At 35.9% G+C, this 121,896-nt stretch overlaps 15 protein-coding genes and 1 long non-coding RNA gene across 22 annotated transcripts; 3 read left to right on the forward strand and 13 right to left on the reverse strand.

Annotated features, from left to right (window-relative positions):
* Positions 1-5,748: 5,748 nt before the first annotated feature.
* On the reverse strand, positions 5,749-10,999 carry LOC114720666 (uncharacterized). The gene is made up of 6 exons (XM_028906337.1): positions 10,484-10,999; positions 10,367-10,400; positions 9,281-9,464; positions 7,802-8,210; positions 7,134-7,695; positions 5,749-5,861 (listed from the first exon to the last, which is right to left on the reverse strand). The coding sequence occupies exons 1-6, from the start codon at positions 10,997-10,999 to the stop codon at positions 5,749-5,751; spliced, it is 1,818 nt and encodes a 605-aa protein (XP_028762170.1).
* A 6,817-nt stretch (positions 11,000-17,816) lies between these two features.
* LOC114720632 (ankyrin repeat-containing protein At5g02620-like) lies at positions 17,817-21,862 on the reverse strand. The gene is made up of 7 exons (XM_028906295.1): positions 21,749-21,862; positions 19,982-20,045; positions 19,580-19,783; positions 19,335-19,388; positions 19,070-19,132; positions 18,537-18,874; positions 17,817-18,422 (listed from the first exon to the last, which is right to left on the reverse strand). Exons 1-7 carry the CDS (start codon positions 21,860-21,862, stop codon positions 17,817-17,819), a joined length of 1,443 nt encoding a protein of 480 aa, XP_028762128.1.
* Positions 21,863-35,483: 13,621 nt separating this feature from the next.
* LOC114720633 (uncharacterized) lies at positions 35,484-36,602 on the reverse strand. Its single transcript, XM_028906296.1, has 2 exons — positions 36,234-36,602; positions 35,484-36,128 (listed from the first exon to the last, which is right to left on the reverse strand). The coding sequence occupies exons 1-2, from the start codon at positions 36,600-36,602 to the stop codon at positions 35,550-35,552; spliced, it is 948 nt and encodes a 315-aa protein (XP_028762129.1). The 3' UTR covers positions 35,484-35,549.
* A 625-nt stretch (positions 36,603-37,227) lies between these two features.
* Positions 37,228-38,418, reverse strand: LOC114720634 (NF-kappa-B inhibitor alpha-like). The gene is made up of 2 exons (XM_028906297.1): positions 37,851-38,418; positions 37,228-37,370 (listed from the first exon to the last, which is right to left on the reverse strand). The coding sequence occupies exons 1-2, from the start codon at positions 38,416-38,418 to the stop codon at positions 37,228-37,230; spliced, it is 711 nt and encodes a 236-aa protein (XP_028762130.1).
* A 12,541-nt stretch (positions 38,419-50,959) lies between these two features.
* On the reverse strand, positions 50,960-51,838 carry LOC114720636 (uncharacterized). The gene is made up of 2 exons (XM_028906298.1): positions 51,262-51,838; positions 50,960-51,141 (listed from the first exon to the last, which is right to left on the reverse strand). The coding sequence occupies exons 1-2, from the start codon at positions 51,836-51,838 to the stop codon at positions 50,960-50,962; spliced, it is 759 nt and encodes a 252-aa protein (XP_028762131.1).
* Positions 51,839-54,630: 2,792 nt separating this feature from the next.
* On the forward strand, positions 54,631-56,729 carry LOC114720674 (uncharacterized). Of its 2 annotated transcripts, XR_003737987.1 has the most exons (4): positions 54,631-54,987; positions 55,898-55,948; positions 56,519-56,600; positions 56,715-56,729. It is a non-coding gene; the product is annotated as an uncharacterized LOC114720674 (long non-coding RNA). The 2 variants fall into 2 exon arrangements; XR_003737986.1 differs by lacking the exon at positions 56,519-56,600.
* Positions 56,730-59,221: 2,492 nt separating this feature from the next.
* On the reverse strand, positions 59,222-64,131 carry LOC114720637 (uncharacterized). Its single transcript, XM_028906299.1, has 9 exons — positions 63,559-64,131; positions 63,312-63,461; positions 62,983-63,144; positions 62,563-62,658; positions 62,370-62,477; positions 62,093-62,284; positions 61,661-62,001; positions 60,793-61,577; positions 59,222-59,368 (listed from the first exon to the last, which is right to left on the reverse strand). The coding sequence occupies exons 1-9, from the start codon at positions 64,103-64,105 to the stop codon at positions 59,359-59,361; spliced, it is 2,391 nt and encodes a 796-aa protein (XP_028762132.1). The 5' UTR covers positions 64,106-64,131; the 3' UTR covers positions 59,222-59,358.
* A 2,662-nt stretch (positions 64,132-66,793) lies between these two features.
* Positions 66,794-68,283, reverse strand: LOC114720638 (uncharacterized). The gene is made up of 4 exons (XM_028906300.1): positions 68,046-68,283; positions 67,750-67,907; positions 67,530-67,604; positions 66,794-67,444 (listed from the first exon to the last, which is right to left on the reverse strand). The coding sequence occupies exons 1-4, from the start codon at positions 68,281-68,283 to the stop codon at positions 66,794-66,796; spliced, it is 1,122 nt and encodes a 373-aa protein (XP_028762133.1).
* Positions 68,284-74,113: 5,830 nt separating this feature from the next.
* On the reverse strand, positions 74,114-75,080 carry LOC114720639 (uncharacterized). The gene is made up of 2 exons (XM_028906302.1): positions 74,815-75,080; positions 74,114-74,681 (listed from the first exon to the last, which is right to left on the reverse strand). The coding sequence occupies exons 1-2, from the start codon at positions 75,078-75,080 to the stop codon at positions 74,114-74,116; spliced, it is 834 nt and encodes a 277-aa protein (XP_028762135.1).
* A 968-nt stretch (positions 75,081-76,048) lies between these two features.
* On the reverse strand, positions 76,049-77,288 carry LOC114720640 (uncharacterized). The gene is made up of 4 exons (XM_028906303.1): positions 76,751-77,288; positions 76,494-76,643; positions 76,170-76,328; positions 76,049-76,083 (listed from the first exon to the last, which is right to left on the reverse strand). The coding sequence occupies exons 1-4, from the start codon at positions 77,286-77,288 to the stop codon at positions 76,049-76,051; spliced, it is 882 nt and encodes a 293-aa protein (XP_028762136.1).
* A 2,445-nt stretch (positions 77,289-79,733) lies between these two features.
* Positions 79,734-83,314, reverse strand: LOC114720641 (uncharacterized). The gene is made up of 8 exons (XM_028906304.1): positions 82,800-83,314; positions 82,540-82,689; positions 82,262-82,411; positions 81,755-81,865; positions 81,496-81,609; positions 81,039-81,284; positions 80,534-80,874; positions 79,734-80,438 (listed from the first exon to the last, which is right to left on the reverse strand). The coding sequence occupies exons 1-8, from the start codon at positions 83,263-83,265 to the stop codon at positions 79,734-79,736; spliced, it is 2,283 nt and encodes a 760-aa protein (XP_028762137.1). The 5' UTR covers positions 83,266-83,314.
* A 2,045-nt stretch (positions 83,315-85,359) lies between these two features.
* LOC114720665 (protein LIFEGUARD 4) lies at positions 85,360-87,601 on the forward strand. The gene is made up of 4 exons (XM_028906336.1): positions 85,360-85,725; positions 85,853-85,966; positions 86,880-87,037; positions 87,125-87,601. The coding sequence occupies exons 1-4, from the start codon at positions 85,473-85,475 to the stop codon at positions 87,329-87,331; spliced, it is 732 nt and encodes a 243-aa protein (XP_028762169.1). The 5' UTR covers positions 85,360-85,472; the 3' UTR covers positions 87,332-87,601.
* A 468-nt stretch (positions 87,602-88,069) lies between these two features.
* LOC114720663 (VAN3-binding protein) lies at positions 88,070-91,710 on the reverse strand. Its single transcript, XM_028906332.1, has 6 exons — positions 91,280-91,710; positions 90,891-91,016; positions 89,105-89,537; positions 88,785-89,027; positions 88,585-88,692; positions 88,070-88,468 (listed from the first exon to the last, which is right to left on the reverse strand). The coding sequence occupies exons 1-6, from the start codon at positions 91,625-91,627 to the stop codon at positions 88,254-88,256; spliced, it is 1,473 nt and encodes a 490-aa protein (XP_028762165.1). The 5' UTR covers positions 91,628-91,710; the 3' UTR covers positions 88,070-88,253.
* Positions 91,711-94,657: 2,947 nt separating this feature from the next.
* LOC114720664 (uncharacterized) lies at positions 94,658-96,825 on the reverse strand. Of its 2 annotated transcripts, none has more exons than XM_028906333.1 (2): positions 96,493-96,825; positions 94,658-95,876 (listed from the first exon to the last, which is right to left on the reverse strand). In XM_028906333.1, the coding sequence occupies exons 1-2, from the start codon at positions 96,754-96,756 to the stop codon at positions 94,761-94,763; spliced, it is 1,380 nt and encodes a 459-aa protein (XP_028762166.1). In that variant the 5' UTR covers positions 96,757-96,825; the 3' UTR covers positions 94,658-94,760. The 2 variants fall into 2 exon arrangements, with proteins under 2 accessions (XP_028762166.1, XP_028762168.1); XM_028906335.1 differs by having other exon boundaries at positions 94,658-95,907; positions 96,493-96,585.
* A 308-nt stretch (positions 96,826-97,133) lies between these two features.
* Positions 97,134-103,026, reverse strand: LOC114720661 (serine/threonine-protein kinase Nek4). 5 transcript variants are annotated; one of them, XM_028906329.1, is made up of 16 exons: positions 102,802-103,026; positions 102,492-102,664; positions 101,911-102,020; positions 101,695-101,761; positions 101,316-101,381; positions 100,939-100,985; positions 100,777-100,822; positions 100,585-100,665; positions 100,442-100,484; positions 100,277-100,326; positions 100,107-100,188; positions 99,936-99,985; positions 99,433-99,506; positions 98,882-98,933; positions 98,266-98,733; positions 97,134-98,069 (listed from the first exon to the last, which is right to left on the reverse strand). In XM_028906329.1, exons 3-16 carry the CDS (start codon positions 101,994-101,996, stop codon positions 97,428-97,430), a joined length of 1,854 nt encoding a protein of 617 aa, XP_028762162.1. In that variant the 5' UTR covers positions 101,997-102,020; positions 102,492-102,664; positions 102,802-103,026; the 3' UTR covers positions 97,134-97,427. The 5 variants fall into 5 exon arrangements, with proteins under 5 accessions (XP_028762162.1, XP_028762160.1, XP_028762164.1 ...); XM_028906327.1 differs by having other exon boundaries at positions 101,911-102,047; positions 102,802-103,025; XM_028906331.1 differs by lacking the exon at positions 102,492-102,664.
* Positions 103,027-114,861: 11,835 nt separating this feature from the next.
* Positions 114,862-121,544, forward strand: LOC114720660 (sulfate transporter 3.1-like). The gene is made up of 12 exons (XM_028906326.1): positions 114,862-115,379; positions 115,490-115,697; positions 116,572-116,743; positions 116,909-116,974; positions 118,327-118,440; positions 119,452-119,568; positions 119,677-119,803; positions 119,896-120,182; positions 120,298-120,488; positions 120,582-120,667; positions 120,757-120,833; positions 120,941-121,544. The coding sequence occupies exons 1-12, from the start codon at positions 115,034-115,036 to the stop codon at positions 121,124-121,126; spliced, it is 1,977 nt and encodes a 658-aa protein (XP_028762159.1). The 5' UTR covers positions 114,862-115,033; the 3' UTR covers positions 121,127-121,544.
* The last annotated feature ends 352 nt before the right edge of the window (positions 121,545-121,896 follow it).

The raw sequence follows: 121,896 nt of genomic DNA on the forward strand, positions 1-121,896 counted from the left end.
ATCAAAAATGGCTCAGCACATGAGGTGGCACGCGACTGAGGAAAACCTAGATGGTAGGTTAAGGCACCCACGAGACTCGGAGGCGTGGAAAGCGTTTGATGCGAAATTTCCAGACTTTGCCAATGATCCTAGAAATGTACGTCTTGCATTGGCAACCGATGGTTTTAATCCCTTCGGAAACATGAGCACAAGTTACAGTATCTGGCCGGTGGTGTTAATTCCATACAATCTACCACCTTGGATGTGCATGAAGCAGAGCTCCTTTTTGCTTTCCATGATCATTCCTGGCAAGAAAGCACCAGGAAATGATATTGACGTATACCTGCAACCGTTGATACACGAATTGCTCGACCTATGGACGAATGGTGTTGAGGCATATGACTCACATGACAAGCAACTATTCAATCTCCGTGCAGCCTTGATGTGGACAATAAGTGATTTTCCCGGTTTGGGAACTTTGTCTGGCTGGAATGTGCATACTGGGTTGGCCTGTCCTGAGTGCAATTTTGATTCTGTGCCATGTCGCCTTCCACACAGTCGCAAGTGGTGCTTCATAGGACATCGACGGTTCCTTGATTCCAAGCACAGACTTAGATTGCAACGGATTCGCTTCGATGGGAAACAGGAGAAGAGAGATCCTCCTGTTACTTTGTCTGGTATGGATATTTTGCGGCAGTTAGAAGATGTTCATATCGAGTTTGGTAAGAGTGTGGATCCCGAACGATTGGGACGACGATCTCGTGGGACATCTGATACGCAACCTATGCAATGGCGGAAGAGAAGCATATTTTTCACTCTTCCTTATTGGGAATCTAATTTGCTACGACACAGTTTGGATGTTATGCACATTGAAAAAAATGTGTGCGATAATGTGCTATATACGTTGCTCAATGAAGCTGGAAAGTCCAAAGACCATCTCGCAGCTAGAAAAGATTTACGGGCCTGGGGAATTCGTGAAGAGGCTTGGCCTGATGAAAACGACAAGTTTCAGCCAGCTAAATTCACCTTGACAAAGCAGAACAAGGATATCTTCCTCTCGACGTTGAAGAACATAAAAGTACCAGATGGATATTCTAGCAACATCTCAAGGTGTATCGATCTGCAGGCTCGAAAGGTTACTGGGTTGAAAAGTCATGACTCTCATGTTCTTATGCAACAGTTACTTCCATTGGCCTTGAAAAACACACTTCCTTCTGATGTATCGGTGGTTTTGGTAGAATTATGTTCATTTTTCAAGAAGTTGTGTGCGAAGGTCTTGGTAGCGGAAGAGCTTGATCAGCTGCAAAATAAAATTATTCTTACACTTTGTCACTTGGAGATGATATTTCCTCCATCATTCTTTACTGTTATGGTTCACTTGACTGTCCACCTTGTTCGAGAAGCAAAGGTTGCTGGCCCAGTTCACTATCGATGGATGTACCCTATAGAGAGGTACTAGATTATCTTTTATTCCCGCCTCTTTAAATTTCACATTGTTCTTTCATTTACTCGTAATTATTAATGCAATTTTAACTTACAGGTACTTGGGAAAATTAAAATCATATGTTAGGAATAAGGCATGGCCTGAGGGGTCAATAGCAGAAGGTTATTCCGGAGATGAGGTCCTAACTTTCTGTTCGAGGTACTTTGATGACATGGAGACATCTTTTAACCGCCCGCGTCGCGTAGATGATTCTCCTCCCGGTCCTTCCACGTCAACTTTATTTCCTCCTGTTGGGAAACCAGTTGGAAGATATGAATTCTTCAGACTCACTCCTACAGAGAAACTCCAGGCACACAGACACGTTTTGATAAATTGCAGCCAAGTTGAACCCTTCATGCAGTAAGTATATATATCATATAAGCTCACTAGCTTTTACACTTTATATTTGTTTCTTACTGACTCTTCTAACAAATTACACTTTACTATAGTGAGTTTAGGAGTTATCTCAGGCGTCAGCTACGGGGCCGTGCGCGTTCTGCTGACATTGATAAAAGAGTCCACAAAGAGTTTCCCAGTTGGTTTACACGTCGAATACGTAATGACAACAGCCCATACACAGATGAATTCAGAGCTCTTTCTCTCGGTCCGTTAGACCATGCACGGAGGTTTACCGCGTACAATGTCAACGGCTTCAAGTTCTGTACGGTTGCACGTGATCAGGGATTGCTCACACAAAACTCTGGAGTTTGCGGGACATTCGGAACGAGATGTTATGCTAGCAGTAGTGATGGCGATATGCGCTTTGGAGGCGTCACTTACTATGGAAAGCTAATTGACATTATTGAGTTGACTTACCAGCTTTTCACCGTGACACTGTTCAAATGCTCCTGGGCAAATACGACAACTTCACGGGGACTCGCTACTGACCATTTGGGCATCACCTCAGTCAATTTCTCAAGACTTATTCATACGGGGGCATCTGAAGATGATGAGCCATATATCCTTGCTTCTGAGGCACACCAAATTTACTATGTCGAGGACGAGAAACATAAAGACTGGAATATGGTCGTTCACCTCAAGCCACGGGATCTTTACGATATGGGTGATGGTGACATTATTTACGACAGTGAACCCTTCCAACCCTCGAATTTTGAAGACTTCTTTCCTCAAGGAGATGATAATTTGCCACTTATCAGGTACACGTCTTTTCTTAAATTATTTAAATAATTAACTACTAATTACTAATTTTTTCCAAATACAACATAAATTTAACAAATTTTTTTAAAATATGTCCTTTCAGGCCGGATGATGATGGAGAGTAGCAGCATCCAAAATAAATTATTTAACAAATTTTTCGTCCATAAATACATATGTATAAATTAAAATTCGTAAAATTTTTTTAAAAATAAAAAAATTTTCATTTGTAGCGGTTATTAACCGCTACAAATTTTTTCACGAAATTGTAATTTGTAGCGGTTATTAACCGCTACAAATTACAATTTCGTGAAAATTGTAATTTGTAGCGGTTAATAACCGCTACAAATTACAATATCGTGAAAAAATTTGTAGCGGTTATGAACCGCTACAAAATACATACCTGTAAATTAAAATTCGTTCAGATTTTAAAAATAAAAAATACTAACTTTCTAGCGGTTAATAACCGCTACATATGTAACCGCTACTAATTACTAGCGCTTTTATATACGCTAGAAAATGAATAACAGCTACAAAATGTTATAAAACGCTACAAAAACACCGCTACAAATGTGTCGCTGATCTCTATAAATACCATATCTTCTCTACATTCATTTACTCCATCTCTTTTCCTTCCTCTCCTATTCTTCTTCATAATTCTCTCTTTTTTTCTTACTATCTCATATTGTGATTTTTTTCTTTTACTCTATGGTAAGTGAATTTTATTTTATAATTCATTGTATCTTTTATTTGTTTTTATTTAAAATTTACTAACATATTTATTTCTCCTTTCCTTTCAGATTTTTCTTCTCCACATTTGTCATGCCCTCCTCAACTGATTCAAATACTCATCAACTTAATACTATAGGTTCAATATTCCAAAATATATCATCTTCAATTCAACTATCTTATTAAATATTCAATTAAATTATCTTGTTAGATTAAATTCACTTCTTTTAACACATTCATAATTTAATTACATATTTTTTATTACAAAATTTGAATATATAAAATGTAACATATAACTAATTATACAAATTAACAAAAATTCTTCAAAATAATTTATTTAATGGTTTTTAAAATTATAATATGAAAAACCATAAATTTTTTTTTCTGGCACGGTAAACATTTCTAGCGGTTCAGAACCGCTAGAAATATTTCGTCAAATTTAAATTTCGCGCCAAACTTTCTAGCGGTTAAGAACCGCTAGAAAATTTTCCCGCCATTCTAAAAATTCAATTGGTGTGAAAATTTAATTTCCCAAATATTTCTAGCGGTTCTATAACCGCTAGTAATTTTCGCGCGCTACTGAAATTATTTAATTCCCGTTTAGCAGGTTTCTAGCGGTTACAAAACCGCTAGAAATTTTTTCCGGGGAAACTTTTCTAGCGGTTATAAAACCGCTAGAAACCTTTCCCCGGAAAAAATTTCTAGCGGTTTTGTAACCGCTAGTAATGTGTCTCCTTCAGATAATTTCTAGCGGTTCGTAACCGCTAGAAATGTTCTATCGTTTTGACCATGATGTGTAGCGGTTGAGATAACCGCTAGAAATTTTTTCTAACACCTGTTTTTCTAGCGGTTTCGTTAACCGCTACAAATGTTATTTGTAGCGGTTAAAACCGCTAGAAATGTAACACCATAACCGCTAGAATTAACATATTTTTTTGTAGTGATTGGGGTTTTTTCCAGAGAAATTCTATCTTTTTATGTTTTATAGTACAAAGATGGACCCCGTTTTGTCTTTTTCCCTCTTGTACATCTTCCCTCTCCACGGCAAGAACAAACTTTTTCTTTAGAAGCAATGTAAAATAGCTTCACTGGTACGGCTCGTTGGGACTAAAAAGCTCATTTTCACAGAAGCAATCCCAAACATATACTAAGGGCCTATTTGGGATCACGTTTGGGGTCCCAAACGTGCATCTCAACAGCTAAAAGCTCCTTTTATGTTTTAATAGCAATTTTTATATTTAGTTAGATTAGGATCTAAATAATTTTTAGGTCAACAAGAGAATGACCTTGGTTGCATCACTTATTGTATTCTAAATCAAATTTAATTTGATCATGATAATTTAAATAAATTAAAAAAAATAAGTTAAGGTAGTTATTTGTAATAAATAAACATTGTCTTTCCTAAAATACTCTTGCTAATTATATGCATTAGCAAAGGTATTTTAACATGTGCAACTACTACAAGGAGTACCTTGAAAAAAAAATGGATAAATATGATACACAAAATAAATTGAGATTTTATATTTAAGACCAAATTAAAAATCAAACTAGTTTTTATACTAAAAACTGAAGGTAGTATTACTCAACATTAATTTTTTACTCTAATTAGGATCTCTTAAATTCAAATAAACGCATCTTGCGGGAAAAAGGGTTCTAATTTTCTTTTCTGAGCATGTAACAATTCAGATGAGATGTGTGGGGTGCCACCAGATTCGAATTCTGTGCAGCAACAAATTAATTGAGTGATGTGATTATGTATATGACTTGTAAGAATGCAACAAGAAAGAGAAAAAAAGGAAAGGATGGTTTGCATGGTGTTTCGTGCGTGCAGATCTAATTCCTCTGTGCTGAGAAATAATCATTCTCAAGTGACAATGTTTGTTCAAATGTGCGTACTGATGTTAAATTTGTGTTGCGTGGGATTCTCTACTTTTTCTTTTTTTCTCTTCCTCATAAATTATTTCAATCATTTTCATTTTTTATTTTTAAAATAAAATAAATATTATTTATAAACGAACTTTTCGATTACCAATTTTTAAACTCCATTTATATTTATATATAAATTTCCTTTTTTTCATTAAAAAATCTAGATAAGTTTTTTTTTTTGCGACTGAAAATTTTAGATAAGTTGAGTCTTGAATAATTTAACATTACGGTTAAGGGTGGGTAAAGTGCGTCTAAAATTCTGGGTTGTTTATTCTCCCGCTCCTCCATCCTCGCAGGTAAGGGGGATTGGAAGATAGCTCCCTGTCGAGCTTCATCCCCCCCAACCCTCTCCTTCACGCCATGTTTCTCCTGCTGCGCGAGAGTGGAAGTTTGCAGCCTTGCGGGCCTCGGAGGGCCCCTGCCAGTACCGGAAGTGATTAAAAAAAGTATTAATATAATATTATTCAGATTCTGAATCATCCGTCGCTACGCTGTTCCCAAGGACTAGCAAAATCGAAATAGCGAAATTCTTGGGTCATCTCAATGGGTTCAGAAGCCACACGTTTCTCTGGATCATCATAGCGTGCTTCTACATATCCACGCAACAAATCGATGGATATCATATTTACTTTGAGTTTCTAGTTGATTTAATAATCAGCCTAATCCTCATAATTGGTAATTAACTTGTTTAGCTTGGAAGAAAGAGATTTTCTTAATAGGAGTCGAATCCCCATATAAATATATTGTTGCAAGCGGGCCTTCATATGATATATGTAGATTGAAAACGATTTTGGGGTCATTGTAATGACACACACACGCACTCTCTATCTAAATCTAATTGCAATGGTTTAGATTTAAAATTTTCAATTTATGATTTTTGAATTAAAAAATTATGCTTTAAAACACCAAAATTTGAGAGATTATTTTCATCTTGAATTTCATACCTATAAAAAATAAAAAATAAAAAAATTAAATATGAACTGTCGAGATAAAAAATGAATATTCATATCTCTTTTTTTTATTTTAATTTATTTTCAAAATAATTATTTTAATAAATACAAAATCTAAAATAAAGATAATCTGTTTACTTTTTTTTTTCCAAAGAATAATCTCGAAAACAAAGATAATATGTTGTTAACTATTTTTTTTCAAAGAATAATCTTTTATTTAAAAATAATCAATTGAAACTTTTAAATGTGTACTATCTATATTAGATTTAGATGTTTCAAATATGATGAATTTGAATATTTATCAAGACTGATACGCATATAAACTGAGTCCGTTACTGTGGGGTTTTCAAAAGATTTAACTCATCAGAAAATTCGGCTTAGATCTCACGAAAGCGCAAAAATTTTATTTATATGAAATTTTGCTTGCAATTGGTTTTTTGTGTTGTAAAAAGAGTCTAAAGAAGTCAAAGATTTTTTTCCCCTCTAAAACTCGAGGGATGATGTAGATTGTTTCATGTTCATGATCAAAAGTGTCAAACATGTGCAATGGTATTTCTTGTCGGGCAATATTTCGCAGAACTAGAATTTCACAAGATCGACATTGAAGGGCAAATCAGCAATGTTAATATGGGAAAATCTAGCAAGGATAAAATACATTATTGTACTAATAATCATTAGGAGGGGAAGGGAGAAAGAAATTAAAGAAAGATATATATGGAAGATGGGAGGGAGAGAATCCCCAGCTACATATAATCATGAATAAACATAATTGTTGATGGACTTAGGAATTATCCAAGCGGAAAGGCTCAATTTCTCCAAAAGTCGTGGGGTTATTATTTTGAGCCATTGCCCCTTCTACCCCTTTTAAATACTTTTCTGATAGTATGGTCGTTGAACTTTCGTAAAAATACCTCTGAAAAGATCCATGTAGAGTGGAAATTCTAGAATTGTGAAGGAAATAGGAAGACAAACGATACAATAGAGGATGAGCGCTACTGAGTTCTTGGACTTGTCCTCAAGCACAAAGGAATGCGCAGCGCAGAAAGAGATGAACATTGAGATAATGGACAGAAACAGTGAGCTTAAGGCCGAAAAAAGTTTCAAAGGCAATTTTTTCATAAAATCAGCGGGTTGTTTTCGTGAGGTCAGGATGGAAAGGAACAAGATGAGTGCAGTGACAGAGAAGCAGAGTGCCATGAGTGCAGAGATCGCAAAAATATCAAATCCAGGACGTCTTTCTAAGGTTGGTTTGCCGGTCTTGTCATCGTTGCCACCGGGTACAGTGGTTGATGTTGCATAGGCAACTCCGGCAACCAGCGCGGCCACCACTGAGCAGGATTCAGATGTACGACTAAGCCATTCATCACTCTTTTCGACAAGATCTTTATGATATGTAAAGAAGACTTCTTCTGGAGTTTTACCTTCTCGGTTTTTAAGGAATGCTGCGTAGGATGGCACCAACGATTTCACATGCTGCAATTCAAACTCAATCGTCAGAGTACTTAAACTTAAATATTTACAAGGATAACCAATACAAGTATCTGAGAGCGGAAAATGCATATCATATCTACATATTTACCTTATACCACTTGGTGTCATGTTGCATCTGCAAGGCACTAGGGCCCCGATGAAACTGCGATTCGTACTTTGCCGCCATGTGCAATATATTATTGTCACCGAAATCCACCGACTGAAGGAGTTTATGCCACAGCCTCTGCTGCTTGAGAAGCTTAGAAACATAGGGTTGCCTGTACTCGACTGCTATATGCAACACATTTTGGCCTTTCGAGTTGGTTTCATGGATAGCCCCTGGTTTATCCTTCAGAATTTTCTCCAGTATTTCCAAAATTCCATTTTTCGCTGCTATAAATAATGCCGACTCCTTCCTGTCCCATTCTTCCTCCTTCTCTCCGTCGCCTGCAGATAAATCCAATGAATATGGCGCAGTGGAATCTCCTTCGGTAGTTCCAGTGAATATTAATTTTGGCCTGCAGTTAATTATATTACATAGGTTTTGCAGAGAAATAGGAAAATTTCGATTACCTTTCTGTTGATCCTGATTGCTATCATCATTTGGTCTCATCACTTGTCCTGCAACTGCAATTATTAAATTATAAATTGGTGGCACTCTATTTAGAAATTTCGGCCACGTCTTGTCATCCATAATCTATAGTTATATAATTAATATTAGACAGCTACCTTCTATTTTTTCTTCACCCTCCTCAACAATTTCAGTCTCCTTGTTCTTTTTATCTGCAATTCCTATAGTCGAGATTAGATTTTGGATCGTTTTAAAAATTAGAATATAAATCAGATTAAGCACAATAAGAGTAATATGACAACCCAAATTCGGGTTCTATATTAACTTCGGCCTGCAATTAATTGCGTAGTTTTTGCAGAGAAATTGGGAAATTTCAATTAAAAGTGAAAAACCTTGTTTGTCAACGATCCGACCAATAGGTCTTCATAACGTAAGGAATAGCTTGGGAGGGCATTTCCACCTCCAACGTATGCTACATCTTTATTCTGCCAAAGTCGATCCAGTATTTGGTGACACCAGACGTGCTTTTGTTTCTCAATCTCTAGTTCCCGAAACCCTTTTTATAAACAAAACCACATATACGATCAACAGAGAAATAAAACCATGATTCACAAATAATTATAGGACTATGATGCATCTAGCACCCTAAAATATTTTATAATACATCCAGTATCCTGAAGTATTTTTTTTATATGTGTTCAACACCCTAAGTTATATTTTAGTGTATCTAGCATCCTAAAGTATTTTTTAAAGTGTGCCCAATACCTGAAATTATATTTTTGATGCATTCAATGCCTTAAATTGCTATGTGTAAAATTGCACTAAAAAATATTTTAGGGTGTGGATACAACATAAATACTTTAGGGTATTGGATGCATCTAAAAAAATATTTTAGGCTACTGGATGCGTCTTAACCCATAATTATATATATCAGCACAATTAAGCCAGTACTTGTCAGTTACTAATATTATACTACTTCGGTCGTAAATATAAGACCTATTTTATAATGTAATTTACGTCATAAAGTAGGTTTTATATTTGGAACCGGAGGAATAATTAGGTAGAGATGGAGAGTGCATACCAAGGGTAACGACAGGCCGAATAACAAAGGTGAATGCACGCGCGAAAATGTCAAAACATGTCCAATAATTTGGCGGCACATTTTCATATCCGTCGGAACTTGGGTTTTCTGCATCCGCTCCTTCGTACAACAAATCAAACATGAACAACAGATCATAAGATACTTTAATTATGAAGGAACATATATATATGATCAAACCCAAACAAGCCACCCTAGCTAGACTACTTAACACTGCATTTGAGAAAAAACTGAGCAAACTAAAGATATACGAAGTATGTTTTCATTTAGATTGAACTTGCCAGCCTGGGTTCTTTGTCTTTCAGACAACTTTATCCAGAGCAATGGGCTAGTCTTTGGGTGCTGTTCGAGGCTCCTCAATGGCTTCACGTATATGCCTTCCGCCACAAAAGGAAAATAAATAAATACTTGAATTATTGACATATCTAGGAGACTGTGTGTATTCTAAAATATAAAGAATACTTATAATTTAGTTTTTATTTTAAAAATTTACAAATTGACATCCATGAAGGGGTTCATGTTCTTAACTTCTTTATTTTGTTTTCATGAATTAAGCTTTGTCTTGTCGGGTAATGGAAGAGGTCGTACAAGGGAGACAAAAAATAACAGAAAGAATTACGAGGAGATTAAAAGGAGAAAAATGTAATCAATAAAAATTTAAATAACAAATCAACAGCAAAAACTTCTAATCGTTTTCTTTATTAAAATGCTGCTCAATTATCATTAAGATTTTTTTATTATTAAATTCTTGGCTTGAGACTTCATGAAAATTCTCTCAAAATAAAAATCAGATGTGGGGCCTGACTCGTTGGTGTTGGCTCCTACTTCTTTTTTTCCCCCCTTTTGGGAAAGAGGTAAATAAATACGTACTACTGGCATACTTACAGTCGTAGACAAGCTTGTGATACCATCTAAAACTGCTGCTGCTTTCAAAGGCGGAAGGTTTGTCGGCCAGGATATGGAGAGGGGTAATTCCCCCTTCATCCAAAGAGCCCACTATTTACCCTCCGTAAAGATGAATGATTTGAAATGCCAACTCTGTGAATGCGAACAAGAATGAGTTAACAAGGCCATATATAAATAAATGATTAATGAATCAACAAGGGCTCGGAGTAACCAACCAAAGTGGTCTCGGCGGATGGTGCAGTGAAGGATATTCTCTCCATCGCTCTGGATCTTCTCCAGAGGCGCGCAGTTGGGTCGGGGCAACGAGAGTGGAGGTAAAGCAAAGCATCCATATGGCCGTGAAGAGCGGCCAAGAAGAGAGGAGTCTCCCCTCTCTTGTTGCGAGCTTCAATCAGTTGGGCGTCCCGTTGAGCTTCGGCGATGCACTTGCACATCTCGAGGGACCCTATTGATGCTGCACAGTGCAGTGGGGTATCTCCTCGATCATTCATTTTTCCCAGCGCAGACAACGACCCACTTCTCGTGATTTCCATTACTAGCTTCTCCACCATATCTCCTCTGTAGTCCTCCACCGCCACATGCAACACTGTGTCGCCGGCGTTGTTGATCGGTTTATCGTGAATAATACTCACTTTGTTTTTGTATATCGTCAAAGCTTCATCCCAATCACCCTCTAGCGTGGAATCGTGTAAACTGTCCGCCGTCACCAGAACATCCGTAAGGGAATCCATACGTTGCATTTTGCCCCGATGCACGAACCAACACAACGTGACTATGTGTGTGTTAAGATGGTGGCAGTGGCTGGTGGTCACTTCGCTCCCAAAACTCGCTTTTTATACTGCTCAGCTGCTCCCATGTGTGTCTGTAGTACAGTACAGATGAATCTCTTTTCATTATATTGTGGAAGGGCAATGTGATATCTTTTTCTTTTTTCATTTTTTTATCAATTAATAATTATGCATATATGTATACGGAACACGTTACGTTGTTTGCCCTTTCGAATGTGATGAGCAACGATAACCTAGAAACAAACATCCTATGACGTTCAGATGGATCCTCTCCAGCCCTTTGAAAAGTGTGGTGGCATGGTAAAACATAAACCCAAAAATAAAGTACTGTACATAGTGTGCTAAGCGTAGCCTGGAGAGGTGAACCAAGAGATAATCTGAGCACCCCTGAATTTAGCGATTCTGTTTAAGTTGACAATTGCTTATACTCCTTTGGTTTTATTTATAAGGTACTTCTAGTATGTTTTACACAGATCAAGAAAAATCTTAAGTTTCATTAACTCTTATTTAAATTTTAATAACTTTCTAACTTTATCTCTATTTAATAGACATTATACTTCATATAAATAAAGTCAACACAATAATAAATGAGGGGTAAAATTATACATCCATACAGAAAATTTCTCTCAGTACCCTATAAATAGGACCAAAAAATACCTTCTCTCTCTGCCCTATAAATAGGACCAGAGGAGTATATAATCAAATAAATACGTGTTGGAAAGTGTAACCGCACACATTGTAGCAATAATGGCCCCATCCTGACCATAATACTCTTCCCAAACAATTTCTTCCCGTGGATGTGTGTAATAGGCATGTTAATTAACCCCAAAAAAAAGTGAATATACCTTATCACCAAAAAAAATGTGCACACAACTAGTATGAATTTAAGGGAGACACACAGCCACACGCACCACATACCCACTCTTAGATTAATCTCACCACCTTTTATTATGTGAGTTGCCACTTGAGTTAAAGGTTCTTGGCATATATTTTTAATTATTTGAAAATCGAAAAGAAAAAAAGAAAAGTGTGACAAAAGAGAAGGTGGGATGAACATCTGTCTGTGAACAAACACACACACACACGTACGTATGTCACCCTGGCCCAAAGTTAGTTAATTTGTCCCTTCCGTCAGAGACAACGCTATTTCTTTTGAAAAATAACTTTGAAACAATAATAATACTCCTCCGGTCCTTAATATAGGACCCAATTGTTGAGTTAGTTTTGGTCCTAAATATAAGACCCATTTATCATATTTATCAATGTTCTCTAAATTACCCCTATAGATACTCCCTCAACCATAATCAAGTAGAAGAGAGAGAGGGGGTATTAAGAAAGATGATTATGATGTTTTAGGAAAAACGTGTCACATTTTTTATAATTAACTAACTTAGCTAACTTCCTTAATTTAATCAAATTAATTAAATGAGTCTTATATTAAGAACCGGAGGAGTAATAATAAATTGACGCCACCTATATACAGTTCTCAACTTGCATTAAAACTTTAATTGCTCTGTTAAGATAAAAAGGAATGTGTTGAATTGAATGCGTGTTGAGTTTAAAAGACTAAATGTTCCATCCGTACTAAATCCCGAGTGGGGTTTCGTATGACTCTTTTTGGGATATGCAAATAGGGCAAACTGGCTTCCGATTCATACGTGTCGGCACAGAGTATTCATTCTCAAGGGATCATTCTCATTTCTCAAATAAAATGTGCCTTCCGACGGCACTAACTATTTTAATTTTTAAAAGCTCCCACTGATCCTTTTTATTTCTTTTCCCTTTTTTTAATATAATAAATTACCTATGCTTAATTAATCTGGTGCCTCCCCATTTTGCCTTCTCAAATTAGCAATATAATCTTCAAAATTACTACAAAATTGATACTCTCTTTTTAGACAGAGCTTTCGCTTTGCCCTGTGGAAAAGCGCCATCTATGCCCATGTGTTTCACCCCAAGAAAAATACTTTTTTCTCCCCTTTCTTTTTTATTTTTAAGAGCTTTGGTATTAAATATGATTTAATGAGGTTTAAACGTTAGTTTATTACTTTATGAGCAACCAACTCTTTTTCTTAGACCAAATTTCTCTTTGTCACTAATAATATTTCTTGCTCCCTCAAATCCCTATTAAAAGGCCTATTCTAGAAGCTTTTTTTTTTTTATCCCAAATACAAGTCAATAGCTAACTCATTAATGATTTTTTCTCATTTTACGCTCATCATTAATTACTACCCCGGTCCTATTTATAGAGTAGAGAGAGAAGGTTTTTTTTGTCCTATTTATGAGTCACTTTATTAAATTTTCAATATGAATGTACTATTTTGTCCTAATTTATTATAATATAGGTAGTTATCTCTTTTGAAAATGGTATATATTAAATATAGGTAAACTTGAAAATTTGTTATATTTTAATAAAGAGTTAATGCATTTTAAGGTTTTTCTTGATCTATGTAAAACATGTTTAATGCATTTTAAGGTTTTTCTTGGTCTATGTAAAATATGCTGAAAGTGCCTTATAAATAAGACCAGAGAAGTAAGATTTAGTGTTTTTTTCATGAACTCCTCATAATTGGTGCTTCTCTATCTTCATTTAAGTGAGGGTAAACTTAAAAAAAAATTATTAATTTAAGACCAATTTAATGCTTTAACTTTCAATTCTTGCTATGTGAAAATTAGTTAAGAATGTTATAATAAGGACTGGATGGAGTAATTATTAGCCATCCCTCTCTTCAGAAAAATCAATGTATCTTTTGTTTTATTCGAGGAGGAAGGTTGCGACTCGGGAGGCATTGAATAAATAATAATGAGAAAATAGGCCTCATTTCTAATCTTATCAACTTGTATCATTTTCTCACTTTTGACGTACGATACAAGGCATATTTTTATATTAGTTTTATCTTACGCTTCAGTTTAGGCAAAAATATATAAACCAGAAAATGGAGGAAAATTGTCCATATCCATTTATTCGGGTTTGACGATCATGAAGAATATGTGATGACCACAATGTTCACCACTTCAACTTGGATCCCCATCCAGGTTTATGTCATTTTATACCAAACTCTGCACTTGCACAACACACTAACAAAAAGAATGAATACCAGATTAGTTTGATGAGCTTCATAACAGAGAAAGATAAATAGGTGGGGACAACGTTGATTTGAATAAAGGTTAAAAGAAAGAAAGAAAATAAAGCGTGGCGAAGAAGCCATAAATGAAATCCATATCTAACTTCGCTTTTATGATGTACACAATAGATACCTTTCGTGCTCATCATACCACAAGAATCATCAAAAGCAAAAAGCATCTTAGCTCTCGCAAGAGGTGCAGAGAGAAGAAAGAGAGAGAGAGTGCAAACAGAGGAGCTTCTAATTCCTACGCGTTGAGAAAGATTCATTCTAAAGTGACGATCGACGTTCAGGTGACACTGTTTTAACGTTAGTGCGGTAATGGAAGGCGGAGGGTTTGCTGGCCAGGATGTGCAGAGGAGTAATCGCTTTGTCATCCACGATAGCCCACAATTTGGTTTTCCTGTGTGATCACCTAAATCCTAAGTGTCTCAACACAGTGGAACCATCAGCACATATTTAATATTCAACCACTCATAAAAACTACAAGCATCTAAAAATACATTCAAATAACTCTGTAAACAAATTGATAGAAACAGAGGGAACGAAAGGAGAAGTGAGCCACAAAAAGATTCCCAAGGATGGGACCAGAAAGAATATCGTACAAATCATCCGCATCCTTTTCAATCACATCCTCCGCTCACATATTGCCTCAGCTTGCTTCATGTTGTTGGGATTCCTTTCTCATTCGGTTATCTCTAACGGCATCATGCGGAGGAACCACATATGAGGTGATGACAAGCCACGTGTCTTCCTTGGGTCCCACAAATATTTGTTAGATTCATGACACCCTTCCCTTCACAAAATTTAGAAACCTTGAAAGTTACAAAATTGAATTAGAGAGAGAACTTTAGCGAGCTTTTGCTGATACCGGAATATATTTGTCCTGAAAAAAGCAGCAGCCGCATATACCCATGTGTTTCTCACACACACGCGTGTTTGGCGCAACACTACAAAGACAAATTAAAGCTGCTTGAATTCGCACAAATATTATATTTGGCCTTCGATCTTGTTGAGATTCTGGAATTAAAAAACTGGGGCTCGGATTGATTTATGGGTTGAAAATCCGTTGATTATTTTAACTCTATAAATAATGCAAGTGTGCGAATCGTAATAATAAAGAATAAGTTCTACAAAGAATCAAATAAAATGATGTTTAAGCACTAAAATTTTCATTTTTCCAATTGAATGAAAAGAAATAAAATTCAAATAAAGACAAAGTATTTCTTAACTAAAACCTTATGAAATTTATATCATTTCAAACACATTTTTTATATAATTTCTTCTATTTTTTGATGAACTTCTGTTGATGTAATAAGAATAAATGCCCAGTAGATACTTAGGCTAGAGACATCGTCTTTTTAAGTGCTGCTTCTTTTTCCTTCTTCACGAAAAAACTGTTGAGAAGTTTCTGCTTATAGCAAACAATTCTGATGATAAATATTCTCATATACTCCTCCCTACATAAGAATGAAACCCGCTAAGAATTCAGGAAAAGTACTCGTCTAGCCAACAGTATTGTGGGTACGTACATCTCCTGTGCTGTGACTGTTTTCATATGACTTAAAAAGTTATTGCATACTTCTGTTTCATTTTTAATTTTTCCTTTCAAGCCCAGCTTCCAGCCAATTTGGTTACCAGAGAATTGATGAAGAAAGGATTAAAGAACTTAATTGACTATCTTTACAGCTGGGTGTACCGTTATTTACAAACGACCTAGAACAAATTACAGTAAAATGGTCAGGCAATCTTGAAACTTACAAAAGTGAACTGATCGAGAGACTTGAGAGAGACCTTTTGCAAGCTTTTTGCCGACTCGATTGGGTCTCTGAGTTGCGACTTTGGGGTTAAAAATCTAATTATAGCTCAATCTAATTTATGCGTGGAAAATTCTAGTGTTCTTCGATCCCATTTATATGGCTTTGCTCAATATAATCCGAAGTAACAAGTAGTCAATACTTCTATATACTTTTTTAATAAATTTTCTCAATTATAATTTTAATCCGTAGCTCTCATCATCAATGCTTCATATCAAACCAGACACATTGGATGGAGTCAAAGAAATGACCCGCGTGTTATTCTGCCGTAAGTTTCGGTCAAGAAATGTGCGCAATTGTGGACTTGATCCAACTCAATGTGACCGACATAATCCAGCGGATCCTAGATTATCCCAATCGGGCCAATGCCTTTGGGCTCAGCCAACCCAACTTAATGTGAGCGGATCGGATTAAGGTCGTTAAAGAACAAGTTTTTGTTTAAAAAAAAAACAAAGAAAGATACGTGTAGGTTGTTTGAGTGACCCTCGCTCAAGTATTTGAATATTTGATGGACATATGGAATTTTAGATACTCCATATGCAAGATATCCTTCTTAAGATGATTTTTTTTGGGGGATAAAATTAACAATTTATTATAAAAGAGTTTCGTGACTAACAAATACTGATATTAAAAGCAAGCTGAAGTCATTAATCTCTTCGTAACTCCAACGACCTTGGTTTCACTTAATTAGTTAGTTCCACTGCTAGTTTTGTTAATATAATTTCGATTCTGATTCGCTCATGTGTGATGCTGAAGATGCTGGAAACATCATTCATTCAGAAAACATGGTGATTAATGATCGATGAAGACCGTACAATGATGACCCCTTCATCGTGTGTCAGCTTATCCCAAACTCTCCTTTACTCCATCGGCTTTTAGTAAAAGAAGCGTCTCTTTCAATAAAGATTTTCAGAAGAAAATAAACTGTAGCAAGAGGTCATATAATCAGTTTGACTTATTAATTATCTAGGCCCTACATGCCAGACCACTCTGGTGTTATTTATAAATGGGAGAAGAAATTTTTTGGTTCAGATGTGTCATTAGTTTTCTTTTTTTATCCCTCATTAAATTTGGTGTATGTTGTTTAGTTCTTAATATAAATTATTTAGGAGGGGCATAGTTAGAAATTTATTAAATTTTTAAACAACATTCATGAGTTTTAAAGTTTTCCTAAACTATTATAAAATGTGTTGAAAATAACTTATAAATAACATGGGAGTTATATAAGGACTACTGTATTATTGTAGAAGTCTCAAAAAATCTGACTTATTAGAGGGATGCTACCAAGATTTGTTACAAAAGCTTAAAATCTTTATTTATATGAAATTTCGCTTGCGATTAGTCCTTTATTTTATTTTATTTTATTTTTTGCTATCAAAATTAGTCCTTTATATTACAGAGTCTAAAAAACGGGATTTAAAAAAGAAAAAAAAAACTTGAGGGATATGTTGGTCCTGTTCAATATTGTCAATTGTTAAGCATGTGCGATCGCATTTATTATCACGCAATATTTTGTAAAACTATAGAATCTCACGAAGTCAATAATAATTTTGAAAGCGCATATTAGCAAATCAGCCATCACTTAAGGTGGAAAAAAATAGCTAGAGAGGATAAAATATAATATCAAAGTAATAATAATTGGGAGGGGGGACAAAAGAAAGAAAGATGTGGAACAAGAAAGAGAGGGAGAGACTTCCCAGTCCAGCTACATATAATCATGAGTAAACACATATCGTTGATCGATTTGGGAGAGGGAAGGCCAAATTTCTCCAAAATTCATAGCCTTTTTCTTTTTAGCCAGTATCCCCCTGCCCTCCTCTAAATACGTCTCTGATCGTACGGTTGTTGAACTTTCATGAAAATGCCTTTGAAAAGATCCATATAGAGCGGGAACTCTGCAATTGTGAAGGAAACAGGAAGACAAATGATAGCATAAAGAGGGAGTACTGATGTCTTGGACTTGTCCTCAAGCACAAAGGAATGCGCTGCACAGAAAGAGATGAACATTGAGAAAATAGACACAAACAATGAGCTTAAGGCCAGAAGAAGTTTCACTGGCAATTTTTTCATAAAATCAGCGGGACGTTTTCGAGAGGTGAGTATAGAAAGGAACATGATGAGTGCAGTGACAGAAAAGCTGAGGGCAATTAGTGCAGAGATAGCGAAAATATCAAATCCAGGACGTCCTTCTAAGGTTGGTTTGCCAGTCTTGTCATCGTTGCCCCCCGGTACGGTGCTGGATGTTGCATAGGCAACTCCGGCCACCAGCGCAGCCACCACTGAGCAGGATTCAGAAGTAGGACTGAGCCATTCATCACTCTTTTGGACAAGATCTTTATGCTCTCTGAGGAAGGTTTCTTCAGGAGTTTCACCTTCTTGGTTGGTTAGGACTGTGAGGTAGGATGGCAGCAATGATTTCACATGCTGCAATTCAAACTCGATGGTGAGAGTAGTTAAATTTAATTACTTAATTACAAGAATAACTAACACATGTATATGTGAGTGGAAAATAAATATAACATTTACATAGATAGTTACCTCGTACCACTTGATTTCATCTTGCATCTCCAAGGCGCTGGAGCCCTGAATCTGCAGTTTGGACTTTGCTACTATGTGCAATGTATTATTGCCATCAAAATCCCCTGAGTGAATAAGGACATCCCACGACTTCTCTTTCCTAAGGATCTCAAATATATGAGGTTGCCGGAACTCAACAGCCACATGCAATACATTTCGGCCCTGAGAGTTGGTTTGGTAGATGGCCCCAGGCTTATCCCTCAAAATTATCTTCACTATCTCAACTACTCCATTTTTGGCTGCAATAAGCAATTCTGGCTCTCTTTTGTCCCCACCACCATTTTCCCTCTCTTCACACCCTGCATATTCATGCAATTAATACGAGTCACATATATTTTGCTCTTCTTGTTTGCCGTGTCTTATTTCCTTTTCTTTTTAATATTTTACTGTAGGATTCTTGAATTGATGAACATAGACAGATTTTCCCCGGGCAGTTTTAGAGATGGTGAGAAGTAGCTTTCATATGGTTGTGACTGATATAATGGCAGAGTTACCTTTTTGTTTGCTTTGATGGTCAGGAACATCAATCTGAGTCAGCTGTACATTCTGTTTATTATCTGCAATATTCCAATATATATCACAGACGAAACTTACTCATCCTTCCCACGTTTGTGATGATGTGGGTTAGAATATAAATCAGATGAATCACGATGAATGAAAAACACAACCCAAAGTTTGCTATCTATATATTGGCCTATCATACAATTTTATATACTATAAATAATTATTGCAGAGAGAGTAGTGAAAAATATCGATTACCTTCCCGCTCATTATGAGTGTCATCAGCTGCAATTGCAATTATAATATCATCACCTGCAATTGCAATTATAATTAGAATGACAGCAGATTTGAGTTTGCGCTCCCTCTATATATATGTATTATATCATTGTATTTCTTGCATATGGATATCACAACTTATAACGTTTGTTACGTTGTGTCGAAGAAAGAATTCCAGGGGGAGGTCTATACATGGATAATAATGAGGATATGGTGAAGTGAGAAACCTGATTTGAGACGATCATTGTTAAAAGGATTGGCGAATTCTTCTTCTTGGTCGTCATCTTCGTCGGATGAATATAGGACGGAGAGAAGGCGTTGGGGCGCACCTCCACCTTCAACGTATGCTGTACTTTTATGCTCCCAAAGTGCCTCCAGTATGTGACCACACCAAACGTGCTTCTCTTTCTGCTTCCTTATATCCTCCCATCCTTGTTATTATTATGCCATCATCCAACAGATTCAGTATATGATCCATTCTATCTTATTACAAAGCTAGGCTGTTCATGAATCGTTAATGTTAGGTAGAGAGTGTACCAAAGGCTCCAAAGAGAAGCCACAGGATACAGTTGGTTAATGCTCGTATCAAAATGTGACATGTCCGATAATTTGGCGGAACATTTTCATGCCCATCATGATCTTCCTCACATGGGTCTTCTGGATCCGCTTTTGTTTTGGTCCCACGACGACGACCTACAACAACAAAAGAGCAGCCGATTATAAATTTCAAGAATTGCATCAAACTCATACAAACGAAATATGCATGTTTTCACTAATCAAGGAACTTGCCTGTCAGGGGTTTTCCAGAGTCTAACCAGTTCCGTAAAGTGCTATTGTTCTCTGCGCTGTTCCGGTATGATGAGCGGCTCCTCCACCATTATGCCTTCGACGCCAGAAAAGGAAAATAAATTATAATCTTTTTCTTTTTCTTTTTTTTTTTTAATTTTGGAGAATTGGGTGTCATACTTGTGAGAGATGTCAACTACGTAGTAGAAGATAACAGATAGATTATATATACAAGCAAGAGGGGGAGGGTGCCATACTGACGAGTGGCGACCCCATTATTATGCCTTCCACGCCACAAGAGGAAAATTCAAAATAAACAATAATTAAATTTTTTTTATATTTTGGGAAAAAAGAACAATATAGCCGCAGAATTGGTGGGTGCCATATTTACTCATGAGAAAGTTGTCAATTATTGGCAGACGTACAGTAAGCAGGACATTCATTTTATCTTAAAAACGTAAACGATAATTAAATTATAATTTTTATTATTAAATAGATTAAAAAATTGACACCCATGTAGTATATTTTGTTTTCACCGTAGAGTAAAGATTGGAAAAAAAAATGATCTTTCTCCGCTCTCCTAGTCCTCTCCTCCCCTCCTCTCTAAACTTTTTTTTTTTTAATGAAGTAAAGAAATAATCTACGAATCTACTAAATTGCCCAATGCTTATATTTTTCAAAAAAATATTTGATTATTAGCTTTCAGACTAAAACCTCGTTTCACTCTCTTCACAGAGGCTCGTGTTGCGTACGCGTCGTTTTCTGGCTTCCTTTCAGTTTTTTACTATACAGACTAAAGCCTCCAGACACAACACACACATCATAATTATAATACTATTGAGATAGAATGTTAAAATTTTATAATTTAAAAAATATATTAAAATTAAAAAGATAGCATGCCACACTAATAAAGTCATCCTTTAAAACGCATATAAAAAATGCTTTTTCATATATAAGTGGGATAAGGTAACATGTGTTTTGGACATTCATAAGCCAAGAAATAATAATTCTGATATAAATATTATAAGAGAAATAATTTAAATAAAATGATAAAAGTACAGTTATCAATTTTTAATTAGCTTTCCACCCCCTACTTCTTCTAAAAATCAAATAAGAATTATTTAAATACCTCTTCTCCCCTCTCCTGTACTCCATTGAACCAAAGCACCAAACAAAGCCTCAGCTTTGTTTAAACTCACAGGTCTCGTTTGGCGAAACATTAAAAATAAAAGATATGGATTGAGAATGTAATTGAAAAAAATCATTACGATGGTATTTAGCAAGAGTAATTATTTGTTATATAGGATTAGGCAAACTCATAGAGGCGGGATTAGGGAATACCACTTTCCCTCATAGTATCCTCCAATACCACATACATGGATTCGGCTAATCCCATATATCAAACAATCTCTTATGCCAAATATCTTTTTAATAATAGATTTTCTCAATCTCAATCCCAATCTCTATCCTTAATTTTTAATACTTTCTATCAAACGGAACACATAGTCCAACAATTATACTACTTTATTATAATAATAGAAGATAGTAGTATATACCAGTAGGTACATTGTATCTAAAAAAAAAGATAGTAAGACTAGTGCTGCACTTACAGGTGTAGACAAGCTTGCTGAAGCATCTAAAGTTAGTGTGCTTTGGAGGGCGGGGGGTTTGCTGGCCAGGATGTGCAAAGGAATAATCCCCTTTTCGTTCACAGAACCCGCCATCTCGGCTCCGTACAGACGAATGATTTCATGGCCAACTCTGCCATTAACATTTTATATAATTCTCAATCCATCCATCCGCGAATAATTATCATATATAATAATAAAAACAAACCAAATCATCGAGATTATTCATGAGAGATTTAGGGTGAAACCAAAGTGGTCTCGGCGAATGGTGCAGTGAAGCACAGTGTCTCCATATCGCCTCCTCGTCGCCAAGGCCCCACAGACTTGTCGGCGCAAAGATAGTGAAGATACACACATGCTTCCTTGTGGCCTTGAAGAGCGGCCAAGTAGAGAGGCGTCTCTCCTTTCTCGTTGCGAGCTTCGATCAATTCGGAGTCGCCTTCCTGAGCGTCGGCTATGCACCAGCACATCTCCAGCGACACGCTGCGCGGTGCAGTGGCGTATCGCCCCTCTCATTATATTCCCTATCCGCAGCGCCGACAACGACCCTGATCTCCTGAGTGCTTCCACCAGCTTCTCCACGATGTCCTCCCTGCCGTCGTTCACCGCCACAAGCAACGCAGTGTCGTTCGAGCTGCTGATTGCTCTCTTGTCTATCTTGGCTTTTCTTTGGTATTCCTCCACCACGTCGTCCCGCTTCCCTTCTAATGTGCAATAATATAAAGTCTCCGCCTTCACCGACATCAGCATCTTGCAGAGACTCGATCTTGTGGTGGCCGTTGCTTGCTTTTGATTAAAAAAACTCTCATTTTATACAACACTCACATATATATGTCTCTACCGTACGCTATGGAGCAGTCCGGCAAGCAAGAATATATGGCATTTTATTGTGAAAGAGCAAGGTATCATCTTTTGCCCTCGTGTAAGTATTATCTTTTGCTCTCTTGTGTTCAACCCACTTCTTCTTCGCCCCCTTCTTCATCTTCTGAATTTTGTGATGGTCAAGTTTCGGCTTATAATTGCTTTTGTATATTCTTTTCTCAAATACTACCTCAGATAGTTAATATAAGACCTGATTGATTAATTTAAATACTACCTCCGGTCCTTAATATAAGACCCCGTTTGACTTTTTGTTTAGTCCTAATTATAAGACCCCAATCCATTTTGTCTCTCATATTTATACATTTTTTTCTAAGATAGTCCTTCTAATAATGATAGTTTTAGCCAATACACTTAATTAGCAAGGATATTTTAGGAATAACAACACTTATTTATCACAAATAACTAATTTAACTTACTTCCTTAATCTCCTCAAATAAGTCAACTGGGTCTTATAATTAGGACCGGAGGTAGTAGATCAAGAAAATTAGTTAAGTTAGTTATTTGTAATAAATAGGTGTTATTTTCTTTAAAATACTCTTGCTTATGTGTATATACTAGAATTATCATGTAATAAAATACTTAACATGTTTAACTACTACAACAAGTACCTTGAAAAAAAAAAAATAAAGATTTTATATTTAGAACTAAATAAAAATCAAATAAACTATTATATTAACAACTGGAAATAATATTACAAAAGTAGCTTCTAATTAACTCTAGATGATAACTTCCGTGTGTCTCGCGACACTCACAGAAGTTATAGACGCGTCATATAACACCAAAATGCGAGTCTATAACTTATACGAATTTAATTTTTATTTTAACCATTCAAAAACAAAGTATGAGCGTCTCATAACGAGAAAAGATGAGATAAAAGAAAGGATTCAGGATAGAGTTCTTTTTTTAAAAAAAAATGTTTTACTTTAAAAATACACATATATTTCACATTACAAATTTTTTAATAACGTACTATATATATTATTATATTACAAGTCATTCTAAAAATTTTATAAAGATATCATAATATTAGTTTTTACATTAAGAGTTGACGTAACTATTAATGTTGACAAGAAAAATTACGAAGTATTTTATGTTAATTAATCATTATAAAAATTTAATGAAATAACCCCAAAAAAAAATATAACTGGGGACAGTATATGCTGCAATAGGCCACACCCCGCCGAAGGCTATTCCGGTGTGCCCTATACCGGTATCCGTATGCGGCAATTAATGGGCGAGAAAACCGAAAGCGCAGCTCCCCTAATAATAATCCATCATCTCAAATTGCAAGAGCGGTAATTTGATGATGAAAGGATTATGGTCAAGCATTTGATTTGTCCTAGACCCTTCTTTTGGGATATATGTTTCGTCCAAAAAAACGGAGAGCGAAAGCAGCAATGTATATTCTGGTCAAAAAAAAAAAAAAAAGCAGCAATGTATATTATCTTCCTGTAGTTTGCTCCTTTCATTGTCAGATACAGCGATTCGAAACCTCTCTTCCCCCTCCCCCTATCCTATTCCCTCTTTTTTTTCCCCTAGTTATTAGATTAATATTTTAACTGTTGAGATTTAAATCTTTTTCAAACTATTATTAAAATATTAAATTATAACATAATTAAATAATAAAATGCAAACCATCAAAACTTTTATAAATAGTTTATAAAAAAAATAAAATATGAACTGTTAGAATATATTAATTTAATGGTTAGAAAAAGAAATTAAAAAATAGAATAAAAAGAAAAAAAGAAAAGGTTCCGAGCCTTTGGCCCGCACAGAATTGTTTTCTTTTCAAAAATAACTTTAACTGCGAGAAGCAAGTTCTCACTTTCTTGTGGAAAAAAAAAGTTCCGAAATTCATGCCACTCGTAGTTCTCAATTTTTTCTGCCACATATATATACTTTAAGTGACAACATACCACTCTTTAATTGAATTCCTATGAAGAGTTACAAAGAATAAAGGCCGCACTCGTTTTATAGATCTTTAATGGCACCAAATCAGCTTCTGGTTAGGGGATAAACGTTGTAAGAGAGACTCAAATTCAATAAATTAAAGGTACTCCTCTAGTGTTATTTATAAGATAGAGAGAAAAGATATGTTTTAGTCATATTTATAGGATACTAAGAGAAATTTTTTATATGGATATATAATTTTATCCTTAATTTATTATTATATTAATTTTATTTACATGAGGTATAATATATATTTATGAGGTATAATATATATTTGAGAAGTTTCTGCTTATAGCAAACAATTCTGATGATAAATATGCTCATATTCTCCTCACTACATAAGAATGAAACCCACTAAGAATTCAGGAAAAGTACCTGTCTAGCCAAAAGTGTTGTGGGTACGTGCATCTCCTGTGCTGTGACTGTTTTCATATGACTTAAAAAGTTATTGCAAAAGTTTTTTTTTGTAGCCAAAAAAAAAAGTTATTGCAAACTTCTGTTTCATTTTTAATTTTTCCTTAAGCCCAGCTTCCAGCCAATTTGGTTATCAGAGAATTGATGAAGAAAGGATTAAAGAACTTAATTGACTATCTTTACAGCTAGGTGTATCGTTATTTACGAACGACCTAGAACAAATTAGAGTAAAAGGGTCAGGCAAATAGGCAATCTTGAAAATTACAAAAATGAACTGATCGAGGGACTTGAGAGAGACCTTTTGCAAGCTTTTTGCCGACTCGATTGGGTCTTTCAGTTGCTTCTTTGGGGTTAAAAATCTAATTATGGCTCAATCTAATTTATGTGCGGAAAATTTTGGTATTCTTCTATCCCACTTATATGGCTTTGCTCAATATAATCCAAAGTAACAAGCAATGAATCTTTCTAAATATTCTTTTAATAAATTTTCTCATTACAATTCTAATCTGTAAAGCTTATCATTAATGCTTCATGGCAAAGCGGACACCTTATACGGAGTCAAAGAAAAGACCCACGTGTTATTCTGCCTTAAGTTTCACTCAAGAAATGTGTGCAATTGTGAACTTGATCCAACTCAAATTGTGACCGACATAATCCCGCATCTCAGATTATCCCAATCGGCCCAATGCTTTTGGGCTCAGCCAACCCAACTTAATGTGAGCAGATCCGATTAAGGTCGTTAAAGATCAAGTTAATTTGTCCCTTCCGTCAGAGACAACGCTATTTCTTTTGAAAAATAACTCTGAAATAATAATAATAAAAAAAAAAATTGACGCCACCTATACATAGTTCTCAACTTGCATTAAAACTTTAATTGCTGTGTTAAGATAAAAAAGAATGTGTTGAATTGAATAGGTGTTGTGTTTAAAAAGACTAAATGTTCCGTCCGTACTAAATCCCGAGGGGGGTTTCGTCTGACTCTTGTTGGGATATGCAAATAGTGCAAACTAGCTTCCGATTCATACGTGTCGGTAAAAGAGTACTCAAGGGATCATTCTCATGTCTCAAATGAAATGTGCCTTCCGACGGCACTAGCTATTTTAATTTTCGAAAGCTCCCACTGATCCTTTTTATTTCTTTTCCCTCTTTTTTAATATAATAAATTATCTATGCTTAATTAATCAGCTGCCTCCCCATTTTGCACTCTCAAATTAGCAATCTTCAAAATTACTACAAAATTGATATCCTCTTTTTGGACAGAGCTTTCGCTTTGCCCTGTGGAAAAGCGCCATCTATGCCCATGTGTTTCAGCCCACGAATAATACTATTTTCCTCCTCTTTCTTTTTTTATTTTTAAGTGCTTTGGTATTAAATATGATTTAATGAGGTCTAAACGTTAGTTTATTACTTTATGAGCAACCAACTCGTTTTCTTAGACCAAAATTTCTGTTTGTCACTACTAATATTTCTTACTCCCTCAAATCCCTATTAAAAGGCATATTCTAGAAGCTTTTTTTATCCCAAACATAAGTCAATAACTAACTCATTAATGACTTTTTTCTCATTTTACGCTCATCATTAATTACTAAGAGGAGTAGTGTTTTTATATAAACTCCTCATAATTGGTGCTTCTCTATCTGCATTTAAGTAAGGGTAAACTAGAAAAAAATTATTAATTTAGGACCATTTTAATGCTTTAACTTCTAATTCTTGGTATGTGAAAATTAGTTAAGAATGTCTAATAATAAGGATCAAATGGAGTAATTATTAGTCATCCCTCGCTTTGGAAAAATCAATGCATCTTTTGTTTTATTCGATGGGGAAGGTTGCGGCTTGGGAGGCATTGAATAAATAATAATGAGAAAATAGGCCTCATATCTAATCTTATCAACTTGTATCATTTTCTCACTTTTGACGTATGATACAAGGCATATTTTTATATTAGTTTTATCTTACGCTTCAATTTAGGCAAAAATACATAAACCAGAAAATGGAGGAAAATCGTCCATATCCATTTGTTCAGGTTTGACGATCATGAAGAATATGTGATGACCACAATGTTCACCACTTCAACTTGGATCCCCATCCAGGCTTATGTCATTTTATACCAAACTCTGCACTTGCACAACACACTAACTAAAAGAATGAATACCAGATTAGTTTGATGAGCTTCATAACAGAGAAATATAAATAGGTGGGGACAACGTTAATTTGAATAAAGGTTAAAAGAGAAAAAGAAAATAAGGCGTGGCGAAGAAGCCATAAATGAAATCCATATCTAATTTCGCTTTTATAATATACACAATAGATACCTTTCGTGTTCCTGGTATCACAAGAATCATCAAAAGCAAATTAAAAAGCATTTTAGCTCTCGCAAGAGGCGCAGAGAAGGGAGGGAGGAAGAGAGAGAATGCAGACAGAGCAGCTTCTAATTGCTACGCGTTGCGAAAGATTCATTCTAAAGTGACGATCGACGTTCAGATGACACTGTTTTAACGTTAGTGCAGTAATGGAAGGCGGAGGGTTTGCAGGTCAGGATGTGCAGAGGAGTAATCGCCTTGTCATCCACAATAGCCCACAATCTGGTTTCCCTCTGTGATGACCTAAATCCTAAGTATCTCAACACAATGGAATCATGAGCACATATTTAATATTCAACCAGTCATATTAAAAACTACAAGCATCTAAAAATACTTTCAAATAACTCTGTAAACAAATTGATGGAAACAGAGGGGAGGGAGGGAGAAGTGAGCCACAGAAAGATTCCCAAGGATGGGACCAGAGAGAATATCGTACACATCATCCACACCCTTTTCAATTACATCCTCCCCTCATATATTGCCTCAGCTTGCTTCATGTTGTTGGGATTCCTTTCTCATTCGGTTATCTCTAACGGCATCATGCGGAGGAACCACACTTATGAGGTGATCACAAGCCACGTGTCTTCCTTGAGTCCCACAAATATTTGTCAGATTCATGACACCCTTGCCTTCACAACATTTAGAAATCTTGAAAGTTAGAAAATTGAATTAGAGAGAGAACTTTAGCGAGCTTTTGCTGATACCAGAATGTAGTAGTTCTGAAAAAAGCAGAGTTTTTTTCATATGACTTGAGAAGTTATTGCATACTTCTGTTTCATTTTTAATTTTTCCTTTTAAGCCCAGCTTCCAGCCAATTTGGTTATCAGAGAATTGATGAAGAAAGGATTAAAGAACTTGATTGACTATCTTTACAGCTAGGTGTATCGTTATTCACAAACGACCTAGAACAAATTACAGTAAAATGGTCAGGCAATCTTGAAAATGACAAAAATGAACTGATCGAGAGAGACCTTTTGCGAGCTTTTTGCCGACTCAGTTGGGTCTTTGAGTTGCGACTTCGGGGTTAAATTGGCTCAATCTAATTTATGCGTGGAAAATTTTGGTATTCTTCGGTCCCAGTTACATTGCTTTGCCCAATATAATCCAAAGTAACATGGAGTCAATCCTTCTAAACACTCTTTCGATGAATTTTCTCAATTTTAATTCTAATCCTTTATTTGAATTATTTGAAAACAGAGTATGGGTGTCTCATAAGGAGAAAAAGATGAGATAAAAGAAAGGATTCAGGATATTGAGTTCTTTTTTTAAAAAAATATTTTACTTTAAAAATACACATATATTTCATATTATAAAATTTTTAATAAGGTATTATATAATTATATTACAGGTCATTCTAAAAATTTTATAAAGATATCATAATTTAGTTTTTACACTAAACGTAACTATTAATGTTAACAAGAAAAATTAATCATTATAAAAATTTAATGAAATAATTTTTTATTTTTATTTTTTTTTTAAAAAAAAAGAGAACTGGGGACAGTACATACTGCAATAGGCCAAACCCCACCAATGGCCATTCCGGTGTGGCCCACACCGCTATCGGTATGCGTCAATTAATGGGCGAGAAACCGAAAGCGCGGCTCCCTTAATAATAATCCATCTTCCCAAATTGCAAGAGCGGTTCAAGTTGATGATGACAGGAATATGGTCCGGCATTTGATTTCATGACTCTTCTTTTGGAATGTATGTTTCGTCCCAAAAAAAGGGAGCGCGAAAGCAGCAACGTGTATTATCTTCCTGTAGTTTGTTCCTTTCATCTTCAGATACAGTGATTCGAAACCCCTTCTTTCTTTCTTTTTTTTGGAGAACTACATTCAAGTTTCACAAAAAAAAAAATCACTAAAAGATCTCAATAACAATCTTAACAGCCTATAATAACAATCCTTACAGTGGAGAATGACAATCTCTGACTTGTTTTTTAATTATTTTCCTTACTTGGGACCTTATTGTAATTTTTTATTTTTTTCCCCTATCCTATTCCCTCTTCTTTTTTTTGCTTCTGGTTATTAGATTAATATTTCAACTGTTAAGATTTAAATCTTTTTCAACTATTATTAAAATATTAAATTATAAACATAATAAAATAATAAAATGAAAACCATTAAAAATTTTATAAATAGTTTATAAAAAATTAAAATATGAACTGTTAGAATATATTAATCTAATGGCTAGAAAAAAAATGAAAAAATAGAATAAAAAGAAAAAAAAGAAAAGGTTCCGAATCTTTGGGCCGCACAGAGTTGTTTTCTTTTCAAAAATAACTTTAACTGCGAGAAGCAAGCTCTCATTTTCTTGTAAGAAAAAAAAAAAGTTCCGAAATTTATGCCACTCGTAGTTCTCAATCTTGTCTGCCACATATATACTTTTAGTGCTAACACACTAATCTTGAATTGAATTCCCGTGAAGAGTTATAAAGGCCGCACTCGTTTTATAGATTTTTAATGGCACCAAATCGGCTTCTGGTTAGGGGATAAATGTTGCAAGAGAGACTCAAATTCAATAAATTAAAGGTACTCTATTTATAAAACAGAGAGAATAATTTTTTTTGATCTTATTTATAGGACACCAGGAGAAATTTTCTATATGGATGTATAATTTTACTATTTATTTATTAGTGTTGATTTTATTTATACGAGGTATAATATATATTATTAAATAAGATAAAGTAGGAAAGTTGATGAATTTTAAATAAGGGTTAACGAACTTTAAGATTTTTCTTAATCTGTATAAAACATGTTAGAAATAACTTATAAATACGACTAGATGAATAGCAATTTGGAATCTCTCTCCAAGTTTCTAGTTATTCATCACTCCTTATAAGTAACAACTATCATTCTCCTTTTGTTCTTAAATACAAGTAACATTTACAAATGATCTTAAATTTTTGCAGCAAAATTTCTATTTTGCCTCGTATTAATTACTTATTTTAATACTCAATATATATTATTATCTCATTTTTCAAACCCTCTTTATCCATCATACATTGTCTCTCTTTTATAATTCTTTTTATTATAATAATTGTCTCATTCTTTTCCTCATACTTTCTCGCCCCATAAATAAGGGTATTTTAGAGAAAGAATTTTCAATTTCTACACATTTATTGTATTTAACTAATTTTAAGTAATTTTTTATCTTCATGATAGAGTTTAAAGTTGCTTATAAAGAGGAGATGAAGAGATTACTCCCCCTATCTTTATTATAAGCTTCAAATAACTAATTCAAGGATAATAAATAATTAGTTAAAATTAGTTAAAACTAATAAATAGGTTAAAAATATTTTTGTTTTTAAATATACCCTTATAATAAATGTGAAAAATGATGAAAAAGAATTTGTGGGAAAGTGTGACAAGAGAGAAAAAATTAAGAACAATATTGAAAAAACATTAAATGTTTAAACAAACTCAACTTGAAACTTATAAAATGAACCACGTCCATTTTCAAGTTTGAAATTTATAAATAGAACTGAAGAAAGTAAATGATAATAGGGAATTCTTATGTACAGTAATAAATTTTGAAACAAGACAACAATGAAATATTTCGTCTAGTTCAAAATATAAGATAAATTTTATTTATTCATGTTTATTAATAAATTAGTTAAATTTAGTTTAAAACACTAAATACATGAGGCTTTTTTCCCTCTAAATATGTTCTAATTAATGAAAAAAATAAGTAAAAGATATAATAAATGAATTGAAAATAAAAAAAATCTATGAGAGGTAAAATTAAAAAAAATCATTAGATGCTGAAACGAAAATAAATATTATCTTATAAAAACACTCTTCTAACAAAATTTATCTTATATTTTAAATCCGCGGGCTGTCACTTCAAAAAAAGCACTGGCAGGAGCTGTTGATAACAAAACAGAGTACTATTCGGCACATAGAAAAGGAATTAGAGTTATACGAAATAAGCTTCTCAGGTTCTCCATTACTCGACTGGGGGACCTTGCTGAAGATAGCTCTGACAAGATCAGCATAGAGGGGGAAAAAAACATGCTCGAAAGTCAGGTGGAGTCCACATTTCCTATTTATACGAGGAGAAAAGAATTCTTTGATCCTTTATAAGTTTTTTTTTTTTTTAATTTCTCAGTATCAATTTTTGCCTTTACCTCTCGTCAGAAATAACTTATAAATTTGACTAGACCGACATGTGGACAGTACTTTTGAAAAATCTAACCAATTATTAGGGAGACCCTATCAGATTCTACAAGAGCTTAAGGGACCTCTTGTATATCACTCGAGAGACCCTCTGAAAATCACAAAAATGAACTGAGAAACTTGAGAGAGACCTTTTGCAAGTTTTTGGCCCGACTCAGCCAGAATTTGCGTGAGAAAGGCGAGTCAACACACCTACACCGAACGCCATGTGTTGCGTGGCCAAACCTAGAGACTAACATTACAACTTACGCAATCGGGTCTTTCAGGGGAGACTTTGGGGTTAAAAATCTGTACTTATTTAGAATCATGATTGAAATTATTTATAAATATGTTTTGAGACAAAATTTTATCTTACATATTTATCTCATCTTCTATAAATTATGATTAAAAAAACTACTTATAAATTATTCTAAACGGCCCTTATATACTGCTCGATTTAATTTATTAGTGGAATATTTTATTTTAGTTTAATCTATTAAGCAAAAATTAGTCTTTTAATCTTTCATTTTTTAATTTATATATGACTCGGTTCTTTAATTATAACTTGATGCAGCTTTCTACTTCAATTTTTAATTCACTTTTAATTTTGTCCTTTATATTCTCATTTTTTATATTATTATTCTTGTCACTTTCAGAATCATCCAATGCGGCAAAAATGTTTAGAAACACCCTCCAACTTAGCGCCTCTTGGATTAAAATGGCTTCCCTCAACTGAGAAATTCTAGTATAAGCCAGGTATACCGCCCCGTTTATACACAGGCCAACAACATTTTTTTTCCGGTAATACTGGCCAATAACATTTTGACAACTCAAGGAATCTTTATCCTACCTGTCAACCTACATGTCACTCCCCCTCTATTATTTTAATAATTTTTTTAGTAATTCGTGTGTCTATATTTTTTCTCTCTCCTACCTCCCAACCATTTGCAATTTTTTTTAATAAAAAAATCACTTTCCCTCTCTTGGGCTCGACTCTCGAGTACGCACTCCTCTCATCTCTATTCCCTCCCTCAAGTACAGTTGACAACCCGTCCTATATGCACCAGGACTGAGAAAGAAACACTAGACCTTTTCCGCATCCTTCTTCATCTCATCTCACTTAAGTTTTCTAATATGGCATGGGAATCAATTAGTATTGTGTTTATTTCTCTTTGAATAATTTAAACAGTGATAGAAAATAGATTATATTTCAAATTAACCTTCATTTTTTTCATTTCAATATTTTTTCTTATTTAATTTTTAATTTTTATTTTTGATAAAATATATATTATTTATAAATGAAATTCTAAAATGCCAACTAAAATTTTTTAAAATAGTATATAACAAAGTTAAGGAAAAAAGTCGATCATTTAAAATTAATTTAAACAGTTTTAAGGAGAGATGATGAATTACTTCATTTATATTTATGCATATAAAGTTTCTTTTTTAATTAGATTTTGTATAAATTGGATTTCGGATACTAACTGATCAAAGGTAAATTTCAAGGCTCAAAGCATACTTAAAGATTATTCATTAATATAGATGTTTTTACAACACATTTGACAATTAAACTAATTTTAGTTAACAAACCGTGAATTACTTTATCTTTATAAGAAAAATATTGGATCTCATAATTTGAAAGTAGCATAAAGCTAAACACAAATTAAAACCAACAACGAATCAGATACATTAATTCTCTGAGGCTGATCATATAGATAATAAGTACTTACTTGGAGGGTTTTGTAATAAACACCCTTGAGAAAACAAAGCACAAATAACACACCGGCTACTTTTCCAAATTCCAGTCGTAGGAGGAAAAGCATTTATTGAAGATTGGAAAGAAACTCCGCCATTAAAAGCATAAATTTATGCGTATGAAAATTAAAAAAAAAGAGGCCAAAATGATGCGACTGGGGAAGGCGCCTAACAATGGCTTTCAGCAGAGCCAGGTAGAGCGGGAACTGCGCGATTGCGTAGAAGGAAACAGGAAGACGAGTGGCGGCATAAAGAGGGAACACTCCTTGCTTGAATTTGTCTTCAAGCACGAAGAAATGAGCAGTGTAGAAAGAGATGAGCATCGAGGCAGTGGACACAAACAGTGAGCTTAAGCCCAGAATAAGCTTCAGTGGTAAATCTCTCCTAAAATCTTTGCGTTGTTTCCGAGAGGTGGGTATGGAAAGGAACATGATCAGCGCAGTGACAGAGAAGCAGAGCCAAATAAGTGCAGTGACAGCGAAAAGTTCAAACGCAGGCTTTCCTTCTAGCTTCGGCTTGCCAGTCTCCTCATCGGTGCCGCCGGGGACTTGATCGACGTTGCGAAGGAAACTCCGGCAACCACCGCAGCCACCACGGGACAAGATTCAGATGTATCCTTAAGCCGTTCGCTGCTGCTCTGGACAAGCTCTTGATGACCTCTAACGAAGATTTGTCCCGGAGTTTCGTCTTCTTTGTTGGTCAGGAAAATGAAGCGGGATGGCAGAAACGCTTTCACATGCTGCAAACATTCAAGTTCAATATCGACGAACTCCGTTTTTTTTCCCCCTTTTTTTAAACTACTAGTAATTAATTATAAATATCTTGGAAGGCATTTACCTCGTACCACTTGATTTCCCCTTGCATCTGCATGGCAGCGCCATGAATTTGCCAAGGATGAGACCTGGATTCGTCGTACTTGGCTGCTAAGTGTAATATAGTGTTGTCGTCAGTGTCCACCGCTCGAACGAGGTCTTGCCAGAGTTGAAGCTTCTTTAATATTTGGTCTTCGATCGAGATTCTGGAATTAAAAAACTAAGAGTTTAATTGATGGGCTGAAAATTCGTTAGTTTTAATCTACTTCTCCTGTCTTTAATATAAGATTTGCTTTATAGTATAATTTGTATTATAAAATGGATCTTATATTAAAAACAGGAGGGAGTATTTTGTTAATTACATTTTTATTGCAATAAATATCGATAATTTTATATGCTTTTCAAGAATCATGTTCAAAGCACTAGGGCCTGTTTGGCATGCTCGTCTGAATTTTGATAGATTAGGAATGTGCGGGAATGGGAGTGATAAAATTAATCCACGTATATGTTGAGTGAAAGCCGGATTTGCATTGGGTGATCATCAGTGCTCGTCAAGATCTGGACCGTTCAAATCCGATCTGGACAGTCCATATTTAATTTTATTTTTATTATTATTTTTTTTAAAATAATTATTTTAATAGGTATAGAATAAAAAATAAAGATAATCTCTTAACTACCATACTTTAAAAAAATAATTTTTTCTATTTAAAATAATTATTTAAAAATATCAAATTTGGACCGTCCAGAGTAGATCTGGACGGTCCAGATTGCTCATCACTTGATGAGCACCAAATGTGGACGGTCAAAGTCACATCACCGTTATTTTCTTATAAACTAACAAATTATAAGTATATAGACTGATACTTATAATTGACAAAACTATAAGGACTAATAAAAAAAACTATAAGAATTTAATTAAAAACATGTTCTTCATATGATTTTGTGTATTAACTTTGTTATAATTATTACTTAATGAATACTATATATCTATTTGATTATAATTTATACTTGTATTTATTTGATTGTGTTTCTATTCAAACTTGTTTATAATCCCCAATACGGTCATTTAAATACTGTGAATCTCTGAATGATACCCACACTGTAGCTTCTTTTTTTTTTTTTTTAATGAAATAACTTCTAATACGGGTCGTATATTTGGTGGGGGTGGTGCATGTTCCTGCATTGATATTGTTATCTTGAATTTTAAAATGATTTCTTTTTAATTTTTCCCAAAAAAATTAAAAAGTATTTTTTTAAAAAAATCATTTCAATGTGTAATAATTAAGATTTGCCCGGTAAAATTTGAACCCTCTCCTCCATATATACTAAGAAACAAGTAACAAGAAAGAAAGATATTGAAGACGACAGAGACGAGCTCCGTTGCTACATATAATCTTGAATAAACATAATCATTGATGGGTCTACAAATTATGAAACACGTCTCTGATCGTCATTAAACGCTCATAAAAAAGCCTTTGAAAAGATCCTTGTAGAGAGGAAACTCTACAATTGTGAGGAAAATGGGAAGACAAATGAAAACATAAAGAGAGAGCACTGATCTCTTGAACTTGTCCTCAAGCACAAAGGAATGCCCGGCGCAGAAAGAGATGAACATTGAGACAATGGACCCAAAGAGCGAGCTCAAGGCCAGAAAAAGCTTCAACGGCAATTTTATCCTAAAATCATTGGGTCGTTTTCGAGAGGTGATTATGGAAAGGAACATGATGATTGCAGTAACAGAGAAGCAGAGTGCAATTAGCGCAGAGATAGCGAAAATATCGAATCCAGGGCGTCCTTCTAACGTTGGTTTGCCAGTCTTGTCATGGTTGCCACCAGGTACAGTGGTTGATGTCGCATAGGCAACTCCGGCAACCAGCGCAGCCACCACTGAGCAAGATTCAGATGTATGACTAAGCCATTCATCGCTTCTTAAAAAAAGCACTCGATTATTTCTAAGGAAGATTTCTTCTGGAGTTTCATCTTTTTTGTTTGCAAGAAAAGTGAAGTGGGGTGGCGAAAACGATTTCACATACTGCAATTCAAATTCGATGGTGAGAATTGTTAAATTTAAATATTTAAAATGATACCTAGTACATGCATCCAAGAGCGGAAAATAAACATAATATCTGCTACTTACCTCATACCACTTGATTTCGTGTTGCATCTGCAAGGCGCTAGAGCCCTCAATCTGCAATTCGTAATTGTAGTAGTTCGCTGCTAAGTGCAATATAGTATTGTCATCAGAATCCACAGACCCAACAAGGTGTCGCCAGAGCTGAGGCTTCTTTAATACCTCGTTCACGTGTGTCTCTAGTGCGTCTAAAATTCTGGGTTGCCTATTCTCCACAGCTACCAGCACTATACTTTTCTTCTTCCGTGAGATATCGTGGATGGAGACTGGTAATCGTTCAAGAATTTTGTTCACTACTTCAACTATTCCTTTCTGGGCTGCCACCAACAAGGGTGTATCAGCTCTTTGAGTCTTATCTTTGTTCTCACCTGCCATGCCAATTCATCCCTCTTGATTCTTTATTTTATATATCGATCGTAACAAACTCAAAATTAAATAATTGGAATACCTTTCTCATCTTCTTTAGTTTTCTTAGAACCAGCTGGGGCTGGAACTCCATGGAGCGACTCATCATCAAATAGTCCGATACCCGATGGGCCAGGGTCACTTCCACCTTTAGTCATGTATGTCTTCCCTGGGTCTTTCATCAGTTCATCCAGTATCTGCATACTCCATGCATGTTTTTGTCTCGCATTTATTATTTCCTCAATTGTTTTTCCTGACAAGCATATTCACACAGAAAACTCAGTTAATCGGAAGAATTACAGGGTGTGTGTGTGTGTGTGTGAGATCAATAAATGAAACTTGAAGGTGGCATACCAAATCCTAGAACGCCAAATAAAATTTTCAAGACCACGAACAGAAACTGAAAGCAGGTAGCATAATTTTGTGGAACGTTTCCCTCAACATGAGAGTTAAAATGGTTCTCTGGATCACTTCCTGCCATTACTCTTCCTGTCAACATGATAAACGCATGATAATAATATGTCAAACAAAGCCACCCACTCTTTTAACACCAATAATATGTTAAATTAAACGCGCTCTCAAAATTCAACTCGAACTAAGTACCACCACGTCGCAAAATTGAAAGGAACTGATAACATGTCTGGTAGTTGTCTGGTGGATACTCCAAATTCGAGCTTCTGGTCGGAACTGTTCTTGTCGGCACCGAATCATCATATTCCAGCGGATCTACCCTTATACCTAGCCCCGATCGAAAATGAACAATTGAATACACGTTGCTTTTACAAACATTCTTTGAGTTTGATAATAAACAAATCCAAATTAAACCTTACAATGGTATATGATTTCCTGCCACCACGAGAGGTGGGAGCCACTTCTAAAAGCAGAAGGTTTGCTGGCCAGGATAAGAAGAGGAGTTATTCCCTTTTCATTGCATCTGCCCATAAGTTGTGGGCATAGTCGCATTATGTGGAACGCCAACTCTGCACACACACACACACGTGTATATTTGCGTGTTGATAATTAAGATAAAGAGGTATGTATGTCTACGCACATTATCATGGGAGATAAACCCGAGAGAATAAAGGATGAATAGAAGCTGTAAGACTAGAACCATATATGAAATCTCTACGTAGGAATATGCGTATATGCTTGCATGGGAAGGCCTGTGAGGGATTTTCGAGAGAGAAAACAAATGTTTTGGTATAGGACGCTTATTACCATAATGCTCTCTCAGAATGGCGCAGTGAAGTACAGTATCTCCATTGAGGGGAGATATAAGCACCTTATCCTCTACGATATCAGAATCTACGAGGAGGTAGATGAAGGCATGTTTACGGTTGTCGAGAACAGCCATGAAGATAGGGTTCTCGCCCCATATGTTGCGAACTTGGAGCAATCCATCCAAGCGCAGTTCAGTTGCTGCCATCACGATGGACTTGCACATTTTCACGGACCCTATCGCGGCCGCGCGATGCAGAGGCGTGTCCCCTACCTCATTAGCCTTCGTCAGAGCCTCCACTTTTCTCAGATGATGTCCGTCGTCGGCTTTCAGGATGATTTCCAGCAGCTTCTCCAGAACGTCTTCTTTGTCTTCGTCGATGATCAGGTGCAGAGCTGTGTCTCCTGAGCTCGTGATCTCTGCGCTCCACACCTCTGGTTTTGTTTCGTATAACTTCACTACTTCTCTCCACTTCCCTAGCAATGTGTTCACGTATAATTGTCTCACATCAGAATCATGTTTCTCTCCCTCTTCGCTCATTTGGGAATGTGAAGATGGAGACCCCATTTGTTTGAGAACCTATATACTATGAATGATGAGAACAAGGTCACATTACTGATCGGTAACGTTCAACAGCCACTCCGTCGTTGACGACTATCCATCTCAATTTATACCAAACTCTCTCTGCCGCTTTAACTTTTGCCCTCCGTGAATTAAATTTAAATCTTGTACAGCATAAGGGGTTAAGAGAATGCTAAGCGAGATTTCTTTATTAGATTTGGAAATGAAAAAGGTAGAGATTGGAACATAGCATTAGTTTGAATAAAGGTTTTTAATAAAATGAAGTGTACTTATCAGATATACCTCCTTTAATCCCAAACTTAGTGTCAAGTTAATTAACTTCATTATTTTAAAATTAATTACCACAGTAAAATGTTATCTGATAATTGAAAGAATTCCAACTTGTTGCAATTAAGGAGTAAGATTATTGGGAAAAAATTTTAACTACCACATCTTTGCCTTGTATTTAGAAGCAACTAGTAGGGTTCTAAAACTTTGGAAGTGGTACGAAGATAGACACCTTTTCAAGTTTTAGACCAGAACAATTAAAGCTAAAAGCATCTTAGCTTAAGGACAAAATACTTACATCTTATGAATAAAGCTGGAGAGAAAAAGCGAGAGAGGACCACGCCATGCCCAAAAGATTATTAATAATATTACAAATCTCACATCTGAAAAAAAAAAATTGCAAGAAGAAAAAAACAAGTGGTATATATATATGTGTATTTGTAACGAGTTGAACCGAAAAGTTTAACGGGCCAGTTTCTCATTCTTACGTGTTGGAAAATTTCATTACATAATCCAAAGGATATAAATGTGGGTACAGATGACACTATTTTTAAAATCGTATTGCGTGAGACTCTTTTAGTTCTTTCTCTTCATAAATTATACGTACTGAAGTACTTGACCATCTCGCCTCACACTATCAATCTTGAAAATTACAAAATTAATTTGAGACTCGGAAGAGAAGTTATGCGAGCTTTTGCAGTGAACAGATAAAGTGAATTGAAATAAAAGAAGAAGAAAGAATGGAGTTGGACAAGAATCAGGCGAAGCCCAACTCTTTTGTCTCTTGCAAGCCCCCTTATATGAATTGTACGTCTGAGTGTTAAAGAGGGGAAGAAAATAAAAGAAGAAAGGGAAAAGCAGAAAAGATTGTGGCTCACAAAAGCCAAAAGAGATGGAATTGAACTACTCAAGCTATTAATTAAAGGGAGATAAAGACTCTCCAACAAAAGCAATGTAAAATGAGAACGTGTGTATATATTATTTTTGAACTTCTAAGTTTACTACTTGAACGCTAAATTTATAATTAAAAAAGCATCATCTGACATTAATTCTTTTATATAATTTTCAATTGTCACCCTCCCTTAATTGAATGTGAATTTTCGTGCTTTATGGCAAGAAAGTAAATGATCTTTCCTACAAGCATACAAGTGCATAGTAATAATGTAACCCAAAGTATTGTAAATACCAAATCACTCGGAGATGGTAATACAAATGATCTATAGCTAATTAATTAAGTACTCGACCACCATGCCTTCACAATTAGAAATCTTGAAAGTTACAAAATTGAAATGGAGAGAGAACTTTGGCGAGCTTTAATTTTGTTGATGCCAGAATATTTGTCCTGAAAAAAGCAGCAGCCGATACCTATGTGTTTCATACACACACATATTTGGCCGAAGACTACAAAGACAGATTAAATCCACTTGACTCCACACAAATATTATATTTGATCTTCGATCGAGATTCTGGGATTAAAGAACTATGACTCAGTTTAATTGATGGGCTGAAAATTCGTTAATTTTAATATATTTTGCTAATTAAATTTTTATTACAATAATACAAATAATTTTATATGCTTTCCAAGAATCATGTTCAAGATAACAGGGACAGTTTGGTTTGCATGTCTGAATTTTGATAGATTATGAATGGGAATGGGATTGGAAATGAGTATGGAAATGAGAGCGGCAAAATTAATCCATGTGTATGGTGAGTGAGCCACATCATCATCAGTTGCTACTGTTTTCTTATAAATTAACAAATTATGAGTACATAAACTAATAATTGATAAAACTATAAGGACTAGGCAAAAAAAGAAAAAGAAAAAAATTATAAAAACTTAATTAAAAATGTAACACCTCACTTTTATATATACTAATAGGACTATTTTTAACGCCTGTGAATCACTAACACCAGGTTTCCATCCTGGGAAAAGACAGGGATTTTTTTTTTCTTTAACATTGGAATCCGTTGATCAAATATTTCAAACCTTCAGATAACATATTAGTGATCCAATAACAACCCTGCTTTCAACTCAATCTATTATCATCTAAAATAATTTCATACTATACAATCTTATAATATTATATTAAAAATAAAGCCACGCTCTTGGTTGACAGCATATAAGTGCACCTGGCAATGCTCACCTCCTTCTTCTAAAGGATTCAAAATAATATTTCCATAAAGCAAGTAAAGTTACTTGCCCAAATATTTTGCTATAACATTTACAGAATTAAAACGGGTATCTCTGCTCTTCAATCAGCCCACATTCTTCTTAAATAACCTCCTTGTCCTTCTAGCTACTAGCCTTCACTGTTCATCATAAATTGGGGGGTGAGATTCCGAAGAATCCCCGTAGTAGTAATTTCCATCAAACAAATGTGCAGATCACATAAAACATGCAAAACAAGCCATATGGAACAAAACCTTGCAAGCTAATGCAATTAAGCATTTATGCGCTATGACAGATAGACAAGCTGAATAAATAATGCGCAAATAATAGGCAATCACTGCCGCGCATATAATTGGCAATCACTGCCCCATGTCTGTTAGACAAGTTGAATAAATAATGCGCAAATAATAGGCAATCACTGCCGCGCATATAATTGGCAATCACTGCCCCATGTCTGTTAGACAAGCTGAATAAGTAAAGCGCAAATAATTGGCAATCACTGCCCCATGTCTATCAGCTGCACGTGATCACGGCTAAAAATCCATGCAAGGAATTAAGGATTACATGTTCTCATGCTTTTTGAATAGCAATATGGTACAAACAGACATGCAGCAATCATACACAAGTGTAAGGGAGGAAAGAACTACTACCTGGTCCGCATTCCCTCCAAATCAAACCTTACCGTTCTCCTTTCTTTCTATTTCTTGGTGGGCTTGAGCAGATATAAAAACCTATCATATCAGTAAGGGTAGATCAGTACTTGATCCAACTGTATCTCATAAATTAAATAACTCTTTAAATCCCAAATCTTCTTTAATCTCTACCCTTACGTAGCAGTTGATCATCCTGGATTGTTTTTTTTTTCTTATTCAACTATTCTCTTTGGAATGCTTCCTTCCTTATCTCAACCCATACAGTTACTTTACTTAGTAACTGGTCATCTTGGTCAAATATATTATCTTTAATTATTGCATTTAAGGGTAACTCCGTGTACCCAATTCCAACATCTCAATTCAAGCCTACTCAAATGTTTATTAATGTAGTTACTAGTTATAACTTTACTATAAAACTTTCTTATTCTCCTATCTACGCAAGGAAACCAAATAAACTAATTGTCACTCATCCTGAACATTCCAAAATCAACCTCAACAACCATTCATCTTTATTTTAGCTTATAATCCTTCTATTACTTCTCTATTCAACACCTTTCGATCCTCTATAGTAGCAAATGTCAAGCTTCAAACATTCTCACCCATATATAATATGAAAATTTCCTTTATCTCTAAACATACTCAAACATATACCTAACATTTATAATAATTTTCTCAACACCTAAGACGTCAAAACAGCGAGCCTTTCCGTCTTATTAATCACAAAACCCACAATATGTTTAGAACTTTTAAACATTAATCCTTAGCAAATTAATTGGCACTCGATTCATACAACCCATCGACACTTATGCAACTTAAGATATTTAATGTGGAATTTCCAGATTTAACTATACTTCCTAATCCATATTTTTTTTTTTCCATCAACTTCCAACAATTATTTTCCTTCTTCAAATAAAATTTCAGATTCAAAACTCACACCTTCAACGTAATATATTCAATCATTTCCAAATGTCCTTATATCCTAATCAACATACACATATAACAATCACACACACACACATATATAAAATATCATCCTTGACTCTTACAGCAGTAACAAGCATACGGACATATTTATACCCAAGCACTCCGAATACTCGTATGTGACAAATCTGGAAAATTTCCAGTTTTCAATGTCATTAACTATCAGCTTCCATGCTCAGTATACACAAGTAATCCAATATATACATACCACACTTCATTCTTACCCTTCAACCAAAACCAACCCAACGTCACTACAAAAGATTCCAACTCCTTAAAGCCAAAATTTTAGTTTCTATATTCGGTTACTCTCGCCCAGCAACAATCAAAGCAAGATAGGCACATTAAATAGCATCCCTCATTCGTACTTCCACATGCAGGGCCGTATCTAACTTAAGCAAACATTAATCCATACAACTCAACAAGATTCCGAATTAAAACTTAGAGGAATGCACTTCCCTGTTCGGCCGAGACAAAACGGAGCAAGAATCGACATGAAACAACAAATCTTCATTATTATCTTGTTTTCCCATAAACCCGACAACATTATAGCAGCAAAGATTCAACACTAACAATCAACCATATACCACTAACATTCTTCCAGCAATACGGTTAACTAGGATAGATGAGTGAGCCTTACTTAAACCCATATATATATGTACCCATATCTACACTTCATTCTCCAGAATTCAAAGGACCCGAGGCCATCAACAAGCTTTAGTTTCAAAAGAAGAAAATCATTATATAACAGAACCAAACCACATACGGTAGCATCTCCCCACATATATGGATTTCCTTAAATCCTCACCCCTGTTTTCGGCGAACAAAACAGAGCAAAGCAACGCATGCAACTTCAGGATCCAACGACAACAGCAAGAAGGAAGACATGCAAGCTTAAAAACTAACTTCATACACTTCGGTCTTGCCATAGCATATAAACTCACCGAACCTCCTATCCTTTCCATCACTTTCTCTCACTACCCTTCTGTCTCTCTCTCCTCAAACACGCCATAACCGCGGAGTAAACCCAGAAAATAAGAGTGGAAGAATGATTAGGAAGCTCACCTTGACAGTTTAACCGGTTTGCATGCAAGTGTAACTCCTCAGATCACCACCTCCGGCACTACTCCTTCTCCGTTCTCTCTCTCTCGGTCTGTCTCTATTTCTCTCATTCTCTCCCTCTACGTTGCAGAACAGGATGAAATAAAAGATGCCACGGTGATCAGTTATGTAATGAAGAAGTGAATCAGGTGGCTAATGGAGAAGGCAGCACGTGTATTACATTGTTGCTGAGTCATTTTGCCCTCCTAAATAATTATTCCTCCAATCTTATTCCTTCTCCTATTTTTCTGAAATATAAGATATATCCAAAAATTAAACCAAAATATCATAAATGGATTTTTCTTATCCATTAGCTTCTTTGACCCATAAAATAATGTCCATAAAAAGTTCGGGTCAAAAATAATCTCCTACCTATTTTTCTTGAATTGTGGACGAAAATAGCCCTTAAATCCAGAAATTAATCCTTAACCCATTTTAAGGATTTTATGCCTCAAATAAATTCTCTACATCATAAGATAATTTCCCTAAAATTTTTTAGTTAATTAGAAACCTCTAAGTATTTTTCCATAATTTTCAGAGAAAATAAACCATTTTTCTCTTAAAATTATCTATTAAAATTATTTAAGCCATTTTTTGGGAAATACCTTTTCCAAAATGTCTCTAAACTCTAAAAATCATTATTCCATAATTTTCCCCCTTTATTTGGCAAATAAATAATTTTAATAAATTTTTCTCTTTTCTACTCATCTTAAATAATAAAATTCGGGGTGTTACAAAAAACAAGGCGAAGTTATATGAATTTGTGTTTTAATTTTATTAATTTTGTTATTTAATGAATATTACATATTTTTTATGATTATAATTTACATTTCCATTTATCTGATAGTGTTTCTATTCAAACTCATTTATAATCCCCGATAATCATTTAAATACTCTGAATGTAGCTATGTTCTTTTCATAAAATAACTTCTACTACAGGTCGCATATTTGGTGGCGGTGGCGGTGGTGTTGCTGCATTGATATTGTTATCTTGAACTTTGACATGATTTCTTTTTAATTTTTTCTACTTAACTATGTCAAGATATTACAGAATATCGATTTTAAAGGTCTTTATTTTTTAACCATTTCAATGTATAATAATCAAGATATAAGTTCCTTATAAACTAAGGCCAAGTAAAAATTAGGATTAGCGCTACTCAGCATTTGGAATTACACCGCACTTTCAAACAATGTTATCCATGAACAGATGTTCATTTAATTATATTAAGAATCAAAGTAGTACATCTTTGACCTGTATTTAGAACCAATTAGTAGGATTCTAAAACTTTGGAAGTAGTACTAAGATAGACACCTTTTCAAGTCTTTAGACCAGAACAATTAGCTAAAAGCATTTTAGCTTACATAAGTAGCGCCCTTATATATATATATATATATATATATATATATATGAGGACAAAATACTTACATATTATGGATAAGGCTGGAGAGAAAAAGCGAGAGAGAACCACACCAAGCCCAAAAGATTATTAATAATATATTCCAAGTCTCACATCTGAAAAAACAATAATTAAAAGAAAAAACAAAGGGTGTGTGTGTGTGTACTTGTAACGAGTTGAACCGACAAGTTTAACGGACCAGCTTCTCATTCTTACGTGTCGAAAAATTTCATTCCAAAATCCAAAGGATACAAATGTGGGTACAGATGACACTACTTTTAAAGCCGCGCGTTGTGTGATTCTCTATTAATTCTTTCGATCTCTTCATAAATTATACGTATTGAAGTACTTGACCATCTTGCCTCACAGTCTAGCAATCTTGAAAGTTACAAAATTAATTTGAGACTCGGAAGAGAAGTTATACCAGCTTTTGCAGTGAACAGATAAAGTGAATTGAACCAAAGAAAGGAAAAAGAATGGAGTCAGGCAATAATCAGGCGAAGACCAGTACTTTGTCTCTTTGAAGCCTCCTTATGAATTGTACGTATCAGTGTTAAAGAGGGGGAAAAATAAAAGAAAGGGAAAAGCAGAAAAGATTGTGGCTCACAAAAGCCAAAAGAGATGGACTTGAACTACTCAAGGTATTAATTAAAGGGAGATGAAGACTCTCCAACAAAAGCAATGTAAAATGAGAACGTGTGTGTATTTTTTTTTTTTGAACTTCTAGATTTACTATTTGAACGCTATATTTATAAATGAAAAACCATCATCTGACACTAATTATTTTATACACTTTTCAATTGTCACCCTCCCTTAATTGAATGTGAATTTTCGCGCTTTATGCGAAGAAAGTAAATGATCTTTCCTTCAAGCATACAAATGTATATAGTAATAATGTAATTAACCCAGAGTCTTGTAAATATCATATCACACGGAGATGATAATAAAAATGATCTATAGCTTATCAAGTACTCGACCACCTTGCCTTCACAATTAGAAATCTTGAAATTTACAAAATTGAAATAGAGGGAGAACTTTGGCGGGCTTTAATTTTGTTGATACCAGAATATTTGTCCTGAAAAAAGCAGCAGCCGATACCCATGTGTTTCATACACACATATTTGGCCGAAGACTACAAAGACAAATTAAATCCACTTGACTTCACACAAATATTATATTTGATCTTCGATCGAGATTCTGGAATTTAAAAACTAGGACTTAGTTTAATTGATGGCCTGAAAATTCGTTAATTTTAATATATTTTGTTAATTAAATTTTTATGACAACAATGCAAATAATTTTATATGCTTTCCAAGAATCATGTTCAAGACACTAGGGACTATTTGGTATGCATGTCTAAATTTTGATAGATTGTAAATGGGAATGGGATTGGGAATGAGTATGGAAATGGAAGTGGCAAAATTAATCCATGGACATGTTGAGTGAGAGCCACATCATTAGTTACTAATGTTTTCTTATAAGTTAACAAATTATATATGAGTATATAAACTAATAATTGATAAATCTATAAGGACTCAGCCAAAAAAAGAAAGAAAGAAAAAAAAAAATTATAAGGACTTAATTAAAAACAAGTTGAAGATATATGAATCTGTGTATTAATTTTATTATTTTTATTATTTCCATTTAAGTGATTGTGTTTCTATTCAAACTCATTTATAATCCTCGACAGTCATTTAAATGCTCTGAGTGATACCCACACTGTGGCTATGTTCTTTTCATAAAATAACTTCTAATACGGGTCGTATATTTGGTGGTGGCAGTGGCGTTGCTGCATTGATATTGTTATCTTCAATTTAAGAATGATTTCTTTTTTATTTTTTCTACTTAACCATGTCAAGATATTACAGAATATTGTTTTTAAAAGTCTTTATTTTTTGATCATTTCAATGTGTAATAATTAAGATATAAGTTCCTTGCAAGGTTGTCAAACTCACGAATTTAAACAAACTTGTGAGAATGAGATAAACTCGGATCGTAAACTCGTAAGAGTTTACTTTTATTAATAAACTGGTATTAAAAATGTATAATCAAATAATTAATATATAAAAAACAAGAACAATTTCATTTAAATATATTTTAAATTTAAATAATTAAAATTATATCCATCAATGATCATAATTTATCATATTCAATAAAGAAATTTCTATAAAACTCATATATAAAGTCACTAAACATAATCAAATCCAAAAATTTAATATGAGTTTAAGAGCAAGTTGACACAATTTTGTAAGCTTAAAACGTAAAAACGGTAAACTCAGTAAATAAATTCGTATCTTTAACTGAGTTTATAGTGACACGATTTTGTTAGCTAAAAAAGTAAAAACGTTAAACTCAGAGAGTCAACTCGTGACTTTGACAACAATAGTTCCTTGTAAACTAAGGCCAAGTAAAAATTAGGATTAGCGCTACTCAGCATTTGAAATTACACGGCACATTCAGACAATGCTATCCATGAACACGTGTTCATTTAATTTGAACCTATTAGGAAACAAGAAGTAACAAGAAAGAATAAAGATATGGAAGACGAAGGGAAAGAGTCCATAGCTACATATAGGTCTAAGAATTATGGACACAAAAAAATGAGCTTAAGGCCAGAAAAAGCATCACTGGCAATTTTTTCATAAAATCTGAGGGTTGTTTTCGAGAGGTGAGGATGGAAAGAACAAGATGGGTGCAATCACGGAGAAGCAGAGCCCAATAAGTGCACTGATAGTGAAAATATCAAACCCAGGATGTCCTTCCATCATCATTGCCACCGGGTACTGTGCTTGATGTTGCGAAGGCAACTCCGGCAACCAGCGCAGCCACCACTGACCAAGATTCAGACGTACGACTAAGCCATTTATAACTCTTTTCAATAATATACTGATGATCTCTAAGGAAGATTTCTCCCGGAATTTCCCCTTTTTTGTTTGTAGGGAATGAGAAATGGGCTGCCACTAACGATTTCACAAACTGCAATCCAAATTCGATCGTGAGAATAATTAAATGGGCTGCCTATTCTCCACTGCCACCAGTACAATATTTTTCTTCATTGATGAGGTATCGTGGATGGAGACTGGTAATCGTGGAAGAATTTTGTTCACTACTTCGAGTACACCTTTAGTCATGTATGTCCCAGGGTCTCTCATCAGTTCATCCAGTATCGGAATACTCCATGTATGCTTTCGTCTCGCATTTATTATTTCCTCAAATGTCTTCCCTGCCAAAGCATATTCACACAGACAACTTGGTTTTTTTTTTTTTTTTTGGGGTAAGGAACGAACACAGAAGAGAAAACTTTAGTTAATTGGAAGAATTACAGTATATAATCAATATAAATTAAACATGAATGTGGCATACCCAATCCTAGTACGCGAAAAAAAATTTGCAATGCAATGAAGAGAAACTGAAAACAGGTAGCGCAATTTTGGGGAACAGTATTTCCCTTAAGATGAGAGTTGTACTGCTTCTCTGGATCCCTTTCTGACGCCTTTACTCCTGCCAAGATGATAAACGCATGATAATATGTCAAACCAAGCCACCTATTTTTTTAATTTCCCCTATTAATTTCATGAATTTATGAATGAATGACAATCCGAAAATTGCATGTTCAATTAACATAATTAATTAGCACCTTACATTTTTGAGAGCTGCGTTAAAATTTTTCTGATCAAAGAGACTCGTGTGATCTTTCTTTTATTTTTAAAATATACATAAGAGTTTATGGTTAAAATATAAATTTTAGTTTAGAATTAAAATGGTGTATTTTTGGATTTATTTTATTAAATTTATCAATATTTTATACTTATTTAATTAGTTTTAATCTATTTTTTCTCTTTATTAATTTTTGGTTAATTATGCTACCCTCTATGAAAATATTTAAGAAGGCATTTTAGTTAAGGTTAAAAAATATGTTGAAAAATTTTGTAACTGTATATAACTTGAGCAAAATTTAAAACTTTTACGAATATATGTGTGCTCAGATTTTCTTTTTAGCTTTAATTTGACAAATTATAACAGGAAGGGATTGGGAAAAAAAAAAGTAGAAAAAGGGTGCAAAAAGGAAAAGAGATTTCCTTTCTCAGATTTTCTTCCTAGCTTTAAATCTCATCTATGTTGATTATTTTATATACACACGTGTGTTATCCTCCCTTCGGAAATATATTCTAGTTTGGACCGAACCCATATGTGAGCAAGCAATTTTCAAGAATTTGTTTTGTCAGGTCCAACCTAAAAAATGAAGACCAAATTAAAACTAATATATTAGTAGCATGATTTATTTCCAAACTACTAATGAAAATCGACACGACCGAGTAATGCAGTATTTCAAAGATAAATGGTGCAACTAAGATTGCACAGTATCCACACAATAATGATTAAATAATATAATTTAATTAAAAAAATATAAAAAAAACTGTCCATATATAATTCTAAAAATAGAAATATTTTAAAAAATATTAATTCATAAATAAATGAAATATTTATGTTTAAGTAACATATAATTTAAGAAAATAAAGTTAATAAAAAAAATATGATGGACTGCTATTTTTTCAAAATCAAAACGACGTCTTTACATATACTCGACAAGGAAGAAATATAAAATCTAATCAGATTGATTAATTCAAAACTCTTAACCCAACTAATCAGGAGACTAATTTACCAGTTGACTCATATGAATGTGCCACCTATATTGGATTTAATATATGATGCTCATTTCGCGCGTACGTGTGTGGTGAAATAAAAACACATAAAATCCATATTCTTATTCCACCGACATGAGTTTACATATTATTCTCTTCCATTCAACAAAATAAATTAAAGACAATCCAACGGAGGATACGCCAATAAATAAAGTATACACATTATTATGCTAAATCAATAATAAATTTAACGTGTGTTTAAAAGATGAGCTTGAATCGACTTATTTTGCAAAGTGCAAACTTGATTTTGATTATGCATCGGCTAAGTTTATTATAAGTGACTTTTGTTTAAGTATTTTTGTAAAGATAGAAAAACGTGATTTTTAACAAAATAAATTAGCAGCATCAATTCAAGTAGTGATATAAGGCACAGCACATATAGGAGATTCAGTCAGGACTCAAGATTGAGCTCGAATTAATTAATTACCAGAACGCCAAGTTGAAAAGGACATATGACATGTCAGGTAGTTTTCTGGACACTTAGGTCCCATTAGGTACGAAGTATTGAAAATGAGGGATATGGATTGAGATTGCAATTACAAAAATCATTAAAATAATATTTGGCATGACTAATTGCTTGTTACATAGGATTAGCCAAACCCATAGAGATAGGATTGGAGAATATATACCGTTTCTCCCCATAGTACTCCCCAATCCCACATACACAGGTTTGGCTAATTCTATATAACAAGTAATATTTTATGCTAAACACTTTTTTAATAGATTTTCTCAATCCCAATCCCAATCTCTATCCCTAATTTTCAGTACTTCATATCATAGGGGACCTTAAATTCTTCTTCCGAGCTTCTGATTGGATTTGTTGGAAGAGAATCGTCAAACTCCAGTGGATCTACCCTTATAGCTTGCGCAGAAAAAGAGCAATTGATTCACAAACATAATATAATATAGTAATCCGTTACTTTTATGGAACCAGTTTCGGTGCTCATCACTGAGTTATCAAATCTATAACGTCTATATCTCATTTAGATGCTACAGATTTGATTTCTTTTTTATTTTTATTTATTCAAAACAAGTATTTTAATATATATAATCTAAAATAGAGATATTTTTTAACTATCATTCTTTCAAAAAATAATTTTTTTATTTAAAAATAATTAATTAAAGATTTTAAAGCCGAACCTTTCAAATTAGATATAGATAGTCCAGATCTGATAAGTTTAGAGTGGTCGTCAAGATGATGAGCAGTTCCTACTTTCACCAACATTCATGTTTGATAATAAACAAATTAAAACCTATCTACACACACGTGGGTGTGTGTGCATACTTACCGTAGTCTATGATTGCCCGCCACCACGGGAGATCGTTGCCGCTTCTAAAAGCGGAAGATTTGCTGGCTAGGATGTGAAGAGGAGTTATTCTCTCTTCGTTGTATCTGGCCACGAGATATGGGCACAGTCGCATTATGTGAAATGCCAAGTCTGCACGTTAATGATATAATTAAGATGACGGTGATGAGTAGAGAGAGAAAGACACACACACATGATCGATCAGAGAGAAATTAAAATTGCTGTTTCTGGTGTATGTGGGACGCTTATTACCATAATGCTCTCTCCGAGTGGCGGAGTAAAGTACAGTTTCTCCGTTGAGGGGAGATCTGAGCAGCTCATCCTTTGGTAGCTGAGCTTTCCGGAAGAGGAAGATGAAGGCATGCTTGCGGTTGTCGAGAGCGGCGACGAAGATAGGGGTCTCGCCCCATTCGTTAGTGATTCTGAGCAAATCCGCGTCCATCTTATTACCTGCCTCTACGACGCACTTGCACCTTGTCACGGACCATCTCGCAGCTGCGCGATGCAGAGGGGTGTCCGCTACCTCATTCGCCTTCCTCAGAGCCTCCTCAGCATCTCTCTCATACCACCGGTCGCCGCCGTGAGCTTCGGCGAGGATCTCCACCAGCCTAACCACAACATCTTCCTTGTCTTCGTTGATGGCCATGTGCAGTGCCGTGTCTTCTGAGCTCGTGATCTCTGCATTCCACACCTCTGGTCTTGTTTCGTATAATTTCACCACCTTTTCCCACTTCCCTTGGAACGCGTGCATGTATAGTTTACCCATATCTAGTTCAGAATCATCCCTCTCCTCCCTCATGTGTCGCCATGATGACAAGGCAGACTCCATTTGTTTAGGAACTATATATTATGAATGATGAACAAGATCACAGTAGTAATGTTTTCACCACTTCATCGTCCACGCCGATCCATGCTAATTTATACCAAACCCTGCCGCTTTTTACCCTCCTCAAATTAAATTAAAATCTTTTACAGCACAAGGGAAGACAATGTTAGGTTAATTTACTTGATTAATTCCGGAAATTAAAAAGATAGAGATTGGCACAGCGTCATCAGTTTGAATAAAGGTTTTCAAAGATAAAAAGTTCTCTTACAGTTGAAGCTGTAAGGAAATATATACATACATATATGTGTGTGTGTATATATATAGTAAGATAGACGCATTTCCCGTTCGAGTCACAAGACAAGAATAATTAAAGCTGAAAGGATTTTACCGGACACACAAGGGGCGCCCATTATGGACAAAATACTCGCATCTTATGAACAAAGCTGGAGAGAAAAACAGAAAGAGATGGCACATGTATATGCCACAGATTGTAATAGGCGAGAGAACGACGCCAAGCCTACAACATTATTAATATTACAAATCTCACGTCTTAAAAAAAAAAAACGGGTGTTTACACCCTCTTGTGACGTGTGGAACCAATGATCGTTTCAGATCTCACCCTATAGTATGTTTTCCAGATCTCTTAAATTGCACAAACAAACCAATTCCTCATTCCGACTTGTTAGAAAATTTCATTCCAAAGGATTTAAGTGTCGGTACAGATGACACAATTTAAATGTCGCGTCGTGTGACTCTCTTTTAATTCTTTTCTCTTTGTAAATTATATGGATTGAAGTACTTGACTATATATATCTTGCCTTCATAGTTTTAGCAGTCGTGAAAATTACAAAATTGAATTGGCAAGCAAAAACCAATGCGCATATACCACGTGATTTTGCACGGCTCATAGAAACAATAACAAGTTAACGATGGATGCAGCTGAATCAGAAAGGTAAATGCAGGAAAAATTGTAGCTCAAAAAAGCCAGTAACACGGAGCAGAGAATAGCGCGGGACATGGATGTAAAATCAAGCAGTGAACAGTTAAAACGAATTGAAAAAAGAAGGAAAAAGAATCAACCGAAGTCCACTACTTTGCCTCTCTGAAGCCTCCTTATTATGATCGAATTGTACGTACGTCTGAGTTTTAAAGAGCGGGGAAAATTACAAAAAAGAAAGAAAGAAAGGGAACAACAGAAAAGATTGTGACTTACAAGAGCCAAAAGAAGGGATGGGATTGAACTCACTACAAAAAATTAAACTTTCAGTGACGACTTTCAGCGGCGACAAAATAAGTCGCCGCTGAAAATATGACTTTCAGCGGCGACAAGAAGTGTCGCCGCTGAAAGTCAGGTCCTTTTGTGGCGACAAAAATGTCACCGCCAAAAGTGATAGTTACGGCGGCGACTTTTTATTGTCGTCGCTGTAACTGCAACTTTCAGTGGCGACATTAGAGTCGCCGCTGAATGTCTTTTCAGCGGCGACCAAAAGTCGTCGCTGAATCTTCTTCCAGTGGCGACAATTTATATCGCCACTGAAGCGACTTTCAGTGTCGCCGCTGAAAGTTTTTGCACATTTTTTTAAAATTTTTTGTAAAAATTTTATATTGTAATCTTTTATTTGTGTAATTAAGTAACTTTGATAATTAATGTTGTTTTATGTATTTTTGTGTTAGAGAGAGACTAAAAGGAAGATAATGTGGTGTTTGAGAGAGAAAGGGAGAGGAAGAAAGTTTGGAGTTTGTATCAAAGGCATATACTATATCCAAATATTTGAGAGATGGAATAGAAAAACATTGTGCATGGGAGAGAAATGAGATGGAGACATGCATGAGGATCGAGGATAATATTTCATTAGGAACTGATTTCTAAGCTAAATTTAAAGGAAATTTATTTGAGATGATTATTTCATGTTCTTAAAAATTGTTAGGTCGATCATGTTGATATAATGTGATGAATGTGAGCACCTACCAATAATCAAGTTGTTAGGGTTTCAGCTCTGCTTGAAGCTGCAAGAAGGACTAATTTTAAGGGTAGCGTCAATGAAATAACGACATGATTTGCAGCAGAAAGGTATATTTTACATTTATATCTACATCTTCTTTCATTTTATTAAACGGAGTTGTTGCAGTGAATATACATATATATAACTATTGTTGCTGTTCGAATAGATGACTATGAGATGTACAAATAATTTTGCTTGTGTGTGGCGTGAGGAGTGAACTTTAGAAGTCAACTAACACTAGTGCAAAATACTAATATAACTACTACTTTTGGTGTCAGTTATGTAAGGAACAGTAGTACTATGTTATCCAAATACTTTTCGCTTCTAGTCTCCCAAGACCTGATGCCATAAGTGTGCTTATGGCTTTTGTTCAATTTTGAACAGAAGCCATAAATATTCAAAATAAATTTAAATTATTTTTCATCTCATAAAATAACAATATGAAATAGACACATTTTTATTTTGCTTATATTTTTATTTAATTCATGTGACAAAAACTTTAATTTTTTTAACTCAAATGATTTAGTTTTAATTAGTATTTTTGTTTTTTCTTTTTACAAATTGAAAATTTTTATGAGAAATTTGCTTTTATAGCATATACAATTAAAAACTTGATTTTTATTTTTAAATTTCAATTGTCTGTCTATCAACGGCGTCTGGTGCAAAGTGGAGTTGCCTGGTGATGGCGTCGAGCCCAAGCTAGGCTTTTAAATTTTTGGTGCCTGGTCCAATTTAATTATTAAAAAACTTGGCTTCCCTCCATATGGTGCACCCTCCCTCTTGCCCTTTTCTCTCAATCGCGCTCCGCTATCTATTCCTCTTCTTCTCCGTTTATGGGTGGTCTCCACTGGGTGTCACCAGATCTCCTTCCCTCTGTCTCGTTTTCCTCTCTATCTTGGAGCTGATTCGTGGGTCTAACCGAAATGTTCTTCGCTAAGTCTCGCCTTCTACTTGTTTCATCTTCAAGCTAGGTCGCGGTTCTCTGTTGGGTCTGATCAGAAACCTCTTGCCTCATCTCTTCTTCCTCTTTCCTTCATCTTGTTCCATTTTCGAGCTGGTTCATATGGGTCTTTGATGGGTCTCGCCTCCTTCTTCGTTCTGTCTTTGTTTATGATCTCTTCCCTTTTGACAGCAGTTGCTTCGGTCCAAGTAAGTTTTTTACTTATGCTAATCATTTTGGATTCTTGCTGTAACTTAAAAAATAGTTCATCAGTTGAGGAAAGTTAGATTCTTGTGCTGTTTTATTAAAAAATTTTGTTCTTGTGTATCTTATATTGTTGAAATCTTGCGCTGAATTGTGGCTAAAGTTCAAGTACTTACTGAAATCTATGTGGCTCTTGTTGAAATTTGTCCTTTTATGTTTCGGTTGAATTTGCTGGAGTGTGGCAAGTCACTGCAATATTTTTGCTTTTGGCACCAATAAATTTAACAAGTAACAGTTTTCCAAATGGCATTGTCTAAGGAAATGAATATCTGATTCAAAAATAGAGTTGGTATAATGAATATATATATGTATAATTGTTGTTGGTGTTCGGATGGATTACAGGGGATTATTATTCATATAAAAATCTGTTTCAAAAATCTGATTCGAATAGATTATTATATTAGAGCAAAAACCATTTACATTTTAGAGTATGAAATCACAACAATTTCATTTATATGTGCGTGTTTTTTTTTTTGGGGGGGGGCACTAAATCCATCTGTCCTACCTAAACAATAACACCTTTTTTGTTCGTTCTTCAAATGACGTTAATGGGGAGGCACACACGCACACACATATATGAGAATGCCCTTTGTTTTATTTCAATTGTTTTCCCATCCATTTATTTACACACACACATATTCTTATATAGTCAATTCTATTTAACAATCAAACAAACAAAACAAAACATTTTGATTTTCTGAGAAGTGAAGCAAAGCATGTATTTGATTAGACTCCATATCTGTAAGCTATTCAATTTTTTTTAACTAACTCATTGATTATGATGATGATGATGATGATGATGTGCACTTTACGTTCATTGTTTCTTGTTATTAAATTTCTTTCATTGACTTGAAGCCCATCAAGTTGAGCGTCGAGGAGCAACCTTGGAGGCTGTGACATGTTATGGTATATTTTTCTCTTTATATACGTAATTTAGGTTTTTAATTACATTGCAAATTGTACGAGGGATATAATTTTAGATATTAAAGATTCATCCTTCGATGACTATTCGGTCCTGAAATGGTGGAATAAAAAATTCAATTCTTGAATATATGTATGTATATTGTTCTCTTAGGCTTAACAATAGATGATTCAGTTTCGATTTGAAAGTCTAGATTGGTCATGTCTAGTTGTAGATCTTGTAAATTTGCATAAAAGTAATGTCCCTAATAATAACGGATTATTCTATTGTTCTTGTTTTAAGTGTTTGAATATTTATTACATAGAAAAGAGATGGATGGCGGTGATGTGATTACTAAGAGGCCTCTTGTGAAGGTGTTATGTTATTTTCCTATAATACCATGATTTAAGTTTTTATTAGCTAATGTCAAGTTACAACTGAGGTATAAATAACCATATGATTTCTTTCATTTCCCAATTAGCACCAATTGTAAAAAGGTATGTGGTTCTAATTCATCTCTCTATTAGGTCAAAACTTTCTTAATGATGTGATGTTCATATAATTTTATATTGTAGATGTTATTGGAGGCTTGCTGCTATCTATCCATGTGATTAGGCTATATATTGGTTTTGTTCTTTGCAACGGGTCCATTTAAAGGTATGGTGCCATTAGTTTCCTACATGAAGATTTTTGGAGCATATAGCATACTTGGTTTTGATATGATCATCAATTATTCTATCATATTCACGAGGCTTGCTATTATAACTGTAGGTACTCACACGTCTCTGTTGGATATAATTGCCAATTTGTAGATGTTGGTCATGATGAATATGGCACTGATTGCAAGTCTCTAGGCTATCAAACGCATACAGATCCCTGCTTTGCCTTGTGTGTAAAGCTTTTGTGATTGTATCTATTAGCAACATTTTGGGAAGTTGTAATTCTTCACTTTCCATTGGATCAGTTGCGTCCCCTTTTGTCGTCCTATCAGGTTAGATCTCTTCAGCATTCCAAAACAATTTAAAACCTACCAAAATACAGATTAAGTAACTCACTCTTTTAATTAAACTCATTACCTAACCCATGCTTTTGCTGTGAGAAGATTCTCTTGTTTCTATTTAAGTCGTGGCTTTGATTCTAAATTCAGTAACCAGATCTGGCTTTGATTTTGGAAAAAAAAAAACCTGGCTGTAATTGTATATGTCTTTTAATGTGACCAGATCCCAATAATAATTTTTGAACACTACTGCAGTTAATAGATTTTATTACAATCAAAGTCCAAAATGGGCCCTGATCTTGCTTCCTTTAATCAAACTTTTAGATTGTCTTTTATTCACATGACATCAAAAGCTAGAACCGCTTTCCCCTGTTTTGATTATTATTTGTAATAATCTGCTTGCTGCAATGATATTAATTCATGGCCGAATGTGCAGCAAAGCGAGAGAGGATGGAAGCAGAACGTGCAGCAGAGCGAGCAAAGATGGAAGCAGAGCGTACACAACTTGAATAAAGGATGGAGCAACTGATGGAATAGAGAATACAAGCTCAGTTCACTGCTTTCATGCAAAAGATGCAGTTAAATGCTCCTGCAGATACCCCTACTTCTAGCGTCCCTCCTTCTACATAATTTTTCTTTTGCATTATGTAATGTATCCTTTAATTGAACAATTTTTTTTAGTTAAAGACACAAAAACACTTTGATGGTTATATAAATCTTATCATTTAATATATTATATTTGTGTGTTAATTACTTTATTTTTATTAAACCTTTTGATAATATTTATCAGGAATATAAATAAAATTTTTTGCATAATTAATATATTATAAAAATAATTAAAATCACAAAAAAAGGGTAATCAGCGGCAACATTAGGTTGCCACTGAAAATATAATCAGGGGCGACAAAAGTGTCGCCGCTGAAAAGGGATTCAGCGGCGACAAATGTCGCCGTTGATTCTTATGTTTCGGTGGCGACTCTCTCCCGGCGGTAAACTCTCACCTTTCAATGGCGACTTTTGACTTTCAGCGGCGACTATTTTTGTCGCCGCTGATAAGTTTCAGCCACGGCTGCTACGGCGATGACCTGGCGGCGACATTTCGACAAAATGTCGCCGCTGAAGGTCGGATTTTTTGTAGTGACTGTTGAAGGAATTAATTAATTAAAGAGAGAATGGCCATTAAAGATTCTCTAACAAAATTAACGTAATAAATTGAGGATAATCTATGTATTATTTTTCAACTTGTAAATTCGAAATAGTATTGGTACTCATTGAAGTGATAAGGACTATTATTTTAACTCTATAATACTACCTCCAGTCCTTAATATAGGACCTCGTTTGATTTTTATTTTGATCTTAAATATAAGACCCCAGTCCATTTTGTCTCTAATATTTATGCATTTTTTTCCAAGATAGTCCTTCTAACAATGACAGTTCTAGCTAATACACTTGATTAGTAAGGATATTTTAGGAAAAAAAATGCCTATTTATAACAAATAACTAACTCAACTTCTTTTCTTAATCTCAAATTAGTCAACTAATTCTTATAATTAAGACCGGAAGCAGTATTTTTACAACTTAAAATTCGTAAATTGACATCAATTTTTCATATAATCTTCAATGGTCACTCTCACTTAGTTAAATGTGAATTTTTCGTGCCAAGAAAGGAAATGATCATTCCTACTACACAAGATTGTAGTAATAAATATAGTCCAGAGTATTCCAAACATCAAAGGCTGTGAACATTAATTAATGTTAGAATGTTCCAGGAGACTGTGACTGAGGGGAAACCGACTAATAATTAACTATGAAGGGCGGCGTGATCCTAATATGAAAGGTTAATGACCATCCACCACCTTTAAAGTTTTTCTTCATAATTTCTTCTTGTAGTTTTACCTTTAAATATTTAAGAACGCTAGGTTTCATTAAAACCTTATTTTAAGGGGGTTAGTTGCACTTTGTTTCTAAATTTATGGGTTTTATTTAATAAACTTGTTGATAATTAATAACAAAGTTAAAATTATTTTTCAGAAATATTATAGATAAAAATTGCACTACAAATTATTTTAATATACTAACGGTGCCGATAAAATGCTCTTAGAATGCTAAATCCAGTTTAATTCTAATATGAATAGGGGAAGGGGGCCTGTGTCTTTAGCATCAGTAAAAGAGAAGAAAAAAGAGAGTAAAGATGTGACGTGAGAATACAGGCCAAGAACAAGTCTGATTGCATGAGGTGTGTGGAGTGGCGTGGGATGATGATAGAGGGTCAGAGTGTGAGTTGAAAGTAAAAGTTAAGGCTTTTCTTTATATGGAAGCTCTTTCTTCCTTGCTGAAATTTTCAGTCGACCACTTAAACCTCTACATAAATTATTTAACCGAAATGAAGAAAGAAAAAGAGCCAAGATAGTGACTTTATCACTTTATCTTTGTGATCCTCAATCTCGTTTTGGGGTGAAATTAAATTAAATTTAGAATGTAACAAGTGATGTAAACCAAAATCATTCTCTTATTAGAGAAGAAATTGATTAGGTCCTAAGTTTACTAAAAAATCAAAATTGCTATTAAAAAGGGAATTTTTGTTGTTTTTTTTTAAATTTAAAAACTACTTTGCAAAATAAATTGAAAATAATTCTAAGTATTTCTTTTTAGATTTTCTTTTATAAAAAGAGTGAAAAGGTAAATTAAAATTAAAAATTGAAAGATACTTGATTAAAGATATAATAATTGAAATGAATTTCCCTTCAGAGCTTTAAACCATGCCTTCCTTGCTTCAAAAGATTTAGAGAGTTTTAATTTTCAATAAATCAGTTAGTTCAAACAACCATTTAAACTTAGATTAATTAACCTGTAACTAAAGCCCTTTAACTAAAAGAGTTCTTATCACCATTAACAACCCTCATGAAGTTCCATTGGAAAAGATTAATAACTTTGCACAATTAAAATTCAACAATCTTAACAATGCAAGATTGAACCAGAAACTTAACTCAAAAGATTAATATTAAATTAACTCAATACAATATCAAGCAATCAAGCTAAGAATTAAACAATGCAAATCAAGTGCACAGCTGTCAAACTCAATATTCAAATCCCAAACTACACTACAACTGTAATGTAACAAATCCAGAATCCCAATCCAATTATCTAACTAAGATAAACCAAAATGCAAAACTGAAATTAGAGATAAGAATATTATTAAAACTCCCTAATTAATTGCTCCAAGCTCTGGCATGGCTCTCTGCTCCTTGGGGAAATCAGATTCAGCTGCTCATGGTAGTCTGGTTTGCTCCACCGAGCTCCTCAAACCTTCTGAGCATTATCACAGCGGCACGCACATTTTGAGAAGGGGGATGAATGGTGATGATGGTTCAAGACGGTGATGAAGGTGGAAAGGAATAAGGTCGCATCTGTGTGGATGGATTTTTTTGGTGTGTGGGTGTGATGGTTTCGTAAGATGACGATGACGATGACGACGTGATGTGGTAGTGCCGCCTCTGTGTGGATTTTCTCATATATATATATATATATATATAGATACAGATATATATAAAAGAAGATGATGGAAGACCCTAATTCTCCCGCCGCTGTTCGTTCTCTTTCAGCTTTTTTTTCTTCAATTTCTCCCAAATTTTCTACAATAAAATCTAAGATACTGTGACATCATTTTTTTTTTTAAAAAAATCAATTAGTTAAAATAAATCAGAAAATTATGATATTTTTGCCCTTTTTAGCAATCTTTTCATCCAATCACAATTAATCCAAATTAATCATAATAAATATAATTAAGCCCAATCTAATTAATAATAATCCAAATAAGATGTGAAAAATTAATGCAAAATCAGGATTTATCACTCTGCATCACTAAATTCCACGATACTGTATCCCACTTCTCCATGATTTCTTTGGTTTCGATCTCCAGTTGAAGTCTTTTCATTGGATTTCGGCGATCCTTTTCCATGATCTCTTTCTTTTTGACCTTCTTCCCCATTTTTATTATTCTTCTTCGCCTCTGAGTCTTGTAGCTCCATTACTGGGGTAGCTTTGTAGCTTCGCTGTGGAACCTTCTTCAACGTAGTCTTCAAAAGATCAAAGTAAAGAGGGAATTGGGCCAGAGCAAAAAGTGTCACCGGGAATGAAGTCAAAAGATATATAGGAAGCGCAGCATCTTGGAACTGATCCTTGAGCACGAAGAAATGGCCGGCACAGAATGACATCAACATGGATGCAATGGACATGAACAACGAGGACATACCCAGAATAAGCTTCTTCGGCAGGTCCCTGTTGAAATCAAATTCCTGATAGCGAGAAGTGAGTATCGATAGGAACATGATGGTGGCAATAATGGAAAAGCAGAGCGCCACCAGCGAAGAGATGGTAAACAAGTCGAATGCTCTCTCTGCTCTCAAAAGCGGGCGACCGGTGGCCTCTTCCAAACCACCAGGCACGGCGGTTGACGACGTAAACGCCACCGTGGCCACCAATGTCGCCACCACCGAGCATGATTCGGAGGTTTTCGTCAACCACTCTCCCCCCTTTTGCACCAATTCACTGTGCGTTTCAGTGAATATCTGTTTCGGGGTTTTGTAACTCTTGTTGTAATGGGCAAAAAAATGAGGTGGCATTGAATTCTTCACAAACTGCATCACCAAAAATTAACTAAGAAACGAGGTACCTTACTATGTATACAGCTATCAGTTCAGTTCATCACAATCATACATACCTCATACCACTTGATTTCCCACTGCATTTGGAGGGCGGCACCAGAAATGCGCCATGGCTCATGCGATCCACTTTTGGCAGCCAAGTGCAGTGCACTATTTCCTTCATGATCCACCTGCCGAAATAGACTTTCTTTGAAGAAGTTCTTTTCCAGCAGCAACTTATACACATGGGGTTGCCTCTTCTCTACTGCTAACAACACTATGTTCTTCTTCTCTTCATTCTCGTCGTAGATAGCCACCGGAAATAGTCTCAGAATCTCCTTTACTATTTCGATCACGCCATTCTTTGCCGCAATGAGTATGGGCGACTCCTTTTTCTTTTTTTTACATTCTTCCACACCTGCACATTAATTAATGTTAATAATATGAGTATATACATATTTGATACTTAAATTTATAAATTCATGATGCAGGCTGTGTGTTATAGTTACTGCTGTCTTTGGCGATTGATAGTTTAAACCCAAAGGATGGCAGGTCCTCTGAAATAATAGGGGAGTCGGCCGGTTTGGAGCCATTGTCTTCGTACTCATAACCAGAGGCGCGATTAAGAAGTGCATGCATTATTTGAACAGACCAAGTGTGCTTCTCCTTCTTTCGACGTATCTTGTTTAACCTGCTCGATCCTGTAGGGCATATTATATTACGTAAATTAAACATAGATATATAAATGTCCAAGACAGGGTTGGAATTATTGTACAAATGGCGTACCTTCTCCAAGAATCACCAGTAGAGCCAGATAAAAGAATCTGACGAAATTAAAGCAGGTTCTGTAGTTAGCAGGAAATAATCCACTTCCACGATCTCTCTCTTCCGATTCTGGTTAATGAAACAATCAATAATATGATCAGATTGTTTATCAACTTACATTTCTCTAAAATTTCCAACAAAAAAAAAATCTGACCTCCAGCACCAGCGGCTCTATGATGATTTCTCGCATTTTCGAGATCCTTGCTATTTGCTTGAGATTCATTTTCTTTTCCTCCAGCTATAGATTTACCTTTCAAATGTTTATTCATTTAATCTCATGATAATAATAAGATCAGGACATCATAGCTAATGGTAACAACCCACGCTTAACTTCTTAACAATACAAAGGAAATATAGCATTTAATTTTTTGATATCTTCGTTATTAAAGTAATAAAACATACGAGTATAATTTTTTAAAATTACAACAATATGTTTATTTATTTTTTAAAAATTTAGTCGGTGGTAGAAGACGGCGAATTGCACACTGCTGAGATGTTGAAAAATAACTAATCAAGGCAAAAGAAAGAAAACGTAGGCTAACTTGCATGCATAGTTAAAGGAACATAAATCTACCTGAAGGTCCTGTCATCGTGGATTTGACGGTGTTGAAAATGTCCCAGAGGACACGATAATTGGGTGGAAAATGGGCTGGTTGGTGAATCGCTTGATCTTCCTTGACTTCGTCAGTATAGAATTTCAGCGGTTCTGCTTTCTTAAGCTGATCAACGTATATACCTTTGCGGACAAACAAAGACACACATATAGATATTGGAAATTGCAAGTTTATAGCATAATGAAGAGGACGAGAATTCAAATTAAGAGGTAACACATTATAGGTATACGTTTCCTCAGTGTACATGACTCGTGACAAAAAGAACAAAAATATTAAATTAAATACTTACAGTGATAGATGATACTTCCAACTCGTCCAAGGCGGCTTCCACTTCTGAAGGCAGAAGGTTTCGCTGCTAGCAGATGGAGCGGGGACAACCCATCCTCGTTCACCGAGGTCACTAGATCTTCATACAAGTGTATTATTTGGAATGCTAAATCTACATATATATACATGCCAATAATTCAGCTTGCCTTCTGCCTCATATGATCATAGAAAGACAGGAGATGGATGGTGAAGTTGTTGATTTATTTTACCGAAATAGTCTCCATTGATTGCGCAGTGAAGAATAGTGTCGCCGTCATTCCTTCTGCAGTTGGGATAGTAGGGCGGAGTGTTGCCGTCGGTAAGATTAGTGTTTCGGATATAATGAAGGCAGAGAAAAGCTTTTGTTTTGCCAAAGTAAGCCGCCAGGAAGAGGGGTGTCTCGCCGTCACCGTTACGACAATCCACCAACGACGGCTCTACCTTTGCAATTATCTCACATTTTCTGACGTCCCCCATTGTAGCCGCTAAATGCAGAGCAGTGTTGCCCCTAATGTTTTCAGTTTGCAGGACCTTTTTAAGTTGATGTTCATCCCAATGGGACCTAACTGACCTCACCATTTCTTCCACCACCTTGTCCTTCGCTTCCGACACAGCTAAGTGCAGCGCAGTGTCGCCTGACCTTGTTATTTTGGCTCTGTGCGCCCTTGGTTCATCCTGGTACATCTTCATCACTTGTTCCCATCTGCCTTTCATGGCAAATGTGAATAGCTCTTTCTTAATGCTTTCCAGCTCCGAAGACACCATCGTCGTCATCATCGTGTCTCTACTGGCTTCCACCGCGCAGCTGCTCTGTTATAATGACCTGATCTCGATGTGTGGGTGTGGTTTAAATAGTATGTACGAGAGACGATCACTGTTTTTATGGAGAAAGGTTTGCTGCGTAACCAAGTTATTCCCATCTCAGATGAAGAGGAAGCTGCTGAAATTAACGGAAAAGAAGGAAAAAGGGTAAGACAGGGTCGAATAAATAAGATGAGAAAACAAAAGTGAAGATTGATCTGTTTCTGCCTCCTAGCTTTCTGCTGTTCAGGGACGCGGGTGTCTCAGCTTGTGCAGGCAAAGGGAGACATGTGTGTTACGTGGATATAGCGTATTGCAAAACAAAAGGAAAGAATATATAATTGGTATACATATGAAGTGAAAGGAGGAGGGAGCAGAGCCAAAAGCCAACTGCCGACAGTTGCAGATGGACAAAGGCGGTCGAACAGAAACGATAATTAAAGGCGCAAGCAAGTGGTGTTTCTATATTTGGGCAGAGAGAGAAGCCGTTTCCGATATATACATACGATTTGGGGTCAAGTCCATTTAAACTTTTTATTTGATATGTTTGAAAAAGTGAAAGCTTACGCCTATAAATATATACCACAAATGGCAAGACTCATGGAGTGGGATGTAAGCAAACATCAATTCCTTTTTATGCAACAAAAAAATGAACACACATACGACTTCTGATTCTAATTGTAAGAGTTAGTTGACTAATTTGAGAAGATTAAGAAAATAGGTTAAGTTAATTATTTATAATAAATATGTATTGTCTTTTCTAAAATATCTTGCCAATCAAGTGTATTAAAAATAATATCTAAGAAGGATGTTTAAATTTAATATACAACAAAATTCTTATTTTTATACACTTTCATATATTATTGCATATTGATATTCAAAAATTAGGATTGATTTTCAAATTTTATAAAAATGAATCAATAATTATTCAATATAATCTCTAAAAGATTATGTTCGATATAACTGGAATAATAAATTAACATTATGCACACATGTTGGATACTAAAAAAATTCTATATGCATATAATCATTGAATTTTTATAATCATTTATAATTTCATATAATGATTTTCCAAACAACTTAATAAAACATAGGCAAATATATAAAATTTAAACATTAAGTGTAAACACTTTTTATCAATAAAAAATTAATATTAAAAAATAAAATAAATATAATAATAGATATAAGATATCATATATAATTAGTAATAATTTCCCTCTATATATAGATATATAAAATATCTATTATAACATGAGTGTGTGTAAGGACTTGCGCATGTATACTGTTTTGCTAGAATTAGTTTTAATGCTCATCGAAGTAATAAGCATCATGATATTTATCAAATCTCAATCATTCAAATTTAATATGGACGATTGAGGTTTAATAGTTAATATTTTATTTTTCAAAAAATATCTTTTAATACATGCACAATCCAAATAAATATAATTTCTTGAGTTTATGTTTTTTAAAAAATAAATTTTTATTTAAAAATTACAAGTTAAAAATTTTAAATCTAGATCATTAAAACTGATTTTAAATAGTTTAGATTTCATCATAATAATGAGTATCCACTGAAACTGGTACCTTGTTTTGCTTTCCGCATGCATACGAATTATGTAAGCACATATTTTACCTTGTCATTACTAATTTTTAGTATCAATAATCTAACTTATTTTCAAATACGTGCCTATATAAATTTCATTCTTATTCATTTTACCTGCTCAATTTTCTTTTCAATGAATTACCATGCCCTATTTATTTTTCACTGTCAGTTGAATAATTATATGTTTATCGTAATTTCTGATCAAAGAAGTTAATTACTTTTCCAACAGATGCAGTTTTCTTATTGTACGTGAAAAATGCTCTTCACACAAAAGAAAAAAAAATCCCCTTTATAGCAAAAGTATTGAAAACAAAAGGGACAATTGTACTCTTCTTGGAAATGATTAATTATCATAACTATAATTAATCTTGTTTACCTTCCATTTTAAGAATATGTACTGTCATGCAATTTCGCCATAGTTCCTTTCTTCGCATTGAGTAGCGTGAGAGAACATATCTCCAAATTAACCAACACTGGCACAACAAAGTAATACCGTTTGTGAAGCCAAAAAAAAAAAAAGGAAAGTAAATACTGTTTGTTTCTTAACCACAGTTACAGATTAGACACATTTTAAATTCTGAATAATCAAACAGGGAATCAGTTTCAGTGCTCATTACTTTGATGAGCACTATAAGTTTATTAGATCTAGACCATCTATTTAATTTAAGTAGTCCAGATTTAAAATCTTTAATTATTTATTTTTAAATAGAAAAAAATATTTTTGGAAAGAATAATAGTTAAGAGATTATTCCTATTTTAGATTCTATACATGTTTAAAATAATTATTTTAAATAAATAAAAAAAATAAAATATGAACCATCCAAATCAGATATGAATGATTCAGATTTGATGAGCTTATAATACTCATCAGAATAACAAGTACTGAGTTCCAATCAAACAGTTTGTGCGTGTGGGGGTGGATGAGATTCGAGACGACTGAGCGATGGGCCCACATTAAGCCTCATAGTCATTCTTCATTTTCGACGGCTCTGAATTTAGTCCGCAGGAGATCAAGGGGCGCGCCAGAACTCTCTTTCTTTGTCTCCCCATTTCGTCGTCCCTCATGCCGGGCAGAATCCTCTCCGCTGAATTTGACGGGGATGGCCTTGTGGGCTTGTAGCTACGCTGTGGCACACTTTTAAGGCGGCCCCCGCCAGATCGGAGAAATGTGGGAACTTCGAAAAAGCAAAAACGGTCGCTGCCAGGCCAATCTCCGCTGCATATATAGGAAGCGCAAAGTGTCGGAGTTGATCCCTGAGCACAAAGAAATCGCCGGCACAGAATGACACTAACATGGAAGCAATCGACATGAACAATGAGGTCAAACCCACTATAAGCTTCATGGGCAGGTCAACCCGAAAATCATACTCCTGATAACGAGAAGTGAATATGGATAGGAACATCACTACGGCGGTGACGGAACAGAACAATGCAATGAGTGATGAGATGGCAAACACGTTGAATGCTGGCTCCCCTTCCAGTGTTGGGCGGCCGGTGTTTTGGTCAACACCACCGAGCAAGGTGGCCGATCTTGCAAAGGCCACCGTCGCTATCCCCACCGCCACCGCAGAGCACGCCTCTGATGTTTTATGCAGCCACTCCCCTCCGCTTTTCACTAATTGAGCGTGAGTTTCCTTGAAGATGTGATCTGGGGTTTCATTATGGTTGTTGCGTTTAGCAAATAGATGAGACGGCATTGACTCTTTCACAAACTGCATCCATTTATATAAAGCTGTGAGATCAGATCCATGTCACGTATATATAGCTCAACAATTACTATGGTGACCAATGAACTACCTCCAACCATTTGATCTCCCATTGCATTTGGACGTCAGCGCCGGGAATATTCCTTGTGTTGCCTGTGCATCCAAACTGCATCCGTTTATATAAAGCTGTGAGACCAGGGTTTGTATTGTCCAAACTTGGCAGCCAAGTGTAGTGCACTGTTTCCCTTGTGATCCACCTTCCGAAATGCCCTCTCTTTAAGAATATTCCTTTGGACCAACAGCTGATATACCTGGTGTTGCCTGTGCTCTACCGCCAACAGCACTACATTCTTTTTCTCTTCAATAGCCACAGGAAACAATTTTACAATCTTCTCAACCATCTCTATCACTCCCTTCTTTGCAGCGATTAGAACGGAGGCCGTTCTCTTCTTTTTAGAATCTTTCAGGCCTTCACACAACGACAAATCTTACTTATCAAGATGAGATAATATGGTTAAATTCTACGTATTAGGCTTTTCAGAGAATGGAACCCTTGGTTTATTCCTTTTTAAAATGTACTATCAAGATCTAAACTTTCATAATTTACCTTTGTCCCCTGGTTGGTTATCATTTTCAAGTACTATTAGTTTGCTGTTTTCATCTAATGAATAAGCAGCTCTGGTTTCACCCTTTGCGCGATCAGTGTCTAGGGCGAAATCATTGATGGCTTGGGGTTCACTCCCATCATCTTCGTACACGTACAAGGAAGCACGAAAAAGAAGTTCGTTAATTACTTGAAAAGACCAAACGTTTTTCTGCTTTTGCTGACCTATTCTTCTTATCATGCACGATCCTGGATCGTTGTGTCAAAATAGATATAAATATATATGAGTTAGTATTATTTAGGATTAATTAATATGGGAATAACCAATTAAAGACACGGCGTGCTAGACAAAACAGGATATAATAGGTACAAACAAACAGACGCATCACAAAACCTAGGATACGTTGCTGCCGTATCTGCTTTGCAAAGTAACACACGAGTGTTAATAGATAAGCATACCTTGGACTAGAATCACCGTCACTGGCAGATATACAAATCTGAAAAACTTACAGCAGGATTTGTATTTTTTGGGATATAGCTGACGCGTATTATCATGATCTCTACATTCTGATCCTAGACGAATGTAATGTAAATTGTGAATTGGTGAGGGTATTACAAGTGCATGGTATCTTGTCATCTAGTGCCCAGAAAATTCAATTTCCTATAAAACAGTAGAAAAAGAAATAACCAAAATTCCAAAGATTTCAGTTCTCACCCGCCTATCAACTTGTTCCGACCTAGGATAATGTGCTCAGTCTTACTTCACCGTCCAGACTCGAAAGAAGACTTCCAACTGATGTTATTATTTCTTGGCACTTCGGGATCGTCTGTAGTTGATGGCTGTCCTTGGGGTAGACGATAGGGTGTTTTTCTTGCTTAATGCTGTTCTTCGTTCTCAGACTTCCTTACTTGTTGTTTCTTCTTATTGATGGATTTTGAGTTTTGACTTAAAAAAAAAAAATCAACTACGTGTATAAGATAAAGGTAGTCATAATGTCAATGAAACTATGTGTGAAAAATGAGAATTAAAAAAAAAAAAATTAAGTACCAACAGTCAGCCAAGTTTTCACGACTCCAAAAAAGTCGCTGCAAGCAGTCCTGTAATAATTTTCTGGACGATCGCATTTGTTTCGTGCTCTTCTTCCTCTGCCATTGACTGCTGATGATGGCGCTGACCTACCTTAAGCTCCTCAATAAATAGACCTTTGAAACAGTAAAACAAGGCGCGCTCATACACCCGCCAAAAAAATGGATACTCAGAGTAGATATTAACTAACAAAAGCCTTCCTTCCATGAAAAGTATGGCTCAGTTAGTACTTACAGTGATAAATGATCATTTCCTATCGCCATTAAGATAATATGAATAACGCTATTACTATAAATAATTACACCACCAGAGGAGTCCAAGTTATATCAGTAAATGAAAGTGATCAAAGTAACATTACCACTAGGAGCTGCCGGCAATTGCGCAATGAAGAATAGTATAGCCGCCGTTCCTTCTACAGTTATCATAAGTGGGGGGAGAACCATTAGGGTGCGGGAGATAATGAAGAGAAAGAAAGGCTTCTTTTCTGCCATGAAGAGCCGCCGAGAGGAGAGGTGTTTCGCCCTTGAAGTTCCGAACGGCGACTAAGGAGGGGTGTTCCTGCGCAATTAGCTGACACATTTTGGGATTGCCCATGAAAGCAGCTAGATTCAGAGCAGTGTTTTTTCTGTCATCCTGAGTCTCCAGAGAAACTTCCAACGAGCCCCACCATCTGTTCCACCACCTCCTCACTCCCATCAGATACTGCCACGTGCAGCGCAGTGCTTCCAGTCCTCGTTACTTTGGTCTTGCGAAGCCCTGGATCCTCCTGGTACAGTTTGATCACCTCCTCCCATTTCCCTTTCATGGCGAATGAAAATAGCTGCTTCTTGCTGATTTCCAGCTCTGTGGCCATTTTCTCACCACCCAAGCTAGCTAGTGTTGGCACTTCTTTTGACACGGTGACACACTGAAACTCCAACAGCTAGTTCCTTTCTGCAATAATATGATCGACTTCTACGTGTATCTATATATATGGGCGGATCCACGTACGAAAACTTCTTGGACTACTGCTTGCGTTTGCTGATTCATTAATTAAGTTATTCCTTCAAATCTCCAATATAATATGGATAGGGGCTTAATTACTTGTGGGTCCAATTGCCAGCCGAAAAGAAAAAGGTGAAAGGTTGAAGACAGCAGATTTGGGAAAAGGAATGTTTATCCAGTAGATGAAGACGTTGCCGGGAATTACGGCTGCAGTGTAACTTTACGCAAGCCTGATGCCAAAACATGTGATTCTTCTTGTTCACGCCTCTCACTCGCTGGGAAAAAATGATAGTTTGGGTAAACTGGTACGTGCTGTAAATTACGCACTCTTTCCATCTTTTTTTATAACCAACAACTACCATTATTTTCTTATTTCTAAATATAATCAATTTTTGCAAGTTGCTGTAAATTTTTTAACAAATTTTCTATTTTACCTCCATTAATTATTTATTTTAATACTTAATATATTTGTTATCTTATTTTCCAAACTATCATCTCTTTTCATCGTATATTTTCTCTCTTTTATAATTTTTTTATTATAATAATTCTTTTATTCTCTTTCTTATACTCTCTCCCCCCGTAAATAAATGTATTTTGGAGAAAGAATTTTCAATTTCCGCCTATTTATTATCTGTAACTAACTTTTTGATCTATATAACAGAGTCCAAAATTGCTTATAAAAAGGAACCGGGGGGTAATAAATTTATCATCATCCCTCATCTCTTGGTATAAGAAAGGAAAATTGCATGCTATGAGAACTCAAAACCATAACAAAGCAAACTCATTAAGCTTATACCTACTAAATATTGGGAAACGAATAATAACCAATTAATATAAAACTAAGACATATGAACGCGCACACGTATTCTAAAGTTATAAAATAAGTGTGTATATTATATATATCTTTCTAATTATTTTTCAATTGCAAAACATTTATTATCCTTTTTAGATTATATTTTAACCACTTATGTTTACTCTTCTAGTTGGACTAAGATCAGAGCATTCATGATTCAACTTTGATAAAATGAATTAAAATAAAAATATAATAAGATATAAAGTGACTGGAATGTAAAAACAAATTAAAATGGAACCTGAATCATTGTAAATTTATATCAAATGATATTGAAAAAGTTGAAACAAATTAATTTTTAATGTTTAAGAAAAAGGCGAAAGATTAAAGACAAATTGAAAAGAGAGGTGTTTATCCAATAGAAGGAAAGGGGTGCTGGGAATTATGGGTGCGGATTTTTATTTTTACGCAAAGCCGAATGCCAAAACATGTGATCCGTCTCGTTTTCTCCGCACGGGCCAAAAACTTGTCATGTATACATCTACCATCTGGCGTATGCCATGCGTATACTGTATAAATGTTAGTTATGAAGGAATAATTTTAAAATACGGCAACTAATATTGTATATATACATATATAGTAGTATTTGATTGTTGTGAGTATATATTAATTACAGCATACTAATTTGTTTTGTATTTAATAGTCAGTAATGATTAAAAATTATTCATCCAGGTTCCGCATAATTTTTGTTAATAAAAAGACAATTTTATTCAAATTAAGTAAGGCTTCAAAACACGAATGTTGAAGTAATGAGGACCCCTTGAAGCCCGATCTGAAATTAAAACATACAGAAAGTCAGCTCCAAACTAGCATCAACGTTGAAAGCCTGGAGGACGAAACTCAAAAAAATGGCAATTTGTATTCTTTTGCACTTGAGATAGTATGAAGCATGAACAACCATTTATAATTAAATAACGTCACAAAAGGCGGTGTATGCCATGAGATATTGCAAATGCCACTGAAATAAAAAATCCAGTAATAAGCAAGCCTGGTCGACAGGCCAGAAAGAAATTTTGATGATACCAGTACTGATAATGAAAGCAATAAATTTAATATAATCCAAAAATCACGGTCGTAGCAAACCGACCTTGCATTAATTAGCTGAGGATCTTCTAAGCCCAAATTAAGCTCGCATGAAGCCATGAGATAGAGTGAAAATACTTCCCCCGGTTAACAGGAAAAGATTTGATATAAATAAAGAGGCAAAATTATCATAAATCGATTTTTACACCTTCGAAACTACTATAAAATAAAAAATAGGTCAGTTTATTGATATCCAGCTTTTTTAAATTCTGAATGTAGGAAAAATTATAGGGAGTTTTGTTAGGTGCAATTTAATATCTATATATACGTTCAGAGTTAAAAATGAAACAATTCTTTGAATGGCCAATCAACGATTTTTTAGGACAGATTATGGGGCTTGAATTCCGGAGCTAGAAAAAGAGACTTATTTGGATTTGAACTTTCCATGTATATATTTTTGAGATTTATTAGTTTGGGATTTTGAGTTTTCTTTTACAACTATGTTGTGTTTCATGCAAACAATTATGTTTTCATGGTTTAAACTTTAATGTGTGTGTGTATTCAGTTTCCTCATATGTTTATATATGTTCTTCTCTAGAGCTTCCCATCTTGAATTGCACGAGTTGTCATATGCTTAGAGTTGTCATTGATTACTCTTTAAAAGGAAAAGGTATAATTGTTTGCTTGATTCACATACTAAGTGGAATGTAACTGATTACTTGAAAGATGGTTGAATGCTAAATTTTTAGATATAATTATTAATCAACTAATAGTGGCCTATCACGTTAGTAGAGGGTTTTGCGTATTAAGGACTCTGTAATTTTTACATAACTTCGTATATGTCTAAATTGTGATAGCCATCGTATTGTTTGTGTTGGTCTTTTTCACTTTTTATAATTGTTTTCACATCTTCCATAAAAAGTCACAAAAAATTATTATAAAATATTTGTTTTGTGTTCTGCATGCTTAGTAGTTTTGATACAAGTTTCTTAATTTTAAATTAGGGCATCCATCACCAGCTACTCAACATTTGAAATTGTACGGCATTTCCTAACATTGTTATTTATGATGAACACATCTATATTTGAATCCTCCTCCAAATATATTAAGAAACCAACAAGAAACAAATGTAACTGTTTACATGAAAATCCCCCAAACTTACATCCAGACTGCAAGCTTTCCTTAAAATAACCACAAACCACAAATTCTTTCAAGAAAGATTATTTACATGAATAGATACACCATGGATATTAAATATGCTTCCTTTCTCTGTTTTCTCCCCCTACTACAACACACACTAAATGATGCAGCCCTGCAAAAAAAAAGGATCACATAAGTAGCACTAGAGAACTCTTGATTAACAAAAATAGAGCTCCAATAGAAGTAAATTTTACTCAAACGAAATTTAGATTAATAATTAAAAATTCGTGCCAACAGATTAATAATTAAAATCTGAATTGTTTCATACTTGCTTTGAGTTTTTAGTTGATTTGATCCTCATCATTGATAACTAATCTGCTTGACTTGGAAGAAAGTGATTTTGTTTCTGTTTGAAATGGTTTATAAGTAGCTTTTTAATCATAATTAACAGAATTCGAGGTAAGTAATGTGAAGCGTACTTATCAATGATTTCAATCGTGATGCCAAATAGGGATGAATACACTGTTGTGAAGCTAGGTTCCATATGCTATACCTGCACTGTTGTGTTATTGTAGGGTTTTCCAAAGATCTAATTTATTAGGGAGACCCTATCGAGACTTTATAAAACCCCAAAATCTTTATTTATACGAAATTTCGTTTGCGATTGGTCCTGATATCATAAAAAGAGTCTAAAGAAGTCCATGTCTCATATTCATGTTCAATATCGTCAAACATGTGCAATGGGAAGTCAATATTGGAGGCTCAAATCAGCAATCACTCAAGATCAGAAAATCTTGCGAGGTTCAAACATGTCATCAAGCTAATAATATATATGTTTTTTTTTGGGGGGGGGGGGTGGTTGGGGGACCAGAATGGAAGATGAAAGAGAGGGAGAGAGTCCCTGGCTACATATATATAACCATGAATAAAACATAATCCTTGACTGATATAGGAATTATGCAAGAGCACCAGCACCCACTACCCCCTCTAAATACGTTTTCGATTGTATGGACGCGGAACTTCCACAAAAATGGCTTTGACAAGATCCATGTAGAGTGGAAATTCTACAATTGTGAAGTAAACAGGAAGACAAATGATAATATAAAGAAGAAGCACTGATTTCTTGAACTTGTCCTCAAGCACAAAGGAATGTGCGGCGCAGAAAGAGATGAACATTGAGAAAATGGACAGAAAAAGCGAGCTTAAGGCCAGAAAAAGCTTCACCGGCAATCTTTTCATAAAATCAGCGGGTTGTTTGCGATAGGTGAGTATGGAAAGAAAAATGATCAACGCAGTGACAGAGAAGCAGAGCGCAATAAGTGCAGTGATAGCGAAAGTATCAAACCCACCAGGTTGGCTTGCCAGTCTTATCATCATTGCCACCGGGTATATTGCTTGATGTCGCAAAGGCAACTCCGGCAACCAGCGCAGCCACCACTGAGCAAGATTCAGACGTACGACCAAGCCATTCATCACTCTTTTCAACAAGTTCCGGATGATTTCTGAGGAAGACTTCTTCCGGAGTTTTTCCTTCTTTGTTTTTAAGGAATGTGAACTGGGATGGCAAAAACGATTTCACATACTGCAAATCAAATTCCACCAGCAAAGTATTTAAATTTAAATATTCACAAGTATGGCTACTAGATGTATCTGAGAGTGGAAAATAAATATACTATCTACTCATTTACCTCATACCACTCGATTTCATCTTGCATTTGCATGGCACTATAGCAGTATAGCCCAGAATCTGCAATTCGTACTTTGCAACTAAGTGCAATACATTATTGCCATCAATATCAATTGACTGAATGAGGTGTTTCCACTGATTGTTTGTGTTCAATGCTTCTAAAATTCGGGACTGCCTGTTCTCCACTGCCGATAACACAACATTCTTTTTCTCATCATTCATGTCGTGAATAGCCAACGGAAACAACTCTAGAATCTTCTCAACCATCTCTGTCACTCCGTTCTTTGTAGCGATAAGTATAGGTGTCTCAGTTCTCTTATTTTTTGAATCATTCCCGCCTTCACATAACAACAAATGTTGCTTATCACCAAGAGAGAATATAGTTGGATTCTAAGTAGTAGGTTTTTTTTTCTTTTTTAGGAGACCAAAGCCCTTGTCTGTTCCTTTCTAAAATATACTATCAATATCTAAAATTTCGTAATTTACCCGTGTCTTTGGCAGTTCATGGTTTAAACCCGAAGGATGACAGGTCCTGTAAAATAGGGGAGTGGTCCGGCTTGGAGCCATTGTCTTCATACTCATAATCAGAGGCACGATTAAGAAGTGCATGCATTATTTGAACAGACCAAGTGTGCTTCTCCTTCTTTCGACGTATCTTGTTTAACATGCTCGATCCTGTAGGGTATATTATATTACGTAAATTAAACATGGATATATAAATGTCCAAGACAGGGATGGAATTAATGTACAAATGGCGTACTTCCTCCAAGAATCACCAGTAGAGCCAGATAAAAGAATCTGACAAAATTAAAGCAGGTTCTGAAGTTAGCAGGAAACAATCCACTTCCATGATCTCTCTCTTCCGATTCTGGTTAATGAAACAATAAATAATATGATCAGATTGTTTATCAACTTACATTTCTCTAGAATTTCCAAAAAAAAAAAAAATCTGACCTCCAGCACCAGCGGCTCTATGATGATTTCTCGCATTTTCGAGATCCTTGCTATTTGCTTGAGATTCATTTCATTTTCCTCCACCTATAGATTTACCTTTCAAACGTTTATTCATTTAACCGCATGATAATAATAAGATCAGCACATCATAGCTAATGGTAACAAGCCACGCTTAACTTCTTACTATACAAAGGAAATATAGCATATAATTTTTTTATATCTTTGTTATTAAAGTAATTTTTTAAAATCACAATAATATGTTTATTTATTTTTTAAAAAAGTTACTCGGTGGTAGAAGACGGCGAATTGCACAATGCTGACATGTTGAAAAATAGCTAATCAAGGCAAAAGAAAGAAAACACAGGCTGACTTGCATGCATAGTGAAAGGAACACAAATCTACCGGAAGGTCCTGTCACTGTGGATTTGAATGTGATGACGGTGTTGAAAGCGTCCCAAAGTACACAATAATTGGGTGGAAAATGGGCTGGTTGGTCTTCTTTGACTTCATCAGTATAGACGTTCAGCGGTTCTGCTTTCTTTAGCTGATCAACGTCTATACCTTGCGGACAAACAAAGACACACATATAGATATTTGAAATTGCAAGTTTATAGCATAATGAAGAGGACGAGAATTCAAATTAAGAGGTAACACATTATAGATATACGTTTCCTCAGTGTACATGACTCGTGTCAAAAGGAACAAAATATTAAATTAAATACTTACAGTGATAGATGATACTTTCAACCCGTCCATGGCGGCTGCCACTTCTGAAGGCAGAAGGTTTCGCTGCCAGGAGATGGAGCGGGGACAACCCATCCTCGTTCACCGAGGTCACTAGATCTTCATACAAGTGTATTATCTGGAATGCTAAATCTGCATATATACACACGCACACGAGCCAATACTTCAGTTTGTTTTCTGCATCATAAGATCATATAGAAAGACAGGAGATGGATGATGAAGTTGTTGATTTATTTTACCAAAATAGTCTCCATTGATCGCGCTGTGAAGAATAGTGTCGCCGTCGTTCCTTCTGCAGTTGGCATAGTAGAGCGGAGTGCCGCCGTCGGTAGGGTTTCGGATATAGTGAAGGCAAAGAGAAGCTTTGGTTCCGCCAAAGTGAGCGGCCAGGAAGAGGAGTGTCTCGCTGGCACCGTTACGACAATCCACCAACGACGACTTGACCTTTGCAATTATCTCACATTTTCTGACGTCTCCCATTGCAGCCGCTAAATGCAGAGCAGTGTTGCCCCTAATGTTATCAGTTTGCAGGACCTTTTTAAGTTGATCTTTATCCCAATGGGACCTAACTGACCTCACCATTTCTTCCCCCACCTTGTCCTTCGCTTCCGACGCAGCTAAGTGCAGCGCAGTGTCGCCTGACCTTGTTATTTTGGCTCTGTGCGCCCTTGGTTCGTCCTGGTACATCTTCATCACTTTTTCCCTCCTGCCTTTCATGGCATATGTGGATAGCTCTTTCTTAATGCTTTCCAGCTCCGAAGACACCATCGTCGTCATAATCGTATCTCTACTGGCTTCCACCGCGCAGCTGCTCTGTTATGATGACCTGATCGATCTCTATGTGTGGGTGTGGTTTAAATAGTATGTACAGAGACGATCACTGTTTTTATGGAGAAAGGGTTGCTGCGTAACCAAGTTATTCCCATCTCAGATGAAGAGGAAGCTGCTGAAATTAACGGAAAAGAAGGAAAAAGGATAAGACAAGGTCGAATAAATAAGATGAGAAAAAAAAAGTGAAGATTGATCTGTTTCTGCCTCCTAGCTTTCTGCTGTTCAGGGATGCGGGTGTCTCAGCTTGTGCAGGCAAAGGTACACGTGTGTTACGTGGATATAGCGTGTTGCAAAACAAAAGGAAAGAATATATAATGGGTGAAGATGTCGCTAGGAATTAGGGGTGCGCACACACGCAAGCCCGATGCCAAAACATGTAATACTTCGTGTTCACGCCTCTCATTCACTGGGAAAGAATTGATTTTAGATACCTCTGTGAACTGGTACGTGCTGTAAAATTTATTATGCCATGCTTAACAATTTTAAACTACGTAATAAACTTAATATCGTCATCCCTCATCTATTGCGCGAGAAAGAAAAAGCGAGAATTACAATTAAGTTCTAGAGAAAAAATAATTACTAAAAAATCCCAATAACAATCTAAACAACCTATAATGACGAGTTTCAAATTAAAAACTAATAATCTCTAATACTTATTTTGTAATTATTTTTCTTTCTTAGGACTTGATTGTAATTCTCCCAAAGAAAAATTCCATGCTATGAGAACTGAGAACCATAACAAACCAAACTTAACTAGCATTAGGTAAGAAATATGTACACACACATATTCGAAAATTATAAAATAAGCACGTATATTATTATAAATGTACGCACACATTAATTTTTTTAAAATCTTATTAAATTATATTTTTACTACTTATCCGGTCCTAGCTAAATAATGGGTCACCGGATGAGAAATTATTTTTACTCTCCTAGTTGGATTAACAGACATTCAACCTTAGTAAAATGAATTAAAATTAAAATATAGTAAGATATAGAATAAATGAAATGTAATAAAATCAACTAGATTTGAAATTTATATCATGGTGATTTTATTTCACATGATGTTTGAAAAGTCGAAAAAATAATACTTTTTGTCTGAGAAAAAGATGAGGTTTAAAGAGAAATTGAAAAGAGAGATGCAAGATATCCAAAGGTTGCTGGGAATTATCGCTGGGGATTATCTTTACGCAAAGCAAGTGTCGAAACATGCGATTCTTCTCGTTTACGCCTCAAGGACCAAACCTTTTTGTTGTTTTTTTTTTTTTTAATATGCACCCAGTATCCCAAGCCAGCCCCTTATCACGGGCCTTTCGAGTGGTGGTTCTATCACTTGCGCTACTATATTCTCAAGTCTTTAAATTCAAGATTGGTTAAGCGGGAATGACCAACTCAAAATTGGTTAAGCGAGAACTACCCACTTACTAGAAAATCTAAGCTCTCGGTGGTTAAACCCTTTTAAGCCATGATAATTTGAACTAATAATAAAACTATTTTATAAAGTATAAAATCCAAACCATTGAAATTACAATTTTAAAGATTAAGATGAGAAGCAAAGGAGAAAGTAAGTGGAGGAACCTTTTCCTATTTTGGTGAGGGGGCAAATTGCACTGGCCTTCTTTCTTAATCAAGTGTTTTTTCTAGCAAATCAAAATTAATTGTTTTTTTACTCAGTATTTACCTTATAATTACTAGGTTTTAGTATTAATAAATCTAACTTGTTTTTAAATTAAGTGCATATATAAATTTCATTCTTATAACTCATTTTACCTGCAGGTTTTCTTTTCAATTTTACCATGCTCTATTTCTTTTGCGTTGTTATAAGAATAATTATATGTTTGTCTTGATTTCTGATTAAAGGAAGTTAAAAGTGCTTTTCTTACAGATGTGGTTTTCTTATTGTGAAAAAGGTTCTTCAGAAAATGAAAAACTCTACTCTGTGGCAAAAGTATTAAAAAAAGGGACAAATGTACTCTTCTTTAAACTGATTAATTATCATGACTCTAATTAATCTTGTTTACGTTCATTTTTTTAATTACCGATCATAATCATCATATTCAAACCTTTTTAGCAATTAATTTGGTCGCAGCTCCTTTCTTCGCTATTTTCATAGCTGCTTTCTTCGCATCGAGCACCGTGAGAACATATCTCCAATTTTTTTTTTTTGGCCTGAATATCTCCAAATTAAGTAACAGGTACAATAAAGTAATGCTATTTGCGTTACTTTTATGCTTTATATGTAGTAAGATCTAGTCATGAGGTAGAACTGTTCGTTCTTCACACCATCGAACAAAATTACAAATTAGACAGTTTTTAAATTCTAAATAAACAAACAGTTTGTGCGTGTGGGAGTGTATGAGATTTCGAGGCTACTGAGCGATGGGGCCGACATCAAGTCTGCAGGAGATCAAGAAGCTGGCGTGCCAGAACTCTCTTTCTTTCTCTCCCCATTGCGTCGTCCTGGGTAGAATCCTCTCCGCTGAATTTGACGGGGATGGCCTTGTAGCTACGCTGTGGCACACTTTTTACGGTGGCCCACACCAGATCGAAGTAAAGTGGGAACTGTGCTAAAGCAAAAAGGGTCACTGGCAAGCAAGTCACTGCATATATAGGAAGCGCGGCGTGTTGGAGTTGATCTCTGAGCACAAAGAAATGGCCGGCACAGAATGACACCAACATGGAAGCAATCGACATGAACAATGACGTCAAACCCACTATGAGCTTCATGGGCAGGTCAACCCTAAAATCATACTCCTGATAACGAGAAGTAAGTATGGCTAGGAACATCACTACGGCGGTGATGGAACAGCACAGGGCAATGAATGATGAGATGGCAAACACGTTGAATGCTGGCTCCCTTTCCAGTATTGGCTGGCCGGTGTTTTGGTCAACACCACCGGGCAAGGTGGCCGATGTGGCAAAGGCCACCGTCGCTATCAACGCCGCCACCACAGAGCATGACTCTGAGGTTTTATTCAGCCACTCCCCTCCGCTCTTCATTAGTGGAGCGTGAGTTTCGGTGAAGATGTCTTTCGGGGTTTTATTACGGTTGTTGCGTTTAGCAAATAAATGAGAAGGCATTGACTCTTTCACAAACTGCATCCATTTATATAAAGCTGTGAGATCACATCCATGTCACACACACACGCACATATATAGCTCAAAAATTGCTATAGTGACCAATGAATTACCTCCAACCACTTGATTTCCCATTGCATTTGGAGGGCAGCGCCGGGAATAAGCCAAGGCTTGTATTGTCCAAACTTGGCAGCTAAGTGTACGGCACTGTTTCCCTTGTGATCCACCTTCCGAAATGCACTCTCTTTAAGAATATTTCTTCGGAGCAACAGCTGATATACGTGCGGTTGCCTGTGCTCTACTGCCAACAGCACTACATTCTTTTTCTCTTCGTTCATGTCGTGAATGGCCACAGGAAACAATTCTAGAATCTTCTCGACCATCTCTATCACTCCGTTCTTTGCAGCGATTAGTATAGGTGTCTCAGTTCTCTTCCTTTTGGAATCTTTCCCCCCTTCACATAACAACAAATGTTGCTCATCATGATGAGACAAAATGGTTAAATTATAAGTACTCGGTTTTTTGGAGAGCAAAACCCTTGTTTATTCCTTTTGAAAGCCCAGGTCAAGGATATACCCGAGCCCCTTGTACTATCAAGATCTAAGTTTCGTAATTCACCTGCTTTGTCCTGTTCTTGTTTATCATTTCCAGGTCTGATTAGTTTGCTTTCTTGGTCTAAAAAAGAGGGAGCTTCTGCTTCATCCTTTGCATGATCGGTGTCTGAGGCAAAATCAACCCCTTGGGGTTCACTTCCATTGTTTTCGTACTCGTACAAGGAAGCACGACTAAGAAGCTCATTCATTACTTGAAAAGACCAAACGTGTTTCTGCTTCTTTCGACGTATTCTTTTTAATCCGCTCGAGCCTGGATCAGTATGCCAAAATAGATTCAGACATATGTGGGCCATTATTTAGGATTAATTAATATGGGAGTAACAAATAAGAGACACATGAACCTAAAAAACGGGTATGAAAGGGACACATACAGATGTATCACAAAACCTAGGACATTTTGCTTTCCTATATCTACCCTGCAAATTAAAGTAACACACGAATGTTCATGGATATAAGCATACCTTGGCCAAGAATTACCGACACTGCCAGATACAGAAATCTGAAAAATTTACAGCAGGGTTCGTAGTTTTCTGGATATAACTGACGCGTATTATCATGAGCTCCACTTCCTGATCCTATAGACAAATGTAATGTGAACTGTGAATTGGTGAGGGCATTACAAGTGCATGGTCTTGTCATCTTGTGCCCAGAAAATTCGCTTTCTCCTGTAGAATTGCAAAAAAGAAGAAATAATGTACCAAAATTCAGGAGATTCCTCACCGGCGATGTTATTATTTCTTGCCACCTCGGGATCTCCTGCATTATTTGATGGCTGTCCTTTCGAGAAAAATTTGTCTTTCAAAAAGTGAACCACTGGAAATTTGTTGGTTACTGGAAATGAAAAGCTGATGTCTCAAGCTAAAGCTAAGAAGTAGAGTAAAAACAAATCATGCATTTAATGTAATGCTAGATGATATTGGGGATGTGCGCCTTAATTCGTGTTTGTTTTTGATACTGCATGTGTGTGCAGACTGTACTTACATCAAGCTTCACGTACAAACGACATATGCATTGCATAAAATAAATTGCAACATGGCAAATGAATGAACTGCTTGACTTTATTCAGAGATGAAGTGTGTGTGTGTGTACATACAGTACATAAATGACAAACTAACGTGAGTTAAAATATTAATTAATTATCTATAATAATGTGTCTAGAGGGTTAATGTAGTTATAATATGAATGAAATTACATGTGAACAATGAGAATAAAAAGAAATTAAAGTACCAACAGCGAGCCCAGTTTTCACGATCCCGAAAAAGTCGTAGCAAGTCCCGTAATTGTCTGGAAGATTGCAATCTGTTTTGTGCTCTCCGGCCTCTAAGAATGAATATTGATGATTGGACTCAACCACCTTAAGATCATCAACATATATACCTGTCAAACAGTAAAACGAGGCGCCCGCCCGCATATACATATTGTAATGAAGAAGATGGATATTCGGAGTAGACATTAAGAATAGTAGCCTTACTTCTGTGAACAAATATGACTTAATTAGTACTTACAGTGATAAATGATCATTTCATACCGTCCAAGGCGGCTACCGCTTTTAAAATCAGAAGGCTTTTCTGCTAGCAAATGGAGGGGAGACAACCCCCCTTCGTTCACCCAGTTTACCAGTTCTCTATACAGGTGAATTATTTGGAATGCCAGATCTGCCATTTAAGATGGTATTAAACATAATATTATTATAAACATATAATAATCACCAGAGAGGAGTTCAAGATCATAAATCAGTAAATGAACGTGATCAAAGTAATATTACCGTAGAAGTTTCCGGCAATTGCACAATGAAGAACAGTGTCGCCGTCGTTCCTTCTACAGTTATCACAACTGGGGGGAGAACCAGTAGGGTGAGAGAGATAATGAAGAGAAAGAAACGCTTCTTTTCTGCCATGAAGAGCCGCCAGGAAGAGAGGTGTCTCACCGTCGACGTTTCGAACGGCGACTAAGGAGGGATTTTTCTGCGCAATGAGTCGACACATTCTGAGATTGCCCATGGAAGCAGCTATATGCAGAGCAGTATTTTTTCTGTCATTCCGAGTCTCCAGAGCCTCTTTACAGTGGTTTGGGCAGCTCCCAGCGAGCTCCACCATCCGTTCCACCGCCTCCTCGTTGCCATCAGACACTGCGACGTGCAACGCAGTGCTTCCAGACCTCGTTATTTTGGCCTTGTGAAGCCTTGGCTCCTCCTCGTACAGTTTAATTACCTCTTTCCATTTCCCTTTCATGGCAAATGAAAATAGCTGCTTCTTCTTGTTTTCCAGCAGGTCTGTATCCATTTTCTCACCACCTAAGCTAGCTACCTCCTTTCTCCAACATGATTGACTTCTACGTTTGTCTATATTTATGGGTGGATCCATGGTGACTTCTGGGACTACTGCTTGCGTTTGCTGAGTCACTAAGTTATTCCCGCCAATGGATAGGGACTTGATTAATTGGGGGTCCAGTTGCCACCGGAAAGAAAAAGGTTAAAGGTTGAAGACGTTGCTGGGAACTACGGGTGCAGTATATCTTTACGCAAGCCTCATGCCAAAACATGTGATGCTTCTTGTTCACGCCTCTCACTATGGGAGGGAATTGATAATTCTATATAGTTAAACTGGTATGTGCTGTAAAAAATATTATATCGTGCTCAAAAAATTTAAATTACGTAATAAATTTAATATCATTATCGCCTAATCTCTTGAATGATTTAAAAGGAAAAAATGAAAAATTCCATGCCATGGGAACTGAGAACCATAACAAGCCAAACTTAACATTAGGTTTATACCTATTAAATATTGGGGAAAATGAAAAATAATCAGCTGATAGCTGATAATTATGTACACACACGTTCAAAAATTATAAGATAAGCATATACTACCTCCTGTCTTAAATATAAAATCTAGTTTGTAATGTTATTTTCACTATAAACTAGATCTTAGATTTAGAACATGAGGCTACGTAGTATAGATAATATGTCTGTCTATTTATTTTTTGAATTGTAAAACATTTATTCACCTTTCTAAATTATATTTTTACTACTTATTTTTACTCTGCTAGTTAGAATGAGATCAGACATTCAACTTTAATAAAATGAATTAAAATAAAAATAATAATAAGGTGTAAAGTGAATGGAATGTAATAAAGTGAAGTAATAAATGGAATATCATTGTGAATTTATCTCACATCATACTAAAAAAGTTGAAAAAAATATTTTTTTATGCTCAAGAAAAGGGTGGAAGGATTAAAAACAAATAGAAAAGAGAGATGTTATCCAATAGATGAAAAGTTCGCCGGGAATTACGGGTGCGGATTATCTTTACGCAAAGCTAATGCCAAAACATGAGATCCTTCTCGTTCACTCCTCACGGAGTCACAGGGCAAATACCTGTCATGTATGCTTCTACGGTCATGTATGCGTATACCGTACAAAAATGAGTTGTGAAGGAATAATTTTGAAACACGGCGACTAATATGTTATATATATCCGATTGTTGCGGTATTTACGACATGCATGCTAATTGGTTTTGTATCTAGTAATAATCAATTATTAATAATTATTCATCCAGGTTACGCATTATTTTTTTTCGGCTTTTTTAATGAAAAAGACAATTTTATCGAAGTAAACTTCAAAACATTTTCTCCATGTACTGATTAATGAAGACCCCTGCAAGCCCAATCTGAAATTAAAATGTACATAACATAAAGCCTAGTAGACCCAAACATCAACAAATCCAAACAGGATTGATAAGATCAGAACCACAACGAAAGCCATGAAGCATATAACCCAGAGTTTTGCACTTGTTACGGTGCGGAACATGATTTCTTTAAATATTTATAATCTCTTAAATATTGTTTTTCCGCCCTAGCGTTCTTGATTCTAATTTTCCCACACTCATTTAGTTTGTGTTTGGGCATTTTACTGGAGATCTCACTCCCTCATTCTTCAGTGCTACTGCACATTCCACTATATATATATATATATATATTAAAAAATGAATAGAAAAACTGGATGTCCGGATGGGTTCTTTGGTTTTACAGTGCCCGCTGCGGCTTTTACAAAAAGGATGATTAATCAATAAAGATTGTAAAATAGGAAAAATTGCTTTAAAAAAAAGACTTTAAAAATTAAAAAAATATAAATAAGGACCTGTTATAATATTAGTATTGATATTGATTTTGGCAACAATTGATAAAGAAATGACAAAGTCTCTCTATCCAATTTGGGAAGGATAATTTCGCGGACAACGTGGATGCCTCACGAAGCTTGTGAGGCGCATTTCTAAACCGCGGTATAGAAAAACTGCCGCCGGAGTCTTAAGGGTTCGATCATTTCCTTGTCTGGTATCAGGCACAACAGAAGATAAACCGTCAAGCCTTCGAGGTTTCATATCCTCTACCTTTGGGAGATCGATAGGACGAGCGAACACCAAGCTTCATTCACCCAACGACGATGTGGAACCAACCCAACCGCAAAACTGATGTGGAAGCCGGAGGAGCGAGGCCTCTCTACCCTATGATGCTCGAAAGCCCTGAACTTCGGTGGTCTTTCATTCGCAAGGTCTACTCAATCATAACAATCCAGTTGCTCGCCACAATCGCTGTTGCCTCCGTCGTCGTCACCGTCCACCCAATTGCGCACTTCTTCGTTTCATCCCGCGGCGGCTTGGCTCTCTACATCATCCTCATCATCACCCCTTTTATTGGTACGTTCTTGATTCTTTTCTTTCCGTTTTCATAGCCAATTTTTCATTTTTGTACTACCCCCGGACGTTATTGTTATGTGGTCAGTCTGTAATTTGGCTAAGCGCTGTCTTTGTCCAATTGTTGCAGTCCTATGCCCCCTGTTCTATTACCACCAGAAGCACCCGGTAAATTACGTGCTTCTTGGAATTTTCACGATTTCTCTGGCTTTTGCTGTTGGATTAACGTGCGCCTTCACCAGCGGTAAGATTGAGCAATCTCTTTCTTTCTTTATTTCTCTCTCTCTCTCGTTTGATACTCCGCGAGTTGAAGGCCGAAGAGATTTACCGAGCTATTAATCTGTTAATAATTTATTATTCATTGGTACATGTTGCTATTACTGCGATAGAAAGTTAAGTCTATTGCCACAATAAAAAGATTTTGTCGTTTCAATCATAAAACCCTAGAATTGGCATATGGTTTATGGACTAATCCCCTGCTTGCTTAAGTTTAGGTCCTCTGGAGTTTCCATGCTTGATGTGCGATTCTAACCAGTTCCTGAATATCTCTGATCTGAATTCGAATTTTAGAACATCCGTATCTAGTTCTAGGATTACGCTTAAATTGGGAGTTAGGGCACATCCATTCTTGTGGATTGTAGCCTATTGCCTTATTCTTTTGTGCATGTGTTATGTGCCCTGCGGATTGGAATATCGCTTTGGTATTCTGTAGTTTGGGAGGTTTATATCAGTGTAATAGCTCTGAGGTTGACTTTTGTTACGTGTCAGCTTATGTACCCTGGTGTGTGATCGGATAAGCATACCCATGCGATTAGTGATTTATTACTTCTTTTCCGTTTCTCCTCTTTTAATATTGAGAAATTAATACTCTGAATGTAAGTGATGTATATGTGCCTCTTCTATCGGGTTACTCCTCTTATTTATCAAAAACAGTGAAGATGAGGATGTGTCACCAAAAAAAAGGAAAAAAAATAGTGAAGATGATATTTGAATTTTATTGTTTTCTAAGTTCTTCATTGTAAACACGTGGGTAACGGATATGGGATATTGGCTTATTGCATTATGAGTGTACGGTAATAAGTTTTATTCCTCAAGTCACAGCCAATTGCCAATTTTCCTTGATAACCTGACTTTCCCCCTTGAATGATTGAAAACAGGGAAGGTTATCCTTGAAGCGGTCATCCTAACTGCAGTGGTTGTGCTCAGCTTGACCTTCTACACCTTCTGGGCTGCTAGGAGAGGCCAAGATTTCAACTTCCTCGGCCCCTTTTTGTTCGGTGCTGTGATAGTTCTATTGGTCTTTGCTCTGATTCAGGTACTATGGTCTCAAAATATAACGGCCTAAGATGTATTAGCCACTTTTCATATTCTGTGGTTTAGTAATATGTTTCTTCTCTTGCAGATTCTCTTTCCGCTGGGTAAGATATCAGTGATGATCTATGGGTGTCTAGCAGCCATTATATTTTGTGGTTACATTGTTTATGATACAGACAACCTCATCAAAAGGTACTCCTATGATGAGTATATCTGGGCCGCGGTGTCATTGTACCTGGACATCATCAACCTCTTCCTCGCTTTGCTTACTATCTTCAGAGCTGCCGATGGCTAAAGAGATAATCGTTGCACGTATTCCTTCCCATAATCTTTTTGCCATATATCAGCCGGTGCTAAAAAAGAAAAAAGAAGTCATGTCAATAAATGCACGTGCCTATACTTCATGTGTAAGCTTAGGGAGAACGTATGCAAATGAGTCGTGTCACTACACTGGTAAATAGTTGTTGAAACGGAATTGTAAATACGTTTCCGAATGTCTTTACTTTTTCATTTGCAATGATAGATTCTTCTATTGCAAGTCGAGGGAGTAAATTTATCTACCTTATTTGAGGCTGCCCTGCTTCAATGGCCTGGTACTATTCTTTGTGGCATATGCGTGAGTGCCTTTCATAGTGAGTATCGCGGTTTGGTTTGGTTAACTAAATTTCCGATGAAAATCTTATGTTTCAGCTAAGGATTTTCAGCCCTGAGCTCATGACTGTTCTTAAAGGTAAACTTGAAGCTGTTAGTCGCGTGTGTGTGTGTGTGTGTGTGAGTTTTTTTTGCGTTGAATAAGATGCCTTGTTTCATGGATTGACTTGCTTCAAGCAATACATGCGTTTATTTTAGGAGTTGGTACGACCTGCTTTCCGATGTGGATACAGGCATTTCTTAGAGGTGAAGGGTTTTCCTTCCACTATGCAGATGTGTTGTTTCGTGCAAGAGTTTTTGCTTTGCTCCATTTCTTAATTTCCATCTAACCATAGGGTATATGGGGTGGTTGCTTCTGACCTTCCTCTACCTGGTCGATATCTGAGATTAGGCATGGTACCACTTCATTAAACATAATTCTAAGGCTTTCGGGGAATTGAGACGTTCCTTGTCGCCAACAAATCATTCCTACTTTTCTACAAATTGTGCTCTTAAGCATCCAGGAATGTTTCAGATTATAAAAATATGCAACGTGAGACTAGCTCCGTGGTTTCCTGGAATAGAGCTCAATTTCCTCTGCTGTTTTTGCTCTCCGCGACAATAGATAGAAGCCTTGAAACTCCTTGAGTCCAGATGTCATACTCCCTCTGATTCTTGCACTCGAACTCCACGATTCCCCTGCATTCTGTCTTCAACCCAAAGTACCTTCGTTGTTCTCCCCCATCAAACAAATGCCTTCCTGGCCATGCCGGTACATCCGTGCACACATCCAGCACTACATCTGCAGCATCAAAAGCACGAGTTACGGCTTGCGTTTTCCATGGTCAAATTATTCCTCTTCATCACAATCAATACGATCCTGGGAAGTAAGAACAAAGAAACTAAATGGCAGCTTACTCTTCTTCTTTTTAGTAATGGTCCCTGCAACATGTTTGCTCTTCATTTTCAGCATCACCTGCCCCGTTCGATGTATGTAAACAGAAACTATTTTCCAGTGAAGATCACCTGCATTTACCAACAAAATGGTGTTCGTAATTAATTTACATATCCTAAATGAGAGAATAGAGTCGGTGCGATAAGCAGCAAATTGATATAACCTTTACGGGTGCGTTTGAGGAGTTCGGTGCCTCTGGCGAGAAGTTCTTGGCTGCAGACACCCAGAAAATTGTCCACGTTAACAATTTCTCCACTGTCACTGGTGCTAGTGTTACTGTTATTGGTGTTGTTGCCGCCTTTTCCACATATCCCGAGTCCTACGCCTCTTTCCAATGGTGTCACCGCCGCAATATTCCACACTTCCTTCAATGCTCTTGCTTTCAACGTCGCTGCCCCTCTTAAAGCTGCATATCAAAAACCACATCCCTCAATCATACATCATTTATAATGTGCGCGTGTTTCATAAATTTTATTAGCCTACCCGTAGCAGCGGCGGCGGTAAGAGTGGTAATATCATCGTGAGAGCGAATATTCACGGCGGAGCTGACCACCGAAGCAAGGTGGTCTCTCTCGGCTCCCATTGCTTCAGCAGCCTCTACGCATTGTGCTGCAACTAATGTTGCTGCGGATGCCACCGCCATGTCTGTTTTGGCCATCCTCTCATCTTTGTGCGGTGCAGATGAAGCTGCCGTTGCCGCTGCTATGGCTGCCACGGCGGACGCCACTGCTGCCACCGAAACCGTGGCGTGTAGCTGAGCATTGTGGCTTCTGCTCTCTTCTTTTTTCTTCTCTCTTCGCTCTTTCAACCATCTCCCAACTGTTTTGGGTCCTCCACTGGGCGTCCCGTTCCCTATCGCGCCGCTGCCTCGCCCGCCATTGAACAATGGGTGTATGGAATTGTTGGACCGGAAAAACTGTTGCAACACATGCATGCACGTCTTTTGAGAACCAATCAAAAGAACACACTATTTCCTTGGATTCTACCAGGCCGGACCACTGTGAACTTTCTTTTTGATCTATGATTGACATTATTTTAATTGTATTAATTATAAGGCTGGAGAACTGCTGGCAATCTTGTTTGTTGATTAGTTTTACCCATGTTACATACAGTATGGGAGAGAGGAGACACGAGAATCAGAGATACAGTCGATTATAAGAATGCTATAAATTCTGCTTGGGCCACTTCCTCTGCCTTCGCAGTACCGACCAGTCACCCTATGAGATAACTCGTTTGGTCTTTAGGGTAAAAACCAAATGCCCAGAATAATATAACTGTACACTTGAATCGGGTGAAAGAAGAAACAGTGGAGTCTGTCGCTATGTCGTGTTTGCATTAGCAAGCAGCAAGTTGACTGGAAATGGAAGACATGACTAGACCTTTGATCTGAAATATATCGCTACGACCCACTTCACTATTGTTATCTTCAAATGAATACTTTATTTTGGTTTTCTTAATTAGTGACGTCACTTGGCGATTTAGAAATTAGCCCACTTCTTAACTATCGTTTCCTTCCCTTTACCCTCTTTTCACACTACTTTCAGGGGAAATAAGATTACTCCTAACTTAAGTGGATCTTGGGGAACTCTTTACACATCAAAAGTTTATTACTTTCAAATGAGTGAACAACAACAGAGAGTAAATCTAGTTTTGTAGGTATTTGAGTAGACCTTTCTTCCAGGAAGAGATGGGAGAGACTCAAAAGAGTGTTTGGATGAAATTATAAGTAAGATTTTAAAAATATTTTTATAAAATAAATATATAAAAAAATTTATCTCGATTTAAAAAAAAAAATGCTTTTGATCCAAACTTAAAATAAGCTATATGCACAAGGTAAATCGGCGCCATCTCGAGGCACAGATGGGCCCTCGAGCTTCTTTCTTTTTTATCCCCAATAAATTTTTTACATTTTACTCATTTTCTTTCGGTGGCTTTTAAGGTAGTCTTCCTTGTTGGACAAGACAACTTGAAAATTCCTTTAGTAGAATAAGGAAAGCTTTCCTGAAAAACAGACAAAAGTAACAGTGTTCTGTTTTCCGTTTTTCCTTTCCTTACACCACTTAAAAATTTATTTTAACAAAAAACAGAAAGAAAGAAGTGGCTGCAGCAGCTCGAGGAAGAAGCTCGAGAACCAGAACAGAGCATAAAAAACAGAGAAGTTGGTGTGAGTCAGAGTAGTCGCATATATTACTAAAATTACTAGCACTCACGAGGAAACACTATTCGCTTCTCCCGCTAACCAAAAGAGGTAAAAGTGTTAAAGAGATACCTTAACGACGTCGTCAAATTCATCAGACGGAGAAATTGGTGGGCTATCCGTTCCGGTTAACGAACCACCACCGTTCATAGGTTCGCTGCTGTGAGAGAGTCTCCCTGACGTTAATGGCGACACTTCCTGTCACATACATCAGACGCAAACTTAAAACCCCATGATATGAGAAAACATAGATAAATGGGACCAAATCACAGATAACATTTTGTAGTTAGAATGGATGACGGAAAAACAGAGCGTGACAAAGATTTCTGCTCTGTTAGACGGCTCCCTTCTTTTGCTTTCGGAGGGACAATACTTTGCGAAACATGCTTTCACTTCTTAAGTTTCTTTCTCGAGAACCAAACAGAGAATTAAAATACACCAAGTTAGAGCAAAGAAAACACCTCTCTCACGGACTGTGACATAATGCGCTCCAGCACAAGCTGTGAAGTAGCAGAAGAGGCGAATGAGAACTGGTTCCGAGGTATGATTGACAACTCCTCAGACTCACCGGCGGCATCTTCAGGAATAGAGCTAGCACCATAAGATGACCCATTCGCAGACTTGGAAGCCACGTTGCTAGAAGGAGGAGGAGGTGGCGGAGGAGCCAGAGCCTTGGAGACCTCAAAAGCGGAGGCACTCCATGACCTCGACAGAAACTCCATTGGCACTCTTGGGCTCTCCGGCAAATGGGTTCCGCCGGTAGGAAAATATTCCGGGCGGCGAGCATTAATTGAGAACCTGGTTTCCATGTCAGGGCAAGGGATGTGAACTACTCGAGGGAGTGGTCTTCGACGTTGAGGGAGGGCATGGCCTAGAGGATATATATGTGTGTGCGTGGAGGGAATAGTCTGAGGTAGTGAGTAGGAGTGTTTGAATGCTAATGTCCTTTAGTGTAAAATCTGGCCGGGAAAATAACAAAAGCTAAGGATGGGTCTAAGCATGGTCAAACGCCATGTGGCTAAGTACTCTGTTTTCTGCATCTGTCTATAACAGAGAACAGAGGGCATTGGGGGAATTTTGTGACATAGTGACTCAGATATTTATTTCCGATTTTATTTTTTTTGGTTATAAGGGGAGCTTTACTCATTGATTGAACTATCATTATGGAGCCATAGTGATAACTCGATTCATATCATTTGTTATAAAGTATGCAATTCACTATACTATATTAGGGCCTAGTGGCACAATGTCTTAAAGTTACAACAAAGCATTTACCCGCATCCCCAAATGGACCAAAGTAGGATCTTGAATCTTGAGCAACAGTGGACATAATTACGAAGAAGACACTGACACGATAACTTTTTTTGTTTCGGGAAAAAATTGTTGGATGCTAATATTGCAATATTATATTGGTATATAATCTTGGTCGGATTGTGTTCAAACTTCAAAGCCACATCACTTCGTGTGAACAGATGCTGTGGGACTGCTTCAAGCAGACCGTTTAGAAAAACTGAATACGGCTGGCGCCTCACAAGAGGGCACTCAAAGGCGAAGCAAATTAATAATCACTCCTTTTTATTTGAATAGACATATAAAGATCAGGTACGAGTAATGACATCACTGTTGTTTCCTCAACATTTTAGGAATTAACCCAGCTTAGGCACTAGTGAGGCAAAGCTCTGCGAGTCTCGAGTTGTCATGTTAATGAAGGGAACTGTTGTCATCATATGTTTAAAGAAGGAAGATTTATTACTTCCACATTCCATGTTCCAACTGTACATATCGTCCAAAGCTTTCAAATGGCTTTAACACTAACCCCCACCCAAGAGAGGTTGGCTTCGGCTTGGTACGGACAAATCAATGGGACAATGTGCGGTCAAGGGTCACTAAATTAACAAAAATGGGTCTCTTGCAGGGATACAAAGCTATAGGAGGACCATTACTTCATGGCAGGGATGAATCAGAAGCTGAGATCTGACACAGCAATGGGATATGTCAGAGGGCCTTAGGGTTTGGAGGAGAGGGGAGAGTGATGGTGTCTCTTGATGCAGTAAGAGTTGGCAACGTCAGAGGCCGACATGGGAGCAAGTCCAAACAAAAGTTGAGCTGAGGCAAATTTCTGCACAGTAATGGACACAAAAGCTGAATTCCAGAAGGAGGGGACATGTGCTAAAATGCGCGTGCCTACAGACGTCATCACCTCTGCCTTTTTTTCAAGTTTTCGTTTTCCAGCCCCATGAGCTGAAATCCCTCCTCATAATTTCCCATACAGAACAAGCAGAAGGGCCAAGAGAAACAACAGCCTTCACTTCTATGTTTTCAAAGTGTTTCGTTCCCACCTTCATTACTACTGACAAAAGCCATAAACTTTATTCCTTTTGCCTCATTTTCCCAATGATCAAGTCCTCCCTTTCACTTCAATTGCTATCCTAATGTGCTTTCCTTGCTTTCCTTGTTATTTTCAAGAAAATACATATTTTTTTCTATTCTTTTCCGATTTTGTTCTTTTAAAGTCAATTTTAGCGACCCTGCCTAACCCTTTTGGACCACTAGGAAAAGAGAAAGCATGGCCTAGCTGCATCATTGCACCTAAAAATATAGAAGCATGTAGGCTTCTTTTCTCAGGCCTCTGTCCTTTACCGGGTGCTCATTTATTCCCCCTAGCAAGCAAAACACAAACTCTTATTTAGCCCACTCCCAGAGGAATAAAACAAGAATTATCTGTTTTACCCCATTTTTGAACTAAATATGTTCTGCCCATTATAAAGAAAGACACTTATATGTAATGATATAACGACGTCTTACGGGAAACATCCGTCTTCACATTTTGGGGTTTAAAACGTTTTCCTAAACGTACCAAATTGTTGCATTAAGAAAATGTATGTTCTGGGTCAAAACAGATTTCCAAACATTTGTTGGTTGGGTATCATTAGAGTTCTTTGAATGGAACAAGATACAAACTAGTATCTTTGAATAAACACATTGAAGAAGATAAAAGAAATTATGATAAGTGATTGAGCTATCATATCCGAACATATTTTTAGGAAGTCATAACTCGTGCTAATCAGTTTAGCTCATCAAACCAATGACATTGCCATAAAATTCAAGATTTAGGATTCTCTTGCTCCTAATTGCATGCATTTCTTAACACCTAACGTATGTAACGAAGTTTACTTACACTTAACTCTCTCATGCATGGTGTATCATTGTATCCTCTTTATTTTTTTTTTTTAAAAAAAGTTCTTGGAATTGATGTAGTGAGTTGACGCAAAATGCCAAGACAAGAAGCTTCCCAGACTAAAATTTCGGCTGGAACAAGTGAAAGTAAGCATGGAGGATGCCGTGAGGGAGAAGGTGGGAAGAAGAGCGTGAAATGTGATCCTCATTATCTAATGGATAGCCATATGAAGAAAACTTCTGTTTTATTTACGTCACATTGTCACCTGTAAAGGTTATGGTTGCCTGCTTGATATCCTCTGCAGAAACTATGGGAATTAAAAAGGAAAAATCAAGCTCGGACGTGCATGAAGTACTGTAGTACCCACCCCCTCAAAAGACTCTCGAAAGAAAATCCCCCCGTGGAGATACCACTTAGCAGCCGCTCCCCAAATCATTACTCTATGGTTTAGCCTTAGGTTTAAAGTACCGAGGGCATCTCTACTATTCAACCCCCAACGAAAACTGTCAAATATAAAAAGATACATTGGATTTAGGAATAATAGTGGGTTTGGATTAACAGTGATAAAATTAATTTTGAACATTTTAAATAAAAACCGATATGAATCCAAAGTATTGTTTTTCATGTTAAAAAAAAAAAAAAACAAAGTACTGTATAAACGGAAATCAATCACTCCATACACTGTAGGTTAGGTGAACTAGAGGGAATCAACTGATGTGACAAAGGACACATTGAAGTTAGAAAGAGGGATGATCAGAATATAGCTATCTGTTAGATTGCAAACCGCTGCCCCCGTAATACTGCTTCGTTGTTTCTCTCGAGAACTCAGCAAAAGTCATCCCATCCTTCAACCTTGAAGATAGTGGTGGAACTATTCTCTGAATTTCGTCACACAGTTTACTTTTATCCTGCCCAAACGATGGTTCATCATCAGACGCCATCAAACACCGAGCATTAGACGTTGTGTTAGCCGAAGGATAGTCTGTGAAAGAGAATGTTTTATTCCATGGAGGCTGCAGAAATACAACAAAAGTTTCTCGGCTTAAATTTTCGTATTTCGTAGGTCTATATACGGAATGCAAGGTTGAGCGAAGTTTTCCTTTTGAAAGGATATCAGCAGATTCCCCAACTTGAATAATAAAACTCTCTGGTGGAGCCTTTACCATAAACACTTCATTCTTATTTGGATCATATAACTGCAAAGAAGTGTGCCCAAATGGCGAAGGTAATTCTTCATAACAAGATGCAGAAAATGGCTCTTCTGTTTCGGTTGTCGGCGAACAAGATGGCATAAGAAAGAAGGGAGCTGTTAGAATAGTGAATATGCCATAATCATAATGCCATTGCTGCCACAAATTAGAATGAATCCCAGACGAATTAGCATCATAGGCACTTGAATTTAACTCTGACCCTTTCAATTGTTTCTGGCCCTTTGTATTTATGCATTCCTGATCCATTTTGATATTAACCCTGCGAGTTCTCTTGCGCCTGTCAGGTTCTTTAAGAAGGAGTCCATCTAGAACTGAATGATAATGTATAAGACGCCCCTTTGCTGCACATGATTCTAAGAGACTCTGCTCTAACTCACAGCTTCCAATGGCCCTATCGCATATTTGAGCAAGGCGAAGCCCCAGCTCCATCATGCAAAATCCCAGTTCTTTGAAAATAATCCCTAGATTCTTAAATTTCATATCGTGACATTCTGACATCATCTGATCAACCTCTTGATGATTATCTTCAGAATGTAATTCGTAATCTGCTCCTCTACTTTGTTTACTTTCAGTTAATACTGTGGCATTTGCATATTTCAGTTGCATAGCAAAGGAGGACACGCTCCTATCTGGATTTTTTAAAGGAACATCGCTACCCAAGCTGTGCTCCTAGAAAAGCATGGAAGTACAATGAGAACGCCTACAAAATTGAATATAATCCAACTTGAGTTTGTAAAGAGAAAATTTAAGCAAACGAATGATAGCTATTATACTTGGCCAGACATGCTCAAAGGCATAAGCGTACATCACTGCAGTTCAAGACAGAAGCATATAACAAAGAAGTGAGAAGAAATTTATATCCAATGAGGCATCTGAGCTCCTTAAAATAGTATGGAACTATTTTTCTTTTTTTAAGATTTGACCATATTTAATAAAAATCACAAAATCCGTTCCAAAATAAAAGCTAGAACTCAATCAAATGTTAGCATCCGATCTGCTTCTGAAGCTTCTAATCCAAGAAAATGGTAATCAAAGAACAAAACTAAAATTTCCATGTATGATTGCAGAGAAGATTCTATGCAAAACATTTCTTTTCGCAAAGTTGTTAACAGAACAGGACAAGGGAGTTCTCACGTAAGAAAACAATTCAAATCATATTCCCCAGAACACGCTGTACGTAAATAATGAAAGTGGCAGTGAAAAATCATAGACTTAAAATTGGAGAAAATTGAAGTATACATGAAGGAAAAGGACGGAAGTCATGAAACTAATTCACAGGGGCTACCTTAAGAATGCGTTTACGGCTTTCATGGTCAAGAAGCGCGAGCTCCCGTGCAAGAGGTAGAAACTCCTTGCGTAGTTCGGACGTTCTGGGAACACCAGTGACTGCTAGGACGCCTGGACCCACCGGCCCTAGGGTTTCCATTATTGTTTTCGCCACTCTCTCGACTTTGCCGAACTCCTCAGGTGAGGTCGATGAGGTTGAAGATAAGAGAACGAGATCCGAATAGTCAAGTTCGTATAGTTCTAGGATCTCTGGTTCTTCCATCTCTGATCTATCTATGCCCTTTGCTTGATCTTCCGGTTACCGGAAGAAGTAAGAAAGAATAGAAAACAGGACGGCGCGACTACTGCCGGCCTCCGTCGGTAAAGTAAAACGGCCTCCGGTAAAAATCGTTTAGGCTATTTGGGTAAGTCTGTATAGCCCAAAAAAAAAAAAAGTCCCTAACAGCATAGTCACTCAAAATCTGAATTTCTGAAAAAGTGTCCACACCCAACAATCTTCCGAACAAAATTACCTTAATAAGAGGTCTAAAAAAAATATTTGAAGTTTAGGGGGTGGTTTGTGCAAATTAAAACCCAAAAAAAGAAAAATGTCATCTGAGGACAATTTTATCCTTTTTCGGCCCCGCATGGGCTTCTAAATTACTAGACTAACATACCAGACGGCACTACAAACCAAACACCAAATTATTAGCAGAGTTACACGCGACCTAACATTTGACTATCTTGAAATGTTACCCTTAACATTGCGGACATCACAGGGAAAATGAGTATAAAATTTTAAGATTCAGTTTGTCTTATCTCAAAACGAAAGCTAGAACCTAGAAGCTCGTCAGTTAAAATTCTACAAACAGATGTTTAATGTACACCGATCAGTCCAAAAAAAAAAATGTACACCGTGAGATAGATTGATCACAAGGGCATCAGACCATAGGTTTAGACCACAGTTTCTTTAAAACTCTTCGTCAACCAAATAGCTGTCTCTCTTGGAGAAACCTTCTCAGGTCCAAATGGCTTCAACAACACTCCAAGTTCATCAAACCTCTGTTGTTGTAGGAGTCTCGCACTGAACTCAAGCAACCCCTCCAATGCCTCAGCACGTTGCTGGTAAGACGAGGTGTCAAACCGACGCTGTCGTGACTCTGCAGATGAACGACTTGAAACATCAGCCGTGACATGCTCAGAGCATTCACTTCCATATCCTGGACCTGAAGCTTCAGGACAAGTATCACTCACGCTGGCAGGGGCTGCCATGGCTTTGTCCACAACCTGAACAGTACACTTGTCCTTTGTGATTGAACAAACAGCACCAACTGGTGAACTAGAAGAGCAAATGACAGATGCTGATGACCTGCTGGGGACAGCGAAGATAGTTTCCTCAGAAGATGCAAGAGGGAATTCAGCAATCCTGTCAATTCGGGGAGCATTAACAGAAACATCTGGAGACTCCACACTCCGGAGGAGACCAACTTTGGCTCTGTAAGAGGTTTCTGTGGTCATGACTCTTGTACGCAGCGGAAGAGATGCTCTACGTGATGGTGGAGAAGAATTTCCTGCTGGAGCATGAGACACCGGAAGCTGAAAAGATAAGCAAACATGTTACTTAATGCGCAGCTTCTTCAGGCTGTATGATATTCAATATGACAAATTCTGATATCATAGAGAGAAATTCTAACTCAATTATCTCAATATTAATAACATCAATTTCCATTGTCCCATTCACAACACGTCATCATGAAAAGGAGCTTCTGAGAATTGTTTATGTATAAACTACTGAATCACGCTTTGAACCAGCATGAAATATTTTTGATGGGGTTAACTGCCTTCTGGGGGTGGCAGAATCCTTAGCTGTTCTCAATCTTGGAGTATTGCCATCAATGGTCGAGAACTTTGTGGCTTTTGACTTGTTAGCTATGCATTCTTCACGGGCGCGACCAACAGACAGTTCATACAGTTTCTCCCTTGAATGAGTGGAAAATCGATGACCATTTTGAGTTGAACCCTGAGAATCTTTTTCAGTTCCAGAAATACTAGGATTCAAGGCCCTGTCATTGCTAAATGACAATCGTTTATCTCTATCAGAAAGGGTAGAAACAGAGTCTGGCTCCACAAACCGTGTTCTCCTTACGTAGTTCGTCTCACGCCACTGGAATGGAAAAGTACTTCTTCTGGGGCTGTTTAGTTTTAGGTGAATTTTAAGAATGTAGGGCTGAAGATGCGGATGATTTAGCAACTCTGAAGCCTGACACAACAAACTCCACATAATTAGTTTTGAGCAAATAGATCAGAACAGGGTTGACCACCAGTGACCAGACTTTTGGGCTTAGGCCACCGTTATGTCACCCAAAAAATACAAGTTAACCATCAGATTCTGAAGAGAGAAAACATACACTTGGTCTAAGCTCTGGATTTTTCCGTAGCATACTTTTGACAAGCCCTCGACTGAAAGAATAGACGTGTTATTCACAAGATACACAAATAAATGACGTCACCAGATGAGTAGGAAAAAGGGACAGTAACTCTGGAGACAGAATGAGAGGCAACACCGAGATTGTAGATCTGGAGTTATAAAAGAGCTAAGCAAAACAGGATTACTTACAGCTAAACAAGAATAATTACTGTCAAATATAACTCGGAAGTGAATGGTATTATTACAAGGTTTGAGTATATTTAAAGCTGTTAACCAGTCTTTGAAGGACATTTCCTCAATAACGTGGAAGTCAGTCAATCAAAGCAAGGGCATAAAATGTAATAACAGGCCTTATAAAAAAATAAACGCATAGAAGGGTGATTTTGAGTTTGATTAATAACATGTGTGGTCGCCTAGAGCAGGCACCGACATCTTTAAAGTTCCATAAATATTGGTACTACGACAATTGTAAGAGAAGAAAGACAGGACAAATGTCTAAGGTACTCAATTCTTGAGACAACGAAAACTCACAAAGCGCCAGAATACATGGTTGGCAGAGGAGCCACAATTGACTTGTTTATTTTGTTAATTAATGCTTGCATATCCTGTTTAAACAGAAAACAACAGACTATATTAAAATGTATATTGCGTGACAATATACCCAGATTCTGAAATTGCTCCATAATATAATTCCCACCTATTTGAGTAATTGAAAAGAATTTAAATAACACCTAATAACGTAGTAGTCAAGTAAGCATAACGAAGATAATAAAACTATGAAAGAAGATTTTTTTTCCCTTTTCTCCCTTTAAATGCTGTGCCTTCAAGTCAATGTTCTGATGAATAAGATGCAAAATGTTCTTCAAGTATGAAATAGCTTAAACATCACTATGGACATTCGAGACTCAACAAGATATTCAGTGTGCCAGAAGATTGTATCCCCACCAAAATCCCAAGACTTAAGAGCGCGCACACTCAGAGATACAAATCATAAAAGAATTGCTAACGACTTGCAATTTTAGACAGTGACTTACAAAAGCTTTAAAAGCTGGCTTGTGGGCAGACATTTCATATACGCAGCAGCCTGGAAAAAGTATAAATTACGTCCAAATGTCCAATATCAAGCGCACTCAGGGTATAGTAAGAGAACCAAAATGTAGTTAAAACTCAGATAAGTTTGAGAATACAGTAGAAATTCATCCTACCCAACGACCAGATATCTGACTTAGAACCATAAGGTATATCAGCAAGAAGCTCAGGACACATGTAACTCGGAGTGCCAACAACCTTAGTTAAAAGCAAGAGCATAGAATTATTAATCAGTTTAGAAAAAGCAACCGGTAAATGAAGTCAATATCCAGCCCATATCACCCACAGATGAAGCAAGATCATCAGATGTTAGTAATTTAGCCAGACCAAAATCACCTGCATTCAACACGCATAGCATAAGGACTATACACTACAAAATAAGACTCAGGGATGTCTTTACCCATTTATGAAGCCTACAAGCAAATGAGGAAGGATTAAAGCAAGTCATTACCTAGCCGTATGTCTTGATCTTTTGTCAAGAATATATTAGAGCACTGAAAATGTGGGAAAACATAAAAGTGTGTTGGTTCTCTAGGTTCTCATATGTCCTAGCTGCATAACATCAATAACTATTAAATTATAGAAGCCATTTACCTTAACATCACGATGAAGGATATGGTTTGCATGCAAGTAATCAAGGGCCATCAAGAGTTGAACAAGCCATTTACAAAGTTTCTGTACAGAGTTTAGTAAATATTAGCAACTTACGTATCCAAATCAGAGTAGAGAAGTGAAAACTATGAATCAGGCTCAGAAGTTGAATGACTTGCTATGACAATGACCAACCTCTTCCGGAAAATGAACACCACTAGCCTTCTTAATAGCTTCTGCCCTGTACCAAAGAGATAAGTCATAGAAGGATTACTCAAGTAGCAAGAACAAGTTAAACATGCCGTACACAATTTCTGACTTCCCACAAACTTGAATTGACTGTAAACCATAACTTACATGTCTCCACCTTCACAATAGCCTATGACAATGCACACGAAACAGCCCTGGAAGTGAAGACACCAACTTATCAATCTCATAATCATAAATCAATCACATGAATTAGGCCTCCATTTAATGCAATGTAGAAGGATTTCCCATTATAAACATCTCCATTAGAAAGAAAGCAAAGATGTAACATTCATAAACAAACAGGAGAAAAGCAAACTTTTAAAATTTCAAACCAAAACAAGTCATCGGGATCAACATAAACCAAAATTTAAACTCTGAGCTCTCTGGGAAAGTAAACCAAACAAAAAGGCAGAAGCAGGAATGGAACAACAAAGTAAGAAAGTTCTAATTTAGAAAATAATTAATATGAATAATCATAAGCTGACCTTTTCTACCCAGGAATCTTTATATTCAACTATGAAGGGATTTCGTACTCTAGAGATAAGCTCCATCTGCAAAACAAAAAATTAAAAAAAAAACCAGTGAAACATCTTACAATTTGATAAAGTGGAGTAGTAAATCCAGAATCACAACATAAACCAATGAGGACAAAATGACATTCAGTTTAATGCGGTGCTGAATAAGTGGAGATGCGTGAGCTGTAAGCATGAATCTGTTTTTTAACTATATAAAAAACGACAGGACTAAATTTCATTTTGTATCTCGAAATATTAAGTATCACTATTAATCAAGCCCCGCCAGAAAGAGGGAAGCCAAAATCGGATGTAATAGTGAGAGAATTAAAAAGGAAGGCAAGTAGGGTACCTCCTGGTGGGCAGATCTACGGGTTCTATCAGTTTGACGAGCAAGGCGGATCTTCTTGAGGACATACCTTATTGAATGGAGACAGTGAAATAAATAAAAAATAATCTGGTATATACCAAAATACATAACTTCTTGTATATTACTTTACAATTTAACCTGTAAAGTGTAAAAGGACATGTAATATTGGATTTGAACAGAGTCTGGAATCATCCTCACTTTTTCCTTTCATGCTTGTGCCTCACAAGCAGAGCAGAACCAAAGGAACCTTTGCCAATCTGTTCTAGAATTTCATACTGCTCCATTTTGAACCGGAATCACACCACCCTCTGAAGATTACATATAGAGCGCCATTTCTGGAGGTATTACCAAGTAGCAACGCTTAATTTAATCACGAAAAAAAAAAATAACAAAAAGAGCAAAACTATGAACTGGAGAGCAATTGATGACTGTTAACAGAATTGTCCCTCCCTCGAAAAGAATCATCATCTATTATATAATCGAAGAGACACCAAAAGCTCAACGCACTCGTTGTCCTCGTGCGCGTCAACCCGATTTCGTTCATAGGAAAAAGCACAGTATTTAAGAAATAAACTAAGAGGGTAAAAGGAAACTTTAAATTTTTAAGGCATGAAAAATGAGTACAAGAGTTTGAACTCCCTAAAGAAAAGCAGAAGATCAGCTTCATAGAAAGCCAGCTATTAGTTTTGTCACTCCCGTTAAATAATACGAGCAGGGCAGATTATATCACACGAACTGTTATAGTCCTCTTACTTTGATAATGTTGTGGGTTTCCGTACCTTCGTTATCAATCAATCTGCAAACCTAGGCTTTCTTTCCACAAGAAAACTGAAGTATTCTTGCGTACTTGTGACTTCCCAGGGCGAGGGGGAAAAAAACAGAGGAAGCTAACTATAATGCATCATTTACGACAGAAGCATTTGTTGCAAACTCCTCGAAGGAAATCAAAGAACTGACAAGAACGATGGTAAAGTGAGAATTCTTGAGAACGAATTCAAGCTGAAGAGAGCAACAATGCAACAACCCGACGCAAAACAAAAACAAAGCATAAATTCCCGGAGACAAAACAAGTTAAATGTTGGTAAGAACCTGAAATTCAAAATATGGAGAGAAAGTAAAGCAGCGCGGCTTCCTGGAACTACGGGGTGGCTACAGGGGTTACACCTGAGAGTCAAAAAGGGCACACCAGTACAGAAGACTCTCTCTATTCATTGAATTTACGTAATTCTTTAATATCAAATTCAAGTTTGGAGAGAGAGAGAGAGAGCGAGAGCGGCAAAAGAATGGGAAAGAAGGGAAAAGCAACGCATAAAATTCAAATATCAAAATCGAAAGGTGGGCTCGAAAGCCAAGAACGTATTTGGTGTACCAGTTTCGGGATTCCAAAATGAAGTGAAAGTGAAATGGGAGCACGGGGGGCCAAAGAGCGCGCTTTCCTCTACAGCACGCCACCATCACGTACGGTGTTCTTTATGAGGGACTAGTGCCACGTAGCAAGCGGGGCCCCTCCCTTTCCGCTCATGTTTTTCTGTAGAAGCGAACGAGGGGAGAGGATGATCAAAAGAGGGAAAAGTAATAATAATTGTTTCCAATAGTTTCCTTTGAAATATACGCACACATAACACTGACCAAACAAAAAAATTACTATTATTGTTAATTTTTTCTTCAAATATGTGAATTTTATATGAAAAATGCATATAAATTATGTCCGTTTATGGGCGAAGCGAAGTTTCAAGTGGAAGGAAAGGTGATATAGACTGTGCGAATTAGTTTGATTCTCTTTTTTGAGGTGGGGTGATTAATATATATGCACTCTCTTGGGCTTATTTGGCGCTTCAGAGCTGGAGTTGATGCGATGGCAAATCAGAAAGTAAAACAAAAACATCACTACAAGAATGGGCCTCCCATGTGCTTTCAATTTCAAGAAATTTCAGCATTATTAATTAGTTAATATATACGGGGTTAATGTTAAACAACAAAGTTTACATTTTAAGCAAATAAAATATCTTTATATATATATTCCTTTGGCCCTTAATATAAGACCCATTTAACTAATTTGATTAGATTAAAGAAGTTAGGCAAGTTAGTTAATTATAAGAAAAGTGATACATTTTTCCTAAAACACCATAATCATTTTTCTTAATACCTCTCTCCCTCTTCTACTTGATTATGGTTGAGGGAGTATCCAGGGATAATTTAGAGAAAACTGATAAATATAAAAATGGGTCTTATATTTAAGACTAAAACTAACTCAAGAATTGGGTCCTATATTAAGGATCGGAGGAGTATATATATATTATGTGCTCCCATGCCACATCTGTCCAGCACCACTCCGAAACTCAAAGGCCCCTTTTCCTCCCTTAAAAGGAAAATCCAAAAAACAGTTGAGAAAGAAGCTATACTGCCTTGGAAGCTGAATGTATAACAGCAAAAGAAGCTATCTTGACCTCTAATAGATTCAAGAAAAGGTATATTTTTATTGAAACTGATTGTGAAATTTTATTTAACCATCTTGTTAATCTTTCTGCTGCAGGATTGGAATGGCAAAGTGTCCCTATTTTTGAAGAGATTCTTGCAACAATTGGGAATAGGTCAAATATAAAGTTTCCTTGGTTGGGCGCCAAGGTAATCGTGCTGCAGATTATTTAGCAGCTGCTTACAGAAGAGAGTTGATATCCAATGGGTGGCTTTTGGAGGCAACACCTCTCTCGGATGAAATTTTATTAAGTGACATGAATGGTTGTAGGAATTTGGTGTCAAGTTCACCTGGTCAGATGTCTAATGTTGCATATCCTAGTTATGCTCCCCCTAGTGTTAATAGTCCTACTGCTATACGAAGAGGTGTCGGCTAGTCTAGTTTGAGCCTTTGTTGTATTTTTGTGGTCTTTGTTTTTGTTTTTCTTGTATTTGCTTCTTTTTTAGTCTGTATGTTTTTTTGGAGTCTGTATGTTTTTTTTTTTGAGCCTGTTGTTTTGTTAATAATCTTGGTGTTTTTTGAGTATTTGTTCTATGTTTTTTTGAGTCTGTTGTTAAGTTTTCGTTAGTAATAAAAATATCTCTTTGGGCAAAAAAAAGTTGAGCAGCACAAAGTACAAAAAATGTATAGTTTATAATTTTTAATTTATGATTATAATTAACAAAGGTATTATTTGTTGGGGGTGCAAGTGTAAACGGAAGTGCTCACACACTCGGTTACAAAAGAGACCCCCCTCCACCCCGGGGGGGGGGGGAGTGGCCCAACAATACCCTTCTGGTATTGGGCTGAGAAGACCAACAAAGTTCTCAAAGGTCGGACGTCGAATCAAGCTTGAAACCAACGCAACTTTACTTGCTGCCAAGTATATGGGCTGACCCAAGATATCTTTCAATTGTCAAACTCAATTTTGATGGATTTATTCTTAAAGCTCCTGTTCAAGCCCAAAATGATTTAGAAATACTCAGAGTTATACCCAAAAAAAAAATCCGCTACTGATATAAGGACCTTTTTAACAAATGATTTGTAAATACTTCTATAAAGATTTTCTGAGCCTAAAAGTATGTATTGGCCCTAGTGAGTCTCCAGGACCCAACTCACTTAAGGAGGTGTTTGGGTTTGTTTAAAAGTGTTTTCCAAATATACTTTTTCGTAAATTGAGACAAACTCTTTTATATATTTACTTCGTATGTTGTAAAATTATTTTTGAAACTATGATTTGGTTTCCATCCAAACACCCTCTAAATTTTCTTGTGCCAAAAAAAATGATGGGTTTAGGATTCAAGATTTAGGCTACACGCACACAATACCAGAAAAAAGAAAATCAGATACTACATCTGGTCCTAAATAGAATATGCAGTTTATAGTGTAATTTGCGTTACATATTAGATCTTATATTTAGGACTGGGTATTTCATTAACCCTTATGTTTGGCATCAGTTTTATTGTTCCTTCAAAATTTCCAGTGTGATACAGTGGCAGCACAGTTGATAACATTCAGAAAGCACTATACACGGTTCAGGACGACCTAGGAGCCATGCGCCATTCGTTCCTTTTTGCTGGTGCGACAGCCACAACTTTACAGGATGAGGGGAAAAAAGGTGTGGAACACAAATAACAGACAGAAGATTTGGGTTATTTTCAACAGCTATAGGTTTTGAGAATTTGGCCGGCGGAGAAGTTTCCTACAAAATGGGGCAATCGATGAGTACGGGTGGTGGGTCTGATGCCGTCTTGAACTATTCCCACTGGGATGGCTGGACCATGCAATGAAGCTGAGGGTATATGTGTGAAGTCGCTTTTGGTTCTTTCTAGTCACAGATGGTGGGCACGTTACGGGATGTGGCCAAGAGCGCGGCTGACAGGGACAAAAAGTTTATGCAGCAAAGGGAATACTGGATACTGCTGATTGATACAGCACTATTTTTTCTGTTGACGTTCATTAATATACTTGTATCATACCAACTAATATATTTCTGAAGCATCCTTGTCATTTAGTTAATTATACGCAATATGTATCGAACCTACCACTTGTGCTTATACATTGTAAACTGAACGTGTCAATAACATTTGACGGGGCGCACACTGGAAATTATATATTCTGCGTACGTATTTATGCTCTAAATGGCAATGCGTTTAAGTTGTCTCCATGGATTCACACGCATTGAGGGAAGACTGTAATGTGATTAATAGCATGAGGCGCAGGCACTAATTGAGAGTTGTTTCGGAATCACACAAGTGTTGGGCGGAGATTGTTGCCAAGACTACTGAATGCTCCGCAAAGCCAAGTGCATGTGAAGACTGGAAAAACAGCAAAAGACTGAACAGTAAGGAAAATAATGCTCTTTTGATGCTTAATGTATAACCTAATTTGAGAGTTGATATTGATTCTATGCATAAAACCTATTTTACATGTCTTTCAATTTTTTCCCAAATTAAATCCTATTTGTATTCCCTAAACAATATCTTTTATTTATCCAAATTAGTTAATTAGTTCTTTCATTAAAGAATGGAACCATAATTATCTTTGAAACAAAAGGGCTACTTCATTGGTGGTTATAATCGTATAGTATATATACGTAGCTCTTGTCACCTAAATATATCTATGTAGCTCTAGACATAGTGCTGCTTTTCCCTGAACTTACGAGTAATGATAGCTTTCAATAAAAAATAGGTTTTGCAATTTTTACACCATACATTCCCTTTCAAATATCCAAAACTACTCAAATCTCTGCTTGTATTGTATGGTATGCTTTTTCAGTGAATATTCCCTCCAGGAACAGACTCGATCCATCCTAAGTGGTGGGTGCTCCACATATCTATCCATCTGGGGATTATGATATCTACTTTGTGGGCCAATCACTCATCAGAATCCGGGTCCCCAATAACTTGTATTATATCATTTGCTTTAACCCACCATTCAATGCTCCTTGCCGCAGCTAATATACAAAGCTAAACCTTATAAACATTATCAACTAATAATAATTTCGACTGCACAGTTTCTCCATTACAATACTATGATTGCGGTGGGGAGCCTGTGTTATAATTGTACATGTATTGTGGGCTGGTTGAGGCATATTCCCAGGCCAACGGCCATGAACATGTTGCCATCGTTCAGATTTGAGGAATCTGAATGGCTCTTTATCTGTCTTAAAAGCATACAGAATTTCACTGTGATGATTCAATGTGTCTGAATAATTCTAACTAGTTAACCAATAATGCGCTCGTATGTATTAAAGATGTTTATAGATACGGTCATCGATGAATTATGAGTCAACTGACGGCTAGTCCCGCCACTAGTGAAACCAGAAATATAATTAAAGCTTGGAAAGAGTTGCGTGAGTGGAGATAAGCACAATTAGTGTAATAATTAGCATGCATATGTATTTCTGGGATGGCCATACTTTCATGTAAAACAGAAACAAGAGAAAAATGGAACGCGTTGACTTCACAATAGCTCCATCTCAAGTTGACCCAAGGTACATATACTAGCGAACATTGAACTCCATTTGAATATAAAGATAGATGGATATGAGAGACAGTTTGGGATGATCGATTCACTCTAATTCACTAAAAAAAACTGCTCCGATCCTAAATATAGGACCAGAGGGGTACAAAATGGGTCTTATATTTAAGACCGAAGGAGTACTATTCGCTTAAAAACTAAACTTTAGATGAAAATGCACATGTCCACGAAACCTCTCGATAAGGTCAACTGATGTTCCCCTTCTTTCCCAACACAGATGACCTGATAATTTCGACAACAACTTCAGTTGGCTTGGATTGCAGAATATTTTAATTTCTTGTTCACAAAAACTAAAACCCATTAATGCGGTTGTCAACTTAAATCATTCTCCCAACAGCATATATTACTAGTAATAAATCAACTGAAATAGTTGGCATGTCTTGTCACCTGATGAAGTTCTTTCTCCCCATTGAAGAAACTGTGTCACAAAGTGACAGGTATTCTAGCTAGAGACAAGAGTGATGGTTAAGCTACAACATTGCTCCCCACTCTCTCACTTGTACTCAACCATTTGGAGCATTGATGAGATAGGATTCCAACAACTACAGTCAGCAAGTTTTTGAGAGCATATATAATTGGCAATAATTGTCGCCATATGTCTTTTAATTTTAAGGAAGTATTGTCCCTACTAGATACAGGGTTTGAGGCTAATCTAAGGACACAAGATATATCAATCCAAACAAAATCAGTATTAGGCATATATATATATATATATATATATATAAAATAAGGACGTGCAGGATGAAGAATGAAAACAAAAGAAGGAAAGCATGGAGTACAAGACGGGGCAACAGGGACAAGATAACAAAGGAGGGGTTAAGCCGGTGAGGGATCATGGGCTCTCTGAGATCATCTGCAGCAAGTTCCACCGAGCAAAGTGGTGGGCCCCAAACCCAGCTATATCGGAAAGAACCAATGGCCCATGGCCCATGGTGTGATTTCCCAAACAGGATCATGCCTCCATCATGCATCCCCTCCTCGGTTATCTCCAAACGCAATTACGTGTGGAGCCTCAAACATAATTAAATTATAATTTAATTAAAAATATCTAAATCTCTTTGTGTTTTTTTCCCCCTAAAACCTAATTCAAAATCCAGGTCGCATAAAAAATGCAATTCAATTTTTATTTTTGCCCTGAGCGCTTTTTTGAAAGGTTCATATATTTTGAAAAAACCAAGTCAATTTAACATTGTTAATTAAAGAAATATATAAAGTATAAAAAAACCATAGAATTTATGAATCATAAATAACATAAATTATCAATAAGTGATTCAAATATTTAACTGTAATTATTAGGTCGTATTGAATTCTAACTAATTTGGGTTCAAGTGAAAAGGGAGTTCCAAATAACTCCCCAAAAATATTGAGCATTTTATACGAATTCAAAATCACAGCCTTATATTTGAGCCGTCCTTGTCACTATGATCAACTTCAAATTCAAATAGAATTATATAACCATTGGAAATAACATGACCAAATGTTAATAGATTGACTCTGCATCAGCAGCATGGGACATTTCAGCTAGAGATAGCAACACGTGGCAGCGCAGAGGCCAACTTGCCACCGACTGGTTTTCTGCTCTTATTCTCATCTTCATTCATGAAGACTTGGATATTTCACCATGTCCCGTTCAAAAATGAAATAGAGAGAGAGAGACTTGAACTTAAAACTTCAGGTTTTCGTTGATGTTTTAGTCCTTGTTCAAGCTACTTCAACTAAATTCTCATTCATGTGTGTTAAGACTAGAACAGAGTATGCATAAGCGATAGAGAATATATATATATATATATATATATATAACAGATTGACTAATTTAATTTTGTTGTAAAATAATGCAAATGAGCATAAGATAACCCAAAGGACTATGTGAGAAACCAGTAGAGATTGGGAGCCAGGAAAATTGCAAAACTGCGAGGACGGTCCTTGTGATGATATAAAAATATTGTTCCCCAATAATGATAGGCTTAAATTTCGATTCACTTTCTTTGCAGGACTTAAACGAAGATATTGTTCTCCCTGATGATAATCTCCTCTTTAAACTTTTGGTTACTGAAGATTTGCAATATGAGGGATTAATTAATCTCATGATTAGCGAGCACATATCATTAATCTATTGATAAGCTAATCACTACAAGCCATGTGATTAATGGCAGTGGCTAAACTGCCAAGCAGCATATGTCACCCACAATCTAAGTCAGCTGGCAGGACGGAATTTATATATATATATATATATATATATATATATATATAAAGGGAAAATCATGCCTCGGGATAAATTTATAAATTTTTTATTCACAAAGATTCCGAATATTGAAAATTTTTATGAAGTCCATATAATGTCCTTCTTTGCGTAAACATGAAGATTAAATCATTCTGATTCAAATAATAAGCGGTGATGGTACAAAGTTATTGAAATATGAGTGTTAGATAATAGAAGCGACAGTTGTAAGTTTTTGTTGGTATTAAATAATGGAACAGACACTTATTTTTAAATCTCAATGGCTCTTCATTTTGCCTATAAGACTACAGACAAATATTTATGACTTTCGCTTTTAGTATTTTATTTAACAATTGCACTTCAGGTTATGAAAAACTGACAAGTAATAATCCCAGTCCATTAATATTAAACCCTAAGACAACTAAAATTTACAGCTACCACCTCAATTATTTAACACCTGTACCTTGACAATTTACCCCGCTTCCATTATTTAACACTTGGGCAACTTGTCTCTACACAATAGTTATTTTTGCAAAGAAAAGCCGGAAGCCATCGCAATAATTTCACTTATTCGGAATCATTAAGAATAAAAACTTTATAAATTTAGCCCTTAAACGCAGTTTTCCTATAAATAAATGTTCAGGACCAAGTCTCAATGAATAAAGAAAGAAAACTTGGAACTTTGGAGGGTAGGGAGAGGCTTGTCTTTTTGTTCTATATTCAATTAGTGAGCAAAGAAGGAGGTTAGTTGGAGTTAGTATATAAGAGTATTAGTGTTCATTTGTTGTTATCAGGCAGCTGGGGACTGTACACATGACGAGGATGATGATGAGTAGTTTCAATTATTCAAGGGTGAAATTATAAGAGATGCCACCTTTCTAGAGGCTCCTCATTAATCCAAAACCAAATTGAACATTAACAGATCCCGTCCCTGTCCAAAGTAACTTGTATCGTGCTCCTGACCTTATCACAATCCCACGCTCTCCTGCTTCTCTCAAAAAGATAAACACTAGCACCGTTCTTCAATAAAAGAACTTGTTTGACTTTCAACATGATTCTCAATATAAAACTCTAATCTATTTTGTTTCTCATATGTATTCATTTTTTCTTAGGATAGTTCTTAAGGCAGTTGCATATTAAATGTTTCATCAAATAATACTTGATTAGTAAGGGTATTTTAGGAATACAGCACCCATTTATTACAAACAACTAATTTAACTAATTTTCTTAATCTATTTATATTAGTCAAGGACCGGCAGTAGTAACAAATAACAAATAAAACAAATCAACCCTCCTTGAACTGCATTCACGCCTCTCCTACACACCATAGTAACCTAAAATGTTACTGCCTTCAATTCTCAATATAAGAATTAGTTTGACTTTTAATTTAGTTCTAAATATAAGACTTAATTCACTATTTATCCATGTTTTTTTAAAGTAGTCTTTATAGTAATTGCACATATTAAAAATTCCATCAAATGATAGTTTTAAATAATACACATTATTAGTAAGGGTATTTTAGAAAAATAACATCTATTTATTATAAATAACTAATTTAACTAATTTTTTAATATATTCAAATTAGTCAACTAACTTCTATATTAAAAACAAATGTAGTGTTATATCTGACTGCAAAACGGATGTTAGAATCCGACAAAATAATAAACAGAACCGGTGTATACATCATTATTACATCATTAAATGATTGAATTGAAATACTAAATTTTTAATAATCATGTGTTTTTTGTTGTTGTTGTGACCAGCATCTTTAATTCTTACTATTTATTAGGGTTTTAGTTTGTAAATTTTACATTATATGCATGGGTTCGTCGTCTAACTTTAATCTTCCTAAATATTTACGTATGTTGTGGTCCGGGTGAAGCAAGTTACGTATAGGAGACATTTTTTTGCCCAGGTGGAGCTCAGTTCTGTAAGATTTTCTGCAATTTAAAAAAAAAAATTCCAGCGATTTTTTTAGTGTAAAATCATTAATTTTGATGGCAAGCTATTTTGATGTTTTTGCCCACATGATGCGATGAAATTACAAGTAAACATATTTTTGATATATCATTGACCTAATCGCATAAAATTATCTAATTTAAAATAGAAGTTGACATTATTTTAAATACCTTTTAATTCGCGTTCGTTTATCTCATTCTGGGAAGTTTGTTGCGTAACATAGAGAGTGAAAGGTGTGTTTAATATTTTAAAATATTTTTTTAAATATATTTAGTATCTTAAAATATTTTGTGGTGTATTCAACATTTCAAAATCTTTTTTAGGCATGTCTAGCATTTTAAATTTTTTTTTATCTTGATGTTGGATGTATCAAAAAATTATTTTAGATGTTGAACATATTTTAAAAATATATTTTGAAGCATCCGATGTATAAAAAGAACTTAAAATAATTCAAAATATTAAATGCAATACAGAGTAGGGAAAATTGGGGATAAATCCCCCATTAAAATTTTAATTGGCAAATGGGATTTAAGAATTTGGTGCAACTTATCTTCCCTTGTGTGCAATGATCTTTCTTTGTGCGATGTGCAACTCAATTACATTTTATGCAAATAAAATTTTCTTATGTACAAGTTATCTTCCCTATGTGTAAACTAATTCCTTATATCCAAATAATTTTGTACAAATTATCTTCTTTTTGTGTAACTTATCATCCTTTATGTGCAACTATTTTTTTTTTGTGCAATCAATTATCTTATGTCTCATTTGCCAATTAAATATTTAATAAGAGATTTATGCAAAGTATTTTAAATGCATATGTAAGAATCTTTGCTGACTCCGGACATGGGAGCCTGTGGTGAGGCTTTTAAGAACTGGGGCGGATATATAATGTCTTGTCAAACGTCCGTGGAAAGGAGTGTAGATGAAATTCCCGTTTTGGTCGTTATGTCAGGGAATGAAATGTTCATTTCAGTTCAATTATGTGTGGTAGTGTTGTCAAATCAATGCTTCTGACCTTCCCATTCGCAGATTATATATTAACGTCTAAATTATAGATAAGATATTATAATTAAAATTAAAAAATGAGATAATATAACAAACATATAATGCATAATGTCAAAAAAAATGGAAACTAAAACTTAAAAAGGAAACAACGGTGAGTCACTAAAAATAATAATTACATTAGGTCGTTGATCGCTCCCTTCCACTCACTAATTTTACCTTCCGAGTTAGTTTTTGAGCCTGTTTGATGCAGTGTTTGAGCAAGCAAAAAGTAATTTATAAGTATAGTAAGTCCATTTGCAAATTTAAAAGTTTTTTATAATAGACTTTGACCAATCTAATTTATGAGTTAAGAGCTGTTTTCTTTTACACACGATTACAGAAGCATATAAAACTTACTTATGACTTATACAAAAACAGCTTTTTAAAACTAAAAGACATTGTTGCTTTTATGTTTATGTTGTTCTTATGCTTCTTTCTATATATTTTTTGTGCTACCCAATTAGTTTTTAGTTATTTTTTTAATATTCTTTTAAACACAAATAATTTTTAACATTTTTTATAATATTTTTAATTTCTAATATTATTTTATATTTTATATTCACATAAATTGTGTAGAGTATATTATCTAATTATTAATTATGTGATATTATTTGGTTCAAAAATTTTCACATTACTATGATTTTTTATTTAAATATATTTTATTAGTTAAATACAACTTCTTCGTATTACTATAATTTCTAATTTAAATATATTTTATTTATTAAATATAACTTCCTCCTATTATGATAATTTAAAATTACTAGATTTTGGAAATTCATATTTTTAATCATTTTTTATGATTTTATAAAAGTCATATCTATTTTGGTTATTTTACAAAGTAAACTTACTTATTAAATTATAATGTAAACAATTTTTTTACTTTACAAACAAATTTTTATAAAAATCAATGCAACCACAAATCACATTACCCAATCTAACTTTTTAAAAGTCAAATTAAAAAATTTATTCTTTTTACCGCTAATTTAAATGGACCTTTGATCCTTCATAGAGGAGGCGTGTTTGGTATATTTAAAAAAATACTTTTAAAAAGTATTTTTATATTAGTTGAAACAAAACACCTCTTACATACTTATTTTGTATTCTGTAAAATTACATTTAAAATTATAATCTGATTTCTACCCCAACACTGCCCCGAACAACTAAGATTAAATCTCAAACATCATAGTTTTGGGTACCTTTCTTTCTTGTAAAGAGGAAGGGACATATCCAACCTAATAACAGGCAAATGGCTCCGAATAAGATCCCGTCCAATAGCAAGATTCCACGTCGCTCGAAGCAAATTCAATGATTGGAGTGAGCCGGGGACTGGCCAGTAGTGCCCCCGTCCCAACTCGAGCAATATTAAGATGCGTAACCTTCCCGGATTTCGCTTCCCATCCACCTCCTTTGGACACCAAAATTTATGAATCCAAGTAGTCTCAGACATTTTTTCCCCCCTACAAATATATAGGCGGCAGGCAAGAGAGACATCCATTTGATGCTTTTTATTCAATTCAATTAATGGATGCATGGATTCTGACGAACCTTTTCATTTCTGATCAATTATTAAATATAGAATATATGGAATTTATTAAAGCAATAATTTTCACATATCTGTTATATTTATTTATATTTGCTCCTTTTTAATATGCAAAACGTTGAGAAAGAACAGAAAAAGAAAGAAATTAAAGGTACAGAACTACAGAAGAGTAAAATATATAGTAGGGGGTGTTTGGTTGGAAGATCTCCTCTTTACATTAGTGCGATTGCAGTGGTGGTCCCCCTGGAAGCGCACTTAAAACACGAAGACTCGGAGGGAATATCGTCCCCCACATGCATCATCCATCCAACCACATGACCAAACATACCTTCTTCTCCTGCAGATTTTATATAAAGCCGTATCGTTCTCTGTAATCCCCCGCCATCCATCCACAGCACCTTCTTCTATTACTACTACTACTTCTTCCTCCCCTTCATCCTTTATCTTCTCTTCTCACCAACCCCGTTCTTTCCACCATTTCTTCGTTTCGCCAGAATCAGAGCACATTTATACACAATATATATCAAATAGTTAAGGCAAAACCAATAATTCATTGAAGCAAATGGGTAACGTAGATTACGTGTACCCATCGGCGGCGATGAACATGGAGGAGTGTGGTCCGCGCGTGGCCATTCCACCGCCTCAGCCGTTCGTCAAGTCATTCATGTACTCTCTTAAGGAGACTTTCTTTCCGGATGACCCTTTCAGACAATTCAAAAACCAGCCACCTTCTAGAAAGCTTCTTCTTGGCCTGCAGTACTTCTTCCCCGTCTTGGAATGGGCGCCTCGCTACACTCTCAGCTTCTTGAAATCAGACATAATCGCCGGCATCACCATCGCTAGCTTGGCTATTCCTCAAGGCATCAGTTACGCCAAACTCGCCAACCTCCCTCCAATTCTTGGACTCTGTGAGTTCCTGTGTGCTCCAAAATTAAGCGCATATATATCATTTTATTTGGTGTTTCAAGTATGTGTTAAGACTTAACCTTCTGGATATGAAATGAAAAAACGGGTGCAGATTCAAGCTTCATACCGCCACTGATTTATGCGATGATGGGAAGCTCCAGGGATTTGGCTGTGGGAACAGTGGCGGTTGGATCGCTTTTACTGGGCTCTATGCTCTCTAGATCGGTTAATCCCAACGTCGACTCAGCCCTCTTTCTTCACCTTGCCTTCACTGCTACATTCTTCGCCGGGATTTTGCAGGCTTCATTGGGTTTGTTTAGGTACGTGTGATTAGTACAAGCTAATGTATGTAGCGGCATGGCTTGTTACTTTCTGTAATTTTACAAATTTTAAACGTTTTTTTTTTAATTATTAGATTCTATATAAAATGATTAACATGAAATGGTGCGGTTTTAAATTTTTTTCCCCCGATTTTTCAGAGAAAACAGATAAAAAAAAGCACAATTTTAGATTCTTATTAATTGTAAAAAATAAACTGCACCATTTTATTACAGTTGTAAAATATCAAAGTATCACTTATTTCATGTAATTAATAATGATAATAATAATAATACATTGAAAAGATTGGAGCATTAAAATTACATTGAAGTGAGGTAGAAGTCACAAGCGTGTAGTGTAATTAATGAATGATATACATAAACGTACAAAAGTAAGAATGCCCCGTGTGTGTTTTCTGGGTCAATTGTAATTAAATATTATATTAATCAATCCGTTTGGTATAATGAACATCAACATCGGTTTTCGCCGTCAATTGTAAACATATTTCAGCAATCCGTCATATAGTATATACTATATATACTCTTTAATTTCTTCTGTACTGTACTAGTCTCAGGAGCAAAATTTAACTAAAAGAAGCCACCTTGCCAGATCAGTTTGCTTCACTATATACATGGTGTGTCTGGGAGTCGTCTGGTCAGTCGAATCATATCAGATCCAAAGATTCTTCTCCTCTTTCTCAACAAATGCTAACGTTAGAGAGTTACCCGGGAAAAAAATGATTGTCCACTAAATGAGTGTGGTTGGTCTCTATTCTTTCACGTGGCCATGCCTGCTAGAAGACAAATATATATATATATATATATAACATATATAGACAAGTCTTGTTTAATGGGTGATAAATTATATGGATGACAGGTTAGGGTTTATCGTGGATTTTCTGTCACATGCATCAATAGTAGGGTTCATGGGAGGAGCAGCAACAGTGGTATGCCTGCAACAGTTAAAATCGCTTCTGGGACTCGAAGATTTTACCCATGACGCCGATCTTGTCTCTGTGATGCGATCTGTTTTTAGCCAAACACATGAGGTCAATACACACATGCACTGTTTAGTGCTTTATTAAGTATAGTCGTCCATGATTGGCCAACTTATTACCTTTACAACTCGCAATAGAGAACGTATATGTTGATTTGACTTTGGCATAGTCTTGCTCTTGTTCATTATTTATTTATTTATTTATTTTGCGTTGCAGTGGAGATGGGAAAGCGCTGTGTTAGGGTGCTGCTTCATCTTCTTCTTGCTCCTCACGCGATACTTCGTAAGTGGACCCAACCCTTACCCACACCGATTAAATATATATATGTATTTCAAAACAAAAATCCGTCTTAACTAATTAAATAATGGCGCCATGTATAAATGCCTAAGTAATATTAAATTCTTCATGATCTTGGTGCACTTTTGTTTCATCCTTAATCAATTGATTGATATATTTGGTTTGGTGCTTTATCCCTTTCTTCACCAAAACACTGACTAGGGAAAAAGAGAGAGTGAAAAGTTTGTTCACGAAAAGAGTCCTGACTTTAAGCTGTGAAAGATTAATTAAAAATTACTATCCATTAATTAGCTAATATCTTTATGCTTGATAGTGAGCTTACTCTATCTAGGTGACCTTTATTACACCAAGAAAGTCAGTAAATTTATGGAGACGTAATTGACAATTTGATGAACGAATCTAGCTAGCCCAATACAGTTTCAGTTGTCCGTGTCTAGTAGTATATTATACTAATCTAATTCTAAATATAAAATCTATTTTACATTCTCACTCATTTTGTAATGAGTTTGACATTTAAGATTAGAGTAGAATTATATGTCTTATGTTCTTTATTTTATGTTTTTAAATAAAATTATTATTAATAATTTAATAATGAATTTTTCATCATTCTTCATCTAAAGTGTAAAAAAAAAAAAAAGTTTAAAAAGAACAAGATCTGGAATGTAGAAACGTCATGCGGATAAGATCCAAGTGAATACGCCACGAGGTGGGACCACTTTTCGCGGTACTTCGACTTCCTTGGTTAAAATTAAGGGATTCGATTCCATCCACTTCAAGTTGAATTAATAATCGAGCCTCATATATTGTCTTATAATAATTAATTACCACATCCGCTCTTAAATATATAAATTAGTTTACTAATTTAAGTAGATTAAAAAAAAAATTAAGTTAGTTATTTGTAATAAATAGATGTTGTCTTTCTGAGAATCTATTTGCTAATTAATTTTATTGGCTAAAACTATAATTATTAGAAGGATTATCTTAAAATAAATAAATAAATATGAGAAATAAAGTGAATTAGGATATTATATTTAAGATCAAAATAAAAATTAAATGAAGTTTTATATTAAGGAAAAAGTAGAACTCAAGAAAGAAGATGATGTAAGTCGCTGTTATATGCACACACACGCTCTATTTTTGTTGGCCAGTACAATGATCTGTATGTGGATAATGTCTGGATTTGTTTCTCATTGACCGGGAGGAAAATCTAATCTTTGACTGGAGTCATGAGTTTTGGATGCGAAATTTTCGTGTTAATTTTTGCCACGTGGCGGCAAATGAACATCGAACGGACGAACTAACACGGAATATATGTGTGAATGATTGGGCCCACGCAGAGCAAACGACGACCGAAATTCTTTTGGGTGTCAGCAATGGCGCCGTTGACGTCCGTTATCCTTGGAAGTCTGCTTGTTTATTTCACTCATGCGGAGAAGCACGGCGTCCAAGTGGTGAGCATACCTCCTTGCTTTAGCATGAGCATTTGATACAAGGTATTGAAAATAAAAGATGGGAATTAGAATTTTAATTGAAAAAAATTATTAAAAAAGTTTTTAATATGAGTAATTATTTGTTATATAGAACTAGACAAATCTGTGAAAATAGGATTGGGAAATACTACTTCCCCTCATGATATTCTTTAATCCCATATATATGAGTTTGTCTAATCCCATATAACAAGTAATCTTTTATACTAAACATTACTCCCTCCGTTTCTTATTATAAGAGACATTTGATGCTTATAGCATGTTTCTATATATAAGAGACACTTAAAAGTTGTCTCTACTCTTTTGTATTCATTTCCTATTTTACTCATATTTATTATCTCCAACTCACACTCTTTCCCCTTCCCACTTCTCTTTCTTTTAATAATTTAATTGTTCTCTCTCCTTATTAATGAGGGTATTTTTGGAAAAAAAAATTATACGTTTTACACATTAATTGTTCTTAACTAATTTTAACTGTTTTTTTTATTAACGTACTTCGGTTATTTGTCTCTTATAATAAGGAATGGAAGGAGTATTTTCTTAATTTCAACTCTAATCCTTATCTCTTATTTTTAATATTTTGTATCAAAGGGTAACCTAGTCTCTTAGCAATTCCTAGCGGCACTCATCCACTCACATATAAAGCCAAAGACGGCACAGTAGCTCATGTCCCCTCTGACTTGTTGGGCCTTCCGTTTTGTTTTTCTTAAATCCGGGCCAGACAGAATCACTGTTCTGTACCAATCATGCATGTGAATCCCCGTTGAGCCTTCCGAAGTGAACATCGTTGTTACATTACGTCCCCCCACCACCACCAGTCCCCCAGCACTAGTGTCTTACGTCATATGCACCTTCCACACTCGCATGTCTCCATAATTTGTCTCCTCAAGTAAATCTGAAAGTCCCTGTTGGACTCTTATCGTTTGAGTAATTACATTTATAATTTTGATTAACGTGTTCGTTTTTCGGCCCCAGATAGGAGAGTTGAAGAAGGGATTAAATCCCCCATCCTTCAATGATTTGGTATTTGTGTCGCCTTATCTGAGCACAGCTGTTAAAACTGGACTTGTCACCGGCATCATAGCCCTCGCCGTAAGTATTCAAAATTAGCTCCTATTTTTCCAGTAGATGTTAACTAACTGTGAGTTAATGATGAGGATTGTAAACCAGAGGCACGATCTAATAGAAATGACTGTGCAGGAAGGAATAGCAGTTGGAAGAAGCTTTGCAATGTTCAAGAACTACCACATTGATGGCAACAAAGAGATGATAGCTTTTGGGACCATGAACATAGTTGGTTCCCTCACCTCCTGTTACCTCACTACAGGTGTTTGTTCTTTGAGTTTTGTAGCTCTATCTTTACTTCATCATCAACTGTTAATAACGAATTTTCGGCTTTGAAATCTGAATGTGGGTCAGGGCCATTTTCCCGGTCGGCTGTAAACTACAATGCGGGATGCAAGACAGCAGTATCAAACATTGTGATGGCAATTGCTGTGATGATGACATTGTTATTCCTGACACCTTTATTCTATTACACTCCATTGGTGGTGCTCTCGGCCATCATTGTATCAGCAATGCTGGGCCTTATAGATTATCAGGCAGCCATACATCTCTTGAAGATTGACAAGTTCGACTTCCTTGTATGTATCAGTGCTTATGTTGGTGTTGTCTTTGGCAGTGTCGAAATTGGCCTTGTCATAGCCGTAAGTATCACTACTGTTCACTGTACTCCCCATCCCACACACACCCTTGATGAAGTCTTGTGTTTAACTATTTTTATACTGATGGGTATGCACTTCTCTGCACATACATATGCAGGTATTCATATCTGTGCTTAGGGTTCTGCTGTTTGTTGCAAGGCCAAGGACGTTTGTTTTGGGCAACATTCCAAATTCTGTGGTGTACAGAAATGTTGAGCAGTACCAAAATGCCACTCATGTTCCTGGGATACTAATTCTAGAGATTGATTCACCAATTTACTTTGCCAATGCCAGTTATTTGAGAGAGAGGTGCTCTCTTTACCTCAGATTTTATTTTGTATATTACACAACCAAGGCATTTCATCAAGTTGGGTGATTTACCAGAGGGTATATATGTTGTAGGATTGCGAGGTGGATTGATGAAGAGGAAGACAGGATTAAAGCTACAGGGGAAACCAACTTGCAGAGTGTAATTCTAGATATGACTAGTAAGTGATGGACCAGAGAATTGAGTAAGCATATAAAATTAAATGAGCAGGTTTCCCAGTCTAACTTGCTGAATAATCTACAATGGCAGCCATTGGGAACATTGATACAAGCGGAATAAGCATGCTTGAAGAGGTGAAGAAGATCACCGATAGGAGAGGGCTGCAGGTAAGCCTTTCTCTTCAGTGCCACCTGGAAACTATGCTGCAGCAATATATTTAAACTTTTAGGATGCTCGATTAATTTCGTTTAATCCTTGTTTCCCGTGTGCTCAGCTTGTTTTGGTCAATCCTGGAAGTGAGGTGATGAAGAAGCTCAACAAAGCCAAGTTCATCGAGACTATAGGTCAGAAATGGGTATTTCTGACAGTTGAAGAAGCTGTCAGAGCATGCAACTACATGCTTCAAACATGCAAACCTCATTCTGGGAAAGATGAAACAGAAGCTTGGAACAATGTCTAAGCCATGAATTTATTAAAGCATTTTGGAGACCTCTCAAAGCTGAAGGGTTTCGTCTAGTTTGTTGAATATGAGCAAGTAAAATCATGCCCACAGAGGATTTAGAGGCATAGTAAGATGGAGAAAATGAATGATCATAAGCTACTGAATCTTGTGTATCATACTTATGGTAGCCTATTTATTTAAAAGGAAAGCAGTTGGCAATTTCTGCAACAACGATTGCTTTTGCGTTGGCCTGTGTTCTTGCGCCTGCCAGCACAAATTTATGTGAGGATATGGGTCAGAAAAACAGAATTTGGTATTCCCCCAGCTATTGAATCAAACAACCATGGTGGATTTTCTATTGAGTACTCCTTCTGTCCTAAAAATAAGGGTTTTATTTTTAGGACCGAAAGAGTATATAATAAGCATATTTCAAGTCTCTAGCCATTCGTGTTTTATTATTACGCCCCCTCTTTTATTTTTTTTCCCCTATTATGAGCTGATTAATTCGGTTTGAGGTTGGTGACTTTTTTTCCCTACAAAAATGTCCACTCTAAAGCAGAAACTCTAAGCCCAAAAAGATTTAAGGGGGTCTTACATTGCTAGACCAACTTTTTGTTGGTACACCCCCTCCTTTGTAATAAGAAGATGTAAAGGCAAGAATACAAGTATAAACATTATTCACAAAACTTGACTACAAATATTTCTAAAATATAATTAAGAGTACTTTTTTTAATAGTACAAGTATTTGGTACTTTATATTACCTCTTGTACTTAATATAAGAGCTAGC

Source organism: Neltuma alba, unplaced genomic scaffold, assembly GCF_004799145.2.
Source record: "Neltuma alba isolate B1F8T4 unplaced genomic scaffold, ASM479914v2 tig00011993_pilon, whole genome shotgun sequence".
NCBI lineage: Eukaryota > Viridiplantae > Streptophyta > Magnoliopsida > Fabales > Fabaceae > Neltuma > Neltuma alba.

Excerpts from the sequence above, each read along its gene's own strand:
- LOC114720633 (XM_028906296.1), bottom strand. The coding sequence starts at position 36,602 with ATGGCAGGTGAGAACAAAGATAAGACTCAAAGAGCTGATACACCCTTG. Across the intron at positions 36,129-36,233 it reads ACGAAATCAAGTGGTATGAG|TATGTGAAATCGTTTTCGCC; the intron begins GTAAGTAGCAGA and ends TTTGAATTGCAG.
- LOC114720660 (XM_028906326.1), top strand. The coding sequence starts at position 115,034 with ATGGGTAACGTAGATTACGTGTACCCATCGGCGGCGATGAACATGGAG. Across the intron at positions 119,804-119,895 it reads CTCCTGTTACCTCACTACAG|GGCCATTTTCCCGGTCGGCT; the intron begins GTGTTTGTTCTT and ends AATGTGGGTCAG. Across the intron at positions 120,183-120,297 it reads AAATTGGCCTTGTCATAGCC|GTATTCATATCTGTGCTTAG; the intron begins GTAAGTATCACT and ends ATACATATGCAG.
- LOC114720640 (XM_028906303.1), bottom strand. The coding sequence starts at position 77,288 with ATGACGACGATGGTGTCTTCGGAGCTGGAAAGCATTAAGAAAGAGCTA. Across the intron at positions 76,644-76,750 it reads GATCAATGGAGACTATTTTG|ATTTAGCATTCCAGATAATA; the intron begins GTAAAATAAATC and ends GTATATATGCAG. Across the intron at positions 76,329-76,493 it reads TGAAAGTATCATCTATCACT|GTATAGACGTTGATCAGCTA; the intron begins GTAAGTATTTAA and ends TTTGTCCGCAAG.
- LOC114720661 (XM_028906331.1), bottom strand. The coding sequence starts at position 101,996 with ATGGAGCAGTATGAAATTCTAGAACAGATTGGCAAAGGTTCCTTTGGT. Across the intron at positions 99,986-100,106 it reads GTCAGATATCTGGTCGTTGG|GCTGCTGCGTATATGAAATG; the intron begins GTAGGATGAATT and ends TACTTTTTCCAG. Across the intron at positions 99,507-99,935 it reads AGCCAGCTTTTAAAGCTTTT|GATATGCAAGCATTAATTAA; the intron begins GTAAGTCACTGT and ends CTGTTTAAACAG.
- LOC114720634 (XM_028906297.1), bottom strand. The coding sequence starts at position 38,418 with ATGGGGTCTCCATCTTCACATTCCCAAATGAGCGAAGAGGGAGAGAAA. Across the intron at positions 37,371-37,850 it reads CATTCTGAGAGAGCATTATG|GTATAAGGGTAGATCCGCTG; the intron begins GTAATAAGCGTC and ends GATCGGGGCTAG.
- LOC114720639 (XM_028906302.1), bottom strand. The coding sequence starts at position 75,080 with ATGGTTGAGAAGATTCTAGAGTTGTTTCCGTTGGCTATTCACGACATG. Across the intron at positions 74,682-74,814 it reads ATGAAATCGAGTGGTATGAG|TTCACATTCCTTAAAAACAA; the intron begins GTAAATGAGTAG and ends TTGCCATCCCAG.
- LOC114720664 (XM_028906333.1), bottom strand. The coding sequence starts at position 96,756 with ATGGAAGAACCAGAGATCCTAGAACTATACGAACTTGACTATTCGGAT. Across the intron at positions 95,877-96,492 it reads GCCGTAAACGCATTCTTAAG|GAGCACAGCTTGGGTAGCGA; the intron begins GTAGCCCCTGTG and ends ATGCTTTTCTAG.
- LOC114720666 (XM_028906337.1), bottom strand. The coding sequence starts at position 10,999 with ATGGATTCCCTTACGGATGTTCTGGTGACGGCGGACAGTTTACACGAT. Across the intron at positions 8,211-9,280 it reads TATAAAACCTACTTTATGAC|GCCAAAATTAATATTCACTG; the intron begins GTAAATTACATT and ends AATTAACTGCAG. Across the intron at positions 7,696-7,801 it reads ATGACACCAAGTGGTATAAG|CATGTGAAATCGTTGGTGCC; the intron begins GTAAATATGTAG and ends TTTGAATTGCAG.
- LOC114720632 (XM_028906295.1), bottom strand. The coding sequence starts at position 21,862 with ATGGCGGGTTCTGTGAACGAAAAGGGGATTATTCCTTTGCACATCCTG. Across the intron at positions 20,046-21,748 it reads CAGCAAGCTTGTCTACACCT|GTCGTCGTCGTGGGACCAAA; the intron begins GTAAGTGCAGCA and ends TTGTTGTTGTAG. Across the intron at positions 19,784-19,981 it reads TGTGAGGAAGATCATGATGG|GATGGGAGGATATAAGGAAG; the intron begins GCATGAAAATGT and ends AATAATAACAAG.
- LOC114720636 (XM_028906298.1), bottom strand. The coding sequence starts at position 51,838 with ATGGAGTCTGCCTTGTCATCATGGCGACACATGAGGGAGGAGAGGGAT. Across the intron at positions 51,142-51,261 it reads CACTCGGAGAGAGCATTATG|ACTTGGCATTTCACATAATG; the intron begins GTAATAAGCGTC and ends ATTAACGTGCAG.
- LOC114720638 (XM_028906300.1), bottom strand. The coding sequence starts at position 68,283 with ATGATAAGAAGAATAGGTCAGCAAAAGCAGAAAAACGTTTGGTCTTTT. Across the intron at positions 67,605-67,749 it reads TAGAGCACAGGCAACACCAG|TTTGGATGCACAGGCAACAC; the intron begins GTATATCAGCTG and ends AAACGGATGCAG. Across the intron at positions 67,445-67,529 it reads GGGAGATCAAATGGTTGGAG|TTTGTGAAAGAGTCAATGCC; the intron begins GTAGTTCATTGG and ends AAATGGATGCAG.
- LOC114720665 (XM_028906336.1), top strand. The coding sequence starts at position 85,473 with ATGTGGAACCAACCCAACCGCAAAACTGATGTGGAAGCCGGAGGAGCG. Across the intron at positions 85,726-85,852 it reads CATCATCACCCCTTTTATTG|TCCTATGCCCCCTGTTCTAT; the intron begins GTACGTTCTTGA and ends CAATTGTTGCAG. Across the intron at positions 87,038-87,124 it reads TGGTCTTTGCTCTGATTCAG|ATTCTCTTTCCGCTGGGTAA; the intron begins GTACTATGGTCT and ends CTTCTCTTGCAG.
- LOC114720663 (XM_028906332.1), bottom strand. The coding sequence starts at position 91,627 with ATGGAAACCAGGTTCTCAATTAATGCTCGCCGCCCGGAATATTTTCCT. Across the intron at positions 88,693-88,784 it reads CCTCAAACGCACCCGTAAAG|GTGATCTTCACTGGAAAATA; the intron begins GTTATATCAATT and ends TGGTAAATGCAG. Across the intron at positions 88,469-88,584 it reads CATTACTAAAAAGAAGAAGA|ATGTAGTGCTGGATGTGTGC; the intron begins GTAAGCTGCCAT and ends TTGATGCTGCAG.
- LOC114720641 (XM_028906304.1), bottom strand. The coding sequence starts at position 83,265 with ATGAAAGGGAAATGGAAAGAGGTAATTAAACTGTACGAGGAGGAGCCA. Across the intron at positions 81,610-81,754 it reads AAGAAATAATAACATCGCCG|GATCAGGAAGTGGAGCTCAT; the intron begins GTGAGGAATCTC and ends ATTTGTCTATAG. Across the intron at positions 80,875-81,038 it reads ACAAGAACAGGACAAAGCAG|GGGGGAAAGATTCCAAAAGG; the intron begins GTGAATTACGAA and ends TGTTATGTGAAG.
- LOC114720637 (XM_028906299.1), bottom strand. The coding sequence starts at position 64,105 with ATGATGACGACGATGGTGTCTTCGGAGCTGGAAAGCATTAAGAAAGAG. Across the intron at positions 63,145-63,311 it reads TGGAAGTATCATCTATCACT|GTATATACGTTGATCAGCTT; the intron begins GTAAGTATTTAA and ends TTGTCCGCAAAG. Across the intron at positions 61,578-61,660 it reads GGGAAATCAAGTGGTATGAG|TTTGTGAAGAATTCAATGCC; the intron begins GTATGTATGATT and ends TTGGTGATGCAG.